General features: G+C 48.3%; 5 protein-coding genes across 7 annotated transcripts in view; 2 read left to right on the top strand and 3 right to left on the bottom strand.

The window, feature by feature from the left end:
• Positions 1 to 19,876: 19,876 nt before the first annotated feature.
• On the top strand, positions 19,877 to 43,316 carry Ankdd1a (ankyrin repeat and death domain containing 1A). Its single transcript, XM_090318683.1, has 17 exons — positions 19,877 to 20,088; positions 20,142 to 20,309; positions 20,360 to 20,469; positions 24,748 to 24,851; positions 26,716 to 26,814; positions 27,561 to 27,659; positions 30,292 to 30,396; positions 31,513 to 31,611; positions 34,066 to 34,164; positions 34,408 to 34,506; positions 35,672 to 35,770; positions 36,596 to 36,694; positions 37,061 to 37,159; positions 37,696 to 37,791; positions 40,037 to 40,241; positions 41,608 to 41,739; positions 42,487 to 43,316. Exons 1-17 carry the CDS (start codon positions 19,877 to 19,879, stop codon positions 42,546 to 42,548), a joined length of 1,986 nt encoding a protein of 661 aa, XP_090174809.1. The 3' UTR covers positions 42,549 to 43,316.
• Positions 43,317 to 58,713: 15,397 nt separating this feature from the next.
• Spg21 (SPG21 abhydrolase domain containing, maspardin) lies at positions 58,714 to 78,537 on the bottom strand. 2 transcript variants are annotated; one of them, XM_090358193.1, is made up of 10 exons: positions 78,347 to 78,537; positions 74,924 to 75,019; positions 74,146 to 74,232; positions 71,080 to 71,241; positions 68,305 to 68,385; positions 65,970 to 66,115; positions 63,438 to 63,546; positions 62,528 to 62,635; positions 60,675 to 60,815; positions 58,714 to 59,186 (listed from the first exon to the last, which is right to left on the bottom strand). In XM_090358193.1, exons 3-10 carry the CDS (start codon positions 74,206 to 74,208, stop codon positions 59,070 to 59,072), a joined length of 927 nt encoding a protein of 308 aa, XP_090214319.1. In that variant the 5' UTR covers positions 74,209 to 74,232; positions 74,924 to 75,019; positions 78,347 to 78,537; the 3' UTR covers positions 58,714 to 59,069. The 2 variants fall into 2 exon arrangements, with proteins under 2 accessions (XP_090214319.1, XP_090214317.1); XM_090358191.1 differs by lacking the exon at positions 74,924 to 75,019.
• Positions 78,538 to 81,996: 3,459 nt separating this feature from the next.
• On the bottom strand, positions 81,997 to 99,961 carry Mtfmt (mitochondrial methionyl-tRNA formyltransferase). The gene is given in 10 exon segments (XM_090358187.1): positions 81,997 to 82,265; positions 82,268 to 82,421; positions 85,151 to 85,233; positions 87,549 to 87,627; positions 90,791 to 90,882; positions 93,245 to 93,320; positions 94,984 to 95,086; positions 95,520 to 95,642; positions 97,555 to 97,764; positions 99,737 to 99,961. Coding segments are annotated over 10 exon segments (1,179 nt in total). The 5' UTR covers positions 99,958 to 99,961; the 3' UTR covers positions 81,997 to 82,227.
• A 13,291-nt stretch (positions 99,962 to 113,252) lies between these two features.
• Slc51b (SLC51 subunit beta) lies at positions 113,253 to 117,727 on the top strand. Of its 2 annotated transcripts, none has more exons than XM_090358190.1 (3): positions 113,253 to 113,458; positions 114,382 to 114,472; positions 117,230 to 117,727. In XM_090358190.1, exons 1-3 carry the CDS (start codon positions 113,362 to 113,364, stop codon positions 117,435 to 117,437), a joined length of 396 nt encoding a protein of 131 aa, XP_090214316.1. In that variant the 5' UTR covers positions 113,253 to 113,361; the 3' UTR covers positions 117,438 to 117,727. The 2 variants fall into 2 exon arrangements, with proteins under 2 accessions (XP_090214316.1, XP_090214315.1); XM_090358189.1 differs by having other exon boundaries at positions 117,227 to 117,727.
• A 1,882-nt stretch (positions 117,728 to 119,609) lies between these two features.
• Positions 119,610 to 128,400, bottom strand: part of Rasl12 (RAS like family 12) — a 12,844-nt gene continuing 4,053 nt past the window's right edge. Inside the window, exons 2-5 of the mRNA XM_090358188.1 lie at positions 128,233 to 128,289; positions 124,971 to 125,044; positions 124,017 to 124,207; positions 119,610 to 120,426 (exon numbers count right to left, since the gene is read on the bottom strand). Coding sequence (XP_090214314.1) covers positions 120,051 to 120,426; positions 124,017 to 124,207; positions 124,971 to 125,044; positions 128,233 to 128,289 — 698 coding nt within the window. The 3' untranslated portion in view covers positions 119,610 to 120,050. The remainder of the gene's footprint in view (positions 120,427 to 124,016; positions 124,208 to 124,970; positions 125,045 to 128,232; positions 128,290 to 128,400) is intronic.

Here is a 128,400-nt window from a genome sequence, read left to right as displayed (position 1 = left end):
AGTTCGGGGGCTTGAACTCAGAGCCTGGGCACTGTTCTTGGGCTTTCTCAAGGCTAGCACTCTACTGGCTTTTTCTGTGAATGTGGTACTGAGGAATTGAACCCAAGGCTTCGTGCATGTTAAACAAGCCCTCTACCACTAGACCACACTCCCAGCCCCACTTTTGGCTTTTTGGTGGTTAATTGGAGATAAGAATCTCACAGACTGTACTACCCTAGGCTAGCCTTGAACTGTGATCCTCAGATCTCAGGCTCCTAAGTAGTTGGGATTATAGATGCTAGCTACCAGCGTGTTGCCCTGAGTATGTCTTTCATGATACATTTTTGGAAAACATACTCCCATCCCTCACACTCCTGTTAAGTAGGTTTTTTTGAGGTAGGCTCCTTGTGTACCCACAGTGGCCTCAAACTCAAGAACCTTCTGTTATAAGCTTCCTCGGGGCTGATATTACAGACGTGCATTCCTTTTTTTTTTTTTAATATATTTATCTATTTATTTATTTTGCCAGTTCTGGCTTGAACTCTAGACCTGACTTACTGTCCTTGGGCTTTCTCAAGGCTAGAGCTCTACTACTTGAGCCACAGCACCACTTTCAGCTTTTTCTATATATGTGGTACCAAGGAATTGAACCCGGGTCTTTCTGCATGCTAGGTAAGCACTCTACCTACCGCTAGGCCAAACTCCCGCCTCTCCGCGCCCCCGCCCCCAACTTGCCTGTCTTTTGTTCCCCTATTCATTTTTTTTTTTTGCTAGTCCTGGGCTTGAGCTCAGCCTGAGCACTGTCCTTGGGATTTCTCAAGGCTAGAGCTCTACCACTTGAGCCTCAGCACTGCTTCCGGTGTTTCTATATACGTGGTACTAAGGAATGGAACCCGGGTCTTCATGCATGCTAAGCAAAGCACTAGGCCAAACTCCTGGCCTATCCCCTATTCTTAATGATAGTTCCTCATTTGTTCTTCGTGTGGTGGTTTTTGTTTGTTTGTTTGTTTATGATTGCATGGGTTCTCAGCTGGAAGACTGCAATGAGGAGGTGGTTTTGGTTGTTTATTTACATGCTAAGGGCTGGCATGTGCCAGCTTTACTTTACCTCTGAGTAACACCACCTCCACATGTTGGTTTATTTTGACCCCCTGAGCAAAGCTGTCTGATTTTTTCCCCCAATTGAGCAACCAGGGAGAAGCGTCTTAAGATCACGCTCAAATATGTGACACCTCAATATCATTTCCATAGATTTACCCTCCCTCATGGATGATTCTACAGAACAGGTGTTTCCTGTACTGGTTCCAAAATAATGATTCCAGCTGTTTTACCATCAGACTTGTTATGTTTAGAAGTGAGCGTGAACCCTGTTTTATGCTTTTGGATCCCTGGCATATCACAGCACCCCGATTGCTCAGAGCAAGTTGGTAAGAGCCCCAAATTAAGCTACCAAGTTTCAAGTCCCACACTGAGACTGCTCAGTTTTAGGAGATCTCAATTTGCTCATCCACGAGAGAGGATTGCAGTGCCACCTCCTCCCATCAACCCCCACCCCGTGGGAACCCAACACTGTGATTGCCAAGGGCTGCTGGACAGGCTGGCCTTTTAGCCAAACATAACAGGAAACACCTGACCTGGGACCTCTCCACTATGGCTATGACCCTGGGTCCCTCATGAATTCCCCTGCCTCTGGCTTGGCATATGAGTGGCCTAGGAGACCTCAGATGAACCACACGGGCCATTTCATCAGAGAGGAGTCTTTACTAATGGGAGCATCTCTTCACCTCTGACCCAGGAAGTAAATCCCCAGTGGAGAAACACCCCTCCCCATATACACACCTTAAAAAGAGCAGTTACTGGGATTGTGTTAGTGATTGGCCTCAGGGCTGAGGAAGGATGTGGTAAGAACTTTCTTTCCCTCAGGTCTTGGGGACTGGAAGTAGAAAAGGGAGACTTTTAACACAAGCTGTGATACCTCAGGGATCTGAATGCACTATGGGTAGTTACAGTATTAGGTTTCACAAACCACAGGGTGACAGGGCTTAGGAATGTGGGTGCAGAACAGAGGCCCGGCTCCAGTGTATTTATTCCCTCCTGGCCTTCTGTCTTTGGAATGAGTTAACCAGGAGACTGACATGCGCGATTGTGTATCAGGCAGTAGGGCTGTCATAAAAAAAAAAAAATACAAACAAGGGCCAGTAGCCCATGGCTCACGCTTATAATCCTAGCTACTCAGAGGCTGAGACCTGAGGATTGTGGTTCGCAGCCAAACTGGAGGGGGAAAGCTCATGACCACTTACCTTCAACTAACTACCTACCAAAACGCTGGAGGTGGAGCTGTGGCTCAAATGGTAGAGCGCTGGCCTTGAGAAAAAAACAAAAACAACTCAGAGACAGTGCTCAAAAAAAAAATGGAAGTTCAATGTGGTGATTCCTTCCTGTTGTCATAGTCTTACAGAACAAATTTCCTGGAGCAAAGGAAGTATCAGGAGCAGGGATTTGAACCCCACAGGGGTTATATAGCCTGATCACAAGTCACTGCTTCCTCCTATTTCTCTTGAAGTGCCTGTGACTTCAGGTGGAAGAGACTGCCTGGAGACGGGCTTGAGGCATCTCTACTTTCTGTGACTGATGGATACTCCAACCCAGCTTGGCTGTCTAACAGCCAGCTATGGCTCTAGGGAGCAGCAAGGAAGGCCTTCCCTTATAAGGACAACAAACTGAGCTATGATGAAAGTTCTGGGCCTCCCAGCTGGGTGGGCGGGGGAAGGGAAATGACTGAGCCTCCCAGGGTTACAGCCCATAGCTTGAGCCTCTGCAGAGACTCTTTGCTTGCCCACAGGCCTCCTTTCTTACCCTGCAGTGTCAGCATCCCAAAGTGGGGCTTTCCAGAAGGCCAGTGGGGTAGAAGGTCAAGGACATGGTCCAAAGAAAGGAAGATGCGTACACTTCCGGCTTTTGGGTGGTTAATATGGGAGATCAGAATCTTACTTGTCTGTCCTGGATGGTTTTGAACCGTAATCCTCCATAAGTCAGCTTCCTGAGTCACTAGGGCTATAGACGTGAGCCATCAGTATTTGTTTCTAGACTGGAGCTACCAAGGTTCCATTTCTTTGCCCATTATTACACCTCACACACATGCACCCCACGCACACCAGTAGCTGTGGGTGAGTGGGCAAGTCTGGCAGTATGAGCTGTAAGGCCAGATCTGGCTCAATTCTCATAAATTTGCAGCCTACTGGCTGCAAGCCAGGCTTGGTGGTCAAGGTGAGATCGTCTGTGGTCCTCGATCTGCAGAGTGGTCAGGGAGGGGAGCCTTGCCCAAAAGCTAGTTAGTCACCAGTCACCTCCCTCCGTGCAGCTTTGCTTACCATCACAGGCCCCGCCCACTTCATTTCCTGCCTTGCCCGAGGCATTGAGTGTGAAGGAAGTGGGCCCATGCCAGGCCAGGCTATGCTGAAGTAGAGGCTTGTGCGTCTCTGGAGTCCCTAGACTATAGTGTGGCATTAATTGTGCTGAGCTGCGGTCTGGGTACTGGGTGCACAGCTCTGTCACCAGAAAGTCTAGAGGAAAGGAATCTCCCCAAACTATTCTGAAATAAGGTTTCCCATGCCTGGCAGCAAAGGATTTCTTTCCCAGGCCAAATAGCGCCCCATATCATTACAAAAAGACCCTTGAAAAGAACTCAGCTCAGACTTCAACATTAGGTCTAGGCCTTTGTCAACCCCCCAGTGGCTGTAGGAGGCAGGTTCTTCATGCCTTTACCTGTTTCTCGAGCCCTTGAGAGATTGTCTTTTTCAGTATTAATTTTGTGTTGCTTTGTTGCTAATACTTAGGGCTTGAACTGTGGGCCTAGATACTTTCCCTCAGCTTTTTTTTTTGGCTCAAAGCTAGCACTCTACCATGTGAGCCATACCTACATTTCAAGCTTTTTTGTTGATTATTTGGGGTTAAGAGTCACAGACTTTCCTGCTTGCGCTGGGTTAAGCCCAGATCTCAGCCTTCTGAGTAGCTAGGATAGCAGGCACGAGCCACCCATGCCAGGCTGTTTCCCAATTTTTCAATATCCAAGTTCTTTTACAAGACTAAGTAGCTTTGATTGGTGGTGCAGATACTCCATCCCAGAAGCAGAGATGTGGTTCAAAACCTTGAGAACAGAGGCCAAGTGACAGTACAAGGCTGTGAGTTCAAGCCCAAGTACTGGGCACAAAAAAAAGAAAACAAAGCCAAGCAGGCCTGGGTGGCTTGCACCTATAATCCTAGCTCCTTAAGAGGCTAAGGTCTGAGGATCGAAGTTCCAAGCCAGCCCAGGAAGTATGTGAGACAACTTATTTCAAATTAACTGTCAAAAGGCTGGAAGGGGAGCCGTGGCTTAAGTGGTAGAGGGTTAGCCTTGAGCAGAAGCTCAGCCCAGAGTTCAAGCTCCAGGACTGGTATTAAAAAAGAGAAAAGAAAACATCCTGCAGCTCTGTGACTCTGGGCAAGTTTGCTAACTTAACTGATCCTGTGTCCTCTGTTTAATGAGCATATCATGTCTCCCTGAGAGCAGTACCCAGATTGTCCCCTACTCATCTCCCTGGTATCAATGTCCTGTCCTGTGGTACACTGTCTCTCAGGAGGGCCTGCTCCACTTCTTTTCAGGCCCTCCAGAAGCACCTCTGTAATTCTTTATTTATGTGGTACCAAGGAATCGAACCCAGGAATTCATGCATGCTAGGCAAGCACGCTACCAACTTTCCCAGGAAGATTAAGACCAGAGGGCCTTTAGTAAAACCTACATCTTACACATGGAAGGACTAGGAAAGGGACTTGCCCAAGGTCATATGAGGAGCCAAATCTCTTGGCAACCTTCCTCTCCCCGCCCTCTTCCCCTTCGGGAAATGGTCTGGTCCTGTCATTTGTGGAAACAGCCCTGGACGGCAAATAGGCTATCTTTCTCTGTCCAGCTCAGCATCGAGGGCTGGAACCAGGAACCAGGAACTGGAAGTGTCTTGTCTGATGTGCTGCTGCTGGGGGGTGGGGAGGGGGTGGCGGTCGCCTTGCAGGCCTCAGCTTCCTGAAATGCAGCTGGGGCAGCTGTGTCAGGACGTGACAGAACACTTAGTATTGGTGTTTAAAAGATCTGATCTTGGGAATGAGGTAAGGAAGGAGGAGAGATAGGATTGATGTAAGAAAAACAAGTTTTCCCAGCAGAGCAGATGTGTTCTAGAAACTATAAGTAAATGAATGACGCGCGAAGAAATAGAGGCATGAACACATAATCCCCAGTGGAGACATGTTTATGAGAGTTGAAATCCAGTGGGGGCCGGGAGTTTGGCCTAGTGGTAGAGTGCTTGCCTAGCATTCCATGGTACCCACATGTATAGAAAAGCCGGAAGTGGTGCTGTGGCTCCATTGGTAGAGCAGCTAGCCTTAAGGAAAGCCCAAGGAGGTGCTCAGGCCCTGAGTTCAAGCCCCGGATTGGAAAAAAATAAATAAATAAAGAGAAAAAAAGTTTGTATATAGAAAAGTCTTATAAACCAATTACCAAAAGATAATACCATATAAAAATTGGCAAAAGACATTTATAGAGATTTCACCAAAGGAAAAAGAAGCTTATATGAATAACACACACAAATACATGCTTGAGCTAAGGATGTAACTCAGTGGTAAGGTACTTAACGTGGTATGCATTAAGACCCTGAGTTTGATCCCCAGCACTGCAAAGAGAGAGAGAGAGAGAGAGAGAGAGAGAGAGAGAGAGAGAGAGAGAGAGAAAGAGAGAATGTGTTCAACCTTAACATTCAAGAAAATGCAAATTAAAGCCAGTGTGGTGGCTCATGCCTGCAATCTTAGCTACTCAGGAGGCTGATGTCTGAGGATCAAGGTTCAAAACCAGCCTGAGCACAAAAGGACCTAAGACTCTTATCTCCAGCTAACCTCTAGAAAATGGGAAGTGGGGCTTGGCTCAAGTGTAGGGTTGTAGCCTTGAGGTGAAGAGCTCAGAGACAGTGTCCAGGCTGAGTTCAAGCCCCATGAGCCACACACACACACACACACACACACACACACACACACACACACACACACACAAGCAAATTAATACTTCAGTGAATTTTTACATTTGGTTGGCAAAAATCAAAGAATTTGACAATTCAAAAGTGAAAGAAAACATACAATAAAAATCTGTCCTCTCTCTCTCTCTCTCTCTCTCTCTCTCTCTCTCTCTCTCTCTCTCTCTCTCTCTCTCTCATTGTAGGGCTTGAACACAGGGCTTCCAAGCTGTCTCTGAGCTTTTGTACTCAAGGCTAGTACTCTACTACTTTGAGCTATAGCTCCACTTCTGTTTTTTTTGTTTGTTTCTTTGTTTGTTTGTTTTGCCCATCTTGGACTTGAGCTCAGGGCCTGAGCACTGTCCTTGGACTTTCTCAAGGCTAGAGCTCTACCACTTGAGCCTCAGCACCAATTCTGGCTTTTTTCTATGGATGTGGTACCGAGGAATCGAACCCAGGCCTTGGTGCATGCTAGGCAAGCACTCTACCACTAGGCCAAACTCCCGGCCCGCACTTCTGGTTTTTGGGGTAGTTAATTGGAGATAAGAGTCTGACAGACTTCCCTACCCTGGCTGGCTTTGAGCTGTGATCCTCAGGTCTCAGCCTCCTGAGTACTGAAATTATAAGCACTTATGATCATACCAGCATATGTGTGTGTGTGTGTGTGTGTGTGTGTGTGTGTGTGTGTGTGTTTGAGATAGGGTCTTGCTGTGTGGCCTGAGTTGACCTGAAACTCCTAGGATCAATTGAATCATGCCCCTACCAGCTCCACTAGAAGCTGGAAAACAGCTGAAATTTGAGCTGAACTGTGTTGCCCCACAGGAGAGGCCAAGGCCTGGAATTTTCTGACTCTCCCAGGGAAAGCTAAGTGAAAGTAACACAAATGTAGACCTTACATTACAGCCTGGGGGGAGTGGGGAGTGTTCTCTTCCTGGGCCTCGCCCCAGTGTCAGTTCTGGAATAACAATTCAATAATAATTACAGGTGCCTGCCCTCCCTTCCTGCCCAAGGAAGACACAAGACAAGTAGAGCCTGAAACAAATGGGGAGGGTAAGGCAGGGAGCAGGGAAGAGGCATTTCAACCTAACTGCAGGCATTGGGGACTTGTGTATAAAACCTGCTGAACTGAGATTATGCATCCATAATCCTACAGCTACCTAGGTTGGTTTGAATCTTGGCTTTTATGAATAACTCTGCAATAAACAAGGAAGTCCTGACATATTGGTTTTCCTTCCTTTCCTCTAGACCTATACCCAAGAGGGAGGTGGCTAGATCATACGACAAGTTCTATTTTCAGTTCAATGAGGAACCTTCATGGTTTTCCATAATGACTACACTAATTTCCATCCCTATCAACACTGCACAAGACTTTCTCTCCACAGCCCTGCCAGCATTTGCTGTTTGTTATTATTGTCATTATTATTATTGTCATTCTTCTTATTGTTATTTTGATGGTAGCTATTTTAAATGAGGTGAAATGACTCCTGTCTTTTTGTTGTTGTATACTTTTCTTTTTGTTTTTGGTGCTAGGACTGAGGCTTAAACTCAAGGCCTGGGCACTGCCCCTGAGTTTTTTTCCACTCAAGGCTGGAGCTCTACCTTTGAGCCATAGTTATACTTTGGGCTGTTCGCTAGTTAATTGGAGGTAAGAGTTTCATAGACTTTATTTGCCCAGACTGGCTTTAAATATTGATCCTCAGATCTCAGTCCCCTGAGTAGTTAGAATTATAAGTGTGAGCCACTGGCACTCAGCTCTGGGATGATAAGTTTTTCATTGTGCTTAAAATTAATTGTTTATGTATTTGTTTATTACTCGTCTTGTGCTTGAGCTCAGGGCCTGCACTCTGTCCCTGAGCTTCTCAGGTTCCAGGGTAGCACTCTAGCACTTGAGCCACACACCACTTCTGGCTTTTACTGAGTAGTTTATTGGAGATAAGAGTCTCTTGGGGGGGCCGGGAGTTTGGCCTAGTGGTTAAAGTGCTTGCCTTGCATGCATGAAGACCCGGGTTCGATTCCTTGGTACCACATACATAGAAAAAAGCCAGAAATGGTGCTGAGGCTCAAGTGGTCAAGCTCTAGCCTTGAGAAAGTCCAAGGACAGTGCTCAGGCCCTGAGCTCAAGCCCAGGACTGGCAAAAAAAAAAAAAAAAAAAAAAAAAAGAGTCTCTTGGGGACTTTCTTGCCCAAGCTGGCTTCTGACCTTGACCCTCAGATCTCTGCCTTCTGAGTAGCTATGAGTACAGGCATGAGCCATCCGTGCCAGGCACAGTTTCTTTTCCTTATGTTGCTACTAGGGCTAGAACTCAGGGCTTCAGGTTCTTACATAGCTTTTTCCCTGAAATCTGGCGCTTTTGCCCTTGAGCCACAGTACTACTTCTGGCTTTTTGCTGGCTAAAATGGAGACAAGAGTGTCATAGATATTTTTGCCAGGGCTCGCTTCAAACCTAGATCCTCAGATCTCAGCTCCTGAGTGGCTAGGACTCTAGATGTGCGTCACTGGTGCCTGGCTAGAAGGCAAGCTTTAATAGGAAGGAAGAGAGAGGATTCCATTCTGGAGTGAGGGGATGACCAAGTTTGGTCAAAGGGGAAGGAGGATCCCCCAGGGCCTGGAAGAGTCTGGTTGGCCTGACAGTGGGAGGAATGGTAAGCATTGAAGGGAGGCTGAGCTCTGGTTGGGCCTGTCCTGAAGCCAGAGGGACAGGTGTAGACTTCTCCTCTAGGCTCCATCTGTCTTCAGGGCTCCGAGGACCTCCAGTCCCAGTTCTGCCATCTTTCCTGCCTGACAACAGCCAGGCACTCAGGGCGGCACCAACGAGTCACGGGCTTATGACTGTCTCCTCATGTGACCTTGGGTGAGTCAGGAGGGAAGTGTGGGAGCTGCAGGGGGTGGATTCCCAGGATGCAGGCAGCTCAGGGCCCCAGGGGAGGAAAACCTTGGGGTATCTTGGAGGACCAGGCCTTTGCAAGACTGGACTGTGAAGCCATTCTCTTCCAGGGTCTCAGGACAAATGTGTTGCCGCACTCTTGCTCTCTCCCTCTCCTTCCCTCTCCCTTCCTCTCCCTCCTCCCCTCCCCCTTCTTGTGCAGTTCCTGGGGTTTTAACTCAAGGCATCAGTGCTGTTCCTGAGCTTAGTCATGGTTATATTTCCAGCTTTTATTATGATTTTTAGTTAAGAGTCTCACAGTGGCTGGGTGTTTGGCTTGCCTAGCATGCACGAAGCCCTGGGTTCAAATCCTCGATACCACATACACAGAAAAAGCTGGAAGTGGTGCTGTGGCTCAAATGGTAGAATACTAGCCCTGAGAAAGCTCAAAGACAGTGTCCTGGCCCTAAGTTCAAGCCCAGGCCTGGCCAAAAAAAAAAAAAATCTCACAGAGTTTACTGCCCAGACTGGTTAACTGTGACCCTCAGATCTCAGCCTCCTGAGTAGTTAGGATTACAGGCATGAGCCACCAGTACCCACCTTGGAGACTTCTGTTTTATTTTATTTTAATTTTTATTTTCCCTGGGGCTTGAACTTAGGGCCTGGGCACTGTCCTTGGACACTTTTTACTCAATATTGGTGCTCTGCCACTTGAGCCACAATGCCACTTCCAGCTTTTTCTCTGTAGGAGGTACTGAGGAATCGAACCCAGGGCTTCATGCATGCTGGGCAAGCACTCTACCCTTAGGCCACACTCCAGGCCCTCGAGGCTCCTCTTGTGTCAAGCCCTAAAGAGGTCACACTTGACCTTCTTCCCCAGTGGCCTGCTCTCCGCAGCTGACCACCGGCTGCGGGGTCACCCAGCCAGGCTCTGTGTCCTCCCTCAGTCCCTGGAGGCAGCGGAAGCTGGCTGTCAAACTTCAAGTTGAGCTGCTTTAGAATGGCTCTCTGTCCTGGCCTAGCCTGGAGGCCTGAAGTCTTCTAAGGGAGATGGAGTGTCTCCCCCTCACCCGTGACTCCTCCCACAGTGAACAAATCTGAAACTGAGCCTGAGGAGAATAGGAACTAGGACTCAAAACAAAGAGCCAACTCTGAAAGAGCGGGGGCACCCTAGGAAGGTGTAGGGGGGCCAGTGGCAGCCTCCACACCCCATCAGAGCTGACCATGAGAGGCCAGGGGCTTGGGGATGGGAATGTGGCTTAATGGTAGAGTGCTTGCCTAGCATGCATGAAGCCTGGGTTCAATTCCTCAAGATCACAAACACAGAAACAGCTGGAAGTGGCTCCGAGGCTCAAGTGGTAGAGTGCTGGTCTTGAGCACAGATAGGCTCAGGGACAGAGCCCAGGCCCTGAGTTCAGGAAAACAACAACAACAACAACAACAAACACCCTTGGGCTGGGATGTAGCTCAGTGGCAAAGCACTTGCCCAGCAAGTGCAGCATCCTGGGTTTGATCCCCAGTACCAAAAAGGGGAAAAACAAAAAAACAAAAAAAACCTCCACGATTTCACAGTTCTGGAGTCGAAGGCCTACTCCTCTTCTTCCTTGTACCATTGTTTCACATCCCCCCCCCCCAAAAAAAAAAACATAAAACAAACAAACAACAAAAAAACCTCGGGGTCTCCTGCTTTCTAGGTAAATCATGTCTTCACAGCTTTGAACTATGTTTTGTATATGGTGTGTGTGGTGTATGTGTGAGAGAGATTTCTGGGGCTTGAACTCAGGGTCTGGGTGCTGATTTTTTTTTTTTTTGCCAGTCCTGGGACTTGAACTCAGGGCCTTAGCACTGTCTTTGGGCTTTTTTGTTGTTTGTTTGTTTGTTTTTTTCTGGTGGGTCATGGGGCTTGAACTCTGGGCCTGGGAATTATCCCTGAGCTCTTCAGCTCAAGGCTACCAACCTACCCCTGAGCCACAGCACCACTCCGTTTGGGAGATAAGATTCTCATAGTCTTTAGTGCCCAGGCTGGCTTTGAACTGTGATCCTCAGATCTCAGCTTCCTGAGTAGCTAGGATTAAGGCATGAGCCACCTTGCCTGGCTCCTTGGACCTTTTCAAGGCTAGCACTCTACCACTTGAGCCATAGAACCATTTCCAGCTTTTTCTGTGTATGCCAGCCCAGTACTGTCTCTATCCTTGTGTTCTAGCTTAGGAAGTGGGTATGGGCCCTGTTCACACAAGGACAGCCTGATGTGCTGATGGGTATGTGCAGGGGATTTAGGACCCAGAATTATCTGGGCACTGGTGGCTTATGCTTGTAATCTTACTGACTCAGGAGGCTGAGATCTGAGGATCATAGTTCAAAGCCAGCCCAGGCAGAAAAGTCCATGGGACATTTATCTCCTATGGCTCAAGTGCTAGAGCACTAGCTTTGAGCACAAAAGCTCAGGGACAGTGCCTACATCCTGAGTTCAAGCCCCACGACTGACACAAAGGAAAGAAGAAGAAGAAGGAGAAGGGGGGGAAGGAGGAGGAAGAAGGAGGAGGAAGAAGAAAAGGAGGAGGAGGAAGAAAAGGAGGAGGAGGAGGAAAAGGAGGAGGAGGAGAAGAAGAAGCAGTCCTCAAATTTGATTCCAGCACTGTTTCATTGGCTGCCCTTGAGCAAACCGCTGGCCTTTTCTGGGTGTAGACTGCACACTTGTAAATGAAGGGGTAGCTTTCGGAACTCAGCTTTCTCCCTACTTCCTCTCCTCAGCTGCACATGTGGTGGCGAAGGGGCACAGAGAGACTCCTGCTCTTTCCTATTGAGTAATTGATTTCTGTTTCTCTTCCACTTGAACTGGGAGGGAGGCTTGGGAGTGGAGAGGAAGTTGCTGGTGTGGGTGAAAGACTAGCTGATAGAAAACCCTGTAAAGCCCTTCTCCACTGGAACTCCTCTCCCCCACCCCCCACCGACACACACACACACACACACACAATTGGAAGGAAGAATGGCAGGTGACACTGTCCAGTGTCTCCAACCAGAGGAAACACTCTGGATATTAATCTGGGTCTCTAAAGAGTCACAAGCCATCTAGATTAGTCTCCCACCCTACGTTGTGTGTGTGTGTGTGTGTGTGTGTGTGTGTGTGCGCGTGTGTGGTGTGGTGCCATATTGGCTACATGGTAGTTGTTCTAATCGGGGCAGGAGGTGTGGCTCAATAGTAGAGCACTAGTTTAGCAAGCATGAACCCCTGAATTCCAACCCAGTACAGCCAAAAACAAACAATTAAAAAAAAATGATTCCTTGGGGGCCGGGAGTTTGGCCTAGTGGTAGAGTGCTTGCCTAGCATGCACAAAGACCCAGGTTCAATTCCTTGGTACCACATACATAGCAAAAAAGCCAGAAGTGGTGCTGAGGCTCAAGTGGTAGAGCTCTAGCCTTGAGAAAGTCCAAGGACAGTGCTCAGGCCCTGAGTTCAAGCTCAGGACTGGCAAAAAAAAAAAAAAAAAGATTCCTTTTCTCATTTGTTAGTCCTGTGGCTTGATCTCAGGCGTAGGCACTGCCCCTGAACATTTATGCCCAAGGCTAGTGCTCTACCACCTGATTTTTTTTCAAGTACCTCTGCTACTTGAGCCAGTAGGCACCACTTCTGGCTTTTTCTATGTATGTGGTACCAAGGAATCGAACCCGGGTCTTCGGGCATGCTAGGCAAGCACTTTAACCACTAGGCCAAACTCCCAGCCCTGCTCTACCACTTGAACCACAGCTCTACTTCTGTTTTTGTTTTGGGGTCATTAATTGGAGATAAGAGTCTCATGGACTTTTCTCCACAGGCTGGCTTCAAACCGCAATTCTGCAATTCCCAGATCTCAGCCTCTTGAGTAGCTAGAGTTATAGACATGAACCTCTCTCCCTCCCTCTTCTCTCTCTCTCTCTCTCTCTCTCTCTCTCTCTCTCTCTCTCTCTCTCTCTGGCAGTCCTGGGGCCTTGGACACTTTCTGCTCAAGGCTAGCACTCTGTCACTTGATCCGCAGCTCCACCTTCAGCCTGTTCTGAGTCTGTGATACCGAACCCCAGTGGTAATTGAACCAGGTGATCCTGCATGCTAGACAAGCACTCTACCACCAGGCTACACTCCCGGCCCTGTCCCTGGGGTTCTTTTGCTCAAGGCTGGCACTCTACCAACTGAGCCATGCCTCCACTCCCAGGTTTTTTGCTGGTTAATTGGAGATTGAAGTCTCTTGGTTTGTCTGCCAGGGGTGACTTCACACCATAGTCCTCAGATCTCTGCTTCCTGAGTTACCGGCGCCCAGCTCAGGACCTGCTTTTGATAAGGAGGGAAATGGCTTTCCTGGTCGCTGAGTAGGGAGGGCCACGTTGATGGTGTACTGCAACTATTTATTTGTATTTTTATTTTTTGTCTGTCATGGGGCTTGAACTCTGGACCTGGGCACTGTCCCTGAGCTCTTGTGCTCAAGGTTCGTGCTCTACCACTTAGGCCACAGAGCCACTTCCAGTTCCCTGGTGGTTCACTGGAGGTAACAGTCTCAGAGACTTTCCTGCCCAGGCTGGCTTTGAACCTCAGATCAAGCAGGAGCCACCAATGCCTGGCTGAAGTTCTTTTCTTACCAGCAGGACAGGAGGAGACTTCACAGAGCAAGTGACACCGGAGCCAGGCCTTCATACATAAGACTTAGGTTTTAAGTTTTTGGAGGCAGGGAAAGAGGAAGAGACAAAGGTGTGAAGGTTGGAGGTATGGCAGGGTCTGAGCTGTCCTGTAACTCTGGCCCAAGGATAGAGGGTAGCAGAAAAACGGGAGAAGAATAGGAGTGGGGCCTAGGCCAGCCTTGTGAAGACAGTGGTGTGTGTGTGTGTGTGTGTGTGTGTGTGTGTGTGTGTGTGTGTGTGTGTGTTGTGTGTTCTGGGGCTCGAACTCAGGACCTCAGTGCTATCTTTGAGCTTTTTCGTTCAAGACTAGGCCCCTAGCACCTCAGCCACAGCTCCACTTCTGACGTCCTCTGATGTCAGCCTTCTGAGTAGCTAGGATTCCAGGTGTGAGTCCACCCCTGATTCCTTGTAATGTTCTTTGCTCTTAACGCGGTTCATTTGATTCCAAACAATGATGCTCCTTCGCTGGGTATGTCTTTCGTCGTCCTGTGCTGATAGCTGTGGAAATTCCAATGTGGAGGATTCTGGTGGCTCCCAGAGTTGTGCAATGCACAGTGTGTCCACGTGTGAGTGGCCACCGGCCCTGACATACAGCGTGGACTGTACTTCAACTCTACTCACTCCTCTGTCTTCTTCTTTCTTCCTCTTTCTCCTTCCCACAAAGCCAGGGCTGTGGGCAGAGGAGGAGGAAGGCGAGGGTGGAGAGCAGGGCAGGGAAGACATTTCTTTTTTTTTTTTTTTTTTTTGGCCAGTCCTAGGCTGGAGCTCAGGACCTGAGCACTGTCCTTGGACTTTCTCAAGGCTAAAGCTCTACCACTTGAGCCTCAGCACCACTGCCAGCTTTTTTCTATGTATGTGGGGTACCAAGGAATTGAACCCGGGTCTTCATGCATGCTAGGCAAGCACTCTACCACTAGGCCAAACTCCCGGCCAACATGTCTTTTTTCCTTTTTTCTTTCTTCTTTCTTTCTTTCTTTCTTTCTTTCTGTCCTTTTTGTGCTGATTTTGAGGCTTGAACTCAGGGCCTGGTCACTGTTCCTGCCTCTTCATGTTCAAGGCTAGTGCTCTACCACTTGAGCCATAGCATCAGGTATGGCTTTTTCTAAATGGCTTAATGGAGATAAGAGTCTCATCTACTTTCTTGCTCAAGCTGGCTTCAAACTATGATCCTTAGATCTCAGCCTTCTAAGTAGCAAGGATTTCAGGTGTGGGCCACTGGCGCCTGGCCTTTTATTCTTCTTTAATAATTTTATTGTTATGATTAAGGTATTACCATTTCAGAAGTCAGGTAATGAGCACATTTGGTTTTTGGACAATGTCACCCCTTCCTTTGCTTTTCTGTTTCCCTCTCTCAGTTCCATAGTTCCATAGCTCATTTTTCACATGGTGAATAGCATGACTGTATTTGTTCACCCTTCTTCCTCCATTTCTGCACCCCCTTAAACAACAACAACAAAAAAAAACCCCCAAAACAAACAACTGGGTGCCAGTGGCTCCCGCCTGTAATCCTAGCTACTCAGGACACTGAGATCTGAGGAACACAGTTCAAAGCCAGCCTGGGCAGGAAAATCCAAGAGAATCTTATCTCCAATTAACCACCAGAAAATCCGACTCAGTGGCCGTATTTTGGAGAATTAAGACTCTCCAGTGAGTACCATTGTTGTATGTGTTAAATAACATACTTTTATTCTTTCTAATGGACGAGTAAAATTTCATTTTGTATACTACTTTTTCTTTAGTCCCTGGGGCTTGAACTCAGGGCCAGGGCCTTGTCCTCGAGATTTCTTTGCTCAAGATTAGTACTTCAGCCACAGCTCTACTTCTGGCTGCTTGATGGTTAACTGGAGATAAGAGTCTCAGGGACTTTTCCTGCCCAGGCTGGCCTCAAACCTCCATCCTCAGATCTCAGCCTCCTTAGTAGCTGAGGTATGAGCTTCTGGTGCCTGGCAGAAACTGAAACCAAAAGTTGTGGCAGGGCCATGATGAAAGGTGAGTCTGCAGAGAGATGCCAAGAGTGACAGAATCAGAGCCTTGGCACCAGAGGATGGCAGCCATACTTACACAAATCATGGCTACAAGCTCAGGGTAACCAATACCTGGCTTTGCCCCTCATGCTGACAAGAAGTAAGACCAAGAATCTCTTGGTCCCTCCAGCCCTGGAGAGGGGAACCCCACTTGGAAGGGGGTGAGGGAAGACTCTCATATGCTCCCCAGCCATCCAGTGGCCAGAGAACAAACGTCCCTTTGCTGTGGTGCCTGGAGGGTGTGTACAGATGGTGGGGTCTTCAAGTACCCATGTGCCAGCATCACGCTAACATTTTCTCCAAGTCACCTCAGGATACCTGGCGGGAGACGATTGTTATGACGTGATACAAGACTAAGGACTTCTCTCTTCAACTAGGGGACAGAATGTTGAAACTAGGGCTTTATTGTTATCATTATTGTTGTTGTTTTGGCAGTACTGGAGATTGAAGCACTCTGGAGGCTGAAGCAAGAGGGTTTCAAGTTCAAGACCAGTCTGGACTATACAAGGAGCACTTTAAAAATTCAGATTGTAGGGTAACACCCCCCCCTCTTTCTCTCCCCCCTTTCCCTTTCTCTTGCCTCTCTCTCTCTCTCCCTCTCTCTTGCTGGACCTGGGGCTTGAACTTAGGCTCTGGGTGCTGTCTCTGAGCCTCTTTTTGCCCTACCATAGGAGACACAGCACCCCTTCGGGCTTTTTCTGATGGTTTATTAGAGATCAGAGTCTCATAGACTTCGCTACCCAGGCTAACTGCACACTGCAGTCCTCAGATCTCAGGCTCCAGTGCCTCACTAGCTAGGATTACAGGTGGGACTCACCAGTCCCTGTATTGCAGGGCTACCCCACCATTTATTTCCTGCCCTCTATGGATGGACCCTTGAATTCTCAGTTCTTCATTATGGTTGCAAAACAAAATTGTAGCACACATTGTTTCACAGGTATCTTTGCTCAATTACTCTGTAATTTCTGTAGTATTGATTTCTAGTGTTGGAGTTGGTATAAGTCATACATGCACTTTTTTTTTTGCCAGTCCTGTTGACTGAACTCAGGGCCTGAGCACTGTCCTTGGGCTTTTTCCTCAAGGCTAGAGCTCTACTACTTGAGCCTCAGCACCACTTCCAGCTTTTCTATGTATGTGGTACCAAGGAATCAAACCTGGGTCTTCATGCATGCTAGGCGAGCACTCTACCACTAGGCCAAACTCCTGACCCCATATACATGCTTTTTGTTTGTTTTTGTGATGCTGGGGATAGAGTCCAGAGCCTCTAGTCTATACCAATGAGCGAAATCCCCAAGCCCCAAATTGTACATTAAAAAATGAACTCCTGAGCTAGGCACCAGTGGCTTATACCTGTAATCCTAGCTACTCAGGAAGCTGAGATCTGAGGGGGATTGTGGTTCGAAGCCAGCCTGGGTAGGAAAGTCCATGAGACTCTTATCTCCAATTAACCACCAGAAAACTGTAAGTGGAGCTGTGGCTGAAAGTGGTATAGTATAGCACTAGCTTCGAGGGACAGCATCCAGGCTCGGAATTCAAGCCTCAGGACCAACAAACACAGACACAGCATGTACACACACACACACACACACACACACACACACACACACACACACACACACACAGACTTCTGATAGCTGCTGTTAAATTGTTGACCTGAAATATCTGGGTCCATCTCCCCTTTTACATCTTTGTCTCTTTGTCTTCGTCTGTCAATACTGAGGCTTGAACTCAAGGTCTAGCTTCTTCATTCAAGGCTGGCATTCTACCACTTAGCCACTTTAGCCATAGCGCCACTTGTGGCTTTTTGTTGGTTAGATGGAGATAATAGCATCTCAAATTTACCTGCCTTGGCTGGCTTCAAACTACGCTTGTCAGATCTCAGCCCCTGAGTAGATTACAGTCCAGGCCCAGCAGTGCCTGGCCCATTCCTTTGTCTTTCCATGAACTTTAGTAACATTTGCAAACTCTTATTAGGCTGTACTTGGGGATGAGCACAGAGCTGAGTCAATCTGGCACAGTCTGGCAGTGATCGGGAGGGGACAATGTAATAGGGAAAGGCCAGGCATAATGACTCCAGCACAGCCATGGCTGTCCCAGAATGGGACCTCACGCGTGGGAAGAGCTGCAATCAAGGAGGCAGGCACAGAGGAAGTTTCCTGTCTGGGCTTTGTGCGGGTGGCAGAGAACTTTTTGGAAACGGACTCACGGAATTCCCTTTGCTTTAGATAATGTGATATCTCTCCTTCTGGACAAGGATGGGCCTGTAGGGATGAAAGTCTTGCTCAGCTCCACCCTTCCAGTCTCCTTAACCCTTCTTTCCCCTGTAGCTTGGTCAAGGTGGGAAAGGCCTGTGCTGCGCACACCTGGGGTTATTACGGTAGTCTCCGCCCGCGGCTCTAGCGCCCTCGTGTGTCGACATCCGGAACTGCAGGAGGGCCTGCGGGCTCCGCCCTCCCCGCCCAGCTGGGGAGGCTCAGTCTGGAACGTTGAACCCTTGGGCTCCTGGCCCCTGTCCTTGGGCCAATTCTTGGACCATGCTTTTATAATTTTCTGAGGGTTTTTTTTCTCTAAATCGCTTTCCTTTCTGGTAAAAGAGTCTTCTCTAGAGTTGTTGTGCCTCTGTGGATTGCGGGGGCCTGGGACCCAGAACCTTTGTAGAGAGTCAGACATGCATGGCCCTCTAACTTTGCACTGCTTGCTGTGTGTGGCTAAGCAATGCATTAACCTCTCTGAGCTTCATTTGCCTCCTCGGGAAATTGGAGCTTTGATTACATCTAGTGTTTATCCCCCTAGGTTGTCAAAATGTCTGGACAGGAGAATGGTGCTACTGGTGCAAGAAGACAAATACCACCATCATGACCACTAAGGGCTGGGGACTGCTGCACGCCTTCTGATTTAACTCAGTAAGAAAGTGTCACCCATAGGGCCGGGAATGTGTCTCAGCAGTAGACTGCTTGCCTAGTAGTACTTTTTTTCCCCCAAGTCCTGGGTCTTGAACTCAGGGCCTGAGCACTACCTCTGGGCTTTCTCAAGGCTAGAGCTCTACCACTTGAGTCACAGCATCACTTGTGTCTTTTTTCTATGTATGTAGTAGCAAGGAATGGAATCTCGGGTCCTCGTACATGCTCCTCAAGCACTCTACCACTACGCCAAACTCCCGGCCCCCAAGAGTGAGTGCTTGCCTAGCATGCATGAAGCCCTGGGTTCAATTCCTCAGCACCACCATACACAGAAAAAGCCAGAAATGGTGCTATGGCTCAAGTGATAGAGGGCCAGCCTGGACTAAAAGAAGCACAGGGACGGTGCCCAGGCCCTGAGTTCAAGCCCCAGGACTGGCAGAAAAAAAAAGAGTGAGGGCCAGAATCACCCAGAAAATTTGGGTTTACAATGCTAGGTGTGGAAGTTGAGTGGGGGGAGGTCTATGAGTGTAGGGGTGCCAACGGGCTTGAAATGTTGTCTAATAGATGTGGCCTGTGTAGCTCATTACTGTAATCTTAACTAAGCAAAAGCTGAGATGTGAGGATTGAGGTTTGAAGACAGCAAGGCAGACAAAGCCAAGAGATTCTCATCTCATATTAGCCCCAAAAAAGCTTTTTCCTTAAGGCTAGTGCTCTGCCATTTGAGCCACAGCACCACCTCTGGGTTTTCTATGTATGTGGTACCAAGGGATCGAGTCCGTGCGTGCCAGGCAAACACTCTACCACTAGGACAAACTCGTGGCCCTAAAGCAATAGCAATAGCTCAGGATCCTGAATTCAAGCTCTAGCACATCTCTGTGTGGATGTGTGTATTGGTCCTGGGGCTTGAACTCAGGACCCGGGCATTTCCCTGAGCTTCTTTTACTCAGGGCTAGCACTCTACCACTTTGAGCCACAGCTCCACTTCCAGCTTTTTTTTTTTTGGTGATTAATTGGAGATAAGAGTCTAATAGACTTTCTTGCCTGGGCTGGCTTTGAAACCATGATTTTCAGATCTTAGTCTTCTTGAGGAGCTAGGACTGCAGGTGTGGGGCACTGGTGCCTGGCTAGTCGTCTGGGCAGTGTCCTTGGGTTTTCTCAAGGTTGAGCCTCAGCACCACTTCGGGTTTTTTTCTGTGTATGTGGTACCGAGGAATCGAACCCGGGGCTTCATGCATGCTAGACAAGCACTGTACCACTCGGCCACGCTCCCGGCCAGGTGTATCACTATGGTCCTTGTTAGACAACTCCTAGTGGAATATCTAAAGCGTGTTCAACGAGGGTTTCTGGAGTTGGCCGCAATCCTGGTCTTGATGGCGTGTTCCCTGAGGAGGTGCCGGTGAAGACGTTCTTCTCAGGAACTGGTGCTGGGGATGCGGAGCAGATGCGACGTGGGGAGGGACAGAGGGACAACGGCTAGGCAAATTACCGCTGATTCCGATCTGGAGGGCCGGCCTCTGGACACGCCCACTCACCGATACGACCACGCCCCCGGCCCCGCCCATGCCACGCCCACCCACGGGCCAGGCCCGCCCCCTCGTCCCTCCGCAGACCCGGCCACGCCCACTGTTCCGTCCCTAGTCAGGCGAGACCTTACCCGGATGCCCCGCCACGATACAGTCGTGGCCTCGCCCCTAGGCTCCTCCCCTCCACCGGCCTGGCGCCGCCTCTTGACTACTCCCCTCCCGAGGCGGGACCGTCCTCTGATGCCCCGCCTATCAGCAAGCGTGGCTCCGCCCCTCGGCTCATTTCCTCTCCGCAGGCCCCGCCCCTGCCCCGCCCCTCGGTGGGCGTGGCCCAGCCCTGGTGCCCCGCCCCGAGGTCTGGAACTCAGCACCTGCGCGCTGTTCACGCAGCTCCAGGATGGAGGAGGACGAGGTGTGGGATACCCACGGCCGTGAGTCCGGGGCGCCAGGGCTGGGGGACCCCTCTCACGATCGAGTAAGGCGGCTAGCTGAGGTTGATGGTCTGTTTGGTCACCTCCAAGCTAGTGGGAGTCGGGGGCGTCCCCAGGCCGGAGCAGGGGGCCGGGCAGAGACGTTGTCTACAAATAATGATCATCAGGACTCTCATCGGGGCTGGCTTTGGTGCCAGGCCTTAGGAGGGCAGGACGTCATTTTTCCTGTCAGCAGTCGCCGTACCTCTAGTCATCTCCATTTTGCACATAAGAAAATTGGGGTGCAGGAGGTTAAGTGGTGGAAGCGTGGCCGGAGTGTCGGGGCTGCATGGGGTGGAGACGCAGGAGGAGAAGCCTGTGGCCAGCCCTGGGTGGTTTGCTGGCTTCCACAGACCACTTGCTCAGAGTGTTATACAGGTGCCAGGCCAAGGTGGGCACCCAGGCTGCTTGTTGGGGGTGAGCTAGCCTGGGGGAGTTTTGGGTGCCCTGTCTGCGAGCTGAGAGTAAAAGATTGTGAGTCCTTAATCATGCAGTCTAGTCTGTGTGTGTGAGACAGAGTGTGTGTGAGCATTGAAGCTTGAACTCTGGTCCTTTGCTCTTGTTTGGTTTCGTGTCTAATTGAGATCCGCACTTTACCACTGGAGCTACACCTCCAGTTATGTTTGTTTGTTTGTTTTTGCTGATTCATTAGACATGAGTCTCACAGACTTTCCTGCCCCGGCTAGTTTTCAACTGCAATCCTCAGATCTCAGCCTCCTGAGTAGCCAGGATTACAGATGTGAGCACTCGTGCCTGGCTCTAGGCTGCGTCTTGACGGGTGATCCCAGCTATACTCCTCTCTTTCTGGCACAGCTCCTTGGGCGTCCAGCATACTGAAGCAAACCTTATCTGTTCAGCTGAGGGCTATTGAGCCCCGCCGTTAAGGTTCTAATTATTAGGGTCAGTGTCCACACCTGCAATCCCAGCTACTGAGACGGTGAAAACGGCAAGATCCTGGGTTGGGGCTAATTCCCAGGCAAAAAGCTAATGATATCCTCTCAGGAAAATAAGTAAAAGTAAAAAGGGCTAGAGGTGTGCTATGGTAGAGTACCTGCCTAACAAACCAAGCTTGGCCCTGCATTCAAACCCTGTACATTTGAAAGAAGCAAAGAGATTCTAAATATTTCAAAGCGTAGACAAGATTAGCGGAGGGAGACTCCACATTCAAAGTCTGAGTAGTATTTGAGTGCTGGCGGCTCATGCTTAGCTTATTCAGGAGGCAGAGAACTGAAGATCATAATTTGAAGCCAATCTGGGCTAGAAAGGCTGTGATTAACCACCAGAAAATCCAAAGTGCAACCATGACTCAAAATGGTAGAACATTAGCCTTGGGCACAAAAATTCAGCGACAGCACTCAGGCTCTTAGCTCAAGCCCCACAACTGACCAAACAGCAACATCAACAAAATTTGAGTATCCTTGGAACATTCTGTGTGGGAGGAGCTTATGAGCAGAGGCTCCAGCAGGCTAAAAGGCTCAGAGGCTAACGGATGTAGTGTGCATTTGCTATAACTAAATTGGGATGCATGGGTGAGGTGGATGGAAGAGACAGGGGGTGTGTGTGTGTGTGTGTGTGTGTGTGTGTGTGTGTGTGTGTGTGTGTGTGTGTGTGTGTGTGTGTGTGTGTGTGTGTGTGTGTGTGTGTGTGTGTGTGTGTGTGTGTGTGTGTGTGTGTGTGTGTGTGTGTGTGTGTGTGTGTGTGTGTGTGTGTGTGTGTGTGTGTGTGTGTGTGTGTGTGTGTGTGTGTGTGTGTGTGTGTGTGTGTGTGTGTGTGTGTGTGTGTGTGTGTGTGTGTGTGTGTGTGTGTGTGTGTGTGTGTGTGTGTGTGTGTGTGTGTGTGTGTTTTGAACTTTGCTCCTCAGCTCTCAGCCTCTTGAATAGCTAAGATTTCAGGTGTGAGGGAGGCACCAGCTCCTGGCTGATCAGGAGCTGTCTTTATCTTCACCTGATCTCTGGCTGGCTGCGTACAGGATTTGCTTGCTTTTCCCTGTGGAGACTTTGCCCATTTCCCCGGGCTTCAGCAGAGAGAGGGTGTGCAGGCTGACAGGGCCCTGTATACATTCCTTCCTGCACCAACTCTGATTTTCCTGCTGAGAAGATCCCTGGTGAGGGAGCTGGGGCTATCCCAGCATGGTGCCACTGCACAGTGGCATGCCGGGCTGGAACCCAGCCAAAGCGCCAGCTCTTCCCCAACTGAATTTGCTTTTTCAGGCCTGAAAACCATAGGACCTAGCATTTCCTGTGGTTGCTTTGGAGGATGAAAGGGGCTCTTTTAGAGCCTGTTGGGTTATTCGTCCTTTCCTTTTTCCTTCCCTTCATTTTCCCTCCCTCCCTCCCCTCCCTTCCTTCCTTCCTTTTTTTTTTTTTTTTGCCAGTCCTGGCCTTGAGCTCAGGGCCTGAGCACTGTCCTTGGACTTTCTCAAGGTTAGAGCTCTACCACTTGAGCCTCAGCACCACTTCCGGCTTTTTTCTATGTATGTGGTACCGAGGAATCGAACCCGGGTCTTCATGCATGCTAGGCAAGCACTTTAACTAGTAGGCCAAACTCCTGGCCCCTGTCATGCATTTTTGTTTCAGCTTGTCCTGCTAGTTTTTGCCTCCTGAGTAGCTAGAATTACAAATGTGAGCTACTATGCCTAACCTCCTCCCTTCCTTCCTCCTCCCTCCTCTTCCTTCCTCCTCCTTCCTCCTCCCCCTCTTCTTTTGTCTGTTGTAGGGCTTGAACTCAGAGCTTGGGTGCTCTCCCTGAGCTCTTTTACTCAAAGACCAGTGTTCTAACCCATTAAGCCACAGCCCCACTTGGGATTTTTGATGCCTAATTGGAGATAAGAGTCTCATGAACTCTCCTGCCCCGGCTGCCATTGAATCACAATTCTCAAATCTCTGCTTCCTGAGTAGCTAGGATTACAGGCATGCGCCATGAGCACCCTGCCCACTACTCAGACTTTGAAAGGGAGGTGCCCCTTCTCTTGATCCTGTGCCCCCCTTTGAAATATTAGAATAATTAGAAGATGGAATCCTTCTTTTAGACAACTCTAACACAGGGAAGTTGACGTCTGCATTTTGCAGATGAAGAAACTGAGGCACCAGATAATCAAGTACCATAAGGCACATAGCCAGGAGTTGTAGCCTGGACCACGAGATTGTGTGGGCCAGCAGCTCTGAGGTCATCTCCGTTAGGTCCCAGACAGCTCCACAGGCTCTGGTACAGCTGGCAGGCAGCGTGGGATTTCTCTGGAAAAACTCACACTGCCTGGCAGGCTTGTCATTGTGATGCATCCTTATCACACTGGCCACCTGTCCCTGGTACAAAATGGGGCTGGGCTGTGATAAAAACCACAAGATTACCTTCCCCCTCCCCCAGGGACTGGCCAGGCCAGTCAATAAGTGTCCTCTACTACCAGGGTTTCTGGACCCTTCTTGGGGAAGAGAGGCATCTATGAGCCTGGAGACAGATACACACACACACACACACAGTGTTGAGGCTCTCACAGCTGGGAGCTGTGGCATGTGAGGACTAGCAGGGGTGACACACACACACACACACACACACACACACACACACACACACACACACACACACACACACACACACACACACACACACACACACACACACACACACACACACACACACACACACACACACACACACACACACACACACACACACACACACACACACACACACAGTGTTGAGGCTCTCACAGCTGGGAGCTGTGGCATGTGAGGACTAGCAGGGGTGGCCAGGGCTGAGGTTTAGCCAGGGGTAGCAGTTGGGGATGACGGAGGTGGGGGGCTTTGGGTGAGACCTTATCACCCGGCCTGGGGCCTTCTGCTGCCTGACCCCAGCCCAGGGCTGCCTGGAGGCGTGGCTCAGCAGGAGCAGCTCTGAGGCTTTCTACCCCGAGGAGTGAAGATGTGGGGCCATGGGGAAGACAAAGCACAGAGGTGACAAGGTTAGGATTGGGGTGAGGAGAGAGGAAGTTGGGGGAGGAGGAGCTGGGAGACTAACAGTGATCTGGAAGAGGAATTCCATACATTTCTGGAAGAGCAGATTTTTCTTTCCCCTCTTCTAGTCCTGGGGCTCCATCTCAGGGCCTGGGCACTGTCTCTGAGCTTCGTTTGCTCAAGGTTTTTCTGTGTAGTACTGAGGACTTAAACCCAGGGCGCCATGCATGTTAGGCAAGCACTCTCCCACTAGGCCACGCTCCTAGCTCAGAAGAGCAGCTACTAAAGACAGGGGGTCCTCTTCTCACTGTACCCCTTCCTCTTCTCTCTCCTCCCTTTCTCTCCCCCCCCCACCCAGTGCTTCCCCTGGAGAGGCAGCTGCACCAGGCCGCCGGCCAGAACCATGTTGAGAGGATGAAGGAGCTGCTGGAGAAGAAGGTTAATGTCAGGGCCAGAAACCATGTGGATAAAGGGCCCTCACACCCCCTCCCCCTTCCCTGGGATTGTCATTGAGGTCTTGAACACCTTGAGTAGTTGGGGTCTGGTCCAAGGTCAGGGTCAAGATTCCAACCCATAGCTGGGCACTGGTGGTTCATGCCTGTAATCCTAGCTACTCAAGAGTTTGAGATCTGAGGATCATGGTTCAAAGCCAGCCCAGGCAGAAAAAGTCCATGAGAGTCTTATCTCCAGTTAACCACTAGAAAACCAGAAGTGGTGCTGTGGCTCAAGTAGTAGAGTGCTAGCCTTGAGCCGAAGAGCTCGGGAACAGTGCTCAGGCCCAGAGTTCAAGCCCCATGAACAACAACAAAAAAAAAACAGGGCCAGGAGTTTTGCCTAGTGGTAGAGTGCTTGCCTAACATGCACGGAGACCCAGGTTTGATTCCTCGGTACCAATACATAGAAAAAACCAGAAATGGTGTTGTGGCTCAAATGATGGAGCTCTAGCTTTGAGAATAAAAAAAAAAAAACCCAAGGACAGCACACTCAGGCCCTGAGTTCAAGCTCCAGACTGGCAAAAAAAAAAAAAAAAAGAAAGATTCCAACCCAGGTTTGGCCATTCCAAAGCTCAAACTCAGAACCACTCTGGTCTATCTGATAGGACAAAGAGTAGAAACAAGAGGGCAGTAGGCCAAAGGTCAGCAGTCAGAGAGTGGACACTAGCCAGGAGCTGGTGGCGTGGCCTGTAATCCTAGCTACTCAGGAAGCAGAGAGCTGAGGACCAAGGTTCAAAGCTAGTCTGGGCAGGAAACTCTTATCTCCAGTTAAATACCAAAAAGTGGGAAGTGGAGCTGTGGCTCAAGTAGTAGAGTGCTAGCCTTGAGCCAAAGAGCTCCAGGAGGGCACCCAGGCTCTGAGTTCAAGCCCCAGGTTTGGGGGGCAAAAAAAAAAAAGATCTCAACCTCCTGACTAGTTAGGATTGCACTAGTCCCCAGAGCATTTGAGATGTTTATTTTTATTGCTTTATTTTCTTGCCAGGGTAATGTATAGAGGGGTTACAGTTACATTCATCAGGTAAGCAGGTACATTACTTTTCACACATGGATACCCCTTCTCGTGCTTTTGTCCCCATTTCCCTCTTCCCACCCCCAAGATTTCTGGGGGAGTGGCAGCCTTGGGGCCTGGGCACTGTCCTTGAGCTTTCTCAAGGCTTATGCTTTACTACGTGAGCCATAGCACTACTTCTAGCCTTTTCCTAGGAATCAAATCTAGGGCTTTGTGCATGTTAGGCAATTATTCTACTGCTAGGCCACACTCCTGCTCTGCCCTCCCCACCCATCCCCATTTTTTTTGTTGTTGTTGCTGTTCTTGTGGCTTGAACTCAGGGTCTCAGGTTCTCTCCCAGAGTTTTAAACTCCAGCCTAAGTACTCTTCCAATTGAGCCACAGCTTCACTTCCAGCTTTTTGCTGGTTAATTAGAGATAAAAATCTTACCAACTTCCTGCGGGAATGGCTTTGAACTTGATCCTCCGATCTCCGCCTCTGGAGTAGCTACAATTGCAGGCATGAGCCGCTGGCACCTGGCCTATGAGGGATGGTTGAGATGCTGGGAAGGGCAGAACCATGCAGAGTCTTGTAGGCCCAGGGGCCAGGTATTTGTGTCAGGATTACTAAGAAGCCATCCAGGCAGATGGACAGGTGGGTGACACTGGATCTTACTGTGTTTTGGCTGCTGCCTGGCTAGGAAGAAGGGGCCTGATCCCCAGCCAGCTGGACCCCAGAGCCAACAAGGGGCCTGCCAGCCTGCAGACCGGCTGTCGTGGTGGGAAGGGTGTGGGAGGCAGGCCAAGCAGCCAGGTGGCAATCACAAACTGCCTCTCCCCAGCAGGTGGGCCGAGTGGCCCTGCACTGGGCGGCAGGCACCGGGCACGAGCAGGCTGTGCAGCTGCTCCTGGAGCACGAGGCTGCTGTGGAAGATGAGGACTCCGTAAGCACGTCTGTGTGTCTGTCCTTGCAGGGGAGGGGCATCCAGGATTTCTCCTGGATACTGGTGGCTCACGCCTGTCATCCTAGCTACTCAGGAGGCTGAGATCTGAGGATCGTGGTTCAAAGCCAACCCGGGCATGAAAGTCTATGAGACTCTTTTTGTTAATTTAAGTTTTCATATTTTACCAGTCCTGGGGCTTGAGCTCAGTGACTGAGTTCCTTGGGCTTTCTCAAGGTTAGAGCTCTACTATTTGAGCCACAGCTCTACTATTTGAGCCGAGGAATTGAACCTGGGCCTTTGTGCATGCTAGGCAAGCACTCTACCACTAGGCCTGTGAGACTCTTATCTCCACTTAATCACCAGAACACTGGAAGTGGCACAGTGGCTCAAGTGGTAGAGCACTTGAGTGGAAAAAGCTAAGGGACAGCACCCAGGCCCGGAATTCAAGCTCCAGGAACAGCACACATGTATACAAAAGTGTTTACAATAGTATGTCAGCCTCTGTTTCTGATCTTGTGGTTAATTGGAGATGAGAATCTCAGGGACTTTAGTGTCCAGGCTGGCTTTGAACTGTGATCCTCAGATCCCAGCCTCCTGAGTAGCTAGGATTACAGGCATGAGCCACTGGAACCCCACTTCTGTTTCTGATCATTACATTCTTAAAGTTTGGGGCCCCTAGGCTGGCCATGGTCCAGCAGCTCAGCCACGCCCCCTCACACTCCTCCCCTCCCTGGCCTTTCTCCCAGTTTGGAATGAATGCGCTTCTCCTGTCCGCCTGGTTTGGCCACTTGCGGGTCCTGCAGGTCCTGGTCAACGCAGGGGCCAAGATCCGCTGTGAGAACAAGGTAGGCCTCAGCTTGGCAGCCAGGTACCAGGGGCTGTGCCCGCCTCTGCCCTGACCCCCTCACCTGCCCCAGCTTCTCCAGAACCTTCTAGAAACCCACGATGAGCTGAGCTGAGTCCTGGAAACCATCTATCTGGCTGCCTCCCTGGGTCTGGGAAAGGGGGGTGAGGAGGATGGGGGATGGAGCAGGGCACAGGGTGGGGATAGGGGGTACCCCCGTCCAGTGGGGACAGTCCTGAGCCTTCCGGCCAGTGGCTTCCTTACAAAGTGAGCTCCAGGAACACCCCAAAATGTAGTTAGGAAGACCAGGAATGTGAATGAAGAGGGGTGGCACCTCCTGCCTCCTCGGTGCTCTGTGTGGTAAAGTGAGCCTCAGTTTACCCATCCCAGAGCCAGCAGTGAGAGAAGTGAGGGCAGCGCTGGGGGTCTTGTTCTTGGCTTGGGAGCTGACCCCTGCGGGTCCCTGGTGTGTGTGTGTTTGTGTTTACAGGGAGGAGGCCCAGAAAGTCCTGATGCCTGGATGTATTATTTATGGTTGCCTTTTAAGGGGATTAGTGAAAAGGCCAACATTTAGGAAAGGCCACCATTTCTAGACCGAATCCCCCCGAGCAGGCATTTTCAGACTTGGTGCTGGGAGAAAATTCAGGGGACCAGTAAATTTGGATTTTTTTTTTTTTTTTTTTTTTTGCCCGTCCTGGGCTTGAGCTCAGGGCCTGAGCACTGTCCTTGGACTTTCTCAAGGCTAGAGCTCTACCACTTGAGCCTCAGCACCACTTCCAGCTTTTTTCTATGTATGTGGTACCGAGGAATCGAACCCGGGTTTTCAAGCATGCTAGGCAAGCACTTTAACCACTAGGCCAAACTCCCGGCCCCAAATTTGGATTTTTTAAAACATTTATTTTTATTAATTTCTACTTGAAATTTTGCTCCTTCCTTCCTTCATTCCTTCCCAGGGCTAGAACTCAGAGCCAAGATGCTGTCCCTAAGTTTTTTTGGCTGAAGGCTAGCACTCTATCACTTAAACCACAGCTCTACTTCTGGTGTTCTGGTGGTTCGTTGGAGCTAAAAGTCTCACAGACTTTGTTGCTGGGGTTGGAATTGAACTGTAATCCTCAGATCTCAGCCTCCTGAGTAGCTAAAATTATAAGGTGTGAGCTATGGGGTCTAACAAAAATTTGCATTTCTTTTAATGCTAAATATTAGAAATATGGTTTGTGTCAGCTATTTTTTCCCCACATTTGGCTCACGCCTATAATCCTCGATACTCAGGAGGCTGAGATTTGAGGATCATGGTTCAAAGCCAGCCTGGGCAGATGTTGCTTCCAATTAACCAGCAAAAAGCTGAGAGTGGAGCTGTAACTCAAATGGTAGAGCACCAGATTTGAATTAAAAAGCTCAAGGGCAGTACCCAGGCCCTAAGTCCAAGCCCTAGGACTGGTGCTTGCACATGTATATGCTCACACACACACACACACACACACACGCGTACACAATAACCACTGCCAAAAGGTCATGAAGACTCTGTCAGTCCAGTTTTGTGCCCCTCCCCTCAATACAGACAAACAAAAGGAAAAGAGAACAGAAACATCAACAAAGAAAAAAAAAATCTCTTGGGCCGGGTGGTAGAGTGCTTGAGCCTCAGCACCACTTCCAGCTTTTTCTATGTATGTGGTACCAAGGAATCGAACCCGGGTCTTCGTGCATGCTAGGCAAGCACTTTAACCACTAGGCCAAATTCCCGGCCATAATGTGCATTTTCTTTATGGTCAGGGATGATGAGAATTTTCTCATGTGTCCTTGCCATCCTTACCTCTTCTGAAAAGTCTCTCCTTAGCTCCATTTAGTGATTTGTTAGTGCCGGGAGAGGTTACTTTCTTGAGCTCCTTGTATATATTGGATATCAGGCCTTTGTCAGAATTGCTGGAAATGATCTTCTCCCAGGCTGTCTTTTTAGTTTAGTAACTATGTCTTTTGCTGTGCACAACCTTTTTTTTTGGGGGGGGGGAGTCAAAGGTGAGTCTTGAACTCAGGGCCTGGGTGCAGTCACTGAGCTGTTTTACTCAAGGCTAGTGCTCCACCAATTTGAGCCACAGCACCCCTTTCAGTTTTCTGGCGGTTCATTGCAGATAAGAGTCTCACACTTTCCTGCCTGGCTGGCTTCGTTCCCCGATCCTCAGCTCTCAGCCTCCTGAGAAGGATCACAGGTGTGGGCCACCGCTGCCTGGCTGTGCAGAAACTTTACACCGTGATGAAATCCCATTTGTCAAGGCTCTCTCTCCTTTCTGCTGTATCTCTGGGACTCTTCAAATAGTTTCTGCCTATGCCTAGAGTTCTAGTGTTTCTCCTCTTGCAGTGATTTCCAAGTTTCAGGTCTGCCATTGAGGTTTTTGATCCACTCCGAGTTGACAATCAGGGGGGCCAGGTTTTATGATCCTGATTCGTGCAAATGCTCTCAGTGCGAGGGGGAGAGGCAGGGATGGGAGCTGATGGGTGCACACCTGGCCTTTGGCCTCTGGCGTCCCGGCTTCTTGGTCATGCGCAGTGTGGTTCCTGGGGGAGCTGTGCCTGGGATCTGGCAGTGGCTGAGCCAGCCTCCCATCACAGAGCACAGGGCCCACCCTGGGTGTTTCTAGGATGGCCTGACTCTACTGCACTGCGCAGCCCAGAAAGGACATGTGCCGGTGCTGGCGTTCATAATGGAGGACCTGGAGGATGTAGCCCTGGACCAAGCAGACAAGGTGAGAGCGCCACAGACACACGCATTCCTTCCAGTAGCTGGGCTCCTGGACTTAAAACCAAGAGCATAGCACCAGTAGTCTTGGAGAATCTCTGTCTTTCTTTTGTGCCAGTTCTGGGACTTGAACTCAGGGCTTGGATGCTGATCCCTTAGCTTTTTTGTGCTCTACCACCTTCAGCCACAGCTCTGTGCCTTTTTCTTTTTTTTTTGCTGGTTATTTGGAGATGAGGGTTTCAAGGACTTTCCTATCTGAGCTGGCTTCACACTGTGATCCTCAGATCTCAGCCTCCCGAGTAGCTGGGATTACAGAGGTGAGCACTAGTGCCCCCTGCTGGAAGCATCTTTTACTCGCTGGGCAGACTAGATCCTGCCTGGAGAGTCCTTGGAGGGAGCGCTGGAGCAGGTGGCAGGACGCAAAGCCGAATACGGCCAGTTGCCTCTGAGTGGCACTGATCAGAGAAGGAAGCCTTGGAGCCTGGTATGTCAGGGGCTCATGTCTGCCGTCTCTACTGCTCAGGAAGCTGAGATCTGAGGATTGTGGTTCAAAGCTAGCTTAGGCAAGACAAGTCTGTGAGACTCATCTCCCATTCATCACCAAAAGGCCAGAAGTAGAGCTGTGGCTCAAGTGGTAGAGCATCAACTTTGAATGAAAAAAGCCCAGGGACAGTGCCTAGGTCCTGAGTTCAAGCCCCAGTACTGCCCCCCCCCCCAAAAAAAAAAAAGAAAGAAAAGAGGGCATTGCCTTCTGCTCCCTGGAGGAGGTGGCCCTTGGTGATTTGGGGTGAAGTAGGAAAGAGGACCCATTGGGGACCTCAGAGGTGGAAAGGGCCCTGCATATGCGGGTTCGGGTAGACTGGGGTCTTGGCCAGAAAGCCAGAGAGAGCTGAGGACCCCACGAGGGATCTCACCTCCAGCCTTCAGAATCTCCCAGGTTCAACTGGCAACAGGGAGGTCAGGGAAGGGGGATCCCCAACAAGGAGACTGTTGTTGTGGGGTGCGGGCTGGGTTGTCCAGGCAGGTGTGTGTGGTGAGGACTTCTACAGAGAATATCTGGGGTGTAGTTGGAGGCAGAGGCCGGGAGGACGGGGCGAGGAGGCTCACTGACTCTCCCGGCCAGCTGGGAAGGACGGCGTTTCACAGAGCTGCCGAGCATGGACAGCTGGATGCACTGGACTTCCTCGTGGGCTCTGGCTGTGACCACAGTGCCAAAGATAAGGTATGATGATGGAGAGGTTCTCAGGCCCCAGAAGTCCCTGCCCTTTCCACCAGGGGTCCCTCAGGGGCAAAACCTGGGGGGTTGAGACCCAGAAGGATGATCAAGGCCCACCTCCGGCCCCGCCCCTGCCACCTGGGCCCTATGGCACCCTCACTCTCCTTCTTTTGTGTCCATACAGTGGATGCAACCACCAAGCCCCTGGGCATGTGGTCGTGGCCAAGTGGAGAGAGCGGAACAGAGCTACCGAGGAGGGACTTAAAGTTTATTTCATATAAGCTGGGTACTGGATGCTCATACCTGTAATTCTCACTACTCAAGAGGCTGAGATCGGAGGATTAGGGGTTTGAAGCCAGGCTAAGTAGACAAATCTGAGAGACTCTTTATCTGCAGTTAACCAGCAAAAAGCCAGAAATGGATCTGTGGTTCCGGTGGGAGAGTGCTAGCTCTGAGTGGTAAGGGAGATTGCAAAGCCCTGGGTTCAAGCCTTATACACACAACTATTAGTAGAATATTCTGGTGATCATAGGGAAATGTTGATATTTTATCTCTAGCATTCCGCGATGACAATAACTGAGCCGGGCATATGGATCCAGTGGTAAAGTGCCTTCCAGGTATGTACCAGGCCCTCAGTTAAAACCCTGGTACCACCAAAACAAGAAAGAGTAACCAGATGCTAGTGGTTTGTGCCTATAATCCTAGCTATGCAGGAGGCTGAGATCTAAGGATCGCAGTTTCAAGCTAGCCTGGGCAGGAAAGTTTGGGAGACACTTAGCTCCAGTGAACTCCTCAGAAAAAGCCAGAAGTAGCCATTGGCTCAAGGGGTAGAAGGCTAGCCTTGAGCACAAAGAGGCTCAGGGATAGCACTCAGGCCCTGAGTTCAAGCCCAAGGACTAGAAAAAAAAAGAGAGAAGAAAAACAGGGAAAAACAACTCCTTTCCCTTTTCTCTGATGTTCAGTAAATATTATTTTGAATGACTGAAGGCGCGTTACACAATTTTAACACCTGAGCCACAGCACCACTTCTGGTTTTTATCTGATCTTTAATTGGAGGTAAGTGCCTCATGGACTTTTCTGCCCAGGCTGACGTTAGACCACGGTCCTGAGATCTCAGCCTCCTGAGTAGCTAGGATTACAGGCGTGAGCCACCATGCACAGGGGCCTGCCTTTTTTTTTTTTTTCTTTTGCCAGTCCTGGGCTTGAGCTCAGGGCCTGAACACTGTCCTTGGACTTTCTCAAGGCTAGTACTCTACCATTTGAGCCTCTGCACCACTTCTGGCTTTTTCCTATGTATGTGGTACCAAGGAATCGAACCCAGGTCTTTGTGCATGGAAGTCAAGCACTCTACCACTAGAACAAACTCCCACCCCTCCCTTTTTTTTTGTCAGTCCTGGGACTTGAACTCTAGACCTAGGCACTGTCTCAGAGCTCTTCAGCTCAGGCTAGCACCCTACCCCTTGAGCACCTCTTCTGTTTTGTTGGTGTTTGTTTGTTTTTTGCCAGTCCTGGGCTTGGGTTCAGGGCCTGAGCACTCTCCTTGGGTTTTCTCAAGGCTAGGCTAGGCTAGGCTAGGCTAGGCCTCTACCATTCGAGCCACAGCACCACTTCTGGCTTTTTTCTAAGTATGTGGTATGGAGGAATCGAACCCAGATGGTTGTGCATGCTAGACAACCACTAGACCAAACTCCTGGCCCCTTTTGGTGGTTAATTGGAGGTAAGAGTCTCACGGACTTTAGGCCTGGGCTGGCTTTGATCTCAGCCTCCTGAGTAGCTGGGACTACAGGTATAAGCCACCGTGCCCTGAGTTGTTTTTATTTTATTTATTTATTTATTTATTTTGCCAGTCCTGGGCGTGGGCTTAGGGTCTGAGCACTGTCCTTGGGTTTTTCTCAAGGCTAGAGCTCTACCACTTGAGTCACAGCACCACTTCCGGCTATCTTTCCCCCCTATGTATGTGGTACCAAGGCATCAAACTCAGGTCTTCATGCATGCTAGGCAAGCACTCTGCCACTAGGCCAAACTCCCAGCCTGTTGTTTTTATTGTTATTTATTTACTTATTTTTTGGTCAAGCCTGGACCTGAACTCAGGGCCTGGTGTTCTTACTTGGCTTGCTTGCTCACAGCTGGCACTTGACCACTGAGCTAGCCCTGAGGAACAATGAGAGTCTGGAAATCGAGGGAAGGAGAAACTGAGGCTTGAGTCTGTACAGCCCTCATGGCCTGGACCTGACATTCCATCCCTGAGCCTCAGCTGCTGTATCTGAGAGAGAGAGAGAGAGAGAGAGAGAGAGAGAGAGAGAGAGAGAGAGAGAGAGAGAGAGAGAGAGAGAGAGAGAGAGAGAGAGAGGGAGGGAGAGAGAGGGGCTGTGTGTCTGAGTGTGTAGATCCCAGCTGAGTCCCATGAGACTGTGATTCCGGGGCTCCCGTGCCCGGCCCTCAGGTACTGTTGTCCCACAGGAGGGGAACACAGCCCTTCACCTGGCTGCTGGTCACGGTCACGTGGCTGTCCTGCAGTGGCTCGTGGATATCGGGCTGGACCTGGAAGAGCAGAACGTGGTACGTTATGGGAAACTCCTGCCCCCTGGAAGCCACTGGGGTGCAGGTTGGGGTCCCAGGCTGTGGCTGGGATGCTCAGGGCAGGCTCTGTGGAGGAGGTGGCACAGAGTGAGGAGAAGATGCAGAGATGGGGGAGGGGACTGTGGTGTCCCGACGTCACCCAGGGAGGACAGTGGCTCAGGCCCGAGGCCACTGGTCCCCAGCTCCTGGAATGGCCCTCCCACCTCTTCCCCCCTGTTTCAGGAAGGCCTCACCGCCCTGCACTCAGCCGCCGAAGGAATCCACGCTGACTGTGTGCAGATTCTCCTCCGGGCCGGGAGCAACGCGAACGCCCTCACCCAGGTGCCCGGGCCCTGGGTGGTCAGACTCTAAGCCCACGGGCATAGCTGTGGCAATTCCTGAACACCGAGGCAGCCATACCCATGTTCTTGTCTTGATCCATACCCCCGCCCCCAAGCTCACCTCTGAGTCCTGCTTCCCAGCCAGAATCTCTGTTAAGCTGGGCGCTAGTGGCTTCCGCCTGGAATCCTAGCTTCCCAGGAGGCCGAGATCTGGAGGATTGACGTTTGAGGCCCGCCCAGGCGGAACAGGCCACACGAATTCCACCTCCAAGATAAGCAAAAAGCAGGTGCTGGAGTTGTGGCTCAAGTGGTAGAGTGCCCGTTGAGCAAGCAAGCTGAGCATGCTCAAGGCGCTGGAGTTCAAAACCTGTTACTCGCCCTGCCCCCACCCCTGGTGTTTGCTCACCTCAGCCTGGCACTGAAACAGCTGGTGTCCAGCTCACCCAGCTGACTGCGTCCCTGGGGGCCACCTGTGACCAAGCCTTCCACTCTGTCGCATGGGCTCTTGCTCAGACATGGAGACTTCAACTGCAGCTGGCTGGCATGTGCCCTGTGGCCTTTGCCTGTGGTACTTGGCCAGTCTGATTTGTTCTCCTCTTTGAAACTGTCTTCTCAAAGTTATCTGTGTGTCATTGCCAGCCCAGGAATTTGGTATGTTTTAGTTTATATGCCAGAGCTTTATGACATGAGTGACAAACAGACTAAGACCACAATATCCCCCCCCCCGCCCTTCACCCTTCAGTCGTGAGATTTGAACTCAGGGTCTTGGCACTGTCTCTGAGCTTATTTTGCTCAAAGACTGGGTGGGAATGTGGTTTAGTGGTAGAATGCTTGGCTAGCATGCATGAAGTCCTGGGTTCGATTCCCCAGTCCCATACAAACAGAAAAAGCCAGAATGACACTGTGACTCACAAACCCGAGGACTGGCAAAAATAAAACAAAAAACCTCACGGACTTTCCTGCACAGGCTGGCTTTGAATCTCAGTCCTCAAGTCTCAGCCTCCTGAGTAGCTGGGATTAGATGTGTGAGTCACCAGTGTCAGGCCACGATGATCTCTTTTTAAGTCAGCAGGTCTGGGCAAATCCCCTGAATTCTCAGAAGGAATACGTCTCCCACCGTGTCCCCAGGAAATGTTCTGATGGCACTCACAGCTGTTTCCTTCTAGAAAAAGCTGAGCAGCCTTCACTACGCGGCCCTCGGTGGCTCTGAGGATGTGACCAGGGCTCTCATCCATGCAGGGGGCTGCCCTAACGTGGCTGATCATGTAAGTTTGGGGCCTGGGTTGAGGGCTCTGAACTGGGGAGAAATGATACCTTTGGATCTTTGCATTGGGGTGGGGCCAAGACCTGAGACGCTGGCAGCACGGAGGACTCACCACAGTGTTGTGGCTGGACCAGGCACTCTACCACATGAGCCACAGCTCCATTTCTGGCTTTTTGTTGGTTGCTTGGAGATAAGCGTCTCTTGGATTTGTTTGCTTGGGCTGGCTTTGAACCTGTGTCCTCAGACGTACACCTCTGAGAAGCTGGCATTCCGGGTGTGAGCCACAAGCACCCAGCTTTGGTAATAGTGGGCATGGATCACCAGCAGGACTCTCGCTGGCTCAGTGTCCGTGTGTCATCTGAGGGAGTCCTGTGGCACGACTTGGACTTTGTCAGTAGGTTAAGGGCCACAGGGGACCCCGGGGACTGGTGTTTCCAGCCCCAAAAGAGGCCTGGGAAGTTGAATGTGGAAGGAGCTCTGTCTTCTGGCCCTGACTGGCTTTAGGAGGACACCAGTCGCAGTCAGGAACCTGCCTAGGTTCTGGATTAGAAAAACATCCAGTGAGATGTAGAGTCCGCCTGCTTCGCAAAGAGGCCAGTGCGCATGCGTATCCTCTTCTGCGCGCGAAAGTGCCAGCGCGCACGCGCGCCTCGGGGAGCCCTTTCTGGGTTTAAATGCCCTCCGGATGTGGGCAGCCCGGAGGTGCTCCTGCCGGCGGGACCCGGCCAGGCGAGCACCGGAGGACGAGACACGGCCTGCCCCAGGTCCCGCAGTGAGCACCTGGCCAGGGGAGCCCGCGCTGACGCCCCTGCTCCCCCCTCCGCAGCGGGGCGCCTCACCCCTGCACCTGGCCACCAGCCGCAACTTCCCCGCCCTGGTGCAGCTGCTCATCGCCGCCCGCAGTGACCTGGATGCCGTGGACAGCGTGAGCCTGCTTGTCCAGACCCGAGGGACTCCCCACTCAGCGGGGGCTCAGGAGCCCGAGATCTGAGGATCGGGGTTCAAAGCCAGCCCAGGCAGGAAAGCAGGAAAGTCAGGCATGAGCCACGGCGCCTGGGATACTGTGCAAGAAAACAGCCCTTAATCCTAGAGTTCCTGTGCGCGTGTGTGTGTGTTGGCGCTGGAATTTGAACTCAGTACCTGGGCACTTTCCCTTAGCTTGTTCATTCAAGGATGGCATTGAACCACTTCCTGTGATCCTCAGATCTCAGCCTCCTGAGGAGTTAGAATGACAGGCGGGGGCCCCTGGCTCCCCCAAGTCTGTGAGCTGCTCACCTGTCCTCTCCTGCAGAGGCAGCAGACGCCCCTCCACCTGGCTGCTGAGCACGCCTGCCAGGACATAGCCGAGATGCTCCTGGTTGCTGGAGTGGACCTGCACCTGAGAGATAAGGTAGCTCCCCCACAGCCGCCTCCCAGGCCTCCCTCCTCACCAGAGACCCTGCGTGCAAGAACTCCCGTGTTGTCAGGCACTGGTGACTCAAGGCCTGTAATCGTAGCCACTCAGGAAGCTGAGATCTGAGGATCGTGGTTCAGAGCCAGCCCAGGCAGGGAAGTCTGTGAGACGCTTATCTCCAGTGACCCACCAGAAAAGCAGAAGTGGAGCTGTGCTTCAAAGTGGTAGAATGCTAGCCTTGAGCACATAAAGCTCAAGAACAGCACCCAGGCTGAGTTCAAGTCCCAGGATTGGCACACATACCAGGAACATCCCCCCGGAACTCTAATGTATTAGAAGTCCTAAAGAAACACAGAAGCCGTGGTTTCTGGGTTAGTACTGTTTTATTTCCCACACGCTCTGGTCCTATAGCCAGAAAACCCTTCTACTCCCCAGCCTGGTATGTGGACAGGGCTTTCTCTGGGCATGGGCAGAAGGGTTTGTGGTTGCCCTGAAGGCTCTGTAGACATTTTCCTTCTGCCTTTTCCCTGCAGCAAGGAAAAACAGCCCTGGCAGTGGCTGCCCGCAGCAACCACGTGAGCTTGGTAGACATGATCATAAAGGCCGATCGTTTCTACAGATGGGAGAAGGTATGGAGACCCCGTCGCCACTGGTCCCCTCCATCTTGGGGATGGGATGGAGCTAGCTTTGAGTCCCGGCCCTGAGAACCCCACTTGTGTACCACCAGACTTGTGTGTGACGATGTAGAGACGATTGAGTTCCACTAGCACTGCACAAGGCTGGCTCAGGTTCACACTGGCTTAGGCCTGCTGCGGTCACTGCTCCCGCTCCTGCCTGAGGGATGCATGTGTGGCAAAATGGGGACAAGTTGGTTCCATCCCACTCCCAGCTTCCAGGGACAGCTGCCTTGGGGCTCTGTGCTTGAGCAGCTTCCAGAGCTCAGGAAGTATGTGGGGATCGATTGGTGATGTCTGCTATGGATTTGGGGAGGAGAAAGAGGGAGACTGTCAAGGGATGTTTTTTGGTTTTGGCATGCTCGGGAGTGTTTCTGTCTTTTTTCACTCTTCTCTTCTCTCTCTTTCTCTCTTTCTTTCTTTTTGAGACAAGGTATTTCAGCCTTTCTGAGTGCTGGGATTACAGGCATATGCCACCATGCCTGACTTAAGGTGTCTTTATACACAGAATATTTTGCACTTAGCATTCAAAAATTTATTTTTTTGGTGGTCTTGGGGCTTGAACTCAGACCCACTGGGGCTCATTTGCTTGAGATTAGAGCTCTACCACTTTGAGCCCACAGAGTCACTTCTGGTTTTCTGGTGGTTAATTAGAGATCAGAATCTCAGCCTGGCTTTGAACTTCGATCCTCAGATCTCAGCCTCCCGAGTAGCTAGGATTATAGGTGTGAGCCTTTGGTGCCTGGCTCAAAAATTGGTAGTTTCCTTGTTCTTTCTTTCCTTTTTTTTTTTTTTTTTTGCTAATGTAGGGGTTTGACTGAGGGCCTTGTACTCTTTCTTGGCTTGCTTGATCATGGCTGGTGCTCTACCACTTGAACCATACTTCCATCCCAGCTTTTTTCTGTGGGTCATGGGGCTTGAACTCACCCTGGGTGCTGTCCTTGAGCTCTTTATCCCAAGGCTACTGCCCTACCCTTGAGCCAAGCCCCACTTCTGTTTTCTAGAGATTAATTGCAGATAAGGTCCTTTTGAGCCTGGGCTGGCTTTGAACCTTGATCCTCAGATCTCAGCCTCCTGAGCAGCTAGGATTACAGGTGTGAGCCCTGCACGCATCCCACCCGGCCCATCCCAGCTTTTAGCTGGCTGTCTGAAGATGGAATCTTAGACTTTCCTATCCAGGCTGACCTTGAACTGCAGTTCTCTAGATTTCAGCCTCCTGAGCAGTAGAATTACAGGTCTGAGCCACTGTTGCCCCTTACCTTTGACCTTTGTAACAGAGTTCCATATCCATTCCTGTAGGGGAGCTTAGGCTTGCGCGGGCTTTGTTTATGCCTTTGTTACCCCTCATGATCTCACTTGCTTTGTCTACAAGCACCTTTACAGTCTCCCCCTTCTCTGCTTGCTGGGATTCAGCAAGCCTGGTATTCAGCCTGTCTGGTATTGGCTACTATGTCTCAGTCTTTCTGACCCATGCTAGAAGACCACAGAGGGAGGCTGGCCATGTAGTTGTGCTGTCAGATACTTCCCTAGCACACATGAGGCCTCAGGTTTGATGCTAAGGTTTGATGCTAAGTGCAGCCCCAACAAAAACAGAGAAGTGGGAGAGAGGAGGGCTCTCCCACCATGAGAAATTTGGGAAGGCTTCCTGGAGGAGGCGGCACGGGAATGCTCTTGTCAGAATAGCAGTAGGTTGAGGGCCAGGGAGGTGAGTAACAGAGCCAGTGGGAGAACAGTGCCAGCAATTTGGGCTCCAGAGGCTGAGGCAAGGCTCAGAGTCAGAAGCCAAGCTGGCCAGATGCTCGTGGCGCATGCCTGAAATCCTTGCTACTCTGGAGACAAATATGAGGATCATGGTTCAAAGCCAGCCCAGGCAGTTAAGTTCGTGAGACTCTTATCTCCAACTAACCACCAGAAAACCAGAAGTCGTGCTGTGGCCCAAGTGGTAGAGTGGTAGCCTTGAGTAAAAGAAGCTCAGAGACAGCATCCAGATCCCGAGTTCGAGCCTCAGGGCCAGCCAAAAAAAAAAAACAAACCCAAAACACTATTCTCATTAAGTGGCAGGCTGACTCAGTTTCCCAAGCTGCCCCACTCTGCTGGGTGTGAAGGGGCTGCGGCTCTTAACACCCCTGTCAAACATCACGAGGACGGGCTGGTAGGGAACCCCTCCAGACGCTGTGCATGGTGGGATTTGTCCCCCCAGGACCACCTCTCCTGCAGGGACCCCAGCCAGCCCCGAGAGAAGAGTGTGACCTTCAAGCAGGACCACCGGCCCGGAACGCAGCCGTTCCGTGCTCTGCTCTGGAGCCTGGCCTCCAGCTGCTTGCGGCCCCAAGAGTGGAAGAGGCTGGCAGATTTCTGGGAGTTCACTGAGGCTCACGTCTCTGCCATTGAGCAACAGTGGACAGGTACACTGCCTTCCCACCCCCCAACCAGGACAACTCCCAGCCCAGACCCCGCCTCGCCCCTACTCCTCTCTGTGCTGCCTCAGTCCTCCGAGCTGTGAGCCCTCCCCTCAGTGGCCTGGAAAAGTCCCAGACACGCTCAGAATCACCCCAACTGTACCCACCCGCCACCCCTGCGACCAAAGCCATCTGCAATGGAAGCAGAAATAGAACTAGAGAGGGCTGGGAATGTGGCTTAGTGGTAGAATGCTTGCCTAGCATGCATGAAGCCCTGCGTTCAGTTCCTCAGTACCACATACACAGAGAAGCCAGAGGTGGCGCTGGGGCTCAAGTGGTAGAGTGCTAGTCTTGAGTAAAAGCAGCCCAGGGACAGTGCCCAGGTCTTGAGTTCAAGCCCCAGGACTGGCAAAAAAAAAAAAAAAAATAGAACCAGAGTAAAAAGCCAGGTGCTGGTGGCTCACACCTGTAATCCTAGGTACTCAGGAAGCTGAAATCTGGGGATCCTGGTTCTACCAGCCTGGCAGGAAAGTCCATGAGTCTTTGATCACCAATTAACCACCCAGAAGTGAAGCTGAGGTTCAAGTGGTAGAGTGCTAGCCTTGAACAAAAAGCTTAGGGACAGCACTGAGGCCCTGAGTTCAAGCCCCAGGATCAACACCAAGAAACACAGAGTTATATTCCAAACATGACCGTCTGTTAGAACCAATTGGGAAGCCTGAAGACTGCCCACTACCTGGCCACACCCAGGCTTCACCAGAGGGGGCAGCAGGCCTGCCGTGCTAGTAAGTTTCCAGTGTTTGCCTCCCAGGTTATTTCCCAGGAGCAGCTGGGGTGCTGGGGGTGGGGGATGAGCAAGGCCAGCTGCCTGCCGCTATGCTGTCTGCTCCTCTGTAACATCACAGCCATGAGCAGGCAGCCCCAGGGTATGCTCAGGATGGATGCCAGCCCCCTCCCAGCAGAGAATGTGTGAATACCCAGAAAAATGCCCAGCTCCACTCCTGGCTTTTTATTTACTTTTTGTCAGTCCTGGGGCTCGAACTCAAGGCCTGAGCACTGTCCTTGGGCTTTCTCAAGGCTAGTGCTCTACCACTTGAACCACAGCACCACTTCCAGCTTTTTCTTTGTATGTGGCATTGAGGAATCAAACCTGGGTCTTTGTACATGCTAGGCAAGCACTCTACCACTAGGCCAAACTCCCAGCCCTCCTGGTTTTTTAGTGGTTGTAAGAGTCTCATGGCTTTTCCTTCCCCGGGCTGGCTTTGAACCACAACCCCAGATCTCTTCCTGCCAGCTGGGCGTGCCCAGGGTGGCATGGACATAGGCTGCAGAGACGTGCCAGATTGGCTGTTGACTCGCTAATTGTCTGCAGGACCCAGGAGCTACCAGGAGCACGGACACCGCATGCTACTGATTTGGCTGCACGGCGTGGCCTTGGCAGGCGAGGACCCCAGCAAAGCCCTGTTTGAGGGCCTGGTGGCCGCGGGCCGAAGGGACCTGGCTGGTAAGAGCTCCCCCTGCTGGGCACCTGTGGGAGTGGCAGGGCCCTGTCACATGGCCCCGCCTTTCTCAGCAGCCTGGTCCTTGCTCTGCCACTGCCTCAAACCACCTCTTGGCTGGCCCAGTTTCCAGTCGGTGGTGGTGGTGGCAGCCCAGGTGAACCCTCTGACCTCTGAAGGCCCCCAAAGCCATCAAAACCAATCTTTCTTTCTTTATTTTCTAATTTGGAACAGCTAATATGGCATTATTTCTAGGATGAATTGTACCAGCCAGATATGCTAAACTTTGGGGTTTATCATAAAGTAGGTCAAAGACTGGTGTGAGACTGGCTCAGATAATCCTGAGAACCTTGAGGAGAGCAGGATGTGGGCCGATTCCTGACCTCGTGTTAAAGGCAAAGTGGGAGCCAGGCACTGGTGATTCACACCTATAATTCTAGCTACTCAGGAGGCCAAGATCTGGAGGATTAAGGTTCAAAGCCAGTCTAGGCAAGACTCATCTTCAGTTAACCAGCAAAAAGCTAGAAGTGGAGCTGTGGTTCAAAAAGGGACAAAGCCCAGGTCCTGAGTTCAAACCCCACTACTGGTGCATACATATACACACGCACACACGCACGCACACACTCACTCACTCACATATATTCTTAGACTTGTTTTCCCTCCCTGCATGTGTCTAGCAGGAAATTCAAAGCTCAAGTATCCCTGGCTGCCATAGCTCATCAGTGAGGCAGCCGGGCTCTTGTGTCTTGCAGAGAGCATCAGAAAGAAAGGAAATGCCCAGACAAGAGCCCCCAGGAACTGCACGGCCATGTGAACACGTGAGACCTTGGCGTGACGTCGCCTGATCAGGAGATGGCCACCAGTCCAGAGTGTCACCTGACTGGAGAACGACCATCAGCGAAGGGCTTTAGAAACGATCACTGTTAACAGATCTCAGACACTCAGGAAATGCTGCACCAGGCAAGACCAACAGGCAGATATGTGAAACCTTTTTCATAAGGATAGGCTCAGGGCCTGTTTACAGGTCGTGACAGCTTCCTTCCCTTATCTTGGGGTCTCAGGCTGCAGAGCCCCTGGGATGCAAAGATCACTTTACAGATACAACACTCAGGCCCGGAGGAGAAGCAGTTTGCTCAACTTAACGCCACTCATGGAGTGCTTGGGGTTAGATAGATGTCAAAGCCAGCAGAGCCTGTCAGGAAAGACTCTGTCCATCATTTTGTGTATGTGGTGGTTCTGGGGCTTGAACTCAGAGCCTAGGTGCTGTCCCTGAGGGGTTTGTTTTGTTTTTTGCTCAAGGCTGGTGCTTTACCACTTGAACCACAGTTCCACTGTTGGCTTTTTTTTTTTTTGCTAGTCAATGGGAGATAAAAGTCTCATGGACTTTCCTATCTGGGCTGGGTTTTGAACCATGATTCTCAGATCTCGGCCTTCTGAGTAGCTTGGATTGCAGGTATGAGCCAGCAGTTCCTGGGTTGTGGTTTTAAGGCTCTGAGTTCAGTCCGCAGCACTACCCATGACACACTCTCTCTCTCTCTCTCTCTCTCTCTCTCTCTCTCTCTCTCTCTCTCTCTCTCTCTCTCTCTCTCTCTCACTCTCACTCTCTCACTCTCACTCTCTCACTCTCTCACACACACACACTCCCTCACTCCTAAATTGTCCTAACATACACTCTGCAGTTCAGTTAATCATTTATCAATAGTGGCTCATCGGGTGTAACAGATATTACCAGGGAACACTAGTGGAGAGGGACCTATGGAAATTCTCATGCCTTCTGTGCAGACATCATTCTAAAGAACTAAAATCTATTTAAAAACACCCCTAAAGTTGGAAAAGGAAAAGGGCCCGACTACAGACACAGTACCGCACGCCTGTAGTCCCAGCTACTCAGGAAGCTGAGCCCAGGTGCTACGGTTTGAATCCACTCCAGTGTCTTCCAAGGTGCATGAGTGACAGGATTGGCCCCAGCTGAGGGCACTTTTTGGGGCGGTGGTGGAGGGCTCAGGGGGTGGGACCAGGAGAAGGAAGTTAGGCCCAGGGGCGTGGCCCTGAACAGGATTCTGGGACACCAGGGCTCTTTCTCACCCTGGTCACACTCCGCAAGCCCAGCGTGCTGCAGACCACAGACAGCTGAAGCGGGTAAGCCAAAAGATATCTCTTCTTTACAAAAAAAAATCTTATTAGCATATGTTTTATAAGGGGGGGGTTGTCATTGTGAAATATCTGTACATTGTATAATGTACCCTGGTCAAACTAGCCCTCTCCCCCTCCCGCTGCACCTCTCCCAAACAATAGCAGTGGTTGTGTTTCCAGCCTCTAGAATCTTACTCAACCTCCCTAGCAGCTCCTCGATCTGGGGCAACCCCTCACGTAAGGCTGCTTGACTGTCCTGTCCTTCCCTCCCTTTTTTTTTTTCCTTCGGTCGGTCGTGGGGCTTGAACTCTGGGCCTGGGAGCTGTTCCTGAGCTCTTCAACTCAAGACTACCACCCTACCCCCCGAGCCTCAGCCCCACTTCCAGTTTTCTAGTGGTTAATTGGAGATAAGAGTCTCAAGGTCTTTGGTGCCCAGGCTGGCTTTGAACCTGGAATCTCAGATCTCAGCCTACTGAATAGCTAGGATCACAGGAATGAGCCACTGTGCCTGGCATCCCCCCCCCCTCTTTTTAAAGCGTATTAATGGCACTCAGGGGTCTCTCCGTGGTTGTAGATATTCTCTATTTTTCTCACAATGCCCCTCAGCTGCTTTCTCTGCCCCACCCTCAACTTCCTAGGATCAAGGCTCACCGATTCCACAGGCTGACTTCACACAGTTGCAGTGTATTTAGAAATTATCCACCCTCTGCCTTTGTTTTTCCCTCTCTCCTTTCCCCCTCTGTTCTTTGTATGTATGTGTATATATATCTTTTAGATTTCACATGTACCTATGAGTGAAAACATTAGACTTTTTAAATTAAAAAATTTTAACTTACATTATTGGCTTTTTGAGCTTGGTTTATCCACCATGACCTTCTGCAGTTTCCTGTTTTTTCCCCCCTGTAAATGATGTGTTTTCGGATTCCTTAATGGCTGTATAATATTTCATGGTTTGTATGTACTAAAGCTTCTTTCTCCTTTCACCTGTAGGTTGAGCTGATTCCACTATCTTTCTGTGATTATCTTAGGCTGACATACCAGATATTTCAGGCCAGTCTGGGCAATAGAGCAAGACTCAATCACAAGCCAAAACAAACAAGGGCTAAAGGTGTGGCCTAAATGGTAGAGTGCTTGTTTAGCAAGTGTGAAGTGCTGGTATACAAAACCTCAGTGCCATGTTCCAACTCCTCTCCAACAAGCAACCGACAGGGCTGGTCGTAAACAGTGGCTGAGATATGGGGTCACTTGAGCCCAGGAGTTCAAGGTCAGCTTAGGTGACAGAGCAAGAGCTTAGCTAAAGTCTATCCTTTTCTACTTGACAAAGGCTTCTCATGTCAGACTTAGATCATGTATCTGGATCTGTTTAAAAATATGAATTTTGTGGGAGTGGGGGAGGGAAATGGGGACAAAAACAGGAGAAGGGGTATCAGTGTGTGACAGGTAATGCAACTACTACCTGGTGAATATAACTAATCCTATACATTACAATAAAAAATGAATTTTGTGGTTTTTTTTCTCAGAGATTATAAACAAGCCGAGGGGCTGGGAGTGTTGTTTAGTGGTAGAGTGCTTGCCTAGCATGCACAAAGCCCTGGGTTCAATTCCTTGGTACCACATACACAGGAAAAGCCCAAACTGGTGCTGTGGCTCAAGTGGTACAGCACAAGCCTTGAGAAAGCCCAAGGACATCTCAGGCTCTGAGTTTAAGCCCCAGAACTGGCCAAAAAAACCAACAGGCTGATATGGGCAGGAGTGTGGCCTAGTGGTAGAGTGCTTGCATAGCATACATAAGCCCTGGTTTGATTCCTCAGTACCACAGAAACAGGAAGTGGAGTTGTGGTGCAAGTGATAGAGTGCTAGCCTTCAGCAAAAGAAGCTGAGGGACAGTGCCCATGCCCTGAGTTCAAGCCCCAGGGCTGTTTCCCACCCTCCCCCCACCTCCACCTTAAAAAAAAACAGTTATGGACCTAGGAGTTAGCACCTTCTGTTTGAACTTTGTTTCCTAGGTGGTGTTAGCACTTTACTATACCATAAAACCTTTTTTGCTTTACTTAAGTCTTCTTTTTCCTATTAAGATTTTTTTGGCTGGCACTGGTGACTCATGCCTATAATCCTAGCTATTCAGGATGTGAGGATTCCAGGTTCAAAGCTAGCCCTGACAGAAAAGTCCACCAGCCTATCTCCAATTAAGCAGCAGAATGCTAGACTCATATGGTAAAGACAGAGGTGGCTCAGCCGGTAGAGTGCCAGCTTTGGGTGAAAAAAAAACTGGTCAAGATCCTGAGGCCCTGAGTTCAATCCCCAGTACCGGCACATACACACAAAAAAGGGATTATCAGTAGCTGTAAGAGAGGATGGGGATTCATTTAGACACTTGTGTGCATAATACAATGTGTGCAATCAACCCCCGGTGTTCACATCCCCACCAACAGCGTATGGGCAATATGAAATCACAGGGCAGAGTGTGTGTGTGTCTGTGCATGTGTGCATGCCAGTCTTGGGACTTGAACTCAAGGGTCCTTTCATGCTTCCACATGAATGGTTGGATTGATTTTTCTGTTTCTATAAAGAATGGCATTGGAATTTTGCCGAGGACCGCGCTGAATGGGTGGATGGCTTTGGATACGATGGTCATTTGCACAATAAGCTTCCGTCAAGTGTGCATGGAAGGCTTTTGTCTTCTAGTGCTATCTAAAATCGCAGTTTTCCGTTTCACAATGTTTCTTTTTTTCTTTTTCTTTTTTTTTTTTTTGCCAGTCCTGGGCTTGAGCTCAGGGCCTGAGCACTGTCCTTGGACTTTCTCAAGACTAGAGCTCTACCACTTGAGCCTCAGCACCACTTCCGGCTTTTTTTTTTCTATGTATGTGGTACCGAGGAATCGAACCCGGGTCTTTATGCATGCTAGGCAAGCACTTTAACCACTAGGCCAAACTCCCGGCCCCCTGTTTCACAATGTTTCTTTGGGAGATCTTCTAACGCTAAGTTCATACCTAAGTGGTTTATTTTCAAGGTTATTAATAATGGAATTGATTGCCTCATTTTGATCTGTCTTTCCAAGATGGTGGCATAGAGAAAAGCTTACGTATGTGCTTGCACATGTGCATACACACAGCTCTAATGGTGGAACTAGTAAACTCAAGGTTTCCTGTTCTTAGCTTTTTCTCTCGAGGCAGGTACTCTACCACATAAGCCAAGCCTCCATCCGTCCTTCCACTTGCACCCTTTTTTTCCCCCTGCCAGTCCTGGGGCTAGAACTCAGGGCCTGGGCACTGTCCCTGAGCTTTCTCAAGGCTAGTGCACTACCATTTGAGCCTCAGCACCAGTTTTGGCTTTTTCTTTGTATGTGGTGCTGAGGAATTGAACCCAGGGCTTTGTGCTTGCTAGGCAAGCACTCTACCACTAGGCCACACTCCCGACCCTAGAGTCCATTTCTTTTCGGACAATGTCACCCCATTGCATCCTCTCTCCATTTTTCCATCCTGTCCCCACCCACAAATTGTATAGTTGAATTTTTTTTTTCATACCTTTTTCTTTTTTTTTTTTTTTTTTTTTTTTTTGTGCCAGTCCTGGGCTTGAGCTCAGGGCCTGAGCACTGTCCTTGGATTTTCTCAAGGCTAGAGCTCTACCACTTGAGCCTCAGCACCACTTCCGGCTTTTTTCTATGTATGTGGTACCGAGGAATCGAACCCGGGTCTTCATGCATGCTAGGCAAGCACCTTAACCACTAGGCCAAACTCTCAGCCCCTAGTTGAATTTTTTTGTAGATTTTTTTGGGCTGTTTTGATATTTCTATACAGTGTGATAGAATATGGAAACTGTTTTAGTTTTCTCCCATTTGTTAAGACTTTCTGTTCTAAAACATGACCAGTTTTGGAGAAAGTTCCGGGAGAAGAATGTACATTAGTATAGCACCTAGCTGAGATGCTCTGATAATCTGCTAAATCCATTTGTTCTATAATGTCCTTTAGGTCTGAGAATGTATTTTGGCGTGGATCTTTTTTGCATGGAGAGTCTCTATTATTGCGGTGGGGTCTATCTGTACTTGCTAGTCCTAAAGGATTTGTTTAATGAATGCAGTGTTTGGTTAATGCCTGTTATTTCATTTTGATGGGGTTTTCCCTGTGTGTGTGTGTGTGTACACGCGTACACACGTACACGTGTGCGCGCCTGTGTTGAACTCAGGGCCTGTGTGCTGTCCCTGAGCTTTCGTGCTGAAGGCTAATGCTCTATGGGTTTGAGCCACAGCATCACCTCCAGCTTTTTGGTACTTAGCTGGAGATAAGTTCATGGACTTATTGCCTGGCTGCTCTGAACCATGATCCTTGGGTCTTAGCCGGCTGCGTAGGTAGGAGCTCACGGATCTGGCCACGTTGCCTTTTAGCAATGTATACATTTCCCACATGCACAGCTCCGCTTTGTTTTTCGGTGGTTAATTGGAGATGAAGAGTCTCACGGACTTTTCTGCCCCATTGGCTTCCAACTGTGCTCCTCCTATTTCAGCCTCCTGAGTAGTTAGGATTGCAGGGGTGAGCCACCTGCACAGTTTTGAAATTTTGTTCAGATTTGGCTTGTGGCCTCGTGGGTCTATACTAGAAAATATCGCTGCACTGGTGGAAAGAAACATGTTTCCAATGTGGGGTGCTGGATAAATTCATTTGGTCTGTAGTATTAAGTCTGGTGTTTGTTGATTTTGGGGGTGGTAGGATGTCAGGTAACCCCCGTCTCTTGGGGCTGGGAATGGGGCCTGCCATGCACTTGAGTCCTCAGCAGCACAAAGGAAAAGCCAGAAGTGGTGCTGTGGCTCAAGTGGTAGAGCGCTAGCCTTGAGCACAGAGGGACCGTCAGTGCCCCGGCCCCGAGTTCAAGCTTCACCACCTATTTGTTCTTGGACTGTATCAGCCCTCCCTTGCGCTCTCAAGCTTTTCCCTCTGGTCTCTAGCCGCGGGCCGTGCAGCTCATGTTGAGAAAGGTCAAGTGAGCTCCCTGCTGCACTTTCACACTTTCCCTCCATTTCTGTCTCCCTAGGAGTTACATTTTTGCCAGAATTAAAATACATTATTCCATGCCTCCTTGGCCTGTGGGATTTCTGGTGAGGAGTATGGATTAGTCTAATGGGGTTGCCTGATATTCTTTTTTTTTTTTTTTTTTCTTGTAGATGTAGTCTTTGTCCTAGAGCTGGGGATGTGCTGGTGTTAGAGCACTCAGGGAGGCAATTTCAAACCCCAGGATTGCCAGAACACACAAACTCCTTTCTTTGTCCTGTTTTTTGTTTTTTTTTTCCTCCAGTCATGAGGCTTGAACTTGGGTCTGGGCGCTGTCCCTAAGCTTTCTTTTTTGCTCAAGGCTACCACTCTATCACTTTGAGCCACAACTACTCCTGTTTTGTTTTTTTTTGGGGGGTGGTGGTGGGGGAGAGGAGGTCATGGGGCTTGAACTGTCCCCGAGCTCTTCAGCTCAAGGCTACCACCCTACCCTTGAACCAAGTCCCACTTCTCATTTTCTAGAGGTTAATTGGAGATAAGAGTCTCAGGTCCTTTTGTGCCTGGGCTGGCTTTGTGTTGGGGACCATCTGTGGGGTCAGTGACCTTGGACCCACACAATTGTGTACACAAGGAAGTAGCTCTTATCATGATTTTGGGCTGTGTCAATCCCTCCTCTTTTAACCTGTTTGGGACTTGATGGCTTCTCATTTAACCTATTTGAGACTTGATACTGTTTGCACGAATGTAGCCCCTGGCAGCTCCCTAGTTTAATGAAGTGTATTTAAGGTCAGAACTTGAAATAAACTGGGCTACAGTCTTGGGCCACAGTCTTCTTAAGCTGTGGCTGTTGACTTGGGCTGTAGCCCTCCTGAACCCCATCTGTTTGTCTCTCTTCTATTTTTTTTTTTTTTTGCCAGTCCTGGGCTTGAGCTCAGGGCCTGAGCACTGTCCTTGGACTTTCTCAAGGCTAGAGCTCTACCACTTGAGCCTCAGCACCACTTCCAGCTTTTTTGTATGTATGTGGTGCCGAGGAATCGAACCCGGGTCTTCATGCATGCTAGGCAAGCACTTTAACCACTAGGCCAAACTCCCGGCCCTCTCTCTTCTATTTTTTCCTAGTCCCTGCCCCCTATTTCAGGAACCCTGGTTCGCTGCCGGCTGGCCCCGGCAAGTAGTGCCTGAACAGGGACCTTGAAAATCTGGGAAGACGGTGGAGGACCCCGCTGTGGTGAGCGATGCATCATAGGACTCTTAAGAGAGGATCTTAAGAGAGTGAGAGAGCGGGAGAGTGGACAGTCGGGAGTAAAACATTATGGGTCAAGTTACTAGCCGCAGGCTCTATGTGCAGGTCCTTAGGGACATACTTGAAGCCCGTGGAACGCGGGTGGGACAAGGGCAGCTTGAGAGTTTCCTACAGTTTATAGAGGAAGCATGCCCGGGGTTTCCAGAGGAGGGAACCCTAAATTTAGAAACCTGGCTAAGGGTAGGGAAAGGAATTCAAGAGTATTATGGTGTAAATGGCCCTGAAAAGACCCCTGCAGAGGCCATTACTTTGTGGAATTTAGTAAATGAATGCTTAGATCTTCCACATGAGAGTGCCAAACTTAATCTTGAACTAAAGAACCCTTCTGAGAAAACACCTGAGGCTGGGCCATATGCCACAGAGAGTTTAGATGAGATGGTGAAAAGGGAACAACAGCCAGTAGATAGTGAGTATAAGAATTCAGATTTGAATATCAAGGAGGAAAGCTATGATGAGGTCCGGCCGGCTATGGTAGAGGAGATGCTTAAATAAATTCTACATTTACTATCTAAAGGGGGATAGGGCAGAGAGCCCCCCCAGAAGTAGGAAATAAATATGACCCTCCAGCCACTATTGTGGCCCATTCTAATCCTTACCCCCCACTCCCACCGCCTCCGGCTGCAGCTTTACAGCCCCCAACCCCCTTCTCAACCTTTATGCATGCCCAAAGGTCCTACCACCAGGCACAGTGCGCTGCAACTAAGCCAGGCTCAGGCTGCTAAAAAGTGGAAAGATGTTTCAGGGTCTCGATGCTCCCCCATTTTAGCTCATCATGATGAACAGGTAAACCACCAACCTATTCCTTTTAAACTAATGTGGGACTTAAAGAATGCCCGCTCCCAATATGGACCAACTGCCCCTTTTACTCAAATAGCATTGGAGTCCATGTGTACTGACATTTTATGCCCATATGCCTGGAAGCAGCTTGCCAGAGCATGCCTTAGTGGGGGAGATTACTTATTATGGGAAATAGAGTTTACTGAACAATGTCGAGCTATAGTTGAAGCAAAAAGGGCTGAGAATCTGCCTTATACTTTGGATCAATTGGTAGGAGAGGAACCTATAGAAACACCAAAGATCAACTGGGCTATGCAATGGAAGCCTATATGCAAATAAATGCAGCGGCGAAAGAGGCTTGGAGAAAATGGCCAAATTCTAACCGTACTGAAATAGCCTATGAAAATGGCAACGCCGCCTGTCAGGCGGCTATCAGACCCCACAGGAATAAGGGAGGAATCACAGACTATATTAGACTGTGTGCTGATATTGGACCCTCCCATAAACAGGGCCTCACCTTAGCCACCGCTCCTCAAGGAAAGACTGTTACTGAATTTATAAAATATCAGGGCCAGCGGCATTCTCGGGCTGCTGGACCCCCAGGGAGTTGCTTTTCTTGTGGACAAATGGGACATCGATGGCGCAATGCCCATGCCAGGCCAAGTTAGAGAAACCTCACCTGGCACATGTCCACGCTGTGGTAAAGGGAAGCACTGGGCTAAAGATTGCAAGTCAGTAACAAATCACAATGGCCGCCCATTTTCGGGAAACTGGAGAAGGGGCCAGCCCCTGGCCCCGCAAAACCATGGGGCAGTCCCTCCCTCCCTCTTGGCGACAAGTTCATCTTCTAACAACCACCCAAAATCAGTCTCCGGCCTCTTCCGTGCCACCCCAGGCAGTGCAGGACTGGACCTCTGTTCCTCCACCTGCCCAGTATTGACCCCAGAGATGGGGATACAAGCTCTCTCCACGGGGGGCCTTGTCCCCCTTCCCCCGGGAGTGGTTGGATTGCTGCTAGGGGAAGCAGCTCGGCCCTTAAAGGGATACAAATGACACCTGGCATAATTGACCAGGATTTTACTGGTGAAATCAAGATTATGGCCTCTGCCCCAAGGCATGTGATATCAATCCCAGCAGGACAGAGAATAGCACAGCTAGTTCTTGTGCCTTTACTTACTTCCTGAGGGGACTGCTAATTCCTCTGCCCCATGTGGACAGAGAGGATTTGGGTCCTCTGATCTCTAGTGGGTACAAAGCATAAAACAAGAGAGGCCTGAGATGACTTTATTTATACAAGAAAAGCCCTTTAAAGGAATATTAGACACTGGAGCAGATGTGTCTGTGATATCTAAAAAACATTGGCCAGCCCAATGGCCCCTGACAACCTCTCTGACTTCCTACAAGGGATTGGGCAAGCAACTGATCCACAGCAGAGCAGTGCCATCCTTGCTTGGAGAGATGAGGAAGGGCACTGGTCATTTTCAGCCATATGTCCTGGATCATCTGCCAATTTATGGGGTCGTGATATCATGGAAAAAATGGGGGTGAATATGTTTAGTCCTAGTGCTGCGGTCACTAAGAGCTGCTCGATCAAAGCCTCCTCCCTCCTGGGGGGCCAGGCCGAGCAGCACAGGGAGCGCTAGAGCCACTCCAATCCCAGTCTCGCCCACCGAGACCGGGATTAGGGTATTTTTAACGGGGGCTGCTGTTTGTCCTGCCCTTCACCTGATCCCATAAATTGGCTTTCAGAGGAACCCGTGTGAGTGGACCAGTGGCCCCTTCTTCAGAAAAAAAAATCATTGCAGCTCAACAGCTGGTGCAGGAACAGCTGGATTTGGGGCATGTAAACCCTTCTAATTCTCCATGGAATTCTCCAATTTTTGTTATAAAGAAAAAATCAGGTAAATGGAGGCTGTTACAAGATCTAAGAAAAGTAAATACAACTATGGAACTATGGGGACATTACAGCTCGGCTTGCCTTCCCCCATGGCAATCCCAGTGGATATTTATAAAATTATTATAGATTTGAAAGACTGCTTCTATACTATACCCCTGGCACCTCAAGACTGTAAGCATTTTGCCTTTAGTGTCCCCTCTGTTAATTTTAAAGAACCCACAAAGCGGTCTCATTGGCTCGTGCTCCCACAGGGCATGGCAAATAGCCCAACTTTATGTCAAAGTTTTGTAGCCAGAGCCATTTCTTCCACCCGTGAAAAATTTTCTTCTGTTTATATTGTTCATTATATGGATATTTTGTTGGCTTGTTCTGACCGTACTGTTGTACGACAAGCTTTTGGACAACTAAAGCAAAATCTGAGCCTTTTTGGCCTCATAATAGCAGCTGAAAAGGTTCAGGAACACCCCCCATTTACATATTTGGGCCATATGTAGGCCCGCTTGTATGGCTTTATCTGCCATCAGCACCTGGCAAAGGGCTGACCTCCTATTACGAACTAGTAGCCACTCTAGTGCATATGTGCCGAGTGGATTCCTGCAAATATTTAGGCCAGGAACCTCATTTTATTTGTGTTCCATATAATTTACAACAACAAGATTGGCTATTCGCTCATTGCGATTCTTGGGCTATTGCTTGGGCCAATTATACAGGAAAAGTTTTGCATCACTGCCCATCTAACAAACTTCTCCAATTTGCTGCATGCCATACGTTTCTTTTTCCTTCCATAGTACAGGCCTCGCCTTTGTCTTCTGCTGCCTTAGTTTTTACAGATGGATCCTCTAATGGAACGGCTGCTTTAACCATTAATGGGAAAACTCAATCTTGGGTTACGGGTTTTTCCAACAGGCACTTGTCCTGTTACAAGGCGAGCCCTTGAACTTTTTTTTTTTTTAATTGTAATTAGTAAAAGGGTTACATGATATTTGCCAGATAGAAGGTGCATTAATTCACATACATTGATACCCTTTCACATGTCCACATGTCTTGGTACCCATTTCCCCCCCCCCCACACCCCTCAGAGCCCTTGAACTTATACTCAGATAGTCAACATGTAATTCGTGCTCTTCAAGTCATAGAAACTGTTCCTTTTATTGGAACTACTAACTCAACTCCAACATTCAGACCCAATTCCGCCAAGTACACACTTTGTTTTTTGGCTTTGTTCGAGCTCACACTAATCTTCCTGGCCCTTTGAGTTAGGGCAATGCAGTTATTGACTCCGCCACCAGAGTTTATTTAACTCAGGTTGAACTTGCAAAGCAGTCGAGCCTTGCACTGACAGTTTAAATTATCTAGAGAAGCAGCACGACAAATAGTTAAGACTTGCACCAACTGTGTCCCTTTTTCACCAGCCCCCCATACAGGTGTAAATCCACAGGGTCTGCTTTCTAATCACATTTGCCAGATGGACGTCACACACGTTCCGTCATTTGGCCAGTTAAAATATGTTCATGTTACTGTAGATACTTACTCTCATTTTATCCTGGCCACCCCTTGCTGGGGAAGCTACTAAACATTGTATTTCCCACTGCCTTCGCTGTTATGCTGTGATGGGGATTCCATCACAAATTAAAATAGATAATGGTCCTGGTTATGCAGGCCATGCATTTTAATCCTTCTGCCATTCTTATAACATCATTCATATTACAGGCATTCCTTATAATCCTCAGGGTCAGGGTATTGTGGAGCAAGCTAATGGATTACTAAAACATCAAATTGTAAAAATAAAGAAGGGGGAGTTGTATCCCGCTCCCCCTGTGAATATACTTAATCATGCTTTATTTGTTTTAATTTTTTGTTTTTTTGCCAGTCCTGGGCTTAAGCTCAGGGCATGAGCCCTGTCCTTGGACTTTCTCAAGGCTAGAGCTCTACCACTTGAGCCTCAGCACCACTTCCGGCTTTTTTCTATGTATGTGGTACCGAGGAATTGAACCCGGGTCTTTGTGCATGCTAGGCAAGCACTCAACCACTGGGACAAACTCCCGGCCCCTTGTTTTAAAATTTGGATTCAAATAATTTATCCGCGGCTCAGCGATTCTGGGGAAAAAAGAGAGCAGTGTGCTTTTGCCCTATTGAAGTGGAAGGATCCCCTAACTGGTGCTTGGCACAGACCCGATCCTGTTCTAACATGGGGTCGAGGATATGTATGTGATTTTTCACAGGAAGAAAATGACGCCCGCTGGCTGCCTGAATGCTGTGTTCGGATTGTGACAGTGGCCATCCAAACAGCGACTCACTGGGCCTACACCCCCGACCCTCCAGTGGTGCATCCTGCCATGTGGGAAGGACCTGAGTTATTCGTTCATGTCAACCGATGAGCATATGGGACAGCTCCTGATCTGTTTATTCAACACATTCAACCGGGGAGATTCTCTGCTTTAAACTTCGGGACAATGACTCCATCCCAGGATGTGTCTCCATCCCCGGTGTGTCAATACAACTCAAGTGTTGGAATCCACAGGCGAACTCGACCCTGTGAAGTGCAGACACGATCAACCAATATTACTGGGACTTCCTCACAGCTACTAGACTGGTCAGGAGCCAATTCTACCCAGCGTTTTAATCCTGGACTGGTGGATGAATGGCCGCCCTCAACATCAAACGCGGATGGTTGCAACAGCCCTTGGTGATGTGACCTGGCCCAGCTCCTCCTATCAAAAGAACATTATGAGCTGTGTTTCTCCTCCTTTTGCTATTACGTATGGACCTTTTAGCATATCCATTGATTCTACACAGTTTAATGTAACATGCGATAATTGTTCTTTTACAAATTGTATGTATAGTGGATGAGCTACCTCTGTTATTAAACAACCACCTTTTATTATGTTACCTGTAAATAAGCCTATACCCTGGTATGAAGATTCTGGTATCTTGGCTTTACAACAATTGAAAGACCTAATGTGCCCTAGGAAGTTTATTGGGTTAACAGTAGCAAGCGCCATCTCTTGACACTGAGATTACTCAGACAGCCAAGGAGTTGTTTGAACAGTCTCAGCACTATGTGCCCTCCTTGAATAACCTAAAAGGCTTGCTGATGACCTTTGTTGGTCCAGGAATGTTGCTTATAATAATTATTATTTGCCTGCCTTCATTGCTAAACCCTGCAGGACAACTCCACAGATTCAAGCTCCAGATGGATGAGATCCCCCCTGAGAGGAATCGCAGTCAAAGACAGGTAAGAGGGGATGCGCTCTGACCAACCTAAGTCAGGGCCTTCAGCTCGATCTGATTTCTCCTAGTTCCATCCATTTCGGGGCAAATGACATTCTTCTTGTTTTTCTTGGTTGTGGGACTTGAACTCTGGGCTTGGGCATTGTCCCTGAGCTCTTCAGCTCAAGGCTACTGCCCTACCCATTGAGCCACAGCACCACTTCCAGTTTTCTGGTGGTTAATTGGAGAGAAAAGTCTCATGGACTTTTTAGTGTCCAGGCTGGCTTTGAACCGTGATCCTCAGATCTCACCCTCCAGAGTAGCTAGGATTACAGGTGTGAGCCACTGTGCCCGGCTACATTTTATTCTTTCTAATGGCTGTGTAAATTCCATTGTGTATAGATACCACGTTTTGGGGGGATCCACTTTGGCTATTGTGGGGCATCTGGGCTGTTTCCAGAGCTTGGCTACTGTGAGTAATACAGCGGTAAACATAGCTGAGCAAGTGTCCTTATCCTATCCTGGGTTATGATGCTCACGGCAGATGCCCAGGAGTGGTATGGCTGGGTTGCAGGGAAGGTCTATGTTCAGTTTTTTGAGGAACCTCCAGACTGCCTTCCAGAGTGGTTGTACTAGTTTACATTCCACCAGCAGTGCAGTAGAGTCCTTTTCCCCGACATTGTTTGAATTCAGATCCTAGCCTCCTACGTAGTTAGGATTGCAGGGGTGAGCCACTGTGCCTGGCAGAGATTGACTTGTTTAAACAGAGTATTGATATTGTATCTGGCTCCAATGAGTTTGTCTAACATACATACATACATTTATGTTTCTGTGCTGTTATTGGGCCCTCATGTACTTGCTTGGCTTTTTTTGTTAAAAGTATTCTACCACTTGAATCACTCCTCCATTTCTGGCTTTTTGGTGGCTTAACTATAGGTAAGAATTTTCCCAGGCCTGGTTGGCTTTGAACCACGATCCTCAGAGCCTCTTGAGTAGCTGGTGTTACAGGTGTGAGCTACTGCCTCTGCTCCTCAAAGTCTCTGACTGCTCAGTCTCTTCCTAAATACTCTGCATTGTCACTTTGTCTTTTGAAGCTTTCAGAATTCTTCCTCTGCGGCTTCTTCGTTCACTCACTTCTACATCTTTTGGACATTGTAGATTCTTCCGGGGAAAGATCAGAGGTCACGGTGCCCTTTTTTTTTTTTCCCCATGTTTGTATTTGCTCGGTTTCTCTGTTGAATCTGCCTTTGGTATCCTGACTGCTTCTAAAATATGGCTTTCTAAGAAGGTATTATCTTAGTTTTTCTCCTAAGATATGTCTTGGTTTAGTATATATTCGGACTTGTATGTTGCCGTCAGCTCCCTGGGGCTCCTTTGGTTTTGATGAGTACGGGCTTGCCTGCTGGAGCTGGGGAACCCGCTGTGTGTGGCTTGTGCCACAGTGGATTCACTAGCCATGTAGAAGCAGTGTTTGCCCTGGGGTCGGTCCCGAGTGCTCGATTCTAGCGATAGTAGGGATGTCCATGGACATTTGTTTTTGGTTGGTCATGGGGCTTGAACTCAGGGCCTTGGCACTGTCCCTGAGCTCTTGAGCTCAAGGCTAGTGCTCTATCATTTTGAACCACAGCTCCACTTCTGGTTTTCTGGTGGTTCATTGGAAATGAGTCTCACAGACTTTCTTGAGTGGGTTGGCTTTGAACTGTGATCTTCAGATCCCAGCCTCCTGGCATGAGTCACTGGTACCTGACTGGTTCTCACTCCACGGCCTCCGTCCTTTATTGAGAAGGCTCCCGGCTCCAGCACGGGGCTGCTGGGAAATGAACCCCATAAGCTGGGCTGTGCACATGGCGGCCTGCAAGCCAGCTGTGGAAGATCTTTCCTGCTGCTCTGGCTGCTGTCCCAGGGCTCTGAGTTTTGAGATCTCTGGCTGTCACTGTTTTCATTTTACCCAGGGTTCTACTGTCACATGGCTGTGTAGCGCCACCCCTGTCCCTGGTGGAGGAGCAGGTAAGCATGGGCCTCTCTAGTCCACCATCTTGCCTCTAACTCCCTTGTGCAAAGTTATTTATCTTTTTTAAGTGGCCAGTACTTGGTGTGTACACTGGTGTGAGGACTTCGCCTCATGTTCTCCTACCAGGCACTCTACCACTTGAGCTGTGGGATTGGTCTGCCAGGCTGGCTTTGAACCAATGATCTTCAGCTACCTGAGTCATTAGATGAGCCGAGAGCACCAGGGCTAAAACCTGAGTTATCTACAGTAATGGCTTTAATGTAATCTAGCTATCGAGTAACTGGAAGAGTGAGCAGTTTGAGAGAGAAGAAAAATTTCCAATTCATAAACAGCCTTAGGTGATGGGGACACAATTCTACTATTTTCTATGTGTGTTTAAAAATTTTCACACAAAAAATGGTAAGAAAAGGACTACCACGTAGTAGTAGCTTTTCCTTTGTGTGCGCCTTTTCTGAGGCTTGAACTCAGGGTCTGGGTGCGGTCCCTGACCTCCACTTCTGGCTGACTCATTAGAGGCAAGCTGTCTCATGGACCTTTCTGCCTGGGCTGGCTTTGAACTGTGACCCTCAGATTTACAACCTGTGCTTGATGCAGGGGAAGGGACTTACCACCCATCATGGGTGGGTGAACCCAATCCAGGTGAAAGAATCACAGTGCCGCATTCTGAAATTGAATTTTTAATTCCAAATACTGTACTGTCTCAGACAGAAAGCACCGCCAACAGCGTGCCAACAGCGTGCTTACGGGTCGTGGCCGTCATTATCCCAAGGGGGCCGCACCCAACGTAGAAGGCAGGGAGGACAGAAGAGAAGGGCGCCCCGCCCTCAAATTCAGTCACCTGGCAACAGGAGCGGAGGCTTTTGGTAGCAAAATTTTCATGATTCTTAAACGTGATAGTCCTCAAAAGTACTTTAAAAAGAACGGAGGAGGGGACAGTCACACTGGTTCAGGCGGCAAGGCAACAGTCCTTCCGAAACGCAGTGGGCCTGGCTGGCCGCATCGCTAGCCTGGGGCCCGCGGGGTTACTGCTCCTCCTGGCTGGCGCTCAGGTTGCCTTTCTGTACCTCGAGCTCCTCAGCGCTGACCATGGATGGATCGACGGCGGCGTATTTGGTTCCGTGGAATTGCAGCAAATGGATCTGTACAAACACAGGGCCGTCGTGAAGTGTTTGGTGGAGCTGGGATGCAGCCGCCGGCATCACAGGCTCATCGGTGAAATACTGGCAGACACAGAGGACTCAGAGATGGTTTTGGGGGGACAAGGTCTTTATTGTGTGATCCAGGCTGGCCTTAAACGTGTGATTCTCCCGTCTCCGCCTCCCAGGCGCTGGGATTATAGATGTGCACCAGTATACCCTACTGGGGCACGCTTTGGGAGACGCAGTGCTAGGGGTGACACCTGTAGATCCTAGCTGCTCAGGCTGACGCCTGTAGGGTCATGGTTCAAAGCTAGCCTGGGCAGCAGCCATTCTCCGCATGAACTATGTATTCACCAGCCCTTTGGGCTTTATTTATGTATTTATTTTATGGGCCATGGGGCTTGAACTCAGCCTGGGTACTGTCCCTAAGCTCTTCAGCTCAAGGCTACCACCCTGCTCTAGAGGTTAATTGGAGATAAGAGTGTCAGGGCTGGCTTTGAACCTTGATCCTCAGATCCTGAGTAGCTAGGATTACAGACGTGAGCCACTGTGCCAGGCTTATTTTTCTGATTTCACATCCTTCCCCCGCCCCCCAAGGTCAGCATGAGATCAAATCTGATTGAGACCTCCTTGTAGGATGGGCTAACACATACACCACCACGAGTGGCTTGTTTGTTGAGATGGGGCCTCCCAGCCTACCTCCATACGTAGCTGGGATTGAAACTCATACCCAGCGAGGCCTTGCTTCCTGTGCTGTCGATCCTCTTGCTGGCTCTACTTGTACAGTGGGACGTAAGGTCCCTGGTACCTGCCAAAGACGCCACTTCATCCGTGGCTCATGTCTACAAATCCCAGCTACCTGGCAGGCAGAGACTGGAAGAACCGTGGCTTGAGGCCAGCTGGGGAAGTCAGTGAGACCCTCATCTCTATGAAGCGGGGTGTGGTGGGTTGTGCCTGCAGCAGTCATACACAAGGCAGAGGCAACAACGGAAGAAAACGGGTTGAGTGTGAGTAGGTGGTAGGGCAGCTGCCAGGCACGTGGAGTTCAGACCCCAGAACCACCAGAAACGGCCTCATGCCTGTAGTCCTCGCTGAGGGTTGTGGTTTGAAGCCAGCTCAGGCAGGAACTGTGTGACATTACCCCAATAATTACCCAAAACCCGGAAGTCACTTCATTGAGGCCTGCTGCTCTAGAAAAGGCACAGTAAACAGAGTGCTCTGAAGGAGAATTCCACTGGATTTAGGGACCCCAATTTTTTTTTTTTTTGGCCATTCCTGGGGCTTGAAATCAGAGCTCAGGTATTGTCCCTACCTGCTTATTGCTCAAGGCTTGACTCTACCACTAATCCATATTTCAAATTACAAACACCCAGCCCACTTCCATCAAGCCAGTGGCTCATTGCTCCAGCGGCTTCTGGCACCCCCTCATTTAATCCACTCTCCACATCGTGCTGAGAGTTCTACCGGTCTGGACTCCAGATGTCCTACCTGGACGTAGAGGTTCACCTCTGCACTCCTGCACAGGTAAGGGAAGTTGCCTCCTGTTTTGAGGTGAGCTCGCCGGGCGTTTGGGTACAGTTTGTACATTTCTTCCTTGGCTTCGGTTGACAGCGCACTCTGGTCAAACACCTGAGGAGACAGGCAGAAACACGACTGGTTCCACACAAGCAGACCCACCTCTGCCAGCGCTGGTCCCCATCCCATCTCAAACGAGGGCCTCACATGGTGGTGACCACGAAAAAGCCTGCTGCTCTGCCCATGTAAACTAGACCGCAGCTATGAGAGCAGAGGGACGTCACTATTTGCATGCTTGTAGTGGACAATTTCCTAACCAAAAAAGTCTTAAAAATAAATCAATTCATTCCTAAATTCAAACAACATGAGGCAAAAAGAACGTGGTTACTTGATTTTTTTTTTTTTTAATTTGCTGACTATCTATTCCTAGCTATTCTGGAGGCTTAGATCTGAGGATCATGGTTAGAAGGCAGGCCAGGCAGGAAAGTCCAGGGAAACAAATATTACCTCCAATAAATAACCAAAAGCCCTGTGGCTTAAGTGGTAGGATAATAGCCTTGAGCAAAAACAGTTCAGAGACAGTGCCCAGGCCCTGCACTCAAGCTGCAGGAGTAGAAAAAAATAATGAAAAGGAGAGCCGCCAGCATCCAGCTTATCATGCTAGATATGTGGGAGAGGTGAAGGACAGCAGTTCAAAGTCAGCTTAGGCAGACGAACCCTTGGAGGTCAGAGGCTAACAAAAAGTGGAGATGTGGTTTAAGGGGTAGAGTACTAACTGGGAGTGGAAAAAAAAAAAAGGCCAAATGCAATTGCCTCAGCAATGTCATACACAAGCAAATTAGGGCTGTAGATTCCTGGTTCTATACCAGTAATAACAGAAGTCCCCACAGTGTCACACCACCTCACACCCATTACACTATTATTTAAAAAGCAGGAGTTCAGAGTGTGGAGAAATCAGAACCTTATGCCATGTCCACTATGACAGCCACGCGGAAACACTGGGACTGTTAGTGCCTCAGAAAGTTCAAGTCAGAATGACACACAGGCACCATCCCGCTTGCAGGCACACACCACAGTAATTAAAAGCAGGATTCAACAGATGCCTCCACCCCAACGTTCACAGATGCTTTCCTCATTACTCAAACGCCAGAGTGCACAGATGGTTCCGGTGTCCACGTCAAAGACATGGACAAGTAGAATCGACCCCGGCTTAGAGGCACAATGTTTGAACATGCTCTAGTATCTCTGCGTTTTTAAAAAATGATCCTGGGGTTTGAACTTGGGCTCTTACTAGGCACAAGTACTTGAGGTTGCAGGGTAGACATGGAAGTAGATGGCCCACTGGCAGGGCCTAGACTGTTGAATGGGACAGTGTCGGGGAGGCGGGTGGAGGGGAATGATACCAGGTGTGGGTGGATTCTGTCTGTAATCCCCGCTTCTCAGGAGGGGGTGATCACAGGTTGAAAGACTCCATCGCAACAGAAAAATTGGCTACACAAGGTTGTGGATGGAATGGTGATGTTTGCACAACACTGCTAATGCACTCAATCACCAGCTATCTGTTTTTATAAACGATTAGCCTGGTGAATGTTGGTATACTGAATCCAAAACACAGGCTAGGGCTGCGTGGCTCAGTTGTAAGGCCCTGGGTTTGATCCCTAGCACACAAGTAAAAGGCTTTTCCCATCCGCGTACAACTCTGTGCTTATATCAAGCTGGTGTTCTGCTAGTGGAAAAAAAATCCAGGAAGTGAGAAAAACTAAACACAGGGCAGCCTTTGCCACCACTCCTCTAAAAGGACCTGACAGGGAGGAGAAGAGGCTTACATCCATGATGGTTACCGGGATGTCCCGAATTTTATGAGGTTCCACGTAAGAGTTCTGACAATTCAAGGTGAGTCTTGAAGCCAGTTCGCTCTGCCCCAAACTTTCCAGCTGCAGGAAGATGTACAAGTAAGGTTTGGGAAATAATTCCAGGTATCTACGTTAAGTTTACAGATGTTTATGTTTCAAAGACAAGGTCACATACAGCAGGTTCCACAGCCCTCAGCCAGGGCCGAGGAAGTCAATTTGTGTCCTTCAGAGGTGACAGACATTTAAGGGACCTTTGACCTGGAGGAGATCTCAGTAATCACCTGCCCCTTATCTCCTAAATGCAAGCCTACAGACCTGGTTCACCACACAGACTCGAGAAGCAAGGGGTAAAGTAAAACTGCAGCCCCCAGCCAAGAGAAGAGGGGTCCCGCTTATAATCCCGGCACTTGGAGGGCAAAATGATTCCCAGTCTAAGCCACAGAGTTGAGACTGTCTCACAATACCAAAACGGAGACCACAATCTCCTAACCCCATGCCCAAAGGATTCCAGGCAGGTTGTCTTATGTGAAGCCTTAGGATCTGTTTCTAAGACAGGAGTCACACTACCATGCTGCCCAGGCTGGCGTTGAACTCCGAATCTTCCTGCCTCATGAGTTCTGGGATTCCATGTCCAGGTTTGACTTTTCAATCACTTTTGGCTGATACATATTTAACACGGTAATGTGTGAGTCAGGTTAAACACACCTGAAGCATTCATCATTTGTTTAGGTGAAAATCTGCTGTTTTTGTCCTTGGGGGGGACCCAAGGTTTTGAACTTGCTGAGCAGGCCCTGGGTTCTCCTGTCCACATGCTCCCCAGGGCCTGTGAGTGACAAGTGCTGGCAGGGATGGGGCGGGGCGGGGCATTGCGGCCGAGCCTTACCCTGTCCACCATGAAGTCAATGGCGTCCGCCATCAGCGGGTCCACTGGGCCACATGAAAAGTTTCCAAGGACGATCTTCTTGAGCATGAAGGCGGGCATCAGCCAAAAGCTGTAAAACAGTGGAGAGCGTGACGTCGATGTTTGCTCCAGCTGCCTCCCCGCCTCTGGGATCGGCAAGGATTCCTGCGGGCACGCTGGAGTCGGGGGAGGATTTCTCTTCCACTTAGGACACTGCATTTAACTTACCTCATCCAATTCCATCTCTACTTCTACACGGCCCCACCACGGAGGAGGGGGGGCCTGGAAGAGTGATCTCTGGGAGGTTTGAGGACGAGGAAGAGGGGAGTGTGCAGAGGGTGGAGAAGGGAGGCTAGTGGGGTGCAGAGAAAAGCCCACCACAGGACCCTGCGCCCAGAGAAGCCCTGGTAAAAGGAGTATGGAACAAATTGGTTTTCTGGTAGACACAGGTGCCATTTCTGTAGTGCTAATGCTAAACTTTCACCAAAATCGATATGGATTTCTACTCTGGGATGAGTGACTATGCAATGCCACCTTGGCAGAGCTGTCTTGTGCTCTCACCCTGCAGCCGATTTTTATGCATCCCAGGGTGATGAAACTAGGCTCAGACACACCAAGTGGTAATCTTTTTCTTTGCCAGTATTGGGGCCTGAACTCTGTCCTTGGGCTTTCTCAAGGGAAAAGTCCACCACTTGAGCCACAGCACCACTTGCGGCTTTTTCAGAGTATGTGATACCAGGGAATCGAACCCGGGTCTTCGTGCATACTAGGAAAGCACTCTACCACTAGGCCAAACTCCTGGCTCCTGAACTTATCCTCTCTCCTCACCCCTTTATGGATGTATAGGGAGGAAGTCCTTTCGCTTGCCTTACAGACCCATGTATGACAAGAGCAATGGGCTGAGGTTTATACCAAGATGTCCTTGCTTGGACCCCCCCCCCCCCCCCCCGCTTCTCAATTTGATCTTTTTTTGGCCAGTCCTGGGGCTTGAACTCAAGGCCTGGGCATTGCCCTTGAGCCACAGCACCATTTCTGGCCTTTTCTCTTTTCAGGGTTTGACCCATGCTATGCCAGCACTATACCACTAGACGACACTCGTGCGCCCCTCAACTTGATCTTCAGCTCTGAATTTACTGAGTGTATTTCTTTGCTGCATTAGAAGTGGGAACAAATCTTTAAGCAGAAACGACCCAGAGTTTGGCCTAGTGGTAGAGTGCTTGCCTAGCATGCACGAAGGCCTGGGTTCGATTCCTTGGTACTATATGAATGGCCAGAAGTGGTGCTGTGGCTCAGAGTGCTATCCTTGAGCTCTATGCTCAAGGTCCGTGTGTAGCCTGAGTTCAAGTCCCAGGACTGGCCAAAAAAAAAAAAAAAAGGAATTGTGTGTGTGTGTGGGGGGGGGGGTGTGGGTGAACCAGCTGTTTGGCCTAGAGTTAAATTTCAATGCAAAGCAGCACTTGATCTTGATCCATGGGCAAATTACATGCCAGAGGCTAACAGCCAAAGCAGGCAAGATTCCTAACCCGAGGGGAAAAGAAAATGGAGGCGAACAGAGGTCAGCACACAGCTCGTCCATCACTGAAACTGAAATGGAAATCAGCAGAGTAAATCCACAAGCTCATTAGCAGTCCTCAAAAGGAGCTCAAAATTCAGGCTAAGATGGTTTTTCTGAACCCTGGTCTGTCATTTTCTTGGGGTTAGGAGCTTACTAAATAAAACCATATCCCATGACCTCTAGTCCCTTTTCAGCCTGGAAGTAAATCGACTCGAGTCACTTTCTAATAGGCTATTTTCTAGAGTGAAGCTTTGTTGGGGTGTCTGAAGGAAGCCAGCTTTAAGATTGGAGGGCCAGGGATAATGTTACATGGCAAATAGAGACAGGAGGATTATGGTCCAAAGTCAGCCTGGGAAAAAACACAAGACCCTATTTGGAAAACAAAGTAAAAACAACGGAGCAGAGGTGTGACTCAAACATTTGAACCATTTCCGTCTTTCCAATTTGGTGATAGTGAAGGAAATCAGATCTATGTCACACTAAAACAAAACATCTCATGAAACTGTCAACCAATATATACACAACTACCCACACAATCAGTGCAAGTTATGGTAGTGTGATGAAGACAAACTGTCCAAGTGTCTGAACAGATAGTAAACAAATAGTAGAGTTCAATTCTTTTCTTTTGGTTCTGGGTTTTGAACTCAAGGCTAACACTCTACCATTTGAGTCAAAGCTCTACTTCTGGTTTATTGGTGGTAAACTGGAGGTAAGAGTCTCACAGATTTCCTGCCCAGGCTGGCTTTGAACCATGATCCTCCAATCTCAGCCTTCTGAGCAGCTAGGATTACAGGCATGAGCCAAAATGCCCAGCTCAAAATCCTTCTTTTACAAAGGTGATCAATTTAAAAAGCCAGAGATACAAATATTTCCTCCCCACTGTACAAAAAAACCAAAAACCAAAAAACAAATCCAAGCCAAACACTCCAGAACATTCTGACCTGCTGTTTATGTCTCACCTGTTGGCAGTCCACGTCTGGTTGAAGATGGAAGTGTCGCTGAAGGCATTGCAGAGGATGAGGGAATGGACTCGGGGAGACTTGTGAGTGTACTCGGCAAATTTCTGGGCCAGAAAGCCTCCTAAAGAAGCTCCGAATAGATGGACCTATTTTACACAAACGGAAGGGAGCACTCTGATCAATTCTCAACAGGAGTATTAAAAAAAGTTGCTTCAATGATCACTAATCCCAGAACATAATGTCACCACCACTCAATAGTCTGAAGTATCTACACGGCAAGAGTGCTTGCCTAGCATGCATGAAGCCATGGGTTCGATTCCTTGGGACCATATACATAGAAAAAAGCCGCAAGTGGAGCTGTGGCTCAAGTGGTAGAGTGCAAGAATGCCCAAGGACAGTGCCAAGGCCCTAAGTTCAAGCCCCAGGACTGGCAAAAAAAAAAAACTATATTTAAATGTTTACGTACCTCATCAAGAAAACAACCAACTGTATATTGGAATTACCTATACCAGCTAAAAATAGCATGTAAAGATTGTCTTAGAAAATGAGACCACGGCTGAACACTGGTAGCTCATGCCTGTAACCCTAGCTACACAGGAGTCTGGGGTATGCGGACTGCAGTTCAAAGCCAGTCCAGGCAGGAAAGTCCTTGAGACTCTCCGCTCTACCAACAAGCTGGAAGTGGAGCTGTAGCTTAAATGATAAAGCCTTGAGAAAAAAACAAAAAAAACTCAGTGTCAGTGCCCAGGCCCAAAGTTCAAAACCTACAACCAACCAAAAAAAAAAAAACACAAAAAAACAGACCACTGCCCTGGTGGTCTAGAGAGGAGGCACTCAGGAGGCCAAAGGCAGGACGATGGAGAGTCTGAGGTCAGCCTGGGCTATGTACTGAGACCTTGTCTCAAAAACAAAACCAAGCCAGGCGCTGGTGACTTCCATATGTAATCGTAGCTACTCAGGAGGCCGAGATCTGAGGATCTGGGCTCAAAGCCAGCCTGGGCACTAAAGTCTGAGACACATATCTCCAATTAATCACCAGAAAGCCGGAAGTAGTGCACTGTGGCTCAAGGGGTAGGGTGGTAGCCTTGAGCTGAAGAGCTCAGGGACAATGCCCAGGCCCAGAGTTCAAGTCCTACAACAACAACAAAAAACTCAGAAAAGTTACGCTTCATGAAAGACAGTTACACAGGATCACACTATGTAAAATATCCAGAATAGACAAATCCACGGGAACAGAAAACAGGCTAGGCTGTAGAACAGGAGGGAAGATGGAGAATCAAAGCTGATTGTGGGGGCTTGAACTCACAGCCTGGGCACTGTCCCGAGCTTTTGTTCAAGGCTACTGCTCTACCCATTGAGCCACAGCATCACTTCTAGTTCTCTGGTGGTTGAGTCTCACGGGCTTTCCTGCCTTGGCTGGCTTTGAACTGAAATCCTCAGATTTCAGCCTCCTGATTAGCTAGGATTACAGGCATGAGCCATGGGTGCCTGGCTTTTTTCTTTTTAAATTATAGCATTTGAGATAAGTGTTTCACTATGTAATTCAGGCTGTCCTAGAACCTGCACTCCTCTGTGGCTTGGCCTCTCAAGTGCTGGGATTGTAAATGTGTACCATCATACCTGGCCTGAAGTTTCTTTGGGGGAAATTTTTTTCTTTTCCCCAAAATTGATGGTGGTGATAGTTGCATGGATCTGAGAGTTTTCTCAAAAAAAAAAATAAATAAACTGTATACTTAAAGACAAATTATATAGCATGTAAATTATATCACGTAAGGCTATCACTGAAAAAGAAAAAACCCAGTCATAGTGGCTCATGGCCATAATCCTAGCTACTCAGAAGTCTGAGATTAGGAGGACAGGGGTTTAAGATAAAAAGCTACAGGTAGGGGCTGGGAGTTTGGCCTAGTGGTACAGTGCTTGCCTCGTATGCACGAAGACCCGGGTTCGATTCCTCGGTACCACATATATAGGAAAAAGCTGGAATTGTTGCTGAGGCTCAAGTGGTAGAGTGCTAGCCTTGAGAAAGTCCAAGGACAATCAGTGCTCAGGCCCTGAGCTCAAGCCCAGGACTGGCAAAAATAAATAAATAAACATAAATTAAAAAGCTATAGGTAGTAGTGTGTGTCTTGCATTCTGGCTATGAGGGAAGTGTAAATAGGAGGATCACAGGCTAGGAAAAACCAAGAACCTCTCTGAAAATTAACAACAGCAAAGAGGGGATAAATCAAGTGTAGAGCACCTAAGGCCCAGAGTTCAAATTCCAACATCCCCCCACAATAAAAAACAGCCATCAAGTTTTATAAGACACGTAGTAAATTAGTTCCTGGGTACTCACTTTATCCAGTTGTAAATGGTCTAAAAGTTTTCTGAACCCGTCACAGAATTCAAGGTGATCCCAATAAACTGGATACTGCAGCTGAAATGACAATTTTAATTTAAAAACTATAGTAGTAAAAATGCAAAAATAAGCCTTCCATTTCTCATTTGCTCAAGTTTTGCCTCTTATTCAAAATCCATGAAAGCTTTCACTTTTTTTCTAAATTTGTATTTTACCCAAAGACCAAAATTTCAAGAGAAAAGTGAAATACTCTGGTGAAAGATATGAATAGCAACTTCAATTCACATCAACTTCCAACTAGCTAAATGTGAGGTTCAAGGTGATATCTTGATGGGAGTATGGCTCAGTGCACCTAGCAAATACAAGGCCTTAAGTTCAAACCCGGGGAGGCAGGTGGGAAAGGAAGAGCTGGTTGCCAGTGGCCTCACACCTGTAAATCATAGCTACAAGGGAGGCTGAGAGGGAGAACTGTGGTTTGAGGCCAGCCCCGGGGAGAAAAGCTCCCCTTTTTAACCTATAACTGAGCTCAATGATGATGAGAATCAGAGCAGATGGACAAGAAGTCTTAAGAATCATTAATAAAGCCAGGCATGGTGGCTCACCCCTATAATCCTAGCTACCCAGGAGGCCGAGATCTAAGGATCAAGGTTCAAAGCCAGCTGGAACACAAAAGTCTGAGACTCTTATCTCCAATTAACCATTAGAAAGCCAGAGAAGTAGGGCTGTGGCTCAAGGGATAGGGCAGTAGCCTTGAGCTGGAGATCTCAGGGACAGTGCTCAGGCCCAGAGTTCAAGCCCCATGAACCCCCCCCCCCAAAAAAAATCATTAATAAATAGGGCTCACTGGTATCTCACCAGCCCAACAAAGACAAGGTCCGGAGGCAATACTAAGTCCTCACCAACTCAACAAGGACAAGGTCCTGAGGCAATACTGTTTAAGTCCAATTTCATTTTAAATTGAACACATGATGCTCCAAGAGTTCAAGAAGTAACATTTGTTCTGAGGCGGGATCATTCTTTTTAATAGTATTTCTTTAAGGAGTGATCAAGAAGATGGTTCTTTAGAATCAACTTAGTCACTATATCTATATTTTTTTGATTTTTTTTTTTTTTTTGGCTAGATCTGGGGCTTGAACTCAGGGCCTGAGCACTGTCCTTGGGCTTTCTCAAGGCTAACACTACCACTCGGGTCTCCAGGCATGCTAGGCAAGCACTCTACCACTAGGCCAAACTCCAGGCCCTCCTCTGGTTTTACATATATGAAACCCATCTGACAGGCCTGTTGTTTAAGCACTTACATTTATTCTGTTAAGGGGAGAAAATATCACTGGAATACATACCATCTTGTACATGATAAGATAATTTTGGATTTGACATATTGTTTGTATTAAAATTGTTTGTGTAGCCTGGCTCACACACACCTGTAATCCTAGCTACTTAGAAGGCAGAGATCTGATGATCGAGGTTCAAAGCCAGCACAAACAGGAAAGTACAGAAGACTCTTACCTCCAATTAACCACCAAAACTGCTAGAAGGAGAGCCATGTCTCAAAGTGGTAGAGCACTAGCCTTGAGCAAAAAAGCATAGGGACAGTGCAGAGGCCCTGAGTTCAAGCTCCAGGATCAACAACAAAAAAGTGTTAGAGGACAATGCCCAGGACCCGAGTTCAAATGCCAAGACAGACAGACAGACAGACAGACAGACAGACAGACACAGACACAGACACAGACACACACACACACAAAACCCAGCCAAAATGGGGCTAGAGGCATGGCTCAGTGGTTACAAACACCTGCCTAACAAGTACAAGATCCTGAGCTCAAACCCATTCAAAGTAAGTTCAAATCCATTTCAGTCATCTGTATGCCAACAGTTTTTACAATGGATGCGTAACTCTCCAGAAGCAGTGAGGTAAAATAGTGGGAAACGGAGTCACAAGTCTGAGTTCCTCCCTCTGGCACAACTGCTGAATGACCCATAGTGATGGCTACTAAGACTTGGAAGTGGAGCTGTGGCTAGAGGGGTAGAGTGCTAGCAGGAGCAGCACAGCCCAGGGACAGCACCTAGGCCCTAAATTCAAGCCCTACAACTGACCAAAAGAAACAAAATCCCTGATATTTAAGCTGGCAAATCTTTTACCTAGCAAGTGCGATGTCCTGGGTCTGATCCCTAGTACCCCAAAGAAGTCAGAAGACCTGGGTTCAATTCCTCAATACATAGAAAAAGCTGGAAGTGGTGCTGTGGCTGAAGTGACAGACCTACAGCCTTGAGAAAGCCTAAGGACAGTGGCTCAGGCCCTGAGTTCAAACCCCAGGACTGGCAACACAACAACAACAAATTAATAAAGCTCGGAATGTGGCTTAGTAGTAGAGTGTTTGGCCTACCGTGCACGAAGCCCTGGATTCCATTCCTCAGTACCACATACACAGAAAAAGCTGAAGGTGGTGCTGTGGTCCAAATGGTAGAGTGCTAGCCTTGAGAAAGCCCAAGGACAGTACCCAGGTCCTGAGTTCAAGCCCAGCCCGGGAGGGAAAGTCATTGTGAGACTCTTTATTTTCAATCACCCATTCAAAAACTCAAAGTAGAGCCGTGGCTCAAAGTGGGAGAGTGCTAGTCTTGAGTAGAAAAGCTCAAGGATATACATGCCCAGGCCCTGAGTTCAAGCCCCATGACTGAAAACAAAACAAAACAAAACAACCTTACAAACAGTGATCACAAAGAAAAAACACAAAAAATGAGTCTGAATTTTAATGCCGACACAGCAATACTTACAGCTATCACCCGGTAACCCCATCCAGTCAATGCCAAAATTTGTTGGAAAAATACATCTGCCGTTCCGCTGACAGGAGGAAGAAATATGAGGGGACACCTGATACTTCTGGGGCCAGCATCATAGAGTGACCATATTTTGCTGTCATCATCATCTACGATAATCTGGAGAGAAAGTGACAAGAAAAAACAACAACAGGAATTCTTACATTCTACATTTGAGGCATTTCCGGTGTTCACAGAACTGCCTTGACGCTGGGATTTGGAGGGTGGGGTGGTCACAGAGGATCAGCGCACCCCACAAACAGCTTTGGTTTCCTTTTCTTTCCTCAGATCCCAGCGAGCTGCTTTGATTTTGAATTTTCCTGTCTGTCCATGACACCAAAAAGATACTTGATTTAACATGAAACAGTAAACTCTGGGTGTGGCACCTTTTGCCCTACTCCCCCATAATTGTGGCTGTGTGTGTGTGTGTGTGTGTAAACTGTTGTGCAAGTGTGGACAGAAAGAAAGTTGGCAGTTTCCCATGCTGGCTGGGATCGGCAGGCCACCACAGAGACCAGTACCCCAGCCACAGCTAAGGAGAGGTGCTTCAGACCTGGTCTGGACCAAGCCTGAGGGGCGCATTTCTGCTCCAGAGGAAGGCTGGGAGGCGGCGGTGTGACCTTGGAGGAAAGATAAGGCAGGTGCACGTGAGGGTCCTGGGAGATGCTGCAAGCCATTCCGTGGGGGGGGGGGGCGTGGGCACGGGGAGAACATGCTCTTTGGGGAGAGGAGGAAGTTGTCAGAAACCATCTTGATTTAGAGGTTATTTACTAGCCCGGGGGAAAAGGGGGACACAATGGGGCTGGGGCCATTTGAGCACTTTGCAGTGAGGTGTTACTATTATAGTTCACTGCACGAGCACTTGCCAGTACAATCAATATCTGCTCTACTTGTAGGTCAGAAAGCCTCAGGGCCTCCAAGTGCTTCTCCTGTCTGAGCCTCCTAGCTGCCCCACACATGGCTCTCAGGACAGCAGCCCACTGGCCTGGGGTCACTGGGTCACAGGGAGCTACTACACGGGGCAAGGCTAAGTCCACAGACACCCAGGGACATCCACGCACAAACATCTTCACCTTTGTATTTTGAGTGGCTTTCCTGGTTTCTTGTGGTTTAAAAATACAGGCTCACGCCTGTGATCCTAGCTACTCAGGAGGCTGAGATTGGAGGATCGAAGCTCAAAGCCAAACCAGGCAGCAAAGTCCACGAGACTCTTTGTCTCCAATGAACCACCAGAAATGGAGGTGGGGCCTAAGTGGTAAAGCATTACCCTTCAATGAAAAAGCTAAGGAAGGGACAGCGTCTAGGTCCTGAGTACAAGCCTACCACTACTGGCACAAAATAAAACTCTTCTTTCCAAATCTACTAAAGTATTAACATGTTAAAAATCTAAACCATGTTAACTAAAGGATCTCTCTTATTTAACTAGATGTTCTCTTTTTCTATGAAAACAACAAACTTAGTTCATTATGGATTTTTAGGCTTAAAGTGCTACCATAAAATAAAAATATTTCCTAGCTAGTACTACATTTCTAGAAATAACTATTTTATAGAGTAACTGAATAAAATAGGATAAAAACCATGTTGACGGGGCCGGGAGTTTGGCCTAGTGGTAGAGTGCTTGCCTAGCTAGCGTGCACGAAGACCCAGGTTCGATTCCTCGGTACCACATACATAGAGGGCCTTGAGCTCTTTTGTTCAAGGTTAGCACTGTATCACACTGAGCCACACACAGCTCCACTACCAGTTTTTGAGTGGTTAATTGGAGGTAAAAGTCTCACAGGACTTTTCTGCTCAGCTTAGCTTTGAACCATGATCCTCAGATCTCAGCTTCCCGAGCAGCTAGAATTACAGGTGTGAGCCATCAACATGTGGCTCAAAATTTTAATAGATTTATAAAATATCACTGTAATCGAAATCCAATCCCTGTACTCCTGGGCTGTGTGCGCTCTAATGTCAGGTAGCATAAGCCTGCTTTCCCTCTGTGAATGTGCCACCTTGTTAAACTGTTCCCCTAACTGTGTCAGGCATACAGTAGGTATCTTGACTATAAGTGAGGAATTTTATCTCATTCGTCTACAGAAGACATTTTTCAACAGTATTGTGTTTGAACTCATGTCTGCACTTGCAAGGCAGCTGCTCTTTCACTTAGCCATGTCCCTAGGTCTTTTTGGCTTCAGTTATTTTGAGCATAAGCGATAGGGTTTTTCCCCCAGCCTCAAACCTTGACCTTTCTACATCTCTTGTGCAGTGGGGGCAAGAGAGGTGTGTGTCACCAACCCAGCTTGTTTGAAGTGGAAGAAGGTCTCACTAAGTTTTTAACCTGACCTCTTCCCGGGTTTACAGGTATGAGCCACTGCACCTGGCCTAGCTGTTTTTAACTGAAGCTTCTATTACTCTCCTGGCAAGGGGGGAGCAGAATCTAACAGAGACCACAAATGATGATGTTGGTATCACGGGATTCTAACATTGGCACAAGGGACTCAACAGAGTTTTATTCTGTGATGGGAATACCCTGAAGCTGGGATCTCCAAACATTTACGATTACCTCTTACCTCGGGGTAGGGGAATTCCAATGTAAGTTGTATAGTAAGGTTTTTACTAATCTCCTAAATACCCGGGTTTCTGGAAAACAACTATGCAGATGTAGTGTATCAAGGTAAACAGAGGCTGTAATGGAACCTACTGTAAATCTGAAGCCTGAGGATCAGAAATACAATCTGGGGTGTGGCTCAAGAGGTAGAATGCCAGCTGTGAGCAGAAAAGCCACGTGAGGGGCAAGGGCTTGAGTTCAATTTCCAGTATTGGCACGTATGCACCAGAGATACAGTCCTACACAATAATAAAGCTCTTGAGTCTCCAAAGTTGACTGCATGTGACACAGGTCGCTTGTGTGTGTGGTCAAACCTCTGGGTTAGAGAGCACAATAATCTCTACTCTCAAACACAACTAAGCCTTAGCATCTAAATCGCACATAAAAATGGCACAAGATTTGGCAAAGAAGAGGTGTGGCAAAAGCATACATACCTTTTTAAGGGGAACTGTACTTCTAAACCAGTTATAATCAGGGGAGATTTTAATCTCTCCCATGATCCACCAAAATGGAGGTCAACCCTGAAATAAAAGCATGCTCATATCAGCAGTGAACGTAGAGTCTGGTCTCACTAAATCACATGCTTTAAAACCATGGAAATGGGCTGTTCTACCTTCTCAGTATCCACTTCAACAACAGAAAACAATTTGGTGTAATGCTATAATCACAGAGGTGGAGAGACTGTCATTTCAACCCCTTAGTTCCTCTAGATTAGAAAATAGACATGGCTTACTAAAATAACATGGCTATTGCAGAGACCAGGCTTTTTGACACCCATGGTGAGTCCTAGTTACATAATCTGAACTACATTCCCCTTGGCTGCCTGTCCACTCTATCTCAGGAATTCACTGCAATACAGAGCCTGATATCAGAGTTCACTGCAATACAGAGTCTGATATCAGGGAACCGGTCCCTCTAGAGAAAGGAGTTACAGTAAACCTGTTGCTTCGTAATTAATAGCCAGTGGCACTGAGTTCATAGACTCCTTCACACAAAATGCAGGCAACCTGCCATTCTTAAGGATGTGATTAAAAGATACATAAAAGACTCTCTGAAAGAAAATGATAGCAACAAAGTGTCTTCAGAGAGATACTTCTGGCTTTTATACCTCTGTACCTTTGATACAACTCTCTTCCAGCTTATTTCCTCCTCTTGGGTGTCACAGCTTTATTCCTGGGGCCTAGACCAGTGCCTGGCACACAGCAGCCTTACCTAAAGTGAGGCCCTTCTATGGTCCTTCTAAACTTTGGACAGGCCAAACTTCTGCAATGTAAAGGTTTCCTTCTTTGTTTGGGCCTCTGTGTTGCACTGTAACAGGAACATGAGCTTTAGCTTTGAGAAAGTCCAAGGACAGTGCTTAGGCCCTGAGCTCATGCCCAGGACTGGACAAAAAAAAAAAAAAAATGTTTTATAAAACCCTCCAAAACATCAATTTTATCTTGCAGATTAACATGTTAAAATAAGCCACTCTAAGCAGTTATAGCTGCTTATTACTGTTCAGCAATACAACTAGTACAGTTAATTCTGCAAGACTTTGTAACTGGACAGATTTTGTTTATTTATTTGCCGGTCCTGTGGCTTGAACTCGGGGCCTGAGCACTGTCCTTGAACTTTTTCTCCAAGGGTAGAGCTCTACCACTTGAGCCACAGCACCACTTTCGGCTTTCCTATGTATGTGGTACTGAGGAATCGAACCTAGGTCTTGGTGCACGCTAGGCAAGCACTCAACTACTAGGCCAAACTCCCAGCCCCTGGACAGATTTTAAATACTCCTATACTACCTAAATTTAATACTACCTACTACCATCTACATTCAATAGTATCTTTCCAGAGGCAAATACTTTATTCTACAGGCAGTAATAATAAAACACAGGCTAAGGGCTGGGAATGTGGCTTCGTGGTAGAGTGCTTGCCTAGCATGCATGAAGCCCTGGGTTCAATTCCTCAATACCACCTGAACAGAAAAAGCTGGAAGTGGCATTGTAGCTCAAGTAGTAGATTTCGAGCCTTGAACAAAAGCAGCTCAGGGACAGTGCCAGGACCCTGAGTTCAAGGTCCAGGATTGGCAAAACAAAACAGAAAAACAAAGAATAGGCTAATAAAACCAAGAGATTGGAGTTGGGAGTTTGGCCTAGTGGTAGAGTGCTTGCATAGCATGCACAAAGACCTGGGTTCCAATCCTCAGTACCACATACATAGAAACAAGCCGGAAGTAGCGATGTGGCTCAAGTGGTAGAGCTCTAGCCTTGAGAAAACCCAAGGACAGTGCTCAAGCCCTGAGTTCAAGCACTAGGACTGGCAAAAAAAAAAAAATCCCAACAGATTAAGCCAAGGGCCTCAAGCCCGTAATCCTAAACTATTCAGGGGGCTGAGATCTGAGGATCACTGTTCAAAGCCAGCCTGTGGCACAAAAGTCTGTGAAAACACTTGTACCATTAACTAGCACAAAGCCAGAAATGGAGCTGTGACTCAAGTAACAGAGCACCAATCTTGAATAAAAAAGCTAAGGGACAATGTCAGTGCATACCAACAGATGCAGAAACAATCTTCCTAGTCAAAACCAGGAATGTTTGCTTCTAGAAGCAACAATTTAAAAAAATACATAGTTTTGGAATCAGTTGCAATACACAAACCAAAATACCATGTCAACTCACAGGTACAAGGTTCGCCCAGTCAGCCACCTCTTCTCACAGAAGATGCTCCTTACCCACCGTCCTCAACGGAATTCCCAGCCACTTATAATGCAGTACAACTAATCTTGCAGGACTGACAGATTCCACTCAACTGTGACCACATTTTTGTAGGAACAAGTGATTTGAACAGTTGTGCTAGTTTGGCAATAATGAAAGGTGACCTGCAACCAAATGCTGTATCTGACCAGCTGATGTCAATGGGGGTGGGGGGCGGAGGGGAGCCCCCACCCGGGGAGCCCCCACCCTCCCCTTGCTGCAAAGAAAAAGCAGCAGGCAGGGAATGAAAGGAAAGTTTGTGTTCTCTTTCATCCACTAATGCCTTATGCTTTGCAAGTCACAAGAGAAACATTCTGTGCCCAGTACAGAAGGTTAGCTAAGATTGTGATCGAACTGGTCAGGATTCATAAAGGTGGACATATTGAGCTCCATGTGATTTGATCTCATGCGAACTGGCTCTGCACAAAAACAAAGGCACCTGTTCATGCTGGTGAGGAAAGGGCCACAAGGGATTATTAGCCTTTTTGTGATTAAAGAAGCCCTGTGTGGTGGGGGGGGGGGGGTTGGTTCAAGGACACCCAGGCTTCTCTTACCCTTATGCTGGTGGGTGATAAAGCAGGCAGTTAGGAATGAGCACCTGTTCAGGATTCCAGCAGAATGGCCAGCCCATATATGGTCCAGGAAATTCTTTGACAAATGTTTAAGTCACAACATTTCTGATCCTTTACCTCAATTTAGTTGATTTACACATGGGCAATCTGTGATGGCTATTAATCATAATCCCAGCAAAAAAAAAAAATTAGCTCTGAGAGTATCTAGATGGTGGGATTATGGTTGGCTGTTTTCCTTTGTTTGGCGCTGGGGTTGAGTTCTAGGTCTTTAACCATGACATGCATGGACTTTTCCCTACTGAGTTACACTCCAGCCCAGCAATGGCTTTTTTTTTTTTTTTTTTGGTGGGTCATGGGGCTTGAACATGGCCAGGGCACCATCTCTGAGCTCTTCGGCTCAAGGCTACCACTCTACCCTTGAGCCAAGCTTCACTTTCCGTTTTCTAGGGATTAATTGGAGACGAGTCTCAGGTCCTTTTGTGCCCGGGCTGGCTTTGAACCTTGATCCTCAGATCTCAGCCTCCTGAGTAGCTAGGATTACAAGCGTGAGCCACCGCGCCCACGCCTGGTTTAGCAATGGCTTTTTAATGCCAATATCCATCCCTACACATCAGTGTAGCGCTGTGCTTTTAGAAGTCTCTAGAGAACATGTGTCCCTCTTTTCTCCAGCACCCTATTCCATTCTCTTTAAACCTCATGGGAGGTAAAGCTGCCTGCTTGACATCTCCTCTGTGACACTTGTTCAAGAGCCCTTGGTGTCAAAGCATCTGAATGCAGTGACAGAGTTACTCTCTACTTAAGTCTGTTGAATCTCTGTGCTAAGAGGAGCTGGACCACAGTAGGTGGGGACAGGTGGGGACACAACAGTCTTGCTACTTTCCTCTTCCTGCCTTCCATCCACGGCAGCTGGCCATGAGATAGACCTTTGTCACCAGCCCCAGAAACAACTGGCCTCTACTCCCGGCTCTTAAAACTTTACTGAAATAAAGGGGTCCTGGGCCCAGGATGATCACACAGGAGGCCCTCCGCCTGGGCTCCCCCATCCCTTCACCAGTCACACGGGGTGTCGAGGAGGCGGCGGCCACACAAAGGCCGGGTCGCAGGTACACCGAGCAGAACCCCGGAACCAAGGCACAGACAGAGACACTCACCAGCGCGATCACGTGCACGGTCACATGAGCACGTCCACTCGTGGGCTACACTCACAAAGCCACACCCAGCCCCAGCAGCCGCGCATGCTCCGTACACACCCACCTACACCCATCCACACCCACACGGCGCTCTCCGGGGCCTCTCCCACCCCTTACTTGCCCCGAGCCTGTGGCGGCTCGTACCTCCAGCCCGGTTTGGCAGTGGTAGCTGTGGTGTGGGTGGGGGCTGCAGCGGCCCGCCGGGACCCGCAGGCGCGGAGGGCCTGGGGAGCGGTGCAGGCCGGCCTCCGAGGGCGGGGCGCGCGGCCGAAAGAGCCCGGGCCGCTCCCCTGCTGTGGAACCGTCCGCTTTCTGGCGCGCGTCTCCCGCTTCCGGGTTCGGAGGGGGCGGGACTACGTCTCAGGGAAGGGGCGTGCCCACGTCGTGGGAGAGGTGTCGTCACGTGCTGGGGCGTGGCCTTGCGTGTGAAGGGGCGGGGACGCCTCGCAGGGGTGGGAAGGGGCGGTGCTACGCGGCCCCGGCCGTCACTATGGCGACGGGACGTGATGGGGATGTGGGTAGAAAAGTCCTGGCGCTGCAGGTGCTGCCAGGAGGCCCGGAAAACCTTACCGGAGGCGGCGGGTCGCAGGACCGGGTCAGAATCAATGCTGGATCAAGGCTGGGTCATCCATCTCATGCTGGGTCCCCGCTGTGCAAAGCTCTGGGGGTGGGACATCTTTGAACAAGGCATTCTTTTTCCTTTGCACTACTAGAGCTCTGTAGTTCTTGGCTCTGGGGACTCTCTTCCTCCACACACATCACCTTCCTTCGGGGGTAGATTATAATGCCGTCTATAATTCTGCCAGAGGTTACAGGCATCATCACTGCCTTTTTCAGCAAGGCATTTATTTTCAGGATGCTGAAATGATTTAGTCGAATTATACCACAGAAACCTTGCTTGAGGTTCTTGAGAGACCCCTCAATAGTTCAGTAGAACGCCTAACCAAGTTCTACTGAACTTGTCTTCCCTGGCTTATATCTAGTTAAAGGCCTCTGGAAAGCTCCGGGAGGGGCGGGGGAGCAGTAGTTCACCCCTACCCAGGATCTCAGGAGGCTGAGAGCTGAGTATCGTGGCTCAAAGCCAGCCTGGGCAGAAAAGTGTGAGAGACATTCATCTGGTACTATATCTAGACTCGTTTTGCAGGAAAGTTTTCAAAAAAAAAATCAATGCTATTCTGCCAGAAGATGGAAGAGGCACAGAGCTAGGGTCCAGTGATGGCCTTCTGTTTGTGCAGCTTCAGCAAACCCCAGCCAGGACAGCTGCAGATTCTTCTAGAACCACCTGCTCGGAAGTCCGCCGCCTGTAGTCGTGCAGGGTAAGACAGCTGGCTTTCACAGACATTAGAGGTTCCTTAGTGGGGATGGGAAGCAACAGTGTACTTGCCATGTGTTGTTTTGGGAACAGCTGAGGATACAAATGCGATCACAGGATCCTTCCCTAAGAAAAATAATATCCCCTCACACACACACACACACACACACACACACACACACTGGCACTTGAACTCAAGAAATGTGGGATGGGGGAAATCTGCACATTTGTCACTATGTGTTGAAAGAAAACCTTTTTTTTTTTAAATATTTGTTTTTTGACACTCTTTTTTTTTTTTGCCAGTCCTGGGCTTGAGCTCAGGGCCTGAGCACTGTCCTTGGACTTTCTCAAGGCTACAGCTCTACCACTTGAGCCTCAGCACCACTTCTGGCTTTTTTCTATATGTGGTACCGAGGAATCGAACCCGGGTCTTCATGCATGCTAGGCAAGCACTTTAACCACTAGGCCAAACTTCCGGCCAAATTTTTTTTTTTTTTTTTTTTGCCAGTCCTGGGCTTGAGCTCAGGGCTGTCTTGAGCACTGTCCTTGGACTTTCTCAAGGCTAGAGCTCTACCACTTGAGCCTTAGCACCACTCGGCTTTTTGCTATGTATGTGGGGTACCGAGGAATCGAACTTGGGTCTTCATGCATGCTAGGCAAGCACTCTACCACTAGGCCAAACTCCTGGCCCCCGAAAGAAAAACTTTTAACTCTGAAGCTCTGAAGTCTGGAACAAGTTAGTTTTACATTCTGCCATTCTAGTGATAACTGTAGGCTTTTTGGTTTTGCCAAGTGTTACTAAAACTTGAACTCCAAATCCTGTTGCCTCAGCCGGCTGAGTGCTGAGACGTCCCCATTTTATCATCTGTCCGGGTTCTGCACTAGACGCCGAGGTTTTGGGGAGTACAGGTCACGACTAAGGATGTGGTTAACAGTGGTAGTCCGATATACGCTGAGACCTGGGCTTTTTTTGTTTTGTTTTTGTGCTGCTACTATGGCTTGAACTGTGGCTATTCCTTAGCTTCTGTGCTTAAGGCTGGTGCTCTATCACTTGAGCCATGGTCTACTTCTGACTTTTTGCTGATTAGACAGAGATGAGTCCTCAGATCTGTCTGCTCAGGCTCGCTTCAAAAACTTGGATCCTCAGATCTCAGCCTCTGAAGTAGCTAGGATTATACATCTGAGTTACCAGCACCTGACTCATATTTTGAGTTTATAGAAACATCTATTCATATTTATGATGAAAATAAGTCTATTCAGGAAAGCTTGGCTTAAATCCCTCAGTAGCTCTCCACTGCCTTCTACTGATGCCCAAGGTGACTGACTTGAGCAGCTCTAGCTCTGTCTAGCTCGGAGTCCTGTTTGTAGTCCTACCAATTGCCTAGAGGGCCCCCTCTCCATGATGTCAGCATACCAGGCTCTAGCACATGCTTCCCTCTAGTAGACCCTTACCCTCTCTACCCATATGAACCAAGGATTTCTTTAAGAGACAAAGCACTTATTTCCAGGCTAATTATCTATCTATGGATTTATGTATCTATCTCTCTAGCTATGTGAGAAGTTCTTGCTATGCAGCCTCAAGTGCTGGGATTACAGGCTGCTAACCCTTCTCCCAGCTCTAATACCATCTTTGGAAAGTTTCCCAGAATACAACTGACTGCAGCTTGATCTACCAATTCCAAGATCAAAACTGAGTTTTGTTCCCTTCTTGCCAGATCAAGTGTGTGGTACACTGCACTGGCTTAGCGGCACCAGGCCCAGGGTGGGTATTCCAGAACTACCCAAGAAAGAGGCTAACAGGCCTCAACTAATGTAAGTTTTACATAATTTGTCTGTGATGACAAATCACTTAGGCACTGCCTCATTGTCTGGACAAGGACTAGAGCCCCCGTTATGAAACAAGAGTAAATGAAATAAAATTCAACAAGAGAAACTCTCTTCAGAATATATACATACTACCTGGTTGTCCTTGATTTTTTTTTGGGGGGGTGGGGACAGGGGAAGGCTAGTTTTAAGGCTTGAACTCAGGGCCTAGGCACTGACCCTGAGTGGTTTTTTTTTTGTGTGGGTCATGGGGCTTGAACTCAGCCTGGGCTCTGTCCCTGAGCTCTTCAGCTCAAGGCTACTACCCTACCCTTGACCCAAGCGCCATTTCCCATTTTCTAGAGGTTAATTGGAGATAAGAGTCTCAGGTCTTTTGTGCCTGGGCTGGCTTTGAACCTTGATCCTCAGATTTCAGCCTCCTATGAGTAGCTAGGATTACAAGCATGAGCCACTGTGCCCGGCCTCTGACCCTGAGCTTCTTTTGCTCAAGGGTAGCACTCTTACCAGCTGAGCCACAGCACCACTTCTGGCTTTTTCTGTTTATATAGTGCTGAGGAATCAAATCCAGGGCTTCATGCATGCTGGGCAAGCATTCTACCATTAAGCCACCTTTCCCAGCCCCGTCCTTGCTGTTTAGGAAAGACACAAACTCCTTGAGTTGGACAATATAAATACAAATACAAATTTTATTTAAGCTTCGTTATTCCTGGGGGGAGGAGGAGGAATAAAAACAATAGCTACCATTCACAAAAAAATGAAGAGTGAGGGCGGCAGCTTGAGGATGGGGATTCTCTCTTCCAAGTGTCCCCTCCTTTGAAAGCCAGGCTGTCCCCTGTGGATAAGGCTTACAATAAATGACACACCTCATAGGTTCCTGTCTGTCTTCTTTCTAACCACTTAGTGTACTGTTGCACAGCAACAATTTCTTTCTTTCTGCTTCGTGGTGGGAAGTCTGAGCGTCTGAAACCTGCACTGGCACACTGAGGAGTCTTTCTGATACCACTGGTGCAAGTATCCATTGTGGAAGTCAGCAGCGGTGAGGGTTTTCTTAAGCAATACAGATCGGACACCAATCCAGCCATCCTAAGGGAAAAGGACAAGAGTGACCAGGCAGTGGTGGTACAATTGGACAACTCAGGAAATTTTAGTTTGTACTTTTTTGGTAACAGAACTGGGACTTGAACCCAGGGCCCTCAAGCCCTTGCTTAACTCTTCTGCTCGCAGTTAATATTTCACCCACTTGAGCCACCCCCTTCACTTCTGATGTTTTGGTAGTTCACTGGAGATAGGAGTCACTGATCTTTCTCTCTAGGCTGGCTTTGACCTGAGAGTCTCCTATCTCAGCCTCTTGAGTAGCTGGGATTATAGGTGTGAATCACTGGTACCTGGCTAGTTTACAATTGTGTGCGTGTGTGTGCGTGCTCTCTCGTGCGCACACGCACATGTGCACGCCATTACTTAGGGCCTGGGTACTGGTCTATTTGCTTTTTTGGTCAAATCTAGTGCTCTACAACAGTTGAGCTATAGCTCCACTTCCAGCTTTTTGGTGATTAACTAGAAATGAGTCTCGGGCCCAGGAGTTTGGCCTAGTGGTAGAGTGCTTGCCTAGCGTGCACGAAGACACGGGTTCGATTCCTTGGTACCACATACATAGCAAAAAGCTGGAAGTGGTGCTGAGGCTCAAGAGGTAGAGCTCTAGCCTTGAGAAAATTCAGGGACAGGGCTCATGCCCTGAGCTTAAGCCCGGATTTGGCAAAAAAAAAAAAAAAAAAAAAAAAAGAGTCTCACAGACTTGTATAGCCAGGCTGGCTTTGAACTGTGATCTTCATAAACTTCTATCATAGAAACAAATCTTCACTAAAATCCTACCTGCAAACATCACTCACGCCAACATACAATTAATTCTGGACTTTTATTACCATGGAGAAATAAATGTATAGACCTGTATCTATTTTAACACACATGGAGTAGAATGGAAAGTTATAATGGGGCTTAAGGTATCTACTTACAAAGTAAGTAGACTTGTTACTGTGTAACTAATACTATCCTTATTTTAGAAAAGAAAAAGGATCCCCAAGCTCACAGGTCCTTCCCCCCCACCCCCAGCTCATCAAACCCAAATCCACATGCTCCAATAGCCCCGCTGCTTCTGTGATACCAAGATGAATACATGGGTAATTCATAGCCACAGATGCCAACTAAGACATATGCACCCGACACTGTTCTAGACCAGGCTGGAGAGTGATTACGAGAAGGGGAGGGAGGAGTTCAGGATCTAGTCTGTAGGTTGATCACTATTACACACAAAATCCCTATTTTCTTTTTTTTTTTTAATTTTTTATTGTAATTAATAAAAGGGTTACATGATATTTGCCAGATAGAAGGTGCATTAATTCACATACATTAAAATCCCTATTTTCTAGCACATGGCACCTCACACCAATATCCTGTGACAGAAAACACTCAGGACATGGAAGGCACGTGGGACACCCCTGAGAACATGCCATCATAACAAACACAAAAATATCATCATAAATCCATCGAAAATCTAACTACTGAGCAGGAAAACCAGTTATACTACATGCTCTCTAGCTAGTAGGCTAGCCAGACACTTTGGTAAGATTGTTTTTTAAGTTACAAAACATAAGAGATTGTTAATAAAATTAGTAAGAACAATTTTCTTTAGAGAAAGATATTATTTTGTATATTTTGTAATCTTACACTGACAGTACTGGTGGATCATACCTGTAATGCTGATAACTGAGGTTAGAAGTTAGCCTGGGTAATAGTTTGTGAGATGTTTTTTTTTTTTTTTTTTTGGTGGGTCATGTGGCTTGAACTCAACCTGGGTGCTGTTCCTGAGCTCTTCAGTTCAAGGCTACCACCCTACCCTGGGCCTGGGCATTGTCCCTAAGCTCTTCAGCTCAAGGCTGCCACCCTACCCTTGAGCCAAGCCTCACTTCCCTTTTCTAGAGGTTAATTGGAGATAAGAGTCTCAGGTCCTTTTGTGCCTGGGCTGGCTTTGAACCTTGATCCTCAGATCTCAGCCCTTGGAGTAGCTAGGATTATAGGTGTGAGACACCTGCCTGCCCAGCCAAGTCTGAGACTCTTATCTACTAGGAACCACCAAAATACAAAAACACCTGGAAGTAAAGGTATGGCTCAAGTAACAGAGTACTAGCTTTGAGTAAAAAAGCCCTGAGTTCAAGTCCCAGGACTGATGTATCCACACAAAGCCACCACTTCTTAAGAACACTAAGTGGTCTATTAGCTCCGTCTGATAAACAAGCGGTCAAATATGAAGTCCTACTTAAAATATTAAATGAGAAGGGTCAGGAGTTTTGCCTAGTGGTAGAGTGCTTGTCTAGCATGCATGAAGACCTGGGTTTGATTCACTGGTACCACATACATAGAAAAAAGCCGGAAGTAGTGCCGAGGCTCAAGTGGCAGAGCTCTAGCCTTGAGAAAGTCCAAGGACAGTGCTCAGGCCCAGGACGGGCAATAAACAAACAAACAAACAAATAAAATTAAAATGAGAGCCGAGATCTGATGGCTAATGCTTGCAATCTAGCTACTCATAGGAGACTCAGATATATTAGGTCCCAGTTGTAAACCAGTCTAGGCAGAAAAATCTGGAAGACCATCAGTAAAATGCTGAGGTAGCAAAACACTATGTGCAAGAGAGGCTCTGCATTCAAATCCTAGAACCAACCCCCCCCCCCACACACACACAGGGCACACGCACACATAGTGATGATACAAAGTATAAAATTAAAAAAAAAATGATAACTGGAAACCAAAGGAGGATGTACCTTGCAGTAAACCAGCAGTACTTGAGACTGTTTGTGGTACACCACTGACCCTGGAATAACAGAGTGTCCTGTTAATTTTGGATCTGAAGAGAAAACAAACAAAAAAAGGTTTGAGCAATCAAATTATTCAACATTTAACTTACTTCTTAGAATTAAAACAAAACCAAAATAAAAGTGGAGCTGGGTGCTGGTGGCTTCCGATGGCAAGTCATGCCACTCAGGAGGCTAAGATCCAAGGATCATGGTTCAAAGCCAGCCCACACAACCAAGTCCATGAGATTCTTATCGACAATTAATCACTGAAAAGCCAGAAGTGTAGCTGTAACACAATGTCTATGTGTTTCTCATCATATAAATAAATAATATATATATATATATATGTATATCAAAATGAACTCCAGGCAATGGAAAAGAGGTTTTTTGCTTTGTTATTTTTAAGTGAGTCACGGGGCTTGAACTCAGCCTGGGCCCTGTCCCTGAGCTCTTCAGCTCAAGGCTACCACCCTACCCTTGAGCCAAGCCCCACTTCCCATTTTCTAGAGGTTAATCAGAGATAAGAGTCTCAGGTCCTTTTGTGCCAGGACTGGCTTTGAACCTTGATCCTCAGGTCTGGCCTCCTGAGTAGCCAGGATTACAGGTATGAGCCACCTTGCTTGGCAACTTTGTTATTTTTGTTTTCTTTTTGTCTTATTTCTTTCTTTGGAAGGATAAGAGGGTGCATAGAAATGTAGGAACAAAGGCTGAACAAAGCAGCTACTGCTGAAAATAAACCATACTAGCCAGGTACTAATAGCTCACACTTGTAATAAATCCAGCTTCTCAGGAGGCTGAGATCTGAGGATCACAGAAGCCAGTCAGGACGAGAGTCCATGGGACCTTTCGCTGCAGTTAATCACTGGAAAACCAGAAGTGGCCCTGTGGCTCCAAGAGGCAGAGCACTAGCCTTGAGTGGGGACAGTGGCCTAGACTCTGAGTTCAAGCCCCACAAAGAAAGAAAAAAGTGAACCATACAACTTCCTGGTAGGGGCAGGAAGGGCAAGTGGGAGAGTGAGGGAAGGGGTGATGCAGCTCAAAACCAAACGTGCCCTTTACCTGACTCATGAAACCAGCATCTCTGTAGATCACTGCTATAATAACAATTGAAAGAAATTACCACCACCTCCCCAAAAAACAAAGAAGAGAAAAAAACTAAGAGATAGCATCAGGTCCTCAGTTTAAGCCTCAGTACTAACGCACATATAAACACACACATGTGCACGCACGCGTGGCAATAAAATAGTACTGATGCTGAGAAGCCATGTTTTTTTCCCTCTTTCTGTCCTTTTTGCTCAAAGCTGATGCTCTACCACTTGAGCAACAGCTTTACCTCTAGGTTTTGGTTGTTTACCTGGAGATGAGACTCTCGTAGACTTTCCTGCCTAGGCTGGCTCTGAACTGCAATCTTGAACTCAGAGTCTGGACACTGTCCTTGAGCTTCCTTTCATTTATTTATTTTTTATTTTTTTTTTGCCAGTCATGATTTGAACTCAGGGCCTGAGCACTGTCCTTGGGCTTTCTCAAGGCTAGAGCTCTACCGCTTGAGCCACAGCACTACGTCTGCCTTTTTCTATGTATGTGGTACCAAGGAATGGAACTTGGGTCTTTGTGCATGCTAGGTAAGCGTTCTACCACTAGGCTAAATTCCGGGCCCGTGGGCTTCCTTTTTGTTCAAGGCTAGCACTCTACCACTTTAGCCACAGTGCCACTTGCAGCCTTTTCTGTTTATGTGGTACTAAGGAATCGAACCTGGGGTTTTCATGCATGCTAGGCAAGCACTCTATCACTGTTGGGGGCCGACTGTGGGGTCAGTGACCTTGGCCCTGCACAATTGTGTACACAAGGAAGTATGCTGTTATCAGGATGACTTTCGGCAATGTCAAGCTTCTTATCAGGATAAATTTGGGCAATGTCAGTCGCTTCTCATTTAACCTAATTGAGATTTGATTGCTGTTTTGCAGGAAGGTAGCCCCTGGCAGTGCCCTAGTTTTAAGAAGAGTGTTTATGGTGGGAACTTGAAATAAACTGGGCTGCAGTCTTAGGCTCACGGCCTTAGGGTGCAGTCTCAGGCTGGAGTCTTGGGCTGCTGCCTTAGGCTGTCGTCCTCCCGAACCCCATCTGTTTGTTTCTTTTCTATTTTCTTAGTCCCTACGCCTATTTCAGGAATCCTGATGGGCTGCTGGCTGGTTCCAGCATATCACTAAGCCACATCCCCTGCCCCTGCAATCTTTACCTTTACATCTCAGCCTCCTGAGATATAAAACTAGGGTTACAGATATGAGCCACTGGTATCTGGCCAAGACATTTTTCTGACAGACTGCAGTGAAAATATCTTCCACAACAACTATTCAAAATCTGGTACCTTCAAGGACTGAGTTGTTAACTTCCACCAAATCCAGAAGTTTGATGGTTTTCTCCATCCAGAGAGTCTGTAACGGAGCCTGCAGTTGAGATGAAAAAGGGGTGACAAAGGGATATGTTTGCCCCCAACCCTTTCCCTCTACTGTTCCATGCAGAAAGGAACTGGATCTTGGTCACTAAAAATTATGGAACACGAACACAAATGTGACCCCCTCAATCAGTGTTTCTAGTTTTTTGTTTTTGCCAGTCCTGGGGCTTAAACTCAGGGCCTGGGCACTGAACTTAGGCTTCCTCAAGGCTAGTGTTCTACCACTTGAGCCACAGCACCACTTCTGGCTTCTTCTGTGTATGTGGTACTGAGGAATCGAACCCAGGGTTTCATGCATAGTGGGAAAAAATTCTACCACGAGGCCACACTCCTCCTGGTCTTAAACATTAAACACTATTTTTAAGTCAATGCTTAGTGTAGACAGATTTTTTTCACACAGGGTCTCACTGTGTAGCCTAGGCTGGCCTTGAACTTACAATTCTCCAACTTCAGTCCCTCTATCAGGCTCTTAAGATGCTGGAATTATAGGCATATGTCACAACATCTGGCTTTCATGTTTATATCTTTATGAATACATTCGGTTATACATTTATGCTATTATGTAAGAACTATAATACTTATGTTTAAAAATTTAGCAAGTGGTACATATTCAAATGCCCAGAGGAACCACTCTTCAACAGTCTGAAATATACTTCCTTAAAGAGTTTTTTCCTATAAAACTCTAGTAAGAAGCTGGGCACTGATGGCTCACACTTGTAATCCTAGCTACTCAAGAGGCTGAGATCGGAGAATCATTGTTCAAAGCCAGCCTATTTAGGAAAGTCTATGAGACTTTTGGGGGGGGGGAGGGGGAGTCAGTCATAGGGCTTGAACTCAAGACTTGGGTGCTGTCTTTGAGCTCTTTTGCTCAAGGCTAGAGCCATAGTCCTACTTCTGGGCTGGCTTTGAACTGCAATCCTCAGATCTCAGTCTCCTTACACCATGTTAGCCATTGGTGCCTGGCTTTCAGACTTATCTCCAATTAACCACCAGAAAACTACAAATGGAGCCTTGAGTAGTAAGAGTTCAGAGACAGGGCCCAGTCCCTGAATTCAAGATTCAAAAAAAACAAAACACCTCTAGTAGAACAGTATGTTACATATTGTACAGAATGTAACATAAGCCATGGACGAATTTTGTCAGAATAGTTGTATACTTCCTGTTTCTACTACATAGTACTGTATGAATGTAAATCAATCCTTTATGATGGGTATAGTTCTATAACGTATCATAAACAGCCTTGTGGATAGAGCTCAGGTCAGAGGCAAGAGAGCCAGCCAACTATGAACTGCAGTCTCTGAACCAAAATAAATCCTTTTTTCTTGAAGTTGTTTCTCAGATCTGCCTTGGTGCTGAAATGATGGTTCAGTGGACATCAAAACAGTTTTCCCAGGCATCTGACATGGAGACAGAAAGGCAACACACTTGCCTACTGCCCTAGCCATAATCTAGAGCAAACTGGTACAAATATGAGAGCTGAAATCTTTATCTTGTTCCTGATCACAAGAGAGCTTTCAGTCTTTTTTGCTTTATATTTTGGATAAGGTCTCATGTTTTTGCCCCAAACCTCAAGTACCCTGCACAGTCTCAGTGCAGACGCTCGTCCTCGTGCTCCAGCTTACTGACTGAGAGGGGTCTCACTCACGGCTTCCTGGGATGGCTTTGTGATCAGCCTCCTGAGTAACTGGTATGACAAGCGTGGACCACTATCCCTGGCCAGCCATGGATTTTTGTTTATTTTTGCTGGTACTAGGGTTTAAACTCTGGGCTTACTGGTAGTCCCTGAGCTTTTGTGTTCAAGGCTAGCACTCTATCACTTGAGCCACAGCTCCACTTCTTTTTCTAATTTGCTTATTTGTGTCCATATCATTAGTAACTGAAATACTGGGAAAAACACTGGATAAGGAGTTTGAAGACCCGATTCACTATTTAGTGAATGACTACTTCTAAGTTAATCACCCTTTGTCTATAAAATAGGAATAAAACTTGTTATATTGGGCTAGGAATGTGGTTTAGTGGTAGAGTGCTTGCCTAGCACCCATGAAACCTAGTTTAGATTCTTCAGTACCACGTACACAGAAAAAGCCAGAAGTGTGGTTGTGGCTCAAGTGATAGAGTGCTAGCCTTGAGCAAAAAAAGCTGAGGGAAGGTGTGAGGCCCTGAGTTCAAGCCCCAGGACTGACAAAAAGAAAAACAAACAACAAAAAATGTGATTATAGCTGGGTACAGGGAGCTCATGTCTGTTCTCTTAGCTACTCAGGAGGGTGAGATCTAGGATCACAGTTTGAAGTCAACCCAAACAGAAAAATCCAAGACTCATACCTCCAATTAGCCAGCAAAACACCAGAAATGGAGTTGTGACTGAGGTAAAAGAATACCAGTCTTGGGACCGGGAGTTTGGACTAGTGGTAGAATGCTTGCCTAGCATTCATAAAGTAGCACATACATAGAAAAAAAGCCAGAAGTGGTGCTGTGGCTCAAGTGGTAGAGCACTAGTCTTGAGAAAACCCAAGGACAGTGCTCAGGTCCTGAGTTGAAGGCCCAGGACTGGCAAAAAAGAAAAGAAAAGAAAAATAAAGAAATGGCTGATTAAAAAAAAAAAAAAAGACTATCAGTCTTGAGTGCAAAAGTAAGAACATGAGGCCCTGAATTCAAGCCCTAATACCAGCATAAAGAAAAAAATAACTTGGTTATAAGGAATATAAAAACACACCCTGTGTTTGGTGAATTCTCAGGCTTCTGTAAAAAAAAGTTCAGCCTGCCAGGCACCAGTGGCTCATGCTTGTAATCCTAGCTTCTCAGGAGGCTGGAATTTGAGGGGATGCTGAAGCTAGCCTTGGCAGCAAAGTCTGTAAGTCTCTTACCTCCAATAAAATACTAAAAAAAAGAAGAAAAAAAAGCTGGAAGTGGAGCTGTGGCTCAAGTGGCCTTAAGCAAACGAAGCTTGGGGACAGTAGTTAGGTCCCAAGTTTAAGCCCTAGGATTAGCAGTTCCCCCCCCCCAAAAAAAGGAAAAGAAAATTAAAATTAAAAAAATAAAGTTCAATTTCCTAGGTTTAGTTTGCAAGAGTCACTTCTAAGTCAAAACACTCAGCAAATTACACACCCTCATAAAGGAATAATCTTTAGGTACAGCTGACTTCCCAACTTACTTACTATATTTCCAATGGCGCGATAAAGCCTGAGTATCTGCTCTGCTGTCTGTTCCTCCCACTTTACACAGCTGGTAGCTGGGGAAATCTTGGGGGCTACAAATCCAAAAGAAAGAATAAGCATCAGATTCCACATGTGCAAGCTGATTTAGGTATAGGAGAACATGCACTGTAATGTTCTCATTGCTTCTGTATATGTCCCCGTTAGAAAGTACAAATAAATAACCCCAGCCAGGCACTGCTGGTTCGCAGCTGTAATCCTAAACTACTCAGGAGGCTGAGATCTGAGGAGCAAGGTTTAAAGCCAGCCTGGGCAGGAAAGACCATGAAATTCTTTTTTTTTTTTTTTTTTGGCCAGTCCTGGGCTTAAGCTCAGGGCCTGAGCACTGTCCTTGGACTTTGGACTTTCTCAAGGCTAGAGCTCTACCACTTGAGCCTCAGCACCACTTCTGGCTTTTTTTCTATGTATGTGGTACCGAGGAATCGAACCCGGGTCTTCATGCATGCTAGGCAAGCACTTTAACCACTAGGCCAAACTCCCGGCCCAAGACCATGAAATTCTTATCTCCAGTAAACTACTCAGAAAAAAGCTGTCAGTGACACTGTGACTCAAGTGGTAGAGTGCTAGCCTTGAGTTCAGAGGTTTCAGGACACAGCCCAGGCACTGAGGTCAAGCCTTAGGTCTTGCAAAAAATGAAACATCTCCCCCAAAATACAATAAGGAAACACGAGGGGCCTGCTCTTTCTACTGTAAATGTAGAAAGCACCTAAAGATGGCTAAGGTTATACCCTGCAGAAAAATGAGACAAGAAGCCACGTGCTAATGGCTCAACTTGTAACCCTCAGGAGGCCGAGATCTGAGGAAACCAACCCAGGCACGAAAGTCGTCTCTAAGACTTCATTTTCTTTATTTTTTATTTATTTATTTTTTTGCCAGTCTTGGGGCTTGAACTCAGGGCCTAAGCCCTGTCCTTGGGCTTTCCTCAAAGTCAGAGCTCTACCACTGGAGCCAAAGCACCACTTCTGGCTTTTCTATGTATGTGGTACCAAGGAACCTACCCAGGTCTTCATGCATGCTAGGCAAGCACTCTACCACTTGGCCAAACTCCCCGACCTATCAGTGACACGCTTATCTCCAATAAACTACTTAGAAAAAAAAAAAAAAAAAAGGAAGTAATGCTTTAGCTCAAGGGATAAAGCACCAGCTTTGAGCACAAAGAGACTCAGAGACAGAGCCTAGGTAGGCCCCGAGTTCAAGTCTCAGAACGAGAAAAAAATCAAACAAAAAAAATCAGGGTCAGGAGTGAGGCCCATCATGGGGGCTTGAATCAGGGCCTGAACTTTTTCACTAAAGGCTAGAACTCTACTCCTTCGAACTACCACACTACTCCCAGTTTTCTGGCTAAGAGTCTCACAGACTTTCCTGTGAAAGCTAGCTTTGAATCACACAGTTTTGATCTCAGCACAGTTAGGATTACAGGCATGAACCTCTGGCACCAGGCTGATTTAGATAGCTATTCCTTAAGCCAAAAACCATGTAGCAGGGGCGCTCGTGCACGCGCTCGCTCGCTCTCTCTCTCTCATATATATATATATATATATATATATATGTATATATCAGGTATTTAATTCAGATTATAAACAATTTTAACATTAGTAAGCAGAATAAAAATCTATAATTTCTCAAAGAAAATATGGTCAAACAATAAGTACAGATTTGAGGAAAACTGAAGTTTGTTGCTTGTCTTTCAACTAGCACTTTTTTTTTTTTGCCAGTGCTGGGATTTGAACTCAGGGCCTAGGATGTATCCCTGAGCTTCTTTTGCTCTAGCACTCTACCACTTGAGCCATAATGCCACTTCTGGCCTTTTCTGTTTATGTGGTACTAAGAAATGGAACTTAGGGCTTCACTTAGGCAAGCACTGTACCACTAGGCCACATTCCCAGCCCCAGTGAGTACTTTTCAAAATAAAAGGCTGTTCGGCTGGGCACCTTGGCTCACCCCTGAAATCTCAGCTACTCAGCAGATCGTGCCATTGGAAATATAGTAAGCTGGGAAGTCAGGCCTTTATGTCCTCTAGAAAAGGACAGAGTGGGAATGGGACCTTGGCATTCATTAGACACCAGGTTGAAAATGAACTATATAAGTTGTGGGTGGACATGAGAGGGAAAAACTGGGAGAGGGAAGCGGTGACACTGTCTAAAAAGAAATGTACTCTACCTGATGCACGTAACTATAACCCCCTGTACATCACCTTTATAATAACTATATATATATATATATATATATATATATTAAAGCCAGAGTAGAGGTTTGGCTCAAGTGATGGAGTATCAACTGGGCAAACAAGTGAGTACAAACCCTAGTACTGTCTATAAACAAGCAATAAGCATGTTCAGAACCATCATGACAAAAAAACACCTCACTGGACATGAAATCTCAGTTGACTTCACTCACCATAAGTCACCCCCTCTGCTGGCTGCTGTCTTCCATTGCGAAGACTTTCAGGTAAGTTTTTCAAAACTGAAATAAGCTAGAGAGAGAGAGAGCACATGACAGACTTGAGATGAACAAAGCAGCTCAAAATGAGTAAAGTGGACTCAACTATGCCAGCAGCAGGGAAGTGTGAGGGCAGCCTCCCTGCAGGGGACAGTTGCTACTTCGTTTCAGAGTGCTGGGTATGGCCTGCCTGTGTATGCTGTCATCATGAGGCCCATTTGTCCTCAGCTAGCTAGCTACTCTCACCCTATAGAAGACGGAGGCTTCAGAGCCACACAGAAAGTACTTGGGAGTCACAGGGTTCTGAGTTCAAATCCCACTTCACTACCTCTTATCTGTTGCATGGAAGTTTTTTTTAACATGTTTGTGGCCATTATCTATGAAGTAACTTACAGTAACAACTACCTCAAAGGCTTATTGGGAAGGCAAAAACCAGAAAACATAACCTTCATGGAATATCAGACCCCGACAAGCCAGGTACCACTGCCTCACGCCTGTAATCCTAGCTACTCAAGAGGATGAGATCTGAGGATCTCGGTTCAAAGACAGCCAGGGCAGAAAATTCAACTGGAAACTTATCTCCAATCAACCACTAAAAAGCCAGAGGCTGAGCTGTATAGTTCAAGTGGCAGAGTGCTAGCCCCAATACTAGTACAAAGAACAAAATAAAACATAAAAGAAGTACAGTTTAGGCACAAGAGCCAATCTCCAGTCAAGGCCATCACTTCTAAGGGAGGAACAGAATGGAAAGAACCATGCATGTGGTAGTTGGTGGCGGGGTTTCTACTATATAAAATCAGTTAGTTCCTATGAAAACCATGAAGTTTTTAAGACTCACCCAGGCTGTATTGCTGCAGAGGAATGAGACGCGCAAAGCCACAGGGAGATCACATGTGAGTGGGCAGACTCACAGAGCTCCCAGACACTAACTGACCGGAAGTGGAAGCCAGGATGGGATGTGGATGCTAAAGGACATCACTATGCAGTAAGGAGGATCACAGGGGCAAACCCTCAATGATCATGAATGCCAGGGAGAGAAGTCACTCTTTAAAAAAATAGTAATAAGGGCTGGGAGTTTGGCCTAGTGGTAGAGGGCTTGCCTAGCATGCACAAAAGACCCAGGTTCCATTCCTTGGTACCACATACATAGAAAAAAACCCAAAGTGGTACTGAGGCTCACGTGGTAGAGCACTAGCCTTGAGAAAGTCCAAGGACAGTGCTCAGGCCCTGAGCTCAAGCCCAGGACTGGCAAAAAAATAAAATAAAATAAAATAAATAAAAATAATAAAAGGCACACAGTATCCTTAATATGTGGTTATTAGATCCAAACAGTACAAGAGCGATGACTCAATATTTGGGTAACCAAGATTATGGATGTGGTCTTGAAGATATAAAGTTAACTATGTAGACATAAAAATCTATGATGGGCTATATACTCTACAGACATGTTTTATGACATATGTTAATATGTATCTATGACAAACCTTCAACTTAATTTCAATTATTTTCTAAAATCTATGTGCCAGTGATTGTAGATAGATTCCCTTCTTGAATACTTGTTAAACATGATATTTGAAATATGATGTAAAAATCAATGCTAATAAATGCTTTAATAATAACAATAATAAAGGTTCAGGGTTTCCTCATGAGTCCTCCCCACCCTCCATGAGTGGGAAGCGTGGATTGTGGAACTGTACCATGTCAGCACCCAGTCTCGACAGGACCACTTCCAATTCCTTTGAGGTGGTCTTTGGTGGCACGGGGACTGCTTCTTGCTTGAGAATTGGGCCAACATCAAACCTAGGAAAAATATCAAAAGGACTGATGGGGTACTGGTGGTTCAGGCTTGTAATCCCAGCCACTCAACCGACTGAGGTCTGAGGACTGTGGTTCAAAGAAAGTCCATGAGACTCTTATCTCCACAGGAAGTGGAGCTGGGGTAGAGCACTAGCCTTGAGTAAAAGAAGCTCAGGGACAGTGCCCAGGCCTTGAGTTCAAGCCCCAGAAGTAAAGCTACGGCTCAAGTGGTAGAGCACTAACCTTAAGTACAAACTCAGGGACAGTGCCCAGGACCAGCAAAAAATCAAAACAAAACAAAACAAAAAAGCAAATGAAGCAGTTCAGAAGTTAGTGAACGCTGTCTATCTGCACCACTCCTCCAAGACAGACCACCATCAACATTTAAATACATAAACAGCTCAAGCAAAAAAAAAAACAAAGACATGAGTTCTACCTCTTAGGTCTGATTTGCATAATCGTTACTCCGGTCACTGCGTCTCCGTGAAGCACTGTGTGAATGATGGGGGCCGGGCCTCGCCAGCGGGGGAGGCAGCTGGGGTGCACGTTGAGCACGCCACTGAGACAGAAAATGCAAATTAGTGGAAAACTTTTACTTGTTACCACCTAAACTAATACAAGACTTCAGCCTCCCAAGTAGCTAGGATTCTTGGGTCAAACCTATTCTTCTGTCACCTTTAAAAAAAATTTTAAAAAGCTGGGTGCGGTGGCCCATGCCTGTAATCCTACTCCTCAGGAGGCTGAAAGCTGAGGATTTTGGTTCAAAGCCAGCCCAGGCACTAAAGAATAAGAGACTCTTATCTCCAGTTAACCTTTAGAAACAGGAAGTGGGGCTGTGGCTTCCTCAGGGGTAGAGTGGTAGCCGTCAGCTGAACAGCCCAGGGAGAGTCCCCAGGCCCAGAGTTCAAGCCCTAAGACCCACAAGAACAAAACAAAACAAAAAATAGGCTGGGAAAGTAGCCTAGTGGTAGAGGGCTTGCCTAGCATGCATGAAGCCCTGGGTTCAATTCCTCAGCACTACATACACTGAAAAAGCCAGAGGTAGAGCTGTGGTTCAAGTGGTACAGTGCTAGCCTAGAGCAAAAGAAGCTCAGGGACAGTACCCAGGCCCCGAGTTCAAGTCCCAGGACTGGCAAAAAAACAAAAACAAAAAAAAAGGCTAGGGCAACTTGACTGTCCTATCATAAGAAACTAAGAAACCAATGATGTTTAACTTAAAACAGAGCAAGGGAAGCTACCATCATGGCCAAGAGAACAGCTCAGGATGTCAGAGTTTATACACAATACATAAAATATTTATTATTATATCATCTCTCAGGTCTTCACAAATAAACCAAACTTTCTAAGTTGGGTAATGGTGGTTCACACCTCTAATCCTGGCTACTAAGGAAGCTGAGATCTGAGGATCAAGGTTTGAATCCAGCCTGGGCAGTCAAATCCCCTCAAGATGCTTATCTCCAATTAACCAATAAAAAGCCAGAAGCAGAACTGTGGCTCAGGGGTATAGTGCCAGCCTTGTGGGAAAAAAAAAAGCCAAGTGAAAACCACCAGAGGGCTGAGAGTTCAAGCTCCAGTACCAGACCCAAAAATACACAAAACAAATCCTATGCATAATTTAGCCACAATTCCTCTTACTTCTGTATTTGCTACTTTTTTTTTATGAATCCTGGGGCTTGAACTCAGGGCCTGGGCACTGTCCCTGAGCCTCTCTGTGCCCAAGCCTAACAGTCTACCACTTGAGCCACAGCACCACTTCCAGCTTTTTCTGAGTAATTTATTAAGAGATGAAAGGCTCATGGACATTCCTGCACTTGGTTGGCTTTGAACCACATCCTCAGATCTCAGCCTCCTGAGTAGCTAGGATTACAGGTGTGAGCCACCGGTGCCTGACTTCTTATTTCAGTATTATATGCAGAATGCCTAAAACAAGCTGCATGCACCCCTACCAGAAATCTGCTTACATGTCCTATTTACTCCAGTACAACTGTCACCCACTGCTGAGAAAATGAACACCTTCATTCTCTCTCACCAGTGTGCCTCCAGCATGAGGGGGTATGTGTGTGTGTGTCACTCTAAGTCCCACTATTTATCCAATCAGCACTTGCTGAGTATTATCTATGTCTAGGCACCAAAAAGAAAACACAACCCTACAACCAAGCTCCTGTGCTCATTTCGGTAATCTTAGCTTGTCAAGGAAGATGGGCTCTGAGGATTGTGGTTCAAAGCCAGCCAAGGTAGAAGCCCACGAGACTCTTATCCTCAATTAACCACCTGGAAGTGGAGCTGGAGCTCAAGAGGGACAGGGCCAGGACCAGAGTTCAAACTCCAGCACTGCCACAAAAATCAAAACCCAAAAAAACCAAAAACAAAACACCCCAACTAAGAGTTCAAGGTGTAGCATTATTAGATAGCAGGTCCATTAATAAGGACCACAATCTCGAGAACTGTGTTTCCTTAGAAATAAAACTTACTAGGGAAATTTAAGAATAAGAGTCTCACTCAAAAGACGGCCAAAGGAAGCCACTACCCCGACATCAAAGTCTCCTGCTCCCACACATGGCCACTCGTGAACTGGAAGCCGGGACTCCACGGCGTACTGCTTCACAGGCAGGCCTTTCAAGGAGGGCGAAGGTAATGTCACCACCTCTAGTTTCTCAATTAACTCTTCTTCTTTGTTTTCTCTAAGGAGAAAGATCAGAAGAAAATTGTGACTGCATCAGATGACTCAAAGCTGTTTCTCATACACTAAAGGTTTGGGTTTTGTTTTTTTTTTTGGTCAGTCATGGGGCTTGAACTCAGGGCCTGGGTGCTGTCCCTGAGTTTTTTTTGTTGAAGGCTAGCACTCTACCACTTTCAGCCACAGTGGTACTTGCGTGTTTCCAGGGGTTAATTGGAAATCAGAGCCTCATACTTTCCTGTCCAGGCTGGCCTCAAGCTGCAAGTTGCCTCAGAGTTCAGCTTCCTAAATGGCTAGGCTTACAGGTGTGACCTCCAGTGTCCAGTCAGTAAAGGTATTTTTATGATTCAACTCCAGAGTTATTTAGCTGTTCTCTTTTCTCTCTTTTTTTAAATTGGTCATGGGGCTTGAACTCTGGGCCTGAGCACTGTTCCTGAGCTCTTCAGTTCAAGGCTACCGCCCTAACCCTTGAGCCACAACCCACTTCCCATTTTCTAGTGGTTAACTGGAGATAAGAATCTATTAACTTTAGTCCCTGGACTGGCTTTGAACCACAATCCTCAGACTTCAGCCTCCAGAGTAGCTAGAATTGTAAGCACGAGCCACCAAGTCCAGCTTATTTTTTATTTGTTTTGTTTTTGGTGCCAGTACTGGAGCTTGAACTTGGCCCAACTTGGCTATTTCACTCAACGCTGGTGCTCTACCACTTGAGTCACAGTCCCATTTCCAGCTTTTTCTATGTATGTGGTACTCAGGAATCGAACTCGGGTCTTTGTGCATGCTAGACAAGCATTCTACCATAAGGCCAAAGTCCCAATCCTGAAAGGTATTGTTTTACACAATTTTGATGCCACAGTACTCTTCTGCTTTTATTTACTCTTAAATATATATTACGAATCTCAAAAAAAAAAGTTAATAGCGGGGCACAGTAACACACATTTAGCTACTAAAGGATGCTGAGATTTGGAGTATGATTCCAACCCAGTAAGAAAAGTCCACAAGACTCCACTTCCAATTAAACAGCAAAAAGCAGGGCTGGAGTTGGGGTTTACATGGTAGAACACCATCTAGCAAGAACAGAGTGGGATACCTTGGTTTCCCCACAAAAAGGGGGGAGTACTGATGACGGAGATTCAATGTATGAAGAGCTGATGAACTGGATTTGTAGAAGATGGGAGAAATGACAAAAATGAGAACGGTAGAGGCAGTGGGAATCAGGAAAAAGGAGTGGGGAAATAAGAAACCAATTACCATGAATGTTCATGACGGGTTGGATTTCACATCATTTTTCCTCCAGTAAAAAGGGTTACACGGACTCAATGTAGTCCAAAGAGGTCAGCTTTATGAATCTATTCGTTTGCATGCCTTTTTTTGGGGGGGGGGGGGTGGGAGGGAAGAGACTAACTATATCCTGGTGTCAACCTTAGAAAATGGGAGGAGTGCGACTCGAGGGTGCAGAGAACGCATCACCGGCTGAGACCAGGCCCAACCTAAGACGGCTGGGAGGCAGAGGAAAGATCCGAACCCGGGGCTTGGAAGTCAGAGCTCGGTTTCAATCCTTCCTAAGCAAAAACTGGCAGGGGGCGGGAGCGGGAGCGGGGGACGGGAGGGTCAGTACCGGCACTCCCCACGGAGGCCGAAGGGCGGCAGGCTCCGGATTTTCACACATACTCGACGTGGGCCCCGGATGCGACCCGTCATCCTGAGCACTCGGGGGTGGGAGGCGGACTCCGGGCCGCAGCCCTCACCTCGGCCCCAGCCAGCCCACAGGCCCCGGCCCCCGACCCCGGCCCCCGACCCCCGGTCCCCGCCCCCGGCCCCCAGCCCCCGACCCCCGGTCCCCCGGCCCCCGCCCCCGGCCCCCGACCCCCGGTCCCGGCCCCCGACCCCAGCCCCCGGTCCCCCGGCCCCCGACCCCCGGTCCCGGCCCCCGACCCCAGCCCCCGCCGCTTCCGGTTCCGCCGCGACCCGGCTACCTGGCAGCGTGCAGCGCCCGCAGTGTCTCCCGGGCGAATTGGTCGGTGCCGAAGAAAAGCACTCGCCAGGGCGGCTTCTTGCGAACTGGAGCATCTCGGAAGTCCTCCTGGCCGGGGGCCCCACGGAGTCCAACTAACCCCCGCCACTGGCAGCCCAGCCTGCGGCCCGCCAAGCTACGGGACACCCGAGGTCCCCAGCACAGCCGCACCGGAACCCTCATAGCCTAGGCCGCCCGCAGCCCACATCGCGCAGGCGCGAGGGCGGGGCCAAGCCGCGCGAGGGCGGGGCCTGGGTTCTGGGGGCGGGGCCTGACGGCTAGGAGGGGGATCCCAGAACTGCACTGTTTAGCCATCATCCCAGAAGAACTGTTCAGGGAACAAATGATAACGCACTTTGGATAAAAGCCTTATTTACATAATGAAGTACCACGTTCTCATTTATTATTATATGTAATATTTGCTAAACACTTACTGTGTGCTATGATCTACGTACTTCAAGTCCATCCTCCCGTTCATTATCAGAGATAGGTATTACCACAGTTTCCTGAAGAGAACTAACGCTCGGAGAAAGTCAGAACTTCCTGTGTCCACACAGCTGGTACACAGCAGTGGAAGGGGGACTGGGCTTGTGGAAAGGGGGGACTAAGGAGGTGATAAGGTGGGGATTTGAGCTCAGGACCTCACATTGATTAAACAGGCACGGTGCTACTTGAGCCACGACTCCAACCCTGGACTCTAGTTTATGTAGTTCCTGAGCCTGAGATCCTAACCATCAACCCTACAGTCACCCATCTTGCCAAGTCAAAAGCTCCATTCTAGCCCCCACCCCCTCAGGTACTGCATGAAAAGTGAGCAGGGAAAATTGTCCCAGAAGACCTTGCAGCTCATGTCCCCAAGGCCTATACAGTGACCTCCTTGCGTGCAGTCACGTGAGTGTGCTCTTGTCTAGGGGTGCCACAGGTTCTATTCTAGCTTTCTCACTGGCTTCTTCCTCATGCCATCTTAAATCCACTAATGCTGCGACCAGTCTTTCTCTGCACAGCCTTACCGGATACCTTGTACAGGCCATGCTTCCTAGCTAGAGTTCTCATATATCCTCTTCTCTAAAGGGTATCCATTCCTCAGCGGCAGGCTCAATCCTGTCCTCCTCACGATGGAGACCTGAGTTGCTCCCCTGAGCTTGGCGCCACTGACTCCGTTTTTCTAATGTGTGCAGTCAGTCCTTGACAACTGTATGCTAAATAGAAAAAACAGAAGCAGGCGTTTCAATGCTCCTGCTCATCTGAGCACAAGTGAGAAATGTCACATGGACCCCTAAGCCCATGTCCCCCTTTTTAAATCAAGTTCTGTCCTGGTCCAGTTGTTTTTTTGGGGGGGGGATGGAGAGGGGGATTGGTGCCAGTACTGGGGCTTGAACTCAGGGCCTAGGTACTCTCCCTTGGCTGTCTACCACTGGAGCCTCAGCTCCACTTTCAGCTTTTCAGTGAGTGGAGATAAGAGCCTCACAGACTTTCCTACCTGGACTGGCTTCAAATTGTGATCCTCAGATGTCAGCCTCCTGAGTGGCTAGGATGACAGGCGTGAGCCATGGTGTCAGGCTTAGTGATGTTTAATTTTCAGTAGTCCAGTTCTCCTGTGCAGCTCTGCCTCTTCAAACTCTTCACAGTATCTTCAGATCATGCCCCACCTTTGGTTAGGTTAACATATTGTTTTCTCTACGGAATTACTTTCTAGGGCTGGAAAGGTGGCCTAGTGGTAGAGTGCTTACCTAGCACACATGAAGCCCTGGGTCCAATTTCTCAGTACCACATACACAGAAAAAGCCAAAACATAGCCAGGTGTAGATGGCTCACATCTGTAAACCTAGCTTCTCAAGAAGCTAAGAGTTAGAGGATCCAGGTTCAAAGTCAGCACAGGCATAAAAGTCCATGAGACTCTATCTCTAACCAGCAAAAGGATGGACTGGAAGCATGGTTCAAGTGGTAGCGGACCATCCATGAGTAAGCAAACAGAGCAAACATCAGGTCCTGAATTCAAATCCTAGTACCAAAAACAAACAAGCAAAGGCTAAGCATGATGTTGGAGTTCTGTATAATATTAAAAATGAAACTATTTAAACCTACATAGTGAGACCAGGCACTGGTGATTCACACCTGTAATCTTACTTACTCAGGAGGCTGAGATCTAAGGATAGCAGTTTGAAGCCAGTCCAGGTAGGAAAGTCTGTGAGACTTTTATCTCCAATATACTACTCAGAAAAAGCCATAAGTGGCGCTGTGGCTCAAGTGGTACAGCACTAGCTTTGAGCCAAAGAAGCTCAAGGACAGCACTCAGGCCCAGAGTTCAAGTCCCAGGACTGGCAAAAAAAAAAAAAATTAGTAAGTTTTGGCATGGTGGCTCATGCCTGTAATCCTAGCTACTCAGGAGGCTGAGATCTGAGGATCAAGGTTCAAAGCCAGCCCAGGCACAAAAGGACCTGAGACTCATATCTCCAGTTAACCTCTAGAAAAGGAGAAGTGGGGCTTGGCTCAAGGATAAGGTAGTAGCCAAGCGCTGAAGAGCTCAGGGACAGCACTCAGGCTGAGTTCAAGCCTTGTGACCTCCCCCACAAATAGTAATAATAATAATAATTTGTAAATAAAACCCTTCATAGTGTGTTAGAGGTATGGGTTGGGGATTAGCCCAGTTGCAGGCATTGCCTCTGGCATAGGCTCATAGAGAAAATGAGGACTCCCACCCTGAATCTGAAGGGGCTTCATGCCATAAAAAGCTACTGAGGAGGCTGAGATTTACAGATGGTGGTTCAAAGCCAGCCTCAACAAGAAAGTCTGTGAGATTCTGACCTCCAATTAACCAGCAAAGAACTGGAAATGGAGCTGTGGCTCAAGTAGTCGAGTGCTAGCCTTGAGGGAAAAGTTAAGAGACTGTGTCTAGGTCCTGAGTTCAACCCCAAAATTGATACCAAAAAAGGCAGAGCAAAATTAGGGGTCTTTGGAGAACAGCCAGACCCCTGGGGAAGATGAATCAAGGGCAGAAGATGGTCCGAGCACTGGTTGGTAAAGTGCCCCAGGCCTGAGTTCACAAGAACGGCTTCTAGCCTGGGAAAAAATGCCACTGGTGGCCAGGGAAAGGTCTGCCACACACCTGTCCAGGGCCAGTTGAAACCTTTGGGAAAGCAGTTAGTTCTGCAGTCAGACGGGACTGAACTGTAGAACCTTCTCTGTGGATGCTCTGGAAGTCCACGAGAGGGCACTGTTCATCAGTCTTTCCAGGATAAGACAGTGGCAGGCAAAGTCTCCTGACTGAGCTGCTTCGGCCCTATATGGTCTCAGCGCAGGTGTCTCTCTAGTTTGCCCAGTGGCTTTGAAAACCAAGGCTATGAGGCCATGCCCACTCCCCCAATTTTTATCAGAAGATACACAAATACCAAGTGATAATAGACTCCCCCACCAGGAGACCACAGGACTGGATGTCCTTTAAAAGAAAAACTGAAGGCCTGGAGACTTGGTTCAAGTGGTAGAGGGCCTGCCTAAAGGTGGGAGGTTGGGGGGAGAAACAGAGAGGGAGAGAGGATGAGAGACAGAGACAGAGAAACATGCCAGGAGCTGGTAGCTTCTGCATATAATCCTAGCTACTCAGGAGGCTGAGAGATGAGGATCACAGTTCAAAGTCAGCCCAGGCAGGTAAGTTTGTGACACTCATCTCCAACTAACCACCAGAAAACCGGAAGTGGCACTGTGGCTCAAAGTGTTAGAGCACTAACTTGAGCAAAAAAGCTCAGGGAGCCGGGCAGGTGGATCACACTTGTTATCCTCGCTACTTGGGAGTCTGAGATCTGAGGATCAAGGTTCAAAGCCAGCCCTAGAAATAGTTTTTAAGCAGCAGTTAACCTAGAACTTATTAAGAATCAAAGTTAAAAGGGCTGGGAGTTTGGCCTAGTGGTAGAGTGCTTGCCTAGCATGCACGCGAAGACCCGGGTTCGATTCTTCTGTACCACACATATAGAAAAAAGTCAGAAGTGGTGCTGAGGCTCAAGTGGTAGAGCTCTAGCCTTGAGAAAGTCCAAGGACAGTGCTCAGGCCCTGAGCTCAAGCCCAGGACTGGCAAAAAAAACAAAAACAAAAACAAAAAAAGCCTATTTCTATTAATCTCTCTGTTGCTTTAATTGGAAATAAAAGGGTTCAATGTGATCCTGGGCGCTAAAGTCCATTAGACTCTTTATCTCCAATTAACCACCAGAGAACCAGAAGTGACGTTGTGGCTCACATTTGTAATCCTAGCTACTCAGGAGGCTGAGATGTGAGGATCATGGTTCAAAGCCAGCCCGGGCATGAAAGTCCATGAGATTGGTTTTGTGGGTCATTGGGCTTGACCTCTGGGCTTAAGTGCTGTCTCTGAGCTCTTCAGCTCAAGGCTACCCCCTACCCTTGAGCCACAGGCCCACTTCCCATTTTCTAGTGATTAACTAGAGATAAGAGTTTCTGGGCTTTGCAGTGCCTGAGCTGGCACCGTGACACTCTGGGGTTTTTTTTGTTGTTGTTGTTTTGTTCTGGTGAGTCTTAGGGCTTGATCTCAGCCTGGGCACTGTCCCTGAGCTCTTCAGCTCTAGGCTACCACCCAACAGTTGAGCCAAGCCCCAATTCCTGTTTTCTAGAGGTTAGAGATAAAAATCTCAGGTCCTTTTGTGCCCAGGCTGGCTTTAAACCTTGATCCGCCTATCACTTAAGTAGCTAGGATTACAAGCATGAGCCACTGCACCCAGCATCCAGGACAGACTTATCTCCAGTTAACCACCAGAAAACCAGAAGTGGCACTGTGGCTCAAAATGGTAGAGTGCTAATCTTGAGCTAGGGACAGCGCCTGGGCCCAGAATTCAAGTCCCAGGACTGACAAAAAAGAAGTCAAAGGATGTTTGAAATTGGTGCAATGTCTTTGTAGTGATGATGGCACTTATTCATACTGCTAGTGATATGTAACAATTCAGAAATGGGACCTGTCTGTTGGTAGAAAGATGGAGTTCAACTATTTATTCAGAAAAAACTTGAGGGGTCTTGGACAAACATATTGGATCAATCTTAGAGAGATAATATCCAGTATGATATCATCAAGCTTTTGCTCTAAAATATAGAAAAGATACCCCGGAGACAGTATTCTAACAGGAAAAAAAAAGTTCAATGCACATTTGGCTTCTGAATCAGAATTTACCAGTACTTCAAATATATGGCTTCCACTGGCCATGATTACCATGAATAAAACTTGTTTTTGTACCAAGGAAGGCTCTTCTGTACAAAATATCCTATCACAAAATATATTTGGACTTGCTATCACAGAAAAGGGAACAAAAATGTAACTCAGGATGAAATTAGTCACCAATGGGGCCGGAGTTCGGCCCAGTGGTTAAAGTGCTTGCTTAGCATGCATGAAGACCCGGGTTCGATTCCTCGGTACCACATACATAGAAAAAAGCCATAAGTGGTGCTGAGGCTCAAGTGGTAGAGCTCTAGCCTTAAGAAAGTCCAAGGACAGTGCTCAGACCCTGAGCTCAAGCCCAGGACTGGCAAAAAAAAAAAAAAAAGAATACAGAAGGATGGCTTTGAATAAATAAACTAAAAGCATCTTTAAAAAAAAAAAAGAAATTAGTCACCAAGAAGATGCAATCTTAGCGAATGAATTAACTATGAAACCCTGAATTTACAGTCCATCACGAATGTTTGTTTCCATTGTGTACATGATTTTAGCAACTGTTCTGTAGCAAGATGCATTTTGTCTAAAGGAATAAAACTTGGTATTGACTGGTGTTTCTTTTGTTGGGATAGACAAATTATTCAGGGCTCTGTTACATTGGAAGGATGATGTCTCTGCTTAATAACTTTTTTTTTTTTTATTTTTGGCCAGTCCTCAGGCTTAACCTCAGGGCCTGAGCACTGCCCTTGAGTTTTGTCAAGGGACATAGCACCATTTCCAGTTTTCTATGTATTAACCCCGATCTTCGTGCATGCTAGGCAAGCACTCTATCACTAGGCCAAAGTCCTACTTAATAATTTAACTCAGAATATGGGAAAAATGAAATGGGATCTCCCTCCAAATTGTGATGACAACCTTGTGCTGCTAAGGATGGCCATTTTGGCTATGGCCTTTTTGGGTTCTGATAGCTGTTATCTTAGGGGTCACCCTGTTGCTTCCCTGTCACTTCCACCTCTAGCATTCATCATATGTTAGCACAAGCAGAAATGAAAGTCACACCATCATATATATACATATATATGTGTGTGTGTGTGTGTGTGTACATATGTATGTGTACATATATATGTATACGTACACACACATATATGTATATATATGTGTGTGTACATATGTATGTGTACATATATATGTATACACACACACACACACACACACACACACACACAAACGGAAATATAGAGAACTGAGGCCAAATTGGGAGGCCAGGAAAGAGTTTAGAATGCTAATTATTTATTTATCTACTTTTCCCAGTCATGGGGCTTGAACTCAGGGCTTTGGGCACTGTTCTTGAACTTCTTTTTTTTTTTTTTTTGCCAGTCCTGGGCTTGGGCTCAGGGCCTGAGCACTGTCCTTGGACTTTCTCAAGGCCTCAGCACCACTTCCGGCTTTTTGCCATGTATGTGGTACCAAGGAATCGAACCCGGGTCTTCGTGCATGCTAGGCAAGCACTCTACCACTAGGCCAAACTCCCAGCCCAAAGTTCTTGAACTTCTTAAGGCTAGCTCTCTACCTCTTAAGCCACAGTGCCATTTCTGTTTGTTTTTGTTTTGTTTTGTTTTTTTGCCAGTCCTGGGCTTGAGCTCAGGGCCTGAACACTGTCCTTGGACTTTCTCAAGGCTAGAGCTCTACCACTTGAGCCTCAGCACCACTTCCGGCTTTTTTCTATGTATGTGGTACCGAGGAATCGAACCCGGGTCTTCATGCATGCTAGGCAAGCACTTTAACCACTAGGCCAAACTCCTGGCCCCCATTTCCGTTTTTTTTCTATGTATGTGGTCTTGAGGAATCCAGCCCAGGGTTTCATGTATGCCATACAAGCACTCTATCACAAAGCCATGTTTCCAGTCCTGGAATGCTACTTTTGAAAAAAGAAAAAACAGGGGCCAGGAGTTTGGCCTAGTGGTTAAAGTGCTTGCCTAGCATGCATGAAGACCCGGGTTCGATTCCTCGGTACCACATACATAGAAAAAAGCCGGAAGTGGTGCTGAGGCTCAAGTGGTAGAGCTCTAGCCTTGAGAAAGCCCAAGGACAGTGCTGAGGCCCTGAGCTCAAGCCCAGGACTGGCAAAAAAAAAAAAGAAAAAGAAAAAGAAAAAAGAAAAAACAAATCAATCAGGTGTAGCAATGATTCCTTACGCCTTACTGAAAGGGAATTTCTAAGCTGAGGCTAAGATAAGACCTTCCCGCTCATAGCATGAGTGTAATAAAAGGTTAACAAACTCAAATGCCATAGCCCGATTATTCAGAGCATGTTCCCAAGCTCTGGTGCCTGCCTTACACCCCACAGAGACAGTCCAAGATTGCTTCTTTGTTTGTAGACTATGGAACCCGAGAAGTGCTGATCACTTAACAGCACCCAAACTTACCAGATCTTTAGCATTCCTGAGACACAGCATTAAGTGAATCATCTTCAATATAGGCTAGGGCAAGAGTGTTGTATTTGAGAATGATTAAACTTTAGGACATCATACAACCAAGGGGTGGGGGGGGCGGGGAAACAGTCTACTTTTGGACTCTGATTTAGCATGGGACTAAAGAAGATACTCATTACACTTTAACTAGCACTAAGGGGTCAAAGTCATAAAAGTAACGATGATAAATTGGGGTCAATGGCCTCAGAAGTTTCAGTGCCAGGATAAAATGAAAGGAACTGAAGTGGAGAATGAAGAGAGGTAGAGAGTGGGGAAAGTACATACTTTATTAACCTCATCCCCCATTCTGAACTTCCTGTACTTGACAAATATTCCTAAAATGCTTCTTCAAGATATGTATGTATATATATATATATATATCTCCATTTGTAAACTGAGATCATTTCACTTCAGTGTAAAAAGGGCTTCCATTTGGATACCCACTCTGCCTCTCAACCACCCTATTGAAGATCAAGACGTATTCCCATTTACTCTAGAGGTAAAGACTTGGAGGATCAGAGCTCAAGGCCAGCCCATATTTGAGAAAAACAAAACAAACAAGATCCCATCTCAGAGGTTGGGAGTGTGGCCTAGTGCTTGCCTAGCATGCACGAAGACTGGGTTTGAATCCTCAGTACCACATACATAGAAAAAAATCCAGAAGTGGTGCTGTAGCTCAAATGGTACAGCTCTAGCCTTGAGAAAAGCTCAAGGACAGTGCCCAGGCTCTGAGTTTGAGTCCCAGGATAGGCAAAAAAACAAAAAAAAAGGAATCAAGTAAGTATGATTTAATCCTCAACTATTTTAGATTTAATTTTCTACCTTTTCTAAAATTTTCCTCAAGTTCCACTACCTGGTTTTCCCCCAACTGGACTTTGTTTTGCTTTTTGGAAGTGCTGGGGTTTCGACTCAGAGACTTGAGCTTTCTAAGTAGGTGTTATACCACTTAAGTCACAACCCCATTCTCCTTCTAGGTTTCACATAAAAATGAATTCTTTAGATGGGAGGTGCTGGTTGACTCACGCCTGTAATCCTAGCTACTCAGGAGGCTGAGATCTTAGGATCTCGGTTCAAAGCCATCTCAGACAGGAAAGTCCCCGAGTCCCTTATCTACATTAAATCACACACACACACACACACACACACATAAAACCAGAAGTAGTACTATGGCTCAAGTAAGTAGAGTGCAGCCTTGAGTGAAAAGGCTAAGGGTTAGTAAGTGCCTCGGCCCTGAGTTTAATCCACAATATTGGCACAAACAAAACAAAAGCCCACAGGGAAGCATGAAGGAGGCCCTCTGGGGAGCACAACGCCTTCCTCCAGTTCTTAGGTAGCTCCCCAACTGTGCTTCTTCCTTTGCTGATTGCTGGCTGGGAACCCCTTGCCCAGGCTGCCAGGGCCCGTCTCCCAGCAATCCAATGGCTGGGACAAGTCCTGCCCTTCCACAGGCCAGGCTGCTTTCTGGCCAGCCGACCTGCCCTGAGACAGGGGAGCGTTTTTGCCATGAGCTGTACCTGTCAGTGCCTTTCCAACAGTCGGCCAGGGACGAGCCCTTCCCGCTAGGAGTCAAGCATCTCCTCTACTAGGAGAGACTGGTTACAAGTTTCTGAGGAGCAGATTTAGGGCCTTGGGGCCAGGGCAGCACTGCTTTGAAGATGGGCCAACATGTAGGGAAACTCACCTTGATGGCTAACTGCGACAAAACAAAACAAACAAACACACCCAAAAACTTAAGTTGAGACTCTGCCTCAAGGAAACAAGCTGGGTGTGGTGACACATCCGGTGTCATCCCAGTTCTTAGGAATGGGCGATGAGAGGATCATGATCCAGGCCAGTCTAGGACAAGAATGTACGGTTCTGTCTAACGAATAACTTCAAGCCAAAAGGACTTGAGGATACTGTAAGCAGTACAGTACCTGCCTTGCCAGTGTGCGGCCCTGAGTTCAAATCCCACTAGCACCAAGAATGAAAAGGAAGGGGGCCGGGAGTTTGGTTTAGCGGTAGAGTGCTTGCCTACCATGCACGAAGACCCGGGTCCGATTGCTCGGTACCACATATGTATGAGGCTCAAGTGGCAGAGTGCTAGCCTTGAGGAAAAAGCCCAAGGACAGTGCTCAGACCCTGAGTTCAAGCCCTAGAACTGGCAAAAAAAAAAAAAAAAAAGAAGAAGAAAGGAAGGGAGGGAGGGAGGGAGGGAGGAAGGGAGGGAGGGAGGGAGGAAGGGAGGGAGGGAGGGAGGGAGGAAGGGAGAAGTCAGTCAGCCTAGGACCAAGAGACTATCAGAGGGGAACCTTCGTCCTGGCTCCTCCCTGGGGATTCCACATGGGTCCCCGGGACTCCATAGCCTCCCCTCCATAGATAGGATTTTATAGTTCTTTCAAGGAGTCCGCATGACACCGCTATGAACTTCACGATGAGCATGCACTGACTGTAAAAGGCCAGCCTCGGTCCAGCCTCATGGTTAACCATTGATAACCCTAAGAAATCGCATCCTGGAGCTCCCCGCTCCACCCCCTGTGGAGACAGAGCACAGAGCACCCTATGTCACCCCCCCACACCCTGTGTTTCCACCCATCTGTCATCATTCAGTCAAGAGGTCAGTCACCCACAGGCGCAGTACAGGCCTGGGCGTGGAGGAAGGTAAAGTCACTAGCTGGACCGGCAGACACAGCTTCCACAAGCAGCCCCAGGCGACAGCTGTGCTGTCCTGGGGAGAAGCCAGGTGCACGCTCCTGTGTGCCTGTGACGGTCAATCCACGGAACACCCACGAACCCAGGCTCAAGGTGAGTGTTTCCAGGTGTCTCAGGGATGCCTCCCCACTCCCATTTCGATTATAATCTGTTCAAAATGTAAGCTGTAGCGGGTGCTGGAGCTCACACCTGTAATTCTAGCTACTCAGGAGGCTGAGATTTGAGGATCCAGGTTTGAAGGCAGCTGGGGAAAGAAAGTCCATATGACTCTTTTTTTTTTTTTTTTTTTTTTTTTTTACCAGTTGTGGGGCTTGAGCTCAGGGCCTGAGCACTGTCCTTGGACTTTCTCAAGGCAAGAGCTCTACCACTTGAGCCTCAGCATGACTTCCAACTTTTTTCTATGTATGTGGTCCTGAGGAATCAAACCCGGGTCTTCGTGCATGCGAGGCAAGCACTCTACCACTAGGCCAAACTCCTGGCCCCCATATGACTCTTATCTCCAATTAATTACCAGAAAACCAGAAGTGGCGCTGTAGCTCAAAGTGGTAGAGCACAAGACTTGAGAGAAAAAGCTCAGGCCCTGAGTTCAAGCCCAAAACCAACAAAAAAGTAAGATGTAAGGCTAGCCAGAAGCCAGTGGTTCACACCTAGAATCCTAGCTACTCAGGAGGCTGAGATCTGAGGATTCAGGTTCAAAGCCAGCCCAGGGAGCAATGTCTGTGAGAGTCTGACGTAAACTGAACCACCAAAGAACCAGAAGTAGAGGTGGGGCTCAACAACAGAGGGCCTTATTTTACATGAAAAATCTTATCAATGCTATTTGAATGTGTCTGGTGTTTCTTCCTGTTAACTTTACACTTCTTTAATACCTAGACCTTTGATCCATGGGGAAGCCGTTTTGTACAAGCTGTTAGTTATCCACACTCTGTTAGTTTTTCTACATAATGAGGCTCTTTTCTCCAAACTATCTACTAAATGTCTCCTTTCTCCAAGAGTTGGCAGAGCTACTATGTTTTTGTTGTTATTGTTATTTTGTTTTTGCCAGTCCTGGGGCTTGAACTCAGTGTCTGGGCACTGTCCTTGAACTTTCTCAAGGCTAGAGCTCTACCACTTTGAGCCACAGCACGTCTTTTGGCTTTTTCTGTTCCTGTGGTATCAAGGAATTGAACCCAGGGCTTTGTGCATGCTAGGCAAGCACTCTACCACTAGGCCACACTCCCCGCCCCTTGAGGGCTACTATGTTTTAAGTTCCCTTGTGTATGTGAGTTGTTTTTTGTTTTTTCTCAGATATCATTCTGGTCTTTCAGTCTCCCACTGTTGTCTTATATCAAAACCATAACTATGCAGTACATCAATAGCTCATACCTATAAATCTACCTATTCAGGAGGCTGAGATCTGGAGGAGCGAAGCATGACGCCAGCCGTGGCAGTCCACAAGACGCCCACCTCCATGTTCTGTCTCATCAGGGTTGGGTCTAAGGGGAGGGCAGGAAGATGAATGAAGAAAGGAGGGGTGGGGGAACGCAATCATGATATCCAATGAACAGATGTGAAAACAGAGCCAGATGACTTGAGGAACAGGTGAGGTTGGGAGAGATGGGGAGAAGAAGGGAAGGGGTGAGATTGATCAAGATGTTCTGTACTCGTCTACTGACATGTTGAACAGGTCATACAACTATTGCAAGATAATATTAACAATAAATAATAATAAGGCTCTATCTCCAATTAGCTGGTCAAAAGCCAGGCTGGAGGCACAGCTGAAGTGATAGAGCACCAGGTGAGAAAGCAAGCCAAGTGATCACAAGACCCTAAAATGTGGCTAAATGAGAACTGATATAGACAGTAAGCATAACGTTTGTACCCCATTTCAAAGACCTGATCGTAAAAGTCGAAAATATCGCAATAATACTCACATTGATCACATGCTGAAATTAAAAAATGCGCATATTAGCTTTTTTTTTTTTTGCTGGTTGCTGGGCTTGAACTCAGTGCCTAGCTGCTGTTTCTGAGCCTCTTTGTGCTCAAGGACAGCACTCTACCAACTGAGCCACAGTGCCACTCCTGTGTTTTGAGTGGTTCATTGGAGGTAAGTGTCTCACGGTGACTTTCGTGTCTAGGCTGGCTTCAAACTGTGATTCTCCGATGTTAGCCTCTTCAGTAGCTAGGATTACAGGCATGAGCCACTGGTACACTGCTTTAAGAAATACATTTGTTGGGCTGGGAACCTGGCTTAGTAGTAGAGTGTTTGCCTGGCATACATGAAGCCCTAGGTTCCATTCCTTGGTACCACATAAACAGAAAAGGCCAGAAATGTTCAGCAAAAAATGAAGCTCAGGAACACTGCTCAGACCCTGAGTTCAAGCCCCAAGACTGGCATAAAAGAAAATAAGAAAAAAGAAATACATCTGTCAGCTGGTTACCAGTGGCTAGGATTGTAAGCATGAACTCCTGACACGCAGCTTGTGCTGGAAAACTTGGTTCTTTATTAAAAGTCAACACAAGTGCGAGGAGCAGCACTGAGCTGGGAATGAGGACTGAGCCAGGGACAGGCTCCGAGGCCGTCCAGCTTTCCCAGCCCACCTCTACAAGCCACAGCTCTCAGCCTGTTCTCTAGCAAATTCTCATACCCAAGGCCTTGGCCAATCACAGGCAGCTACCCAAGTCTTTCTCCTGGCATACACTCAAAGATGGCTAGAGGGAAGAGACAGGCATGCTGCAAAAAGCTCTATCCCATGTTCTTGGGTGAGCAAGAGCATAAGGCTGTTGAGTTCAAGCCCCAGTTACCCCCTCCACACACACACACACACACAACTCAGGAAGCTGAGATCTGAGAATCAAGATTGGTTACCAGCGCAGGCAGGAAAGTCGATGAGACTCTTACCTCCAATTAAATGTTAAAAGGCCAGAAATAGAGATGTAGCCTAACTGGTAGAATGCCAGCCTTGAGAAAACAGAGACAATGCCCAGGTTTTGACCTGGCACACACACACACACACACACACACACACACACACACACACACACACTGTTATTCCCATGTCTCTCCAGACTGAACCTGCTATGGGGTACAGGTTGCTGTAACCCTAAAACCTTGGACTAGAAAATAGATGGTTTTGCTTCGATGAGAAGGGATGCATCAGATCATCTTCCCTTCCCTTTGTTTGCAGGGCTCTTCTGGGCTTGTCTGCTCGAGTCTGGGACCTAGAAGAATAGGAAGGCAGCTGGGGCCAAGGGGCCAAAGACCTAGGGCCAGCCACATACCCCAACCAGAGGCAGGAAAATGGAGCACATAGACGAGGCTGTGGCAGCTGCAGCTGACACTAAGGTGTCCCAGGAGGTGCTGGAAGAGATGGTTTGGTTTTTTCGTGTAGAAGATGGTAAGTGGTTGGGGACTGATGCAGAGGGGAGGGGATCTCAGGTAGATGGTGGACACAAAGGGCGGCTTGGCTGACACCCCAGCATGGTCTCTTCTACCACATGGGACAGCATGAGAGAGAGGAAGACAGACAGCTGGGTGCCAGTGGCTTGGCACCTATAATCCTAGCTACTCAGGAGATGAGATCTGAGGATCGTGGTTCAAAGCCAGCCCAGGCACTAAAGTCTGTGAGCCTCCTATCTCCAGTGAACCACCAGAAAACCAGAAGTGGTGCTGTGGCTCAGGTGACAGAGTGCTGCTAGCCTTGAGCTGAAGAGCTCAGGAGCAGTGCTTAGGCCCAGAGGTCAAGCAAAAAGAAGACAGTCACAACTCAGGCTGTACATCTAGCTATCCACAGGGGCTGGGCCCTCGGTTACTCATTATGAAGTATTTCTGCAACTCCAGCTGAATGCCAGGCTCCCTTCTCAGAGCTGCTCGCCCAGGAGAATGAAACATACGCATCTCTCCACTGGCGAATTTGGTCGGGTTTCCTGTTTATTTTTCTCGCAGCTGGCTCACACCCCATGTGAGCCCAGCCTGCAGGGAAGCATTTTTATCGGTTAAGTGGAACTGCACTCCATCAGACTTTTCTGCCCAGGCTAGCTTCAAAACTTCAAACCTCATCCTCCTGAGTAGCCAGGATGTAGGCATGAGCCGCCGGGTACGTGGCTTTTCCCACACTTACTGTCAACTGCAGTGCACTGTTCTCTGTGCCCGGGGCGTCATACCTCCTGCTCGTTAGAGTGGAAGTTCTCCATTACAAGGGACTCATTTTTGTTCTGATGAAGGTCGCCATTGGTCTATGAGCCGAGATGCAACTCAGGCCCTAATCAATGTGTAAGTATCTGGCCTCTCCTCACGGCTCTGTCTCTTGTTCTTCCTCAGCGTCTCCTTGGAACTATTCTATGCTTGTCCTGGCAGCCTTGGTGGTGGTGATTAGCACATTCCTTCTGGTAAGGAACATCCGGGCACACAGGTGAGGAGCTGGGCTGGGCGGGGTCTGAGGGGCAGGGGTTCTACTTTCCCAGAAGGAAATCTAGGATGAGCTCACTTAGGGCTTTTGGCTGTATACATTTTGGAACAATAAATTGTAGTCTTATGAGTCTTTGAGAAGGGCTGGGAATGTGGTCTAGTGGTAGCGTGCTTGCCTAGCATGCACGAAGACCCAGGTTTGATTGCTTGGTACCACATACATAGAAAAAGCTAGAAGTGGTGCTGTGGTTCAAGTGATAGCGTTCTAGCCTTGAGAAGGCCAAAGGACAGTGCTCAGGCCCTGCATTCAAACCCCAGAACTGAGAAAGAAAAAGAAAGAAAGAAAGACAGACTGACTTCAAGAGCCAAGTGCCAGTAGCTCATAATCACCGCTCAAAGCCAGCCCATGAAAGTCACAAAACTCTTATCTCCGTTAAATTACTCCCCCAAAAATCTGACTTAAGTGGTAGAGTGCTAGAGCGCTAGCCTGGTGCAAAAAGAAGCTCTGGGTGAGCATCCTGAGAGAGTTCAAGCCCCAGAACTGGCACACACACACACACAAAAATCTTAGAAAGCCAAAGCTATGAAAACCTGACAGGACAACAGCAGCCCCAGATTACTGCCCTCTGGCCTGGCCAACAAGCCAGAATGATAACGTAGCCATTAGGAAAAGGGCCTTGGAGCCGGTGCTGGTGGCTCATGCCTATAACCTTAGCTACTCAGGAGGCTGAGCTCTGAGGACTGTGGTTCAAAGCCAGTGTGTACACTAAAAGCCATGACTCTTATCTCCAAGTGGCACTGTGGCTCAAGTGGTAGAGCACTAGCCTTGAGCTGAAGGGTTCAGGAACAATGCCCAGGCCCAGAGTTCAAGCCCCATGACCCTCCCCCCCCCCCAAAAAAAAGAAAGGAAGGCAGGAAAGAAAGCAGGCAGGAAGGAAAGCAGGCAGGCAGGCAGGCAGGCAAGCAAGCAAGCATGATCTTACTGGGTAATAGCCATTCAGGTAATCGCACAATCATTGTTTAAAGCCAGCCTGCTCAGGAAACTCTGTGACATTCTTTTTTTTTTGTGGGGGGGGCATGGGGCTTGAACTGGGCCTGGACACTGTCCCTGAGCTCTTCAGCTCAAGGGTACCATCCTACCCTTGAGTCAAGCCCCACTTCCCATTTTCTAGAGATTAACTGGACATAAGAGTCTCAGGTCCTTTTGTGCCCAGGCTGGCTTTGGACCTTGATCCTCAGATCTCAGCCTCCTGAGTAGCTAGGATTACAGGCATGAGCCATCATGCCTGGCTCTGTGACATTCTTATTTCCAATTAATCACCAAAAGTGAAGCTATGAGTCAAGTGCTAACTTTGAGCAAAAAGTTCAGGGGCAGCACCCAGGTGATGAGTTAAAGCCTCAGGACCAGCACAAAAAAAGGAGGAGGGGGGAGGGGGAGCGGGAAGAGGGGGAAGGAGGAGAGAAGAGGAAGAGGGGGCGGCAGCAGCAGCAGCAGTGCTGGCTGTGGCCTAAGCAGGGCATGGGTGGTCGTTCATGCATATAATCCCAGCTACTCAGGAGGTAGAGACAGTAAGGACTGAGGTTTGAGATCAGCTAGAAAAAAAAAGTTGTCAAGACTTGATCTCAAAAGAAAAAAATAAGCTGGGTACTCCTGACACAGACCTGTAATTCTAGCTACACAGGCAGAGTGGGTAGAAGGATTTTTGTGGTCCAGGGTGGTACTCAGGAAAAATTCAAGATCTTATCTGAAAAATAAAGCAAAACACTAAAAGAGATGGAGGCATGGCTCAGGTGGTAAAGCATCTTTCTAGCAAGCATGAAACTCTGAATTCAACCTCCCAGTACTGTTAAACAAAAAAATAAATAAATAAAAGGGGGATGAGGTGGCCTCACTCCTCCGATCTTGTCAGGAAGCCCCTTCCCAGCCCAATCCCTTACATGGTCCACCTAAAAAGTGTAGGGCTTGCTGAAAGGAAAACTCCACCGCCTTTCAAAAGAAGAGGGTTTATTGGGGGGGGGGGGGGAAGAGCACACCTCCAGCTGCACAAGATGGATGGAGCAAGAGGCACTATGGTGGGAGGAGAGAGATTATATAGGGGGAGGAGATATGGCCACAGCAGAAGTGGAGGTGACTTCAGAGGATGGGGAAAATAGCTCAGTCTGGGGTGGGGGGGCTTCCACTACCCCCAGACATGCCAGTCACCAGGATGATGGGTGCTGGGAGGAATTTCCAGGGTGCAAGAGAGAGAGAGACAAGGGAGAAGGGCCATTTCTCCAGGAGAACCTAACAGAGAGCAGGTTTCGTCTCTGGAAACAACACTGACCTGCACACACAGGCTGTCTGCAAATCCAGGACTTCTTTTTGGGGGGTGGGGGTGGGACTGTCCTGGGGCTTGAACTCAGGGCCTAGGCACTGTCCCTGAACTTTTGTACACAAGGCTGGTGTTCTATCACTTGCGTCACAGCTCCACTTCTGGTTTCCGGGTGGTTCACTGGAAATAAAGAGTCTCGTGGACTTTACCTGTGCGGGGCTGGCTTTGAACTTTGATCCTCTCAGATCTCAGCCTCCTGAGTAGCTAGGGTGACAGACAGGCCTGAGCCACCAGCTGCTTCAGGCTCGGTAGGGTTAAACCACCGTCGCTTCGGGCTTCAACAACTCCCAAACTACCACCCCATCCCCTCCCCACCACGAGGGTCAGCCCAGCGCTGCCTCAGTTTCCTCAGAAGTCCTCCATCACCATCCCTCCTCCCCCCCCAGCAGACAAGGAAAGAGGCAGCCACGAGACAAAGGAGCACCGGAAGTCCTACAGCTGGGTGATTCTGGAGCCAAACCAAAGAGCAGCCTACACGACCTAAGAGAGACCTTGATCTTGGAAAAGTCAAACCTGGTCCAGGTGGGAACGTGCGAGGTAGAAGAGAGAGACGTCGCCCTGGCGCTGCTTCCCGAGGCCTCAGAAAGCGAGAGCTAGGGACAGCCCTGCGCGTGCGCATCGCCAGCCGCGCACGTGGCGCCGGCCGCGCATGCGCCGCCGGTCACGCATGCGCCGCCGGTCAGCCTCGCAGGAGACGCCAGCCGCGCATGCGCACGAGACGACGCCAGCCGCGCATGCGTGGTCAAGGCCCTCGAGGTGATGGGCTCTCCTAGCCGCCCAGTGCTTTCAGTAGCAGACACAAAGAAGGGCTGCAAGCAAACGACAGTTTGGTTACGATTATTTTTTTTTTTTAAAGCTTTTATTAAAATGCTTCTGGGTGGCTGGAATTGGATAGTTTGTGCAAAGAGTTGGCACGCGCGTGCGCACACACAGAGCTTGGAACAACAAAAAAATACACATCCCCCGGGCCGGAAGCGTGGCCTAGTGGTAGAGTGCTTGCCTCGCATGCACGAAGACCCGGGTTCGATTCCTCCTCTACCACATACATAGACAAAAGCCCGAAGTGGTGCTGTGGCTCAAGTGGTAGAGTTGTAGCCTTGAGAAAGCCCAAGGACGGTGCTCAGGCCCTGAGTTCAAGCCTCAGGACTGGCAAAAAATTAAAATTAAAAAAGTTCCTTAGCTGGCCTGTGGCATTTGCCAGGTCCTCCATGCATCTTGAGTGTGTGTATGTGTAGGTAGGTAGGTACTAGGGCTTGAATTCAGGACCTAAGCACCATCCTTGTGCTTTTTTCCCCCCTCAATCCCCACTTCCAGCTCTCTGCAGGTGACTTGGAGATAAGTCTCATGGATTTTCTTTCCTGGATGGGCCTCGAACCCCAATCCTCAGATCTCAGCCTCCTTAGGAGCTAAGATGATAGATGTGAGCCACTGGAACCTGGTAGCTCGGATTTGAGCATTCATAGCCTCCCTCAGGCTCCAGCTACCCCATCTGAAGAGGAGTTGAGCACTGAGTTAGGGATGTTTTCATTATAAGTTCCTGGAACTGCTGGCTGGGAAAGGAAGGGGCAGAATCGAGGAGTAGAATCCCTTTTCTGGTTCCTTAGCCCACCAGAGTCCTCTCCTATAATTTGTTGAGGGTCTGTGGTAAACAGAAAGTGATTGCATCCCTTGCCTCTGACAGACTCTCTTGCTAACAGTGAGAGCCCAAGCAAATATTCTGATCCCAATTGGAGCCAAAGTGTGGGGTAAGCAACATGAAGTAACTTATGCAAAAATGCCTATTACCCCTGATGCTTTAAATTTTCTGACAAGAATACGTTTGAAGCTGGGCACTGGTGGCTCAGGCCTGCAATCCAGCTAGTCGGGAGGCTGAGATCTAAGGATTGTAGTTTGAAGCCAAACCAGGCAGGAAAGTCTGCGAGACTTTTATCTTCAATTAACAATCAAACAGTCAAAGTGGCGCTTTGGCTCAAGTGGAATAGTAGTAGTCCTGAGCAAAAAAGCTCAGGAATAGCACCCAGGCCTCGAGTGAGTTCAAGCCCCAGGACTGACACACACACAATATATATATTAGGATGTAGCTCAAGTGGTAGAGCACTAGTCTTGAGGGGAAAAAATAAAGCCAAGCTAGCTTGAGTTCAAGCCCTCAGTATCAGCACAAAAAGAAAAAGTGGGCTTTGAACTCCCAGACTCATCAGACCATCAGTGCCTAACAGAGGGCACCAGATTCTGCCTACTACAACTGCCACTGGACAGAATGGCTTCATTCTGCAGCCTTGGTCATTAAACTTGAGGAGGTTGGTCCTGGGACAAAGTCCTTAACAAAATGTTCCTCCCTATACTAGGTGACCCACAGCCCCCTCCTCCTGGGTCCCCTCATTGAGAGGCAAAGTGCCAGAAAAGTCCCTGCCTGGGACTTCTTTGCCCTATCTAGATTTTTTTTTTGGTTGGTTGTGGAGCTTGAACTCTGGGCCTGGGCATTGTCTCTGAGCTCTTCAGCTCAAGGCTACCACCCTACCCTTGAGCCACAGCCCCACTTCCTGTTTTCTAGTGGTTAATTGGAGATAAGAGTCTCACTGACTTTAGTGCTGGGGCTGGCTTTGAGGCGGGATCCTCAGAGCTCAGCCTCCTGAGTAGCTAGGATCACAGGGGTGAGCCACCGTGCCCAGCTCCCATCTAGATTTTTTTTTTCCTCTAGGATTATTCAACATTTTTCCTTGGATAAACTGTAGTTTGCTATCTGGGACTTCTTTAAGGTCAAGGCCAGGCTCCTGCCTCTGAGCAGCTGCCATGCCTGTATCTTCCACCAGGTGGCGCGGTGGCCCCAGGACCACCCATCCTCCACAGACTGCTCTCAGCCTTCACAAGGAGCTGTCCCTCAAGAATGCCACCAGGGGCTATCACTGTACATGGAGTAGGCAGGGGACAATATGGCAGATTCTTCCTACATAAGGCTGACACCCTGATCTCTGGTCTATGTGTCAGTGGCTATTTTCCTCCAGGGTCATGGATGTAGCAGTTGCCATGGAGACCAAGGCCTGCTGGGACTAGGATCCCTGGTGGCTTGCACAGTGAATTGAATAATTGGTGCTGGACTTGGAGTCAGCTGTCCAGCAGAGGACAGAGACTGTTGATCCATCAGAGGCACTACACAGCCCCAGAGGCCAAGCCTCAGATTCCTAGAATGACAGGTGGGAGAGTGGGAGACCCTCAGAAGATCTTAAAGCCTTTGAGGAGAGTCAGGGTGGGTGCCTTGCGTTTGCTCTGGGCACGGGATGACTTCACAGTGACCAGCTTGGCCTGGGCCACGGTGGGCATCTCCTTTAGGTTGGCAGTGGCGAGAGTGTTCAAGGTACAGCTGGCTAGCCCATGGTGGGCAGTGAAGGGGGTCTGGTGGGTCAGGGCCCTGTCCTCAGAGACGAAAAGAGGCCGTGCCAGGGGGCTCTTCTCCAGTTCCCGCCGGGCTTCCCGCACCGCCTCATGGAAGACGTGCTGCACGTGTTCAAAGTCCAGGCAGGCAGAGACCTCAAAAAACAGGCACCCGAACCTGCCAGCCAACGCCGCACCCTCAGCCTTGGTGACCTGCCTGGACGGAAAGCAGGGTGAGGCAGTGATTCATCAGGGGAGCTCTCCTAGGCAAGAAGAACCAGTCCTACACCCAGCTCCCCACTTTCTGCCTGGGGGGGGCTGAGCCTCAAGTTTCTCCTCTGTACCATGGGGTATTGACCTAAGTTGCTCAGGGGTGTTAAAATTCGATGACTTATGTTCTGTGCCCAGCCCAGAGAGTTGGGGCTCAATTTAAAAATGGTGACTGGCTTGGCACCTGGAATACCAGGTAGGCAGAAAGCTGAGATTTGAGGATTGTAGTTAGAAGCCAGCCCAACAAAGAGTCTGTGAGACTTTTCTCTCCAAATAAATACCAGCCTCCCCCCAAAAATCCAGAAGCGTTGCTGTGGCTCAAGTGGGAGAGCAGGACAGTTTCCAGGTCCCGCATTCAAGCCCCAGGACCAGTCCCTCCACCCCCAAACACACATATGAATACATGAATAGTGACTGATGTCACTAAAGTCAGAATTCAAGATGCAAGGAAAAGGTAAGAGAGAATTTGGTATGAAGTTCCCCAAATCAGACCTGCCTGTGACCAGAGGAAGAAGACTCCTTCCAGCCTGCTCTCTGCTCTCTCCTCTTCCCTTCTGTCAGGAAGTCAGCCTCCCTCTTCCCCTGGCTTGTGACACCAGTGCTAAATAAAAGCAGTTGTTTGGACTAAAGATGGCTAGGCCATTGAAATGACTCAAGTAGTCTGGCTGGCAGAGTTCTCAGAATGTATGGGTTTTTAGCTGCATGTCCAGGAGAGGGCAGCAGAGAGCAGAGGAAAATGACTTTTCATGGTGTACAGAAGGAAAAAGAGGGAGATGTGCCCATTCCATTCTGGTTCGATACTGTCCCCTGGAATGATAAGATAAAGTGCTCACTGCTAGGAAGATTCTGGAAACTTATGACCTTCAAGTCAAGAACTAAGGGGGTAAGAAAAAGGAACCACTGGCTGTTGGGTAGGTCAGATGTCCAGAAGAAGAAAGAGACAGGATGCTCAAGGTTTTGAGGCTAAGGTTTCACTGGCTGAATTCTGACCATCACTAACTGAGGTGCTGAGGGGTTACCCCAGTTCCCATCGCTGAAGGGACAACACCGCCTGAGACAAAAGGAGATATCAGTGGCATGTAGGTGGCTCATATCTCTAATCCTAGTGACTCAGGAGGCTGAGGCCTCTGGATCCTGGTTCAAAGCCAACCAAAGCAAGAGTCTGTGAATCTTTTTTTTTTTCACTCCTGGGGCTTGAACTCTGGGCCTGGGCACTGTCCTTGAACACTTTTTTCTCAAGGCCAGCGCTGTACTTGAGCCACAGTTCCACTTTTTTTTTTTTTTTTTTTTTTTTTTTTTTTTTTTTTTTGCCAGTCCTGGGCTTGAGCTCAGGGCCTAAGCACTGTCCTTGGACTTTCTCAAGGCTAGAGCTCTACCACTTGAGCCACAGCACCACTTCTGGCTTTTTCTATATATTTGGTACCCAGGAATTAAACCTGGGTTTTTATGAATGCTTGGCAAGCACTCTACTGCTAGGTCAAACTCCCACCTCTGTGAGACTCTTATCACCGTTCAATCACCAAAAAGCCAGAAGCAGAGATGTGTCTGAAGTGCTAGAGTTCTGCCCTTGAGCCAAAAAAGGCTCAGGGACAGCACCCAGACTCTGGGTTCAAGCCTACTACAATGAGAGACAGAGAGATGGAGACAGAGATAGAGACAGACAGAGACAGACAGAGACAGACAGACAGACAGACACACACACACCAGTGTGCCTCAGCCCTGGAATCTGACATCATGGTTTCCTTTATCTTTTTTTGATTCAGGCTGGCATTCGACCACTTGAGCCAGCCTCCACTTCTAGCTTTTGGTTAGTTCACTGAAGATAAGAGACTCTTGGATTTGTCTGCCAGACTGATTTTGAACTGTGATCCTCACATCTCAGCTGCCTGAGTAGCTGGGGTAAAAGGTTCGAGCCACTGGGGCTCTGCTCAAATCCTGTCTTCGGAATTCCTTAAACACTATCTCCATTCACTTTCATGGAACAACTTGCCTTGTTCCTCAAGAAGTGTCTCAGGATCGAACCTTTTCTGTCAGCCTCTTTACTGTGCCCCCAACCCCACCACACACACACACACACACACACACACACACACACACACACTCCCTCAGGAAACCACAATTCCTCCTTCTCCCACTACCAATCGGACTTGTTCTAAACAAAGGGATCCTCTTTCCTAACACCAGTTCACTGGATCTTTGGGGCCTGGGAAATCAGGAGCTAGTAGTCAAGGGGGAATGGTGGGGAGTGAGTAGAAGGTGCCACACGTTATATGCAAATTGGCTAAATGGGACACGGGCTGTATCAGTGAAGCTTGAGGGGTTACTGATCAGGAATGGACAGGAACACCAGGAAAGGCTCTCGGGCCAGCCAGGTGATTTGGCCATGCAGCATAGATAATGAGAAACAGAGAGGGGTGGAGTTGTGGTTATTTGGAAAAAAGCAGGGCCCCACCTCAAAATATTCCAATTCCAGGTTGTGTCGGCCAAGTAGAGAGGCAGTGTTCTGTAGCGATCTAGCCTCTGGCCCAGTCTGTGACCTCTGGTTCAAATCCAAGCCTTCCCAAGAGAGCCTGCCCTTATAGCAGCCAACTGTGGCAGTGAGCCAGACTGCCTGGAGGGAGGTAAGAGCTGATTGGGTCACAGAAGACATGTGATCCAATAAGCCAAGCACAGCCTAGCATTTCAACTGGAATGGGGCACTGAATGACTAACCAGCTGACTAACCAGCTGCTGGGAGTGGGGCGCAGAAGGTCATGGAGGCTTAGGCGAGAAAGGGTGAGGCTGAAATACTACAGAGACTCATGAGGATAGGAGTGGCTTTGGGTGTGTGTGTGTGTGTGTGTGTGTGTGTGTGTGTGTGTGTGTGTGTGTGTCCATGTTGAGGCTTGAACTCAGGGCCTCTGGCTCTTGCTTGGCTTTTTTCTTTCTTTTTTTCTTTTGTCAGTCCTGGGGCTTGAACTCAGGGCCTGAGCACTGTCCTTGGGCTTTCTCAAGGCTAGAGCTCTACCACTTGAGCCACAACACCATTTCCAGCTTTGTCTATATATATGGTACTGAGGAATCGAACCTGGGTCTTCGTGTACTCTACCACTAGGCCAGACTCCCAACCCATTGCTTGGCTTTTTTTTTTGCTTGATGCTACCACTTGAGCCACACCACCACGACTGGCTTTTTGTGGGTTAAATGGAAATACGAATGTCACAGATTTATCAGTTTGGGCTAAGAAACATCATTTGCAGTTCTCAGCTTTCTGAGTAGCTTGGATTACAGGTGTGAGCTACCCAGTGCCCAGTTTGGCTTTCCTTTTAACTTTTGGGGTCCAGCCCTTCTCCCACTTGTTCTTGGCTGTCTAGAAGACCAGCAAACCACCCCCCCCCCGCCCCTTACCACCCCATGTCCTTACTACACAATCCCTTTCCCTAAATTCCAAGTAATGGCTGCTCTTGACAGCTAATGAATCCTAGAGACGGCATCCTGCTTCTGTAAATGTAAAGAGTGAGCTTGGAGATGGAGAGCCAAGGTGGCCTGGGCATTTACCTGTACTGGGCCATATCCAGCTTGTTGCCTAGCAACAGAGCAGGGTAGCTGCGCTGAGTCTCCTTGGCATGCAGGGCCAGCAGCTCCAGGTAGCGGCTGCCGCCCTCGAAGCTCTGGCGGCTGTCCACACTGTACACTACCAGGAAGGCGTGGGCCCAGTTCAGGTAGCGTTCACAGTTCCTGGGGGTGTCCTGGAGTGAGGGACAGAGGACATGGGGTAAAAGGCCCATCAGCCTGGGATAGCAGTCTTTTGTACATTGTTCCCCAGCATAGGCCTTTTCAAAGGACACTTGAGTGTGGATTTGGCCTGGTGTGAAAGGAGACATTGTCTCATGACCTGCCTCCCACCATCCAGATGGAGCTGGGAAGACCTTGGCCTCCCTGGGCCCAGAGCCAGGAACTCTCGAATAACCTTCCAGGGGACCTGCTGCCCTTAACCACTATTGGTCTAGGGTCAAGTTCACGTTGCCTCTGTGTGTGTGTGTGTGTGTGTGTGTGTGTGTGTGTGTGTGTGTGTGCGTGCGCGCGCGTGCGCTAGTCCTGGGGTTTGAACCCAGGGCCTGGGCCCTGGGTCCTTGAGCTTTTGTGCTCTACCACTTGAACCACACAGCGCCCACTTCTGGCTTTTGTGATGGTTTATTGAAGAAAAGAGTCTCATGGATTTTGCCATCTGGGGGTTGGCTTCCAACCACGATCCTCAGATCTCAGCCAGTGCAGGGTGCCTCCTTCTCAGGGCACCCCAGGGAAGGATCTTTGCCATGCTTTGAATTTTGGCAAACGTTAAGACTCAGGTCCAGAAAAGTCAAGGCCTCCCTCAAAGTCACACAGCACCCTGGAGCCTCAGAGGAATGAATATAAATTCCCAGCCGATGCCCTGTGCTGATTTTCAGCACCTTCCTCCCCCCCCACACACACACCCCGCAACACATGGGGAATGGAGTGGAGGTAATTTACCAGGTCTGCAGTGTCCATGACCTTCAGGTGGACAAGCTGGTGGTCCACAGTCTCCTCAGAGCTGTAAGTGTCCTCTGTAACACAGATGGTCACCAGGTCAGAGGCAGGCAGGCCACCCACAAACCCAGCCTATCTCGTTTCCCTCTGTGTGTAGGTAAGTGGTGGAAGCTTGGAGCTTTCACTTGGCTTACTTCACTCACACCTGGCCTCTACCACTTCAGCCATAACTCCACTTCCTGGTGTGTGTGTGTGTGTGTGTGTGTGTGTGTGTGTGTGTACACAAACAAGTGCTAGGGCTTAAACTCAGGGCCTGGGCATTGTCCTTGAGCTTTAGTGCTAAAAGCTAGCACTCTGCTACTTGAGTTATATACCCCCACTTCTGGTTTTTTGGTGGTTAGTTGGGGATAAAAGTCTCATAGATTTTCCTGCTCCAGCTGTCTTCCAACTGCAATCCTCAGATCTCAGCCTCCTGAGTAGCTAGGATTCTAGGTATGGGTCACTGGTGTTATTTTTTCCCTTTTCTTTTCTGTCTCTTTCTTTTTTCCCCTATTCTTTTTTTTTTTTTTTTTTTTTTTTGCCAGTCCTGGGCTTGAGCTCAGGGCCTGAGCACTGTCCTTGGACTTTCTCAAGGCTAGGGCTCTATCACTTGAGCCTCAACACCACTTCCAGCTTTTTCTATGTATGTGGTACCAAGGAATCGAACCCTGGTCTTAGTGCATTCTAGGCAAGCACTCTACCACGAGACCAAACTCCCAGCCCTCCCCCTATTCTTTTCATCTCAAACCTGAGAAATCAGCAAGTACCTAGTGGTCAGACATGCAAAGAAGATGTCACCTCCATAGCCCCGGATCTCCCCCGACACCCCACATTTGCACATTTCCAAGAATTCACTAGACTGCCTTCCCTTGCATACCCGTTTGGGGTGTGCCCTCCCCCCAATAAGACTTCTCCAGGCAGAACTGGGGTCCTCTCTATCTCCTGGCAGCACTATGAGAGCAGCACCCCACGCTGGATGAATGTAGAGGCACACACGGCTGCGGGGCCGCTGGCCAGCATGCAAGGCCTGGACACACTCCAGGTCCACTGGTGTCCAGAATGAATCACACACAGCACCTCATCCCCAGCCTGCGCTTATGCAAAGACCAAAAAAAAATTGAATGGAAACTATGTCCAAAATGTTTAACTATATTTGGCCCCAAAGAGCTGGCCCTGGATGCCTACGTTTTGTCACATTGGTCTTTTTATTTTCTAACCGAAGTCGTCTGGAGTATGCTTCCAAACAGGCTGAGGATCCTGACCAGGTCAGGGAAAGGTGTTAGCCTCCTCCTGCCCCTTACTTCCAACTGCCTTTTTGGTCAGTCTTGGGGCTTGAACTCAGGGCCTGGGCACTGTCCCTGAGCTTTTTTGCTCAAGGCTAGCACTCTACCACTTGACTCACAGAGCCACTTTCCAGTTTTCTGTGGTTCAGTGGAGATGAGAGTCTCGTAGATTTTCCTGCCCCAGGAAGGCTCTGAACCTCAAGTCTCAGACCTCAGCTTCCTGAAGAGTGTTGTGTATATGGTGCCCGTTGGTACTGAGGCTTGAACTCAGCACCTGGGCATTGCCCCTTAGCTGTTGCACTCAAGGATAGTACTCTTATCACTTGAGCCATACCTCCACTTCTGGCTTTTTGGTGGTTCATTGCAGATTAAAAAAAAAAAAAATCAGGCCGGGAGTTTGGCCTAGTGGTTAAAGTGCTTGCCTAGCATGCATGAAGACCCGGGTTCGATTCCTCAGTACCACATACATAGAAAAAAGCCAGAAGTGGTGCTGAGGCTCAAGTGGTAGAGCTCTAACCTTGAGAAAGTCCAAGGACAGTGCTCAGGCCCTGAGCTCAAGCCCAGGACTGGCAAAAAAAAAAAAAAAAATCGTCTCCTTGACTGGCTCTAAATCTCAGTCCTCAAATCTCAGCCTCCTGAGAGGCTGAATCCTAACTAGGATTCCTCGTGAGCCACACGTGCTGGGCTAGAGCAATAAAAGGAATGAGTTTCTGATCAGACTGTAGTGGGGAAATCCTACAGATATAGCACTAACTCGAGTCCTTGAATGGAAGGGAGAAGGGCTGAGTATGATGGTAAGCCACAGCCTTTCTGTGACAGGAGGATATTCCTGAAGCCCCTGGTTTCTCCCTGCACTCAGCACCAGCAAAGCCCTCCTATAAAGCCTCCCTAACAGCTCCCACAGTCAACAATCCATGACAGAACCCGGCCCTTGACAGCTCAGTCTATCAGATGGAGAAACTGAGGCACGGAAGGCAAGACTTCATCCTCATCCTCGGCACTTGAGGGGACTCTCGGATCTTAAGCAAGCCACTGACCCACCCATTAAGTGAGGGTGATAAATTTTGAGAGAGAATCCTAATCCCCCAATCCAGCCTGATGGTACAGAGCATTTAGCTCTGTGTACCTGCTGGAACTGGGGATGAATTCCACCTCAAGGGGTCCCCAGATGTGCTCAGTCTCTTGGGGGCGATGCTAGAAAAAGCTAAAGAGCTGTTGTGCCAACGCCTGCTGGAGGCTCACTCATTGAACATCCAGAACTTTCTGGCTTCTGTTCTTCCTGGCGATAGGGACAGGACCCCTGAGCAATGGCGCTGCTCCCTAGAATGCCCCAGTGGAGAATGTCTGGCGTTGTCTGCACCCACGGGCTGCAGTGAGAGGTGACTAACTGCTGTGGGGTGGCTGTACCCCCATTCCAGACAGTCTGACCACATGGTCCATGTCCCAGTCACAAGATAGAACTTGGAAATTACTCAATCAAGACCTCCAATGGTAGAGTGCTAGCCTTGAGCAAAAGAGCTCAGGGTTCTTCTCATGGGACTCACTCTGGCTCCAAAGGCAGGCCTCCTGGAGAGTTTCTCAAAGGTCTGTGTTCTGAAAAAGAACACTCAGTGACCATCTTGAAAAACATCTCTTTGCCTATGAATATCCCGCTTCATTGGGCTTTTTGATCTTCATTCTTTTGAAGTCTACTCATACCTTCTATTTTAGGATAAATGAGTCCAAGTCCAGTCTGTGTTCCCTGAGCTGAGCCAACTCCCCAGCTCTCTGGGGTGGGCTGTGGCATGGGTATTTCTGCCACTTGACCCAATCTTCCTAAAACCAAATAATCCTGCGGCTTCTCCCATCTGCTCTAGATGTGTCCCCCCTCACTGGGGAGCCCCAGGGGAGGGACCCACAAGGGTCCAAGGGAAGCAGAGGTCAGAGACAAATGCTTTTCTTACCCAAGTTGGGATCATATTCGCTGATAAACCTCTTGGTCAGAAACTTCACAGTGAGGGCTGCAAAAAAGGCAGAAAAAAGTGGGCTCAATTTCCTTTCGCATAGCTGCTGTCTCCTCCCTGTACCCATGTATGTAAGAATGCGTGCTTATGCCAGTGTGTGTGTGTGTA

This window comes from Megascapheus bottae, chromosome 25 (genome assembly GCF_031878675.1).
Source record: "Megascapheus bottae isolate mThoBot1 chromosome 25, mThoBot2.hap1, whole genome shotgun sequence".
In the NCBI taxonomy this organism is placed as follows: domain Eukaryota; kingdom Metazoa; phylum Chordata; class Mammalia; order Rodentia; family Geomyidae; genus Megascapheus; species Megascapheus bottae.
This window is presented reverse-complemented; position numbering and strand designations above follow the sequence as displayed.

Coding starts and splice junctions, on each gene's coding strand:
- Ankdd1a (XM_090318683.1), top strand. CDS start 19,877: ATGCGGAGCAGATGCGACGTGGGGAGGGACAGAGGGACAACGGCTAGG. Junction 26,815..27,560: donor CTGTGGAAGATGAGGACTCC/GTAAGCACGTCT, acceptor CCTTTCTCCCAG/TTTGGAATGAATGCGCTTCT. Junction 37,160..37,695: donor ACCTGCACCTGAGAGATAAG/GTAGCTCCCCCA, acceptor TTTTCCCTGCAG/CAAGGAAAAACAGCCCTGGC.
- Slc51b (XM_090358189.1), top strand. CDS start 113,362: ATGGAGCACATAGACGAGGCTGTGGCAGCTGCAGCTGACACTAAGGTG. Junction 113,459..114,381: donor GTTTTTTCGTGTAGAAGATG/GTAAGTGGTTGG, acceptor GTTCTTCCTCAG/CGTCTCCTTGGAACTATTCT. Junction 114,473..117,226: donor AGGAACATCCGGGCACACAG/GTGAGGAGCTGG, acceptor CTCCCCCCCCAG/CAGACAAGGAAAGAGGCAGC.
- Spg21 (XM_090358193.1), bottom strand. CDS start 74,208: ATGGGAGAGATTAAAATCTCCCCTGATTATAACTGGTTTAGAAGTACA. Junction 66,116..68,304: donor ACCATTTACAACTGGATAAA/GTGAGTACCCAG, acceptor TGTGTAAAATAG/GTCCATCTATTCGGAGCTTC. Junction 59,187..60,674: donor AGGTGAACCTCTACGTCCAG/GTAGGACATCTG, acceptor GTGTTTGTACAG/ATCCATTTGCTGCAATTCCA.